At 38.4% G+C, this 144,179-nt stretch overlaps 2 protein-coding genes across 4 annotated transcripts in view; one reads left to right on the forward strand and one right to left on the reverse strand.

Annotated features, from left to right (window-relative positions):
• The window catches only part of LOC127412385 (isthmin-1), a 22,700-nt gene extending 11,519 nt beyond the window's left edge, over positions 1-11,181 (forward strand). Inside the window, exons 3-6 of the mRNA XM_051648694.1 lie at positions 3,793-4,072; positions 8,361-8,504; positions 9,151-9,240; positions 9,865-11,181. Coding sequence (XP_051504654.1) covers positions 3,793-4,072; positions 8,361-8,504; positions 9,151-9,240; positions 9,865-10,382 — 1,032 coding nt within the window. The 3' untranslated portion in view covers positions 10,383-11,181. The remainder of the gene's footprint in view (positions 1-3,792; positions 4,073-8,360; positions 8,505-9,150; positions 9,241-9,864) is intronic.
• Positions 11,182-26,416: 15,235 nt separating this feature from the next.
• Positions 26,417-84,955, reverse strand: LOC127412387 (threonine aspartase 1-like). Of its 3 annotated transcripts, XM_051648697.1 has the most exons (14): positions 84,790-84,955; positions 82,683-82,882; positions 81,956-82,023; positions 77,582-77,650; positions 74,243-74,363; positions 73,522-73,606; positions 71,884-71,963; positions 67,929-68,020; positions 59,924-60,097; positions 59,126-59,204; positions 50,853-50,963; positions 47,516-47,620; positions 41,642-41,715; positions 26,417-28,105 (listed from the first exon to the last, which is right to left on the reverse strand). In XM_051648697.1, the coding sequence occupies exons 2-14, from the start codon at positions 82,810-82,812 to the stop codon at positions 28,013-28,015; spliced, it is 1,281 nt and encodes a 426-aa protein (XP_051504657.1). In that variant the 5' UTR covers positions 82,813-82,882; positions 84,790-84,955; the 3' UTR covers positions 26,417-28,012. The 3 variants fall into 3 exon arrangements, with proteins under 3 accessions (XP_051504657.1, XP_051504659.1, XP_051504660.1); XM_051648699.1 differs by lacking the exon at positions 77,582-77,650; XM_051648700.1 differs by lacking the exons at positions 81,956-82,023; positions 82,683-82,882; positions 84,790-84,955 and adding an exon at positions 77,740-77,799.
• Between the last annotated feature and the right edge of the window lie 59,224 nt (positions 84,956-144,179).

Below are 144,179 nucleotides of genomic sequence, written 5' to 3' on the forward strand. Positions count from 1 at the left end.
GTAAGCATAACTGGTGTAAGAATATGCATGTTAATGCACTCAAACAATCACTAATGAACAGGGCACACAGCTAGACGTGTGGTATGGAGAAGCATATTTCAGGCATTTTAAAGAGCCGATTCAGGTTTCCTAGACTGTAGTGGTGGAGCTGTGCAATCCTTGCAAAGTATGAAAGAAAGCAATAGTCTGCTACATCCTTCACAACCTAGCTCTAAAAAAAAGACTGCAAGATCAGGAATTGCACTGTGCAAATTGCGTTCAACATAGATTTTGTGGGTGCACTTGTGCCATTACCTTATTTGCATAACTCCTTTAGTGAATCGGCCACTAAAACAACACTGAGAGTGCATGCAAAAAGACGGAGCTATCAGCACTCTTGGTGAATTCCCCTCCAAGTAATTTTAAAGGAGACATGGCTGACCAAGCACATAATAAAGCAAAATCTTGGCAAACAGAAAGTGGCAGAAAACCCTGTTGCACATCAGCACTTCTTTTCAAGAACAGAGCCTTTTCGTCGCCTCAGCTTTCTCTGCCTCTCTCTCTCTCTCTCTCTCTCTCTCTCTCTCTCTCACTCACACACACACACACACACACAGCTCCTAACATTCACCTAGCTGAGTCTCAGTAACCACATCCACCTGCACAGCACCGCCAGCCAACTAATCCACCATGGGCTCGATCTACATTAGAAAAAAAAAACATGAACATCTTGACCAAGAATTGCAGAAAGGATAAAGTGTATCAATGTCTCTAGATGGAGGGTAGGCAGTCAGTGAGTGAATGTGTGTGGGGGGCTCAGGGGGTTGAAGGGGGATGGAGGGCATGGGTATCTTTGATCCAAAGCATCACCTGGCTTTCATGGTCTTAAGGAGGCTGAGAGTCCCTTTGAACTTGATGTTTAGGTGGAGAGAGCCCACCCCTTTACCCCAGTCTGGGAGGCACATGTGTTACTGGTAGGGTGGGGGTGTCACCGAAAAATGGCAGCCTCTCAGAGTGAGCCATGGAGCATGACCATGACCTGAGCCAACGTCCATCTGGAACGTCACCAGATCACAATGCCCCTCACTGTTTGAAGTTCAACAAAAAAGCATCCCTCAGTACAACAAACACACTTGATCTGTATTATCATTCTCAACATGTGCAAGTTAACAAATTGGAATCACAGTAAACAAGACTGAAATGGACTGCAGCGTTTGAGTGGGTTTTACAGCATAGCATGAAATTACTGTTTTGAAATGTCCCTTTTAGCCCTCCAATTGTCTTCTGTCATTTTTGACCAGAATCACTTTTGCTGATTTAATAAAAAGTGTTTCCTTTATCTGAGAAGTACTAGACTTTTAGAGGGGCAGCTTTTCCTCCACTTGTCATCTGAACATACCAAAAAATTGGGCATGATTTGATGAGTCTAAGTGGTCATAAAAAAGTGAAAGTTTTTGTCTTTTTGGTCAAAATTGAATGACCATTGAAAAAGAATGGGAAAGACCATAACACAGAGCAAATTTTTTTATCTGTCAAATACAATCAATAAATAAGCCACAATGAAGAAAAAACACACAGAAATTAAAGGGTGAGACTATAAAACATCAAGAGTGTAAAACATACACACCCAAATGCTCCACTAAACACCTCCCACAGCGGTGTGACTGGTGTCTGAATGTTCGCAAACAGTATACCATTGCCCGGCTGTTTAGAACTTATTTTTACCCCTGAACGAAGAATGAAGAAGATCTTCTCCTGAGGTATATCGGGGCCTTAACACAACCAGAAAGGATAACGCAGAACACACACACACAAAAAGAACAAAGATCAAAGAACAAATTCTGAGTGACCCCAATGTACGAAAGTATAACTTTTCCACTGTGGGAAAGTTTACGCTTAGATGCAGGTGCCTCACCTTCCAGACAAAACACGTAATCATTCTGTATGGAAACAAATACATTTTCCCACAGCTCTAATTTATAAATGTGGTCTCGTCTATCCTTGTTCACAGTTCATTCTGTAGCAGGGCCATGGCAAAAAGCTTTACTGTTCAGGAGACCCCGCAGCCATCTACTGGCTATTATTGTCACGACATGATTTTCAAGTCATGTTATTTACTGTATATTTTGTTCACCCAAATGGCAGCAATCTGCCTCCAATATACTGTATGCCACATTCTCATATTTTCTTAATGTTTAAACTTATATAAGTGTAAGTTTTTACTGTACTACATTTTAATAAATTAGCTTATTTGCATATGCAAATTTATGGTAAAATTGAGAAATCAAAATGTAATCTATAAAATCAAAATAGCATAAAATCCCAAAAGAATTGCACATTTTTATTGCTATTACTTCAGGGAAGAAGAAATGGTATATAAAAAGGTTACACCTTTGGTCCTCCTGGTCATTTTTTACTGGAATGAGCAAAGGAAGGGCTAATTTATGAATACCATAGGAGGGTTAAAAAAGGAATTATTGTGGCACCATGGTACTACCGGAAGATTAAACTATTATTTAAGATAGTTCCGGTCCACTAATCTGATTGGACAAGCAGCATTCCAAAAGTGCTGATATTTCATATAACATCGCTGGAGTGTTTTACTGTTTTGCATCACTCCCTTTGTTTGTGTTTGCTACACAGAATCACAGTTCTATGGATTGCAAATTGTAACCCAACTATTTTTGTTTGCTGAGCAAAAATAAACATAATAACTGGTCATAATGTGTCTGAAATGTCAGTTACTTACAACTGTTGAATATCAGCACTATTGAAAATCTGTCCAAGAGTACTCTTGCTCAAATGACATTGCTTAAATATACTATGGTATTTACATAGTAATCCAAGGTACTCCTAAGCATACCACTTGGTACTTCTTCATAAAGAATAAATAAACATATTAAAATAAATAGAACATTTAAATATAAATACACTACTGGTCAAAATTTTAAAACACTCATTCTTTATTTTATATATATATATATATATATATATATATATATATTTTTTTTTTTTTTTTTTTTTTTTTCTCACATTTTAGAATAATAGTAAAGTCATCAAAACTATGGAATAAAATAAATGGAACTATGGGATTTATGTTGTGACTAAACAAAATCCAAAATAAATCAAAACTGTGTTATATTTTAGCATCTTCAAAGTAGTCACCCTTTGCCTAGAATTTGCAGACATGTACTCTTGACATTTTCTCAACCAACTTCTTGAGGTATCACCCTGGGATGCTTTTTAAACAGTACTGAAGGAGTTCCCATCTATGTTGAGCACTTATTGGCTGCTTTTCTTTATTATTTGGTCCAAGTCATCAATTTCGAAAAAAAAAATGTTTTTTTTTTTTTTTTTTTGTAATTAAATTTTAGTTTTATAATGAAATAAATTAATATGGTGGCACAATTATATTTTTGTCTACAAAACAAATTTCAAACATTTAAGCATACGCCTTCAGATCAAATGATTTTTAAGATCATGAGAAACATTTCAGTCAAGTGTTTCAAAACTTTTGCCGGTAGTGTATATATATAAAATACAATGATAAAAAACAGTGGTCTGTTAAAAATTATAAAATAAAATAAAAGATAAACATACCCAATTAAATTGTAGTGTACTTGTATTTCAATTAAAAGGATAGTTTACCCAAAAATTTAAATTATGCCATCATTTACTACAATAGGTACAATGACAATCTCAGTCACCACTGACATGAGGGTGAGTAAATGATGACAGAATTTCCATTTTTGGGTGAACAATCCCTTTAAATATTTTATAACAATAACAGCATGATAATATCTCCTCTTGTAGGTTACCATCGAAGTGGTGGACAGTCTGGAAGGTTCTGAGCCAGAGAAGGGAATACGAAAAGAAAACAAACCAGGCTGGGCAGCTCCCAACTGGAGGAACTGGTGGCTGCATTCCTCTTCCTCATCTGCGTCCTCGTCCTCTGTGTCCACACCGAAGGGGCCTGACGAACAGGACTACCCCTATGAGAGCAACACAGAGGATAGCAACTTCCTCAAACCACTGGGAGACTGGGGGAGAAGAGGGGCAGCTGGTACAGCAAGCAGAACCCAGGCTGAATACGGTACACTGCATGTGTGATTGCACATCTTGAGTTAATGTCTTAATGAAGGGCTCTGCAAAGCTTAAATATGGATCCAGCGTGAGGTACTGGAATCTGCTATTTGCGCGCCAGATGATTTAAAGTGATAGTTCACCCAAAAATTAAAATTCTATAATAATTTACTAACTTGTGTTGTTTCAAACCCCGAAAAGGAGATGATTAGTATAATGTTAGTTTCAGTCACCATTCACTTTCATTGCATACATAAAATTTCCGTACAATAAAAGTATATGGTGACTGAGGCTGTCAGTTTCTAACATTCCACCTGAAATATTTTTTTGTGCTTATTTTGAGTGTTTGGGCGTGTTTTCGCCGTCACCTGATTTGCATAATTCCTAAAGTGAATCGAGCGCTAAAATACTGCATGCAAATAAACTATGCTAGTAGCCACAATTCATTCTTAGTAAATTACCCCCTTTGTACTTCCTGTAAGAGACAGATTCCTGTGTGGTGGAGTGTGTCTGTGTGAAAGAAAACACTCCTGAACATCAAAGGAGAAAAGAGAGAATCTAGAGCATCTGTTCCTGTAGCCTAATAGCTCTTTCTCTATCTCTCTTTTTTTTTTTTTTTTTTTGGTAAAGTGGAGCTAAATAAGTGAATATGTGTTACTGTCAGACTAGACTTCCTGTCAAACACATTCTTTCCCTGTCACCACTTGCCTAAACCCTTTTTGCTCTGAAAGAATACTCTTTGATCAATGTGTTAAGATAATACCAATCCAGAGAAAAAAAATCTCTAGGGCTAACCATTTTGGTCCAATCATCATACTGTGATTTTTTGCAAATATTGCAATTGCAATTTAGATTACGATATAGCAAACATTCAAAGGAATAGTTCACCTGCAAATAAAAATTCTGTCATTATTTACTCATTGTAATGCTGCTTTATCCTCCTGAGAACCAAGCATGACTGCTCTGTGCATTTTCCATTTCCCTTTTTGATTTGTGACTAGTAGCACCTAATAAAAAATAAATAAAATAAATAAATAATAATAAAAATTCTAGAGCAAATAGTTTTCCTAAAAATGTATGTTTACATATGTGGATAGCGGGACTAATGTTAAATAATAACAAACTATAGAAATCTTATTTTTTTTTTTTTTTTTTTTTTTTAAATCAAATTGCTTATTATGTTTCAAGGAGTGTTGGTTATTGGTTTTTGAGACTTTACACACATTACAGCTGATTTTCTGTAAAGCTGAATAAATAATTCTGATTTTAAGTATTGGTCAGCATCATCCAATCACTGCCAACCATGTAAAAAATAAAATTTAGCATTATAAATTATAAATCTATGTACTGATTACCATTGTCCCATGTCTGCCAAACATCTTGAGTGGTCCAAACATCATCTGCAGCCTAAAACTGAACTTTTGGTCAGATTTTAGGAGTTAATGGACTGCATAGAAAGCTATGGGATGTCCCATTGCTCCCTATTACTCCAGTGTGCTGCCTGTCTGCACTGGTCTCAGAATAGTTCGAAATGCACCTTTTTTTTCATCTAACTCCATATAAAGCCTCTGAAAGCAACATTTTCCAGATTTGGGATGAACCCATTGATACTCAATGTGAAAATGCACCATGATTATTGAAATGCATTTACTAATGTTAATGAATAGAACAGTATTGTACAGTGATAACAAAATCAAAATGAAGCTAAATAGCCCACAGATTTGTTAATGTGGAAAGTTATTCAAAATAACTAACGTTTTTCAACTTTTGTTGGAAAAATGTTCTGCAATTTACGTATGTATAACGTTTATCACTGCTCTAACATGCAAAAAATGAATGAATTTTTTAAAGCGCCAATACAAATTAAACTAGAGACGCTACTCTTTACACCCAAACAGGTTTCAATGAAAAAACTTAGAGGTTTCATACCAGAGGCACTTTTTTTGGGGGCTCTGCACCCGTAGAAGCACTTCAGGGAAATCGACGCCATGCTGTTGTGTCACGTGACTCAGTGCATCATAAGTTTAACCCTTAAATGACAGTCTAAAGATTTTTAGTTAATTTAAAAGTATTTAAATTATGTGTTGTGTATAGCAAAGCCAAAATACAACATACTCGCATGTGTACGTGAGGTCACACAAGTTAAACCTGTATGACTTTCTTTCATAGCACACAAAAGAAGATATGCAGAATTTTAGCCTCGTAACATTCTGCCTAACATTTCCTTTTGTGTTCCATGGAAGAAAGAAAGTCATACGAGTTTGTAACAGCATGAAGATAACTTAACTTTTGTTGCTGTTTAGATATAGGCAGCTAAAAGAACAATGCTTGTAAAATAAAGTTAACCTGGAGCACTTTGTGTTCACATTTCTCGTTTTAGCCAAACTGGATGAAAATAGGATGAAAATGAAGCTTGCATGGTGTGTGCACGTATCACAAACCGCTCTGAGAAAGCTGAAAACATTGTATTATGAATGTTATTCATGTAATATGGAATAAGTGCAGTTGACTAAATAGTTGAAAAGCTGCTGTCCCTTAACTCTGAAGTGTGCAGAGCATGCAGGATATAATTTATTTAATTTTAATTGATTTGATTAAAAGGCAGCCTTTAATAAATCACACTAGGCTAAATCACGATTTCAATTTTATTCCAATTAAGTGTGCACCCCTAATTTTCAGTATTTTCTGTGTCCATTCTTCATGACTAACAGCTAGTTTGTCGTGGCCATGAGACATTCCTGAGGGTTTGCCGTATTTGCTCTTGATTGTCTCATTGGTTTGCTTTAGTGGTGTGTGTGTGTGTGTGTGTGTGTGTAAGGAACTGTGGGTTGTGTGGGATTCAGACATGTTGTTGCCTGTGAGTTGGACTGCACTTGACTGTGACTGTGTGGTTTGACGTGCTGAGCCAGTAATGTTGTCTTTTAAGACCAAAATCTGTGTTTTTTTCTCATCAGGGGCAATGGATACAGATTGTGGTTGGTTTGGTCTCACACCACACACACACACATGTTGGTGCGGCTATCCTTATGAGTACTCTCCATAGACATAATGATTTTTATACTGTACGAACTATAGATTCTATCCCCTAAACCTAACCCTCACAAAAAAACTTTCTGCATTTTTACATTTTCAAAAAAATATAGTTTAGTACGTTTTTTTTAAGCGATTTGAATTATGGGGACACTAGACATGTCCTCATAAACCACATTTACAGCATAATACCCTTGTAATTACCAGTTTGTAACCTAAAAAAAATATTCTCGTAAACCACCCAAACCCGCCCACACACACCCACACCACACACACACACACACACACACACACACACACACACACACACACACACACAAACATTGTATATATATGTACGTGTTGAATATATTTATTCAAGGTTTACCACTAATTTAAATAAAGGGGAAATGCTTGCCCCTCAGTGTCTATTGTGGTTATGGACCTGAGCTATACTAATGCAGGCAATTCCCAGAGAAAAGGATAAAATTCATGTCGTTAGTTTCCTTTGCTCCTTGGTGTTTGATATCAATAAGTGTGTTTACACGTACGATCTTACACTGATTTTGCTTAACAAGTCAACATGTAAGTTCATGTTAATGCTTTAAACATGTTTCTTTTACCGGGGTAAGGTCATAAATGGGTAAAGCAAAAACCTTTGGCTCAAGTAGATTTTGCCCATTAACCTGATTTTGCTTTGCATGTAAACACCTTTATCAGTGTTTTTACAGGCTTATCCAATAAGCGCAAGTGTTGCGTGCATGTCTGTTTACATTTTGACTTCAAAAGCTGAGAAAAACCCAATGGATTTCAAATCTCATGTAAACTCGGTTTTCTTGCGTTTTTGGATTTTTCGATAACACTGATTTTTGATGGTTATCAGCTTATTGTTGTGCAAGTAAACACTCACTGTCTGGTAAAGTAACTGTAATACAGTATGTTGGTCTTCATATTGTCCCTCATCACTGAATCGCAAGGTCTGAGTTGAAGTGCAGTACTTGTAGCTGTACATTGTTAAAAAAGGAGCTAGAAGTTGGCATAAGTATGAAGACTTGGCCCATTCATTCACCCATTCCCATGTGAATCAGCCAATTAGAGAACTATGCTAATGGTATGGGCCAGCAGACAGAGTTTGTGTGCCTCAGGTATTTGAAACATACAGTCGGAATCAGATCTACACAGTGGGACAGAAAGTGCACAACACAACCCAAGTCATGTCATACAGTAACTTTCCAATCTCAATGGTCAAGTGAATGTGTTCATTTTGACTGTTTTCTTGCCTCTAACAGACTACATAGATGGGGAAGGTGACTGGAGTGGTTGGTCGCCATGCAGCGTAACTTGTGGAAATGGCAACCAGAAGCGTACCAGGTCATGTGGCTACGCCTGCACCGCGACAGAGTCAAGGACTTGCGATATGCCCAGCTGCCCAGGTGAGAAAGAATTCCTTTGATCATCCTTTGGCGGTTATGCAAACAAACATTTTCTAGATTAAAAAGTGCCTTACTGTGGCCCCCAAAAGTATTTAAACTACACTTCAAAATCCATGAATATCTTTGGATCATACAACAAAATATCAAAGCAAGTGCCATTTATTTTTAAATAACAAGCAATTTCAAACAAAACATTTCACAAAAGATGTTTGTTAGGTTTCAAATGATAAAACAGTAGATTTATTGTTAAAAATTGAGGCAAAGGGTATTTGGACACTTTCTGGTTGTCAAACTTTATGGAACAAGTCCATATAGTAGTTAATGTAATGAACTACACCTATGGTTAGAACACCTCTGTGAACTTGAAGGGAACCGATTACATACATTCACTAAAAATACCTTGGGACCAGTTGGGTAAAAGCACTTGCAAAAATGTTTAAGAAAAGTAAAGTTAGTAATTAGAAAAGCTCTATCATAATTTGTTTGCATATGCTGCTTAGTTTAATATGCTGTTTTTTAATTAAATTAAATCCATACATTTTATGTGTGACTTGAGGGGGTTTTAAAGTGTCCAAATACTTATTTTTGGCCAAAACAGCCTTCTTAAATATTAATAGTTCTAATTTGACCAATTTCTTATATTTAGGGATTGAAGATGCCTTCAAGACAGCTGCAACAGAAGTCAGTCTGCTCGCTGGCACAGAGGAGTTTAATGCAACAGAGCTCTTTGGAGTGGGTGAGTTTTTTTTTCTTTTCTTTTTTTGTAATTTAACATCACTTGAATTGAATTGATGACACCTGTATGGCCAAACCAACTAAATGCCTTTAAACAAGCAAAACAAGGTTGCAGCTCTCATAACTTAGGGTGATTTTGACTTTTGTACTAGCTGCATCGACTACACCAATAAAATCTTATGGCTTGTAATCCTAAATGTAGGAAAACCCATGAGACAATTGAAATACCGCTTAAATTGTTAATTGTTAATGTCGGGTCCAGGCTGAAACAACTATCCTCCTGAAAAAAAAAAAAGAGATAAAAAAACAGCTTAAACCAGCGTTGGTTTTCTGGTCTTAGATGGTTTAAACTAGTCTTTGTATTTAGCTAGTTTAGCAGGTCAGCCGGATGGTGTCTCAGCCTGACCAACTGGAAAGTGTCCAAAACTCTAAAACCAGCCAACAGACCAGCTTAGGCTGGTTAATCTGTTTTATTTTAAAGCAAGGTATATATACCAAGCAAGAAATCACCTCCTCATTTCCTGCTCACCTTTATTTGTGGATACTTTAGACATGAACAGTGTAATCACACTTTTAAACACTACTGGAACTCTGTAATCATATTCTAATGTTGGTTACTCTTCAGATACAGACAGTTGTGAGCGTTGGATGAATTGCAAGAGTGAGTTCCTCAAGAAATATATGAGCAAAGTGGCCAGTGACCTACCCAGCTGCCCTTGCTCATACCCAACCGAGGTGGCCTACAGCACTGCAGATGTCCACGACCCCACCACGAGGCACAACTTCCGCTGGAAGGATGCCAGTGGGCCAAAGGAGAAGCTGGAGATCTACAAACCCACCGCACGATACTGCATCCGCTCCATGCTCACCCTGGAATCCACCACGCTGGCTGCCCAGCACTGCTGCTATGACGATAGCATGAAGCTCATCACCCGAGGCAAAGGAGCTGGCACGCCTAACCTCATAAGCACAGAGTTCTCTGCTGACCTGCACTACAAGGTGGACATTCTGCCATGGATCATCTGCAAGGGTGATTGGAGCCGTTACAACCAGGCTCGGACGCCCAATAATGGGCAGAAATGTGCAGAGAATCCCCAGGATGAGGACTACTACAAACAGTTTGAGGAGGCCAGAGAATTCTGAGTTGAAGGTGGGCGGAGAAGAAGCCTTGAAACTTTCACAAACAGGAGCAGAACTAAGTAGAAATAAGTGTTATTGGACAAAATATGGGAAAACTGTGGCTGTGTGTTTGAACGAGACTTGCTATGGGAAAAAGACATTACAGTAGCAGGCACAGGCAGAATCCCATCTTGGCCCTCATATTGGTCTCCCTCAGAATCTCTGGATGCTCTTTGCATAGTCTGAAAGTGTCTTCATGAAAAGAACTCACAAGATAATAAACAAGTTAACTCTTCATGGTTCTCTTTGTATTGTTTATACAGTATGTATGACTTGGGACATTTCAACATATTTGCCATTCTGTCTGATTTTTTTAATTATTTGGAATAAAAGGGAAAATCTATATTTCATAAAGGGACATCATGTCAGGAATTGCCATGCTACTTTTTATGTGCTGTGTAACATTATGGACACAAAGCTTCATGTTTTTTAACTCTTGTAGTATGCCCCACATGCAAAAGGTAGTCCTCTCAATTTTTGGATAGACCTAAGAACATAAGATACAATACTCAGGTTTCCATGTTCACACACATACATTTGTCCAATTAGAATGAACAGAAATCCTATAAGATGAACTGTTGTATCACTTTCCCATTTATGCTGAAAACAGAGGAGTCAAAACAATCCCTGCATTATCTTTGAAAAGTATTTATTAAGTCATAGTTATGTGTCAGTGGTAGGGGTTCATAACAGAATTTGTGCATATATATGTATGGACACACTTTGAGTGATAAATAAATAGGCCATGCCACATTAAATGTCACTACTAAATGTAATTGACTCTCATTGTTGCCCACATTGTTGTCAAATGTGCAGAAGATGACTTCTATTCATTGGAACTGCTGAGGTTGAAGGTTCTTTGACCTTCTCTGGCAGTTGAATAAGATCCATCCTCAGATATTAAACTCGTCCAACCACTTTAAGCCATTCCACAAGACTCATATTAGCTCCATCTAGAAACTGACCTAAGCTCTGCTTTTGATGTCTGATGCAAAAAACTCTTCCCCACCCCCTTTAAACGGGGCTCAAATTCTTTTTTTGCATGCATGCTTGTATTCTCAAATTCCTCAGTAATTTCTCCGACTATGATCATGCAATCACATGAATAGAGGGCTGCATTCTTAGGGCCAACACTGAAACCTCAGACCATCCCTTCAGATGTTTGTATCAGTGTTTTCACCATTTTGTGCTGGATCGATCCCAGGCCAACATTTGACCACTGCAGTGACAAAACGCCAAACAAATAGATCCACTTCGCCTTGCTTAGAATGTTTTCTTATAACACTCAAAATTTTATGAATTTGCTGCTGCACAAATAATGTAGTATACATGTATATTCTCTGAATCTCAGACATACTACATTCGCCATGTTATGCAATATTTTCCTTTGTCCTGTGTATTCCTTGATCTATGTCCTAACATCAACCATTAAAACAATGTTCTTAAATGTGTTAAACAAGTCCAATTTAAACATGAAGAACAACATCTTAAAAAGAGCCACCCTACTCATATGTTCTCCCCATTCTTTAAAAATTGTTTTTTTTTTTTTTTAACTTTTCAAATCTGACGGCTCTTCAGGCAATGAAGATGAGAATGCAAAGTGTCCACTTGTTGCACACTTCAGAATCTCAGCAGATGTAGTATGTAATCCAGGTATTGATCACCTACTTTCAGAAAACTGAGCATTTGGACATCTTACTAATTTGACATACTACTTTTTGCATACTGTGTTGCAGGGAAGTATGCATATTTGGATGCAGGGTGTGATTTTAGGATCACTGCAAAAACCAACAATTCTTAATGATTTTTTAACAAGTCCACTTTGACTTGTTTTCCATTAGAAATATCTGCAAATCCTTAAAACAAGATACATTTATCTGAGAAGCAACTCTAAATAAGAGAGAATGTATCTTTAATATAAATGTGTTTTTTGTCTTCAACACTCCCATTTCGTTCACTTGTTTTAAGTACAAATGAGTGAACAACTAATTTTCCAGTGCGGTATGACAAAATACACTTGTTTAAGAGACATTCTCTGAAAATATCAAGTCAAATATTTAATATGTCTAAATATTATAGATATTTTATGCAATGTTGCTTCTCAGGAAAAATTCTCAACAGTAATTTTAAGAATTTGCAGATATCTTTTCTGGAAATCAAGACAAAATTAGATAGGAAAAGTTTGTCAAGACAAACTTGTTGACTTGAAAAAGCCTTGCCTTAAAGAATAAAATAAAAGCTTTTAAAAACTGAAGTTTGGTCATTTTACAGTCCCAACAGTCAGACAGACAGATAACATGTCAGATAGATAGATTTTCATTACACCACCTAATTCACAGTGACACCCACCTCCCTGCGCTTGTTGATTGGCAGGTGTTCATTTCCCATCCTACTGAACAATTTTTGCTTAACTTGAATTTTTGATGAATGTGCATAGTAAATCATATGGTTTTACATAAGAGACCTAAAGATTCTATATTTATCACAGCAGCCCAGGACACCTGAGTGTTCTCAACCACACTGTGGAAAAACTGACACTGACCGACCACAACCATGTCATGAGCTCCTCAATCTGAAGACAATCAGCAGGACGCAGATATAAAGTATGTCTGCTGTTAGTATCAAGTGAATTCTCATGGTCTTCTCCCATCTCACCTTCATAACAGCACCTCAGAGTGGAGACTAAGCTTACAGCTAGGAGTGGGATAAGCAGAGGTGATCTTTATTGAATCAGACCATCTGTTTGAGAGGCCCCCCGACATCAAAGCAAACAGCCTGCTTTATTTTAAAACATCAGGCCTGTGTTAAAGTGGCAGCAGATCCTGCCCCATACCAGCTCTCTCTCTCTCAGACACACACAGTCCACATGTCCTGAAAATGTTGTGCTAAACCATTTCTATTTACAGCTCCCACTTACCAGGAACAAACTCTGTGGATAATAGCAGGCTTCTGCCTTCACAGAAGGTGTGCACTGAATGTCGTTTTGGTATTAACATAATATTTTTGAAGGGGTCATGACATAAAGAATCACATTTTCCTTGATCTTTTGACATATAAGAGGCCATTGTACTATAAAAACAAAATATACGTTTCAGAACTCAACTTCCTCCTCGCTGCAAAACCAAATCTGCCAAAACGACTCGTTCTCTACTTCCTCAACATTGTGATGTCAAGCTGTGGTAGATATTTGCATCTGACCGTCTCCACAACAACACATCAATGCCTACTTTACCTTTAATAACTTCTGTAGCCCACCCAGCAGTGGTGAGCAGTGAGGTAGTAAGTAGAGAGAACAGGTCAGTCAAGAGCAGAGAGCCAATCATAACAGTGGGCGTTTATTGTCAAGTCTTAAACGAGAAGCAGCACCAAAATCGAGCGTGTCTGACAGAGGGTGTCAACTGATCATGCTTTATAAATATATGACTATTTCTATATTACTTATAAGTGAAACTCAAGTACCATTAAAATAATAATAAAAAAAAGGCATGTTATGACCCCTTTAAAGCTGAAGTGTGTCATTTTTGTGCCACTAGCGTCACAAAACGGAACTGTAAAAACCCTGTCTTCCATTGGCTGAAAAACAGAAATGTCCCAAACTCACACAATTGGTCGAGCCAATGTTGCAAAGCTAGAGTGTTTATACTTTTTGGGGGAATCAACCTACAAATGGCTTATTAACAGTTTTCTCTGCATATAAATCTGGGATAGGGTAGCAAATAAGCCTTTTCTGTAAGTCACTGCCCATAAGTAATGGTTAGATTATACTATAATTGCAAAAAAGAGAAAAACACAAAGTTCAGCCCCAAACAGTTTGCAATGAGGCAGAACCATTTTTTGGTTTTTATATAAGAGATCTCACAATGTAGTTGACCACCCTCTTCTCATTTTAATCACTCTCCTCTGGAGAGAGGTGTAGAGTTGTGGTTTCGTGTAAGGCTGTTTTTAGACCCAATCCCATTCGCTTTTATTCTCTTCTCTCAGCACTGGCACTTTATGGGTGGTGTAGCACATTTCAGGAAGTGTCTGGCCGCAATGCCGCAAGGGCCGTGGCTGCATGACGGGCCTAATTAGAAGGCAGCTTCTGCTGCCTGGAACCTGGAATAGCTGACCTGAACTGCTGGGTCGCTGCTTGGCGAGGACTAGCTCAAATGCCTGGGCTTAAGGGAGAGGTCTGCTGGAGAATGGGGTATTACCTGGCCTGATGCCCGACCTACAGTCGGAGGGGGGATGCACACAGCTGAACAAACAGGTCAAGTAGCTGACAAACACCTCAAAGGGCTCGGGGGCTCAGATTAACCCTCGCAAGGGTCTGTCCATGTAAGAAAGGCATAAATGGGGCTGAAAATGCACACATGACCTTTTGACCTTAGCCTTTCGCCTCAACACTTCACAAGTGTGCGGACTTGCAGCTAAGCGAGTGAAAAGCAGAGTATGGATGTATGGAAAACAGAAGCAGAAAACATTTTTGCAGCTTTAGATTTCTGAGTTTTGAGTGGGGTCCAAATGTCTGAGATCACTTGTGAAAATCCTTCTATTTTGCATTTTTCTAATTTAATAAAAATAAAATAAAAATCCATTACAAATTATATTATCATCTTAACAAATTGAGTGAAAGGTTGAACAGAAATGTTTACATTAATTTTACAATTCCTTAGTATTTGGTATGTCCCACTTTTGGTTTAAGCTGAAATGGAATTTTAAGTTTGTGCAAAACCTGATGATCTGTTATCCCATCATGATTTGAGAATGTTCCATAGTGCATTTTGTGTGCTTCAATGGAAGTGAGGAAATCTGGCCTTTTGCACAAAGTTTATAGTAAACATGGTCAATGTCAATAATTTGTAAATATTTGAATAGCAACCTGGAAATCTTTCTTCTGTTTGTCACCACTTTTCTGAATATTTTTCAAAATCTTTGGTCCATTTGTTTGTTCCCAGGTTTGCATTATATTTTAAATCCCAGAGTTTCAATGTAGTCTACAACTTCTGGACCTCACTATATAATTCAGATTTCTAAATTCCTGAACACAGCGTTTACTTGCAATAAGACACTGTTCATCAACCACCGACAAAGTAGTAAAAAGTTATCAAAGTAGTAAACTAGTCAAGCTGGAGAGAAAGTAATACCAAGTTCCCTTACTTCTGTTCTGCACTGAGATAGAAGGGGTGTCTGCCTGCTATTTCCAGCACAGAATGTCTTTGTGTGACATGAGCAGGCTCTGTGTTCGTGACTGTGTCTCTGTACACACGGTCCTGATATTGTGCAATAAAACAAGATTTTTTGTTTGCGACGAGCAGTAGTCAGGGATAAGATATTAAATGTTTTTTTTTTTTTTTTTGTTCTAAACAGAAACTGTATTTTTACATTCTGGATCGAGATTTCTGTGGCCTTTCCAAATAGTAACTGGTCAGAACAAAATAAAAGAATGGTTAATTAAAATCAGAGTGCACTGTGCTAATACACTTAAAATTAAGCAAAAACATCAAATAAATCACTGCTGAATTTATTCAGAAACAGCTGCAATTGCAACCAAATATTGGGGTATTTATTATATTTTTTTATTGTATACAATACAATTGAATAATCAATTATAATAATTAAAAAACAGGCTACACGCCATCTGTACAGCTTACTTGAAAATAGTCTAAAAAGATTAAAAATGGAAATATAACACCTTAACAGGGAGTGTTCAAACTGATATAACACCATAACACCATGACTGATGTTTGGTAAATAACACTTCTGACCACAGCAAAGCGTTCTTGGTACTGATAAACTATTCCCTGCATAAGAGTGCATGGGCAATCATAGGATTTGGGCAAAAGGAAGTGGTTTGATTCTGAAAGTTTACTTTAAAAATTAAAACTGGTTTCATGAAAAACTTATCAGAATTAAATAATGCAGAAAAAGAAAAAAACATAAAAAAAAAAAACATTATTTTTTTTTACTAAGTATATTTTAAGGTAAGTGGTTACATGAAATTGATGTAACTATCTTTAAAATATATAGCCAATTATCTGTTGAACATACGCATTAATTTGCAGTTATAACAGGAGTAAAGTAAATTAATCCTACCAGATGTTTAAACATTACAATGTGCACATTAGACTACAAATAATTGTTTAGGTTGGAATGAAAGAATGTAACGAATGAATTAAACAACAGAGAATATTTTAGTATGTCTGATGTTACTTTAGTGCGGCGGTTAGTATGCGCGCAGCCGCGCACTCGCACCCTCTGCCAATCAGAAATCTGCGCGTGCTCGAGAGTCACACTTCACAGTGCGAATCTGTGTCAAACTCAAACCTGTTTGAAAAGTTCCCCAGTATAACAGAACAGTAATAACAGAAAAAATTGTTTAATAGTTTATAGTTTAATAGTTTATCTTGCAATAACGGCGTTGAAACGTCGTCATACAATCGATTATTTATGAACTGCATTACCTCACAGCAAAATGCTAAACAGGGTGAACAAATGCTAATGATTTGTCACTGGAGCAGTTTTGGAGTAAGTACAGGAAATATATCTCTTTTTTTATTTAACGTATCTCAGGTTTCTGTGATGCTGAACACTCTTTGTCTATTGGTAGACAGTGTCTTTGACAGTTCCTTAGGAAAATTAACCAGGGTTTATGATAGTAACCACAATTTAACCCTGGTATTTGTAGTTAAACCATAGTAACCAGAAATGATAGGAAGCTGTTGTGTGTGACAGAAGCAAGTAATTGTCACGTATTAGATGGAAACGATGTCCAGCGACATCATTGGCTGTAGTGAAAGTCCTAGGAATTCAAAGGAGTGCAGTCGCACGATATCATGCGAATTAGCCAAATTGAGAAAAGTCGTACGAATCCTGACGATTTCGCCGTGAGAGTGTGTTGGAAAGTGGCTCTTTGAAAAATGAAAACTAAACCATGAGGAATTTTACACCCCTAGTTTATATTTTATACTTTACAAATTAACTATCACCATAAAATTCTTACTATAAAAAAGTAATAAATAAATCTTATATATAAGAATTACTAAAATTAACAATGTGGCTTTAGGAACCCCGAGCTTTCCAAAGTTGAATAGCCCTGGTGTAATCTTTACTGAACACATATCCAGAAATTAAGAGCTACATTGTTAAGACCAAGGTTTACATTAGTTAGAAGGAACACTAATCTCCATGATCAAATTAAACACCATGATTTAACAAAAATAGCATGGGTAACACTAAACAGAACTGTAAACAAAACTGCAACCCTTATTAATTACCAACAACTACTTCATTTACGCTCCACATAAGCCCACAAAATTCAATATTCAAGTGCGAACACAGCTCAGATTAAATAACTAAATTTTGTCTGATTGACTTTCAATAACTGAAAGAAGATCATTCTAAACATTGAGAATACACTTAAACAAAACCACGCATTACTTAGTCAAATAAAATACGTTATTACAATTAATAAAGAGAGCAAATTTTGATGACATATTAATTTCTTTCAGTGTAACTGGTTACCAGCATTTCAGAAAAACGTTTGAACTCATGAACAATTGAAAGCGAGTCCGTTCTTGTTTTCTGTTAAGTTAGTTTTCGGTTAGATCTTTCTGCAAAAAAGTTTGTTTTCTGATTTTGTTCCTTAATTCATTTCTAATCTCTGGCAGTAGCTACCTGTGTGTGACTTTTTGAGTGCAAAGAGGGACAGTGATTCACTCTGACAGGAGAGCTCAACATGTGTGGACAGCAGGCCGACCGGGGGCACGACCGCAGTCTTTGATCTTCGCTTGCATCGCCGTCTGTTTTGCGTTTTAGGTCTTGCTGAGAGCGAGGCATTGGATACACCTTGAATGTTGAGGGGGACCCCTATGCCCTGCCACCCTTTAAAGACCCAGTATCTCTTTTCAAAGCTGAAGGGGCCCTCCACAACCCCACTGCCACAACCTGAAAAACAACACTTAAGACGCACATGGCATGAAAGCGGCATATAATTGAAGGATTGAAATTGAAAGTAACCTGGAATATGCTTGTTGTCAAGTGCTGGGCTTCAAAGTGTGCTATGTCACTTATGTAATGCTGTAGTGCCATGCAGAACAACAAGTGGAGGACAAGAGAAGTCTTTTCAAGAGAAAAACAGATCTACCATCCTTTAAGCTTTTGAGCAATATTACCATAAGAAAAAAATATTTTTACTTAAAAGTTTACTTAAAGGTGCACTCAGTCATTTTTTCCTCATTAAAAAAGTTTAACTCCCGAAGACATGAATTGTAATTTTGCAATATATGTAGGAAATCATGACCACTCACATTAAAATGAAGACTCCCGTCATAACAGTAACCTTATAAAAGCTGTTTTATTCTACATGGAGTGGGATACACACATAGAGGCTGCCATGTTAGAATCACATGACCAGCTGAATACTAATTGCTTAATCTCAGTAATCATCATGTTATTTGACACTTTTACTAATTGATTTAAGTAGACTAATCATGGTTGACTGTGAAAACTACATTTCTACAATGGCATCTGAAACTGAAAACTATTGATTTTAAACAATGCTGCATACAAGCCGCTATACTGTAGGTGTCAGTGTAAATCCAAGAAGACACAAAGACAAAAGTTACTGAGTGCACCTTTAATAAAAATGAACTAAAGCAAAAATTGTGCGGCACGTTTTTTTGCTAAATATTCTCAAACAGAATGGATAATATTCTTAAGTGGGCTGGAATGAAGAGTGATATTGTAAGGCATATTTATCTAATGTTTTTTTGTAAAAGAAATCGTTAAATTACACAGTAATCTAATTGAAAACTGTGGAAACTGAATAAGAATAAAGAAAAACTATTATCACAGTCACAGAAAAGCATCATTTGATAGCAATTACACACCTGATAAAATTAATGTAAGTGAACAGAACTGCTTATTGTGTCATTACACACTTACTGTCTCTGCTTATTGTCTCATAACACACAAATTTTGATGCTGTGAACTGTTTATTTAGCTTTTCCTATTACATGAATCAATACATTAATGTATTGACGAAATGTAGGTACTCTCGCTGATGTTATTCATGCTCATTTGGGAATGAGGACTGACAGTTTAATCCAATATGCTCTTCTTGACATTTATTTGAAGTTGTTGTTGTTTTTTGTTTTTTTAAAGAAAGAAAAACACTGCGTGTATCCTCTCTGGCTACCTCATGTCACTATTACAAGTGACCCATCAACATTGTGGTTTAAATTTTTGGGATAGTTTTGATAAAATCCCATTTAAAACTACTTAAACACACATTACTCCCATAGATTCTGATTGGAAAATAGCAAACACGTGTCAGAGTAATGGCGGCCCCGGCAACAGCTGCTAAGACATGACTGGTCAGAAACGCTTTAAGGTGGGGTTTAGCGAAGGATCCATTCTGGAACATCTTGAATTTTATTTCATTGTGTTCTATTCAATAAAATTAGTAAAATTTAAGTTTACTTAATTTATTGGAGTTTGGACTACTGTACATAAATTATTTTTGTGGCATTGATGAAACTGGAAGTGCATCCCAAACCACACACTTCTGAACTATTCTACGCCTTTTTTTAGTGTAAGTAGTGCGAGTAGTACATTTACACTGAAAACGCAGCAAAAAGAAGTACCTGGATGATGCACTTTTTCAACCGTCAAAACGGAGGGCCAAATGTTGGACACTTCATGCACTCAGTGCACACGGCTTGCCGTAAATAGCGGAAGGGGTGGAGTTACCTGACTGCGCTGCTGGTCTGACAAAACAATTGTAAATAATGAAGAATGTAGCAGCTGGCGAAACTTCAGTGGATACAGCACCTTACAAATGTGAGTTGAATGCTTTACCATCACCCCAAGCTGTTTGAATATGTACGTTGTTTGAGATACAAGTGTTCAACTGAGATTGGCTAGCGTGCTAAAGATACCGGCAACACATCATGTGCACTTGAAACGTCACTTCCGTCAGCTGTTAAGCAGCGAATGCTTCCGTGTAGTAAAAAAACGTTAAGTGTTCCATTTGGGATGATACTACTCTTTGGAAATTCATACAGTACATGGCTGAGTGCATAGTATATTTTTTAAGTGCATAGTGTATCGTTTGGTACACAGCTTGGGCAGTGGATTTCCATTTCACAGCATGATTTGCATGGGACTGGATGGGGTACACATGTTGAAATTAAGTGTTATTTTATGCATTTTTTCAAGATGATAATATGAGGAGATTTGTTAATGTAAAATTTTCTGTTATATTGGTATTTAAAAAGATTGTCTGCTAGGCTGGATTTTTGGGGGTTACCATTGTGAAGAATGGCGCTTGTGGTTAGGTTGAGGATCGACTTTCACTTTCAAGTGATGTTTGATTTGAGGGTTGCTCAGCTCTATAATCAGTTGCTGTAAAATTGACACTGCAACAGTTCCATTGTCTTTACACTTGCTCACCTGGCATATATATTAATGATTAATACATTAAGTTGGACCAATGTAAGAATTTTTTTTAAACTGAAAACGAGTAAATTTAGTTTTGACGAACCTTATAAAGCTGAGTTAAAACTATTATAGTACACTGATTTGACATAATCCAACAAAATCAAGTTGTATGAATGAAACTGACTTAATTTGAATGAAAGAAATTAAAATGCTTGTAAAAACGCTCAAATTCTATTAAGTAAAGGCCCAAACATACTTCACGCAAGTACGCGAATGCAGACGTACCTTGCTACACAAGTTTGATTCCACGCATCGTTGCATAGTGAAATGTGACAGCGCTCAATTTATAACCCAACACAAGTAAGCGATGCATTCTCTGCATTGTCGCAAGGGGAGCCAGAGTGGATTTTCTGTTTTCAGTCAACAACTGTCATAGCGGAGCAGCAATTTGAGGAGAGACTTGCCGAAAAAGTTATACAAATATATTTACGACCCCTCGTCTCCTCTCCATTCGAATAAAACAGCGATTGAAAATGCTTGGCAAGAAATTGCAGCTTCCCTAAATTCTGATAACGACACTGTAAAGAGAAAATGGAAACAACTACGGGACCGATTTGTCTGAGCCAGGAAGAAATGGAAAGGCATCCGCAGCGGAGATGCCGCAACTAGCTATGGATATCCAGTCATTTTGGACATGTTGGGATGGCTTTTTGACTTCATAAAACACCGGACCACAGAGTCAAATTTTCCTGATTCGGTAATGTTGTTTTAATGTGACTGATCATAAGAACGTTTTATTATTGTTATTAAAAGCAACCCCACCCCCCCACCCCCCCACTCTGCTATATACTTTATGTAAACATTAGCAAAGTTAAATCTTAGCAGATGCTTTTATTGAAAGAGATGTAGTACACACATACACTTTATTTGCATTGACTGCAGGGTTAAAGAACAAGAAGTGTTATAAAGAATACACATCCAATCATGAAAGTTGTGTATTTTAGGTAGAAAAGTTAAAAAGTTATCACTGTGCCTTTATTACTAATCCACCTCAAATCTGTCATGTTTCCACTACATCCAGTTTTGTGGCACCTAAAAAAAAAAAATCTATCACCCCCTTGTGGTCTGAGGTTTGTAACCACCAGAGCAACGCAAGTGCGCATGTAAAGTATGTACAACGGGACCACGCGTAGGCCATGCGTTGGCCAAGTGCTCGCGTCTGCGTTCGCATACTTGCGTAAAGTATGTTTCGGCCTTAACGGTAATGACGTCATTTTAATGAACAATCAAAAAAGCTGCTTTTAAAGTTCCTTGATTTCATCCTTGCTGGATTACAAACAAAATTAAAATGTCTCCATAAGAAAGCAATACTTTTGCTCATGAACTTTCACACATTCAAAAAAGACCCAATGAGTACATTTTTTTCACCAGTGCTGATGTATTGGGTGGAACATATAGAAGGGCTTGTCCCTTTTCTTTTTAAAGAGTCAACAGGTTTTAGTTACGTCACAGTCAGTAACCATGATTTTCTTGCTAGGCGGTTGCAGGTGGATTTCAGCAAAGGGACATTCCAATTCTAGAGAGCATCTGATTGGACTAAAATCGTTGAGTCATCAACATTTTTGATCTGTTTTCACGGAAGAGGAAGACTGATGAGAAAGACTGAAAGATTTTAAATGCTAAAATCTGCTAAAGGTTTTATCAACTTTTAGGAGTATACTAGAATATACAGTAGATGGCTTCAAAGAAAATAGACACTGACTTAACCCTTTCATACATACCGTCACACATACAGTATGTGACGGTCAGTAACTGGGCCCCGCAAAGTAGCGTCACACATATGTGTTTCTGCAACAGCCAGTTGCCACAACAAGCTGCCAGATTCAAATCGGCTTTCGCGCCAACACAGGCTGCACTGGCCAAGGGTCTGTAATTTATATTCATTCAAACAGTTGCTCATACAGTCTTTTAAACCACAGAATACGTTTATTTTATATACATACATCCAACTTGTCGCCTAAGCACCACAATAAAAAGTTTACAGCTCTTATATGCACAGCCAATACATCAAACATGATCTTCCTCCGATGCGTGCTGCCATTTGTTTACATTAGTAGCGGTTGTCATTCGTCAAACAAACAGCTACTTAAAGAGTGTAAGAGCCTGTGCAAGCACACACACTCACACACGTTGGTGTGGCTATCCTTGAGGACTCTCCATAGAGAATGATTTTTATACTGTACAAACTATAGATTCTATCCCCTAACTCTAACCCTAAACCTAACCCTCACAAAAAAAACTTTCTGCATTTTTACATTTTCAAAAAAACATCGTTAATATGTTTAAGTGATTTGAATTATGGGGACACTAGAAATGTCCTCATAAACCACATTTATAGCATAACACCCTTGTTATTACCAGTTTGTAACCTAAAAAAATATCCTCGTAATCCCACACCCACACCCCCCCACACACACACAATGTCTGAGAAGTCAAACAGTGCATATAGGCAAACCAGACTGCTGATATTATTTGTTCATTTGTTTTTTACAGCTATAAAAACAAAATAAAACAAATACAGTACAGCAAACATAACCCATTTGTTCACGTTTACTATATTATATACAGTATTTTATTTTTTTATGACAAGAAATAAAAAATAAATAAATAATAATAATAATAAAAAATACTCCTCTACACTCTGCCTACCTCTATCGGCTGTGCAGTGTCACGTGCAAAAATAACTCACTCCAGGGGGCACAGCAGGGGAATTTAGAACCTACTAATGTTAATTCAATTTTGATGTCACCTCCAACACTGGAGCTGGGCTTGCATTTCTTTAGCAGAATGTTGGTATACTAGTTAATGTTTGGAAGTCTTCACTTTTTGATAGGCTGTTTTATTAACCTCAAATGATTTTGCCCATGCCTTATATCCTTATGCTCTAGCAAAAGGAGTCAATATTGTACCAAACACTTCATAGAGGATGAGATCATCTATAATTTGTGCCCTTACTTGAAATAACAAAAAGCACAAATTGTGTCTCTGGCAAATATACAATGAAAAAAGGAGAAAATAAAATAATGGTATAACTAAAAGGGAAAAAGCCATTACTCTTATAGGCAGTGAAAGAAAATCAAAAGCAATGTGCCTCTGACCACAAACACAATGGGACAACTATAAATCCAGGGACACCCTGTAGGAAAAATTTCTGCACAACATATGGAATAGCTATGGATTGTTACAAACTGAGCTTTCTTAAAAAGCTTGTATGCTAACTAGAACCTTCCAACTACTGACTTTAAGACAGCCATCTATCTGCAATCTGACATGAGACGAAGACATTTGTGAGCTCTGTCATTCCTCCAGTTTCTCTCGATAACTTCTATTTTCACCCCTGGGTTATTGTCCAGTGTGTAATTTATCTCTAGGCTATAAATCTTTGGCAGCCCACAGTAAAGATTATAAGATATGTGGGGAGAGGAAAGGCAAGGGGAAGACAGGGATAGAACTTGTGCTGTCTGTTATAGCCTCAACAAATGTGATACTACAAATAGAGCAATGTTTTTGTCTGGAACTATACAAGGGCTCATGGGATGTAGAGACCAAACAAAAGAGCAAAAACAGTACAGATAAAGACACAACACTGGATTGTCGACAACATATTTTAACTGGAATAAATGACACATTGTCTCTTTACCATACAGTACAATGCTTTCAAGTGGTCCAGGATACAAACATCATTTGTCCGTCCAAGTATATATGATATAATGCGTAATCGAATATGGGAAGGAAGGACATCAATTACGGTGGGTTAAATACATGCATACATTTTTTTTTTGGAGCTCGCACACAATTCAGAGACCAATTGTGGTCCGATTAACGTTTATGCACGCTGGACGAAGCCGAGCTACAATCAAATTATCTAGGTATGTTAGTCCAACATTCGGACTGAACTGTTTACATGACATTTTAAAGATGAATTATTGTTTTAAGTTTGAAATCGAACTTGAAAAGCAGGCCAGAGGAAATCTTAGTCCACCTTCAAGGCCAGGGACACTGTGAATGCAAATAGAATTGGGTAATTTTAAAGTTGACTGGAGTTAAAGGTAAACAAAGTAAATTTTTGTTTACGTTTCACCAGCTTTTTTTCATTGTCCTAAAATTCCTAATTTAAAGCACCATCGATGCATTTATACTAATTGCAGTATCGTTTTAAAATATTTCTTTTCAGGGATGTGCACAAACAGGGGAAGTATCACCGAATGAACACCTTAGCAGAACCAAACCGTCAGTACATTTCTTCATATTTTCAGGCGAAAGTCTGTTCACCCACTATAAATTGGCCTTAAGTCAACGTTCTCTGGAAAATCTTAGAGAGTGAAAGATAAGTTTGAAGTTTATATACTCTAATTGCAATACAACTGATCATGTGTTCTCAACATGGCGGCCACCATGTAAGGGCGACCAACGTTGTGGTGTGATGTGTAAAACTTGATGTACTACCTATTTTTCAACTTAAAAGAATATTCTGGATTCAATACAATTTAAGCTCAATCAACAACATTTGTGGCATAAGGTTGATTACCCCAAAAATTTATTTAGAATCACCCTCCTTTTCTTTAAAAAAATAAATAAAAGCAAAAATGGGTTACAGTGAGGCACTGACAATGAAGTGAATGGGGCCAATCCGTAAATGATAAAATACTCACTGTTTCAAAAAGCCACAAGACATAACCAATATGAGTGTTAACATTATTTTAGTGTGATAAAATCGCTAAGTAACCATTTATATAAAGTTATATTCAATTTTATTTTAACTTAAGTGTACACACTAATTCCCTAAAAACAACTTCACAGCTCAAATAATACACACAAATTAATATAAGTGCTTTTATAAAATTATAAGCTTCACATTTCTGTCTCTAAACCCTCCAAAAATTGGCCCCATTCACTTCCACTGTAAGTACCTCACTGTAACATAAATCTTTGTTGCTTTTTCTTTTTTTTTTTTTTTTTAAAGAAAAGGTTAAAAACTATATTTTTTTTGTGGTAATCAACATTATGCCACAAATGCTGTCGATTGAGCTTAGCCAAAGTTTTTCTAGCAAGTCAGTCCACTGTCTGCCATCTTTGGAATGCTCTCGGGAGGCTATTTCCATTCATGATAGCGCAGCTCCTATCTACTTGAATGGGGAAACACCGAAATATCATAAACGGTTGGTCAAGATTACAATCAAAGAACATATTTCAAATCAGCAATAAAATCTGACAACACTGGAATCATAAATTGTGATCTGTTACCTCAGACAACCCTAAAAAAATGCATTTCCCCTGGCTTGCATAGCTAATGCGCATGTGTGTTCTTGAGTTGACTGACAGGCAATGTCTGTATTTAAATGGTGATTGGCTCTTTTACCTCTAAGGCGGGACTTCCTTTCTATATCCGTTGTGCGTTCCAATTTCTCCTATTCATTTTAATAGAATTAGCCTGTCTCTACTAAATAGTCTTTGGCTTAACTTGTATCGAACCCAGAATATTCCTTTAAGCTTCACAGCAATCAATTATTCAATACTTTGTCATATGGATCATGTCTCAGTTTTATTGAGCATTACAATAGCAAGAGGTAAGTACAATCTGCTGTTGTAAATGTTTACAGATGTAAAATGCATGGTCAAGCAAAACTAAATAGCATATAAATCAATGTCATAAGATCACACTTATCTAGAACTGCTAGAGATTTAACTAAAAGATCTAAACATCAGAATCATCTTAGACATCAGTTTCATTAACAAAACATCCTCATCATTATAATAACCTTCAACATAACTGATTCAGTGTCATTTATAAATACATTTTAGAGATCCTCTCACTTTTCTGCAGTTATAAAATACAGACCTATTTTATCTGGGTTCAAATATATTTTGCATTTCAAAGATGGACTAACAGTCTTATTTAGCTTTTTTTGGGGGGTCTTCTTATATCTCCTGAGCACTACACATGGCATTAGACAACACAAGCACAAAGCTGTTCACCTATTAATACAGCTCAACCACACAAGTACACTATGCAGCTTTCAAACAAGGTCAAGTGAACTCTTGGTACACAAAATTAATGCATACTGGATTGCTCAACATGCACCATTCAGGGGAACTGGGCATGTAACTGTAGTTCTCTTGGTACACTCACAAGCAGTGCAGTTAGTCAGAGTAGTGCACTTATTTAGTAAGACGCTGGGCAAAAGTGCATGTGCATCTAGTTTTGTCAAAAGATCCTACTGCCTTTGACTATGTGGTTAAACTGTAACAAGTATGAATTAATACATTTTCAATAGTGCATACAATTAGATTTTATAATAGTCCAACTCTTTAACTAAACTGATAAACATAGCTTAATTTAAGTCAAATGAAAGAGTGAAACCTGTAATTTCAAAAAGTGTTTCAAATCTATGCTACGTATACACTTGCGACTCAACCAGACTCACTTCAAGCACACGATATCAAATATCTCGAAACTGCTCAGACCTTTATTTTGAGCTACTAAACTGACCTTAGCACAAATCAAGAATTTCAGTTATATATAAAAACAAAATAGTAAAAGTAATATTACACGTCAAGTATTGAAGAAAAAATAAACAATAAGCTGTTACTATCAATGGCCACCCTGTTTCAACAACCCATAGCTTATTTACAAAGGTCAGGATGTTGCATATTGTTCCAAAGGGAGGAATAGAAATGGAGCATCAAGACTTGTCCAGTACGTACTAAAGTTAAAAGTTTCTTGGAAGCCCAGGAAAACCAGAGCAGTGCACTAGTCCTGAAGTGCACTTGGCAGAGGCCTTAGGTAAATAACCCTGCCAACTCTGTCCCTCTCTCAAGTGACAGTTAACCCATGTATGCAGCTTGAAATGGGTAAAAAAAGAAAAGAAAAGGGGGTTGGTTTATATAAGGACTGAATAAATAATTTAATTAGAATTAATATCACCATGAAAAGAATTAATGTGTGTATATGTGTGCAAGAAAGAGAGACAAAGACAGAGATGAAAGAGAGGACATATTGCAACCTCTTTCCCCTTGATAACTGTGCTATATAATGAGAATGTCAAGCTTTTGCTATGAAGATCCCAGCGCCTACATATTGCTGCAGAAATAGAGGATGATATCACACTGGTTCAGTCACTTGAAGCCCCCAAGCGACAAACTCCACCTTCAATTGCCAGTGACTGTCCCGCAACTGCCCCAGGAGGAAGTCTGGATATGTGAGTCTGGTAAACAGAGAGAGAAAGACAGAGAGACAGAGAGAGGGGGAGAGAGATAGAGTTACAGTTTTTCTCCATTGCTAAGACACATTTAATGAAACAATTCACCATTTTCTCAAAACTATACACACCAATTTGTAGAAAGCCTCAAACTTCCACGTCAAAATCAAATATTTCACTCAAAAACATATTATTTTCTGCATATTAAAGGAGCAGTATGTAAGATTCAGAAACCCTTGTTATTAATGACACCTGTGGCCGTTAATTGAACTGCAGCCAGCTACCTGTTGCTCGTGTACACACTCCATAGGGATGCGAGCATTGACCAAAACAATGATGTAACGTACAAAAAGGCTGAATGCGATTCACTGACATCATGCTGACAGATGAGGTAGCATAAATAAAATTACACAGTTATGATTGTTTTACTACAAACTTTGAGACTGTATATTATATTTGACTCTCCAGTGCTGGAACAGGGCTAAAACAAAGTGTGGATATAGGTCTGACTATGCGATACTGTAATTTGAAGTAATCACTTTTCTTTGCATGATACATTGACTGCATTTATACGATAGCCTATGTCGGTGTTAGTTAGCTAGCCTGCTTTATCAATAGCTGTTAGCTAAATTTGGTGGATGACAGTAGCTGTTTATAAAATAGACAGTACATTATAAATATGTTGACACAATTCAGTATTGATGTGATTCCATCACAACTGTCATTTTGATATATCGATGCGCCATTGTTTTATAATAACAGAATGTATATATTTTCTGTATAACCAAGTTACGTTACACTAATGAATGGGTCTTTTTGCATTATCTTGAACCTTGTCTAGCATTCATTTCATGTGTTATTGTAGTTTAGCTAAAATTACACAGATCAATCCTTATGGCACTATATTTCACATGCTTTGCAGTTATGTAAGCTTACCTGTCCAATAAGAAGAACGGCAATTCAGGGTCGGTTTTGATCCCCAAAACCGAACGAAGGTCCCTCCAGGAATCAAATGCCCTGCTGATGTTCACTCTAGTTTTCGCTCCACCACGATCACGTTCCCGTTTAGCCAGATGGGATTAAGTAGATAAATGTTTTTATTTTTTTATTTTTTTGGCTTACTCAGAGTTTGTGTAGGAGTCGGTGTTGTGCTGTGAGCCGGACGTGGTTGGATTCCATCTCTAAGATAACGTTACCTAGTGTTGCAGTTTGTTGTCGCTGTTGAATAGCGGAAGAGACGCACTGAGGCAAGGCTCTCGGGAGCGCACATAAACATCACATCCTTTGGATTTTCCCGGCAAAAGCGACCCGCTCCCTTCGCATGAAAATCAGTCTACAGGCTTTAACAGGCAATCTAGGAAGTCCGGGAAGGGCTAATTTTTTAAGTTGCGTTACAAGCCGTTCACACATTGGCAAATAAAAAGGTGAATATTACATGAAAATTGTTACATAATGCACCTTTAACATATTAACACTGCGACAAAAACCTCTATCAACCAGGGAAAATTTTGCAGTTCAATCTCTGTATGTTTTGAGGTTATAATAATACTAATACATAATACTATACAAAATATGGAAATAAAAAAGTTCATTGGAGAGTAAGCCTTACATATGATGTAAGCCTATGAGTACTGTAAAGTGATGCTGGGTGAAAAGCACTGTCATTAAAATATTATTTACTCTACACTAGCAAATTGTTTAAAAGTACAGAGAATTTAGCATAAACTAAGGAATATAATGTACTGTACAGTTTTATACTGTAAAATTGAAAGTAAGAGTTGGCACTAAAAAAATCGAACTACTCTGCAGTGTAAGATGTCCTCAGTTCTGTATAAATACGGTACATTACAGTATTCCATTTTCACAAATTATCAGAGCAAGTTTCATGAACATGTAATACAGTACATACACTACACGGTAAATTATATGACCTCTAAGATACAGTAATGTAGTAGAAGCCCTGTAGATTACTTGTCTACAGCAAATTTCAGTTATTGCAGTTACTGTAGCTACCTGTTTTATTTTCTAAAGTTTTACAGTAAAGGATCAATGTAACCGTGAAACGACTCAGATTTAGCTGGACTTGTTGCCCAGCATTTTTTGTACCATGCAAAAGAACAGTCAACTAGAATACCGTAGCGCAAATATCATCAGGTATAACTGTTCTTCTGTCCTTTCATCTTCCTCTATCCTTCTGTCTCTCTGCCTTCTATACATTAAAACATTGTTAAAATCCATTTTCCAAAGCACATAATCACCTGTGGCCATTTTTATTTATCCTGAAATTCTGACTGGTGTGTGAAACATTCTTCTACTTAGTATTTACACATGGAAAAATGTATGTTAACTGAGTTCAGGTTTTGATGACTTAAGTGAATTATTTTAAGTGTTTGTGCTTTCTGAATGAGAACATGGTTAAACCTGTGCAAAATTAGGGCATTTTTGTGTATAGTTTTGCAGAAAATATTAAACCAACTGGAACATGTGTGAAAACGGGTGAATTGTGTTTATAGTTGTGAGAAATGCTTCTTTGTTTCGAAAGTTGAAATAATGATTAGGGGAATTGGGACAATAGAATCAGTTAAAGTGTGTAAACAATCGAGAAAAACTGTAAGTCCATCCTACAAGACTTGGGGTTACTGCCCTGCATGCATTTCAGTACTCAGTCAGTACTTTCACAAAGATGAACAAAAGTTGCCATTTTATTTTTCAATTCAGCATTTAGAATCTAAAGCACTCCACAGCTCCCATGGCCTGCATAACAGCAATTAGATACGCACTTCAGAATTTCAGCATATATAGTAGGTCATCCAGGTATTCTGTTTTATGAGTACTAAGGATTCAGACATACCACTTAATTGATATTACTGCTTTTGACATCCTATATAGTAGAGAAGTAGGCATATTCAGACACAGGGATACTCTGAAAGTACAAAAATTAGGACGCAACTTTATCAGCTATAACTTTAACAACTATATCTTCTTTTCTAACACCTGATTAAACTCATCAGCTCATTAAGGCCCAGACGTACTTCATACGAAATCAAAGAATGAACAGGTATGATGTCATTTAGAAGAAAATCTGGCCAAAAAGAAGGTGCTTTTGCACTCATTTCGGTGGTTCGTAACAGCTCGCCTGTGTGAACTTTTAGGAAAACTTCTAACCAGCTGCTAAACACCTTGCTGCCACTGGTCCACTTCATCGGTAGTTGTGACCTGAAGCTCCACCTGCTACTTTGTTTACGTTTTTCAGTCAGTATTCAACATGAACACTATGTCAAGCGATTTACTTTAATTAGTCTACAAAAGGAATCAAATCTTCTCAATACTCTCAAGTGCTTATTCACTCATGTGCCATCTGCAATGAAAGCCATTCACACATCGGCCCAAAGTAAGATATGCCTCTATCACCATTCTTTTGTCTGTATTCTGAATATTAACACTCTTTTATAAACATATGCAGCCTTTGCAGTAGTATCAGTGTCATTCTAAATTACAATAACAGAGTGTAATCGGTGCATATTATGTCCGTGTATAGCATGTTAGCACATTAGTGTCATGAATTCAGAATCTAAACAAGACAAATTAAACAATTTTCAACTGCATATCAATTACTTTAAATCATCGAGTGGTTAAAACAGCTTCTTTTACTGACCTCATTTGAATTCTACTCATAGAATGAGGCATAAAGTTATTGGTAACACATTTTAATGTCACATTAGTTTAGGGTTTACATGTAGTGTCCTCATATTTAAATGCTCCTCTAAACATCTCCCACAGTGGTGTGACCGGTGTCGGAATGTTCGCAAACAGTATACCGTTGCTCGGCTGTTTAGAACTTCTATTTACCCCTGAACGAAGAACGAATAAGAACTTCTACGGAAGTATATCGGGGCTGTAGTAGAGGCTTCATAATGTGAATAGGGTGTGTCAAATAAGGGAGACATCCAAAGTATGCAGTGTTGGGGGTACTCCAGGACCAGCATTGGGAAACACTGCTTTGGAGTGTGGAGGGGAAGCACACAACTGTTGAATGTTGGGAGTGCTGTGTCTTTACTGGAATCAAAGGCAACTACCGCCCACCTCCAACACACTTCCAGCCATTCTCTCTGACAGGCTATGATCAGCGGCATTTTCGGGGAGCAAAAACAATCACACAGCTCCCTGTCTGAATGTGTTTGCATGTGAGTGGAAAGATAATGGCAGTGAAGGTGTGATCGTGGATTGGCCCGGGCCACCTGTCCCTAGAATCGGTCCGTAGTGGGAGAATACACATATGGTGACAGTCAGTGAACAGTCCCTGTGTGTCTGTTATGCTATCAATTGATCCATAACTCACACCCACACTCCATGTGACCTCCCAGCACAGGCCGGGGCAGATTACTAAGATAGTGACTAAGTGCACGATTGATTTTCTGTTTTGTAAGTTCAATAGACCTTCAAAATTTTCAAAGCTGGCATACAATTGGAAGGGGGCCTGGGTAGCTCAGTGAGTATTGACGCTGACAACCACCCCTGGAGTCACGTGTTCGAATCCAGGGTGTGCTGAGTGACTCCAGCCAGGTCTCGTAAGCAACCAAATTGGCCCGGCTGCCAGGGAGGGTAGAGTCACATGGGGTAACCTCCTTGTGGTTGCGATTAGGGGATCTTGCTCTCAATGGGGCGCGTGGTAAGTTGCGCGTGGATCACGGAGAGTAGCATGAGCCTACCGTGCTGTGAGTCTCCGTGGTGTCATGCACAGTGAGCCACATGATAAGACGCTTGGATTGACTGTCTCAGAAGCAGAGGCAACTGAGACTTGTCCTCCGCCACCCAGATTGAGGTGAGTAACCGCGCCGCCACAAGGACCTACTAAGTAGTGGGAATTGGGCATTCCAAATTGGGAGAAAAAAAAAAAAAAAAGCTGGCATACAATTCATCCCAAACCATCAGATGTAAAATGGATTGATACTTCAGTTACATGATAACAAGCAGTGTTTTGAAGTTAAACACATTTAAATCTACTCAATGGTGTTTTATCTAAGATGGTTCACATGTGGTGGAGATGACCACTGCTGGAAATAATTTAAAGGTCTTAACGCAAGAAGAAAGCAGATAAGACTCGATTCTCTGTGTCAAACTAGTCTGAGATGGACATCAGACAACAGAGTTGGCAGAGTTATTTGCCCAGCCAAACATTTAAGCAGTTGTACATAATCAGAAAAGTGCTTTGTTTGAGACACATGACCAAAAATATGCCATTAAAATTATTTCTTTATTGCTGTGTTAAGAAAAAAATCTTGTGTATGATGTGTTAAAGAGCTGAAAACCAGCATGTTCAAATTAGAACCGGGTCCGCAGCATATAAACAGGTCAATGACAATGGCCATGCTTTAGCTGTGGTTTTCACATTCCATTTTGTTCACAGCCACAGGGTTTTAAAGTGCAGGACCTTTTTTCAAAACACTAAATGGAAAAAGAGAAAAGTGAGCTGTGTCACCCATAAGTCACCAAACAAAACGGGACGCAAAGGACATGGGTAGACCAGTTATTTGGATGGATGGACAACATGCAAAGTTATACAGCTAGTTAATGCATTTGGATGGATGAATGGATGGATGTGTAAACTAGTTAATGCAATCGGATGGATGGACAGACTTGTAAATTAGTAAATGCATTTGTATGGATGGATGGACCTGTATACTAGTAAATGGATTTGGCTGGATGAACGGACAAACGTGTAAACTAGTTAATGCATTTGGATGGATGGATGGATGGATTGATGGACGGACGTGTAAACTAGTTAATGCAATTGGATGGATGGATGGATGGGTAAACTAGTTAATCCATTTGGATGGATGGATAGATAGATGGGTAAACTAGTTAATCCATTTGGATGAATGATGGATGGATGGATGGATAGATGGGTAAACTAGTTAATCCATTTGGATGGATGCATGGATGGATGGAGGGGTAAACTAGTTAATACATTTGGATGGATGGATGGATGGATGGATGGATGGATGGGTAAACTTGTTAATGCATTTGGATGGATGGATGATGGATGGATGGATAGATGGGTAAACTAGTTAATCCATTTGGATGGATGCATGGATGGATGGATGGAGGGGTAAACTAGTTAATGCATTTGGATGGATGAATGATGGATGGATGGATGGATAGATAGATGGGTAAACTAGTTAATCCATTTGGATGGATGCATGGATGGATGGATGGAGGGGTAAAGTAGTTAATGCATTTGGATGGATGAATGATGGATGGATGGATAGATAGATGGGTAAACTAGTTAATCCATTTGGATGGATGCATGGATGGAGGGGTAAAGTAGTTAATGCATTTGGATGGATGGATGGACGGACGGACGGATGGACGTGTAAACTAGTTAATACATTTGGATGGATGGATGGGTAAACTTGTTAATGCATTTGGATGGATGAATGATGGATGGATAGATGGGTAAACTAGTTAATCCATTTGGATGGATGCATGGATGGATGGATGGAGGGGTAAAGTAGTTAATGCATTTGGATGGATGGATGGACGGATGTGTAAACTAGTTAATACATTTGGATGGATGGATGGATGGATGTGTAAACTTGTTAATGCATTTGGATGGATGGATGGATTGATGGCTGGATGGACGTATAAACTAGTTAATGCATTTGGATGGATGGATGGATGGATGGACGGACAGATGTCACTTACTGACAGATGAAGCAGCACATTTACATTTATGCATTCGGCAGATGCTTTTATCCAAAGCGACTTACAGTGCACTTATTACAGGAGCAACCTGGAGTTAAGTGCCTTGCTCAAGGACACAATGGTGGTGGCTGTGGGGATCGAACCAGCAACCAGTCTGATTACCAGTTATGTGATTTAGCCCACTATGCCATCACCACTCGTCATCAGCACATACCACCACCTACACTGTATACTGTTCAATTAATATTTACCGATCTAATGTCTAAGTCGTGTGCCGCTGAAATTAGGCCTAGTCTTCACTCTAAAATAACTTAAACAGGGTGACCAGATTTTTTAAGTATCAAAATGGGACACTTGTGTGTGTTTTTTGTGTGAATTGTTTTTTTTTAAATGAGGGAACATAAAAATTGCATTTTGTTTTTATTTAGTACTGGAGTGAAGAAGCTATTTGACATAACAGATCAAGACAAAATAGTAACTGAATTTACACACATGATCCTGTTCATTACATTCCCTTGGTTTTTAATATGGTGTGTTGCTTTCTCGATGATCAATGACTGTTTGTGTAATAATTGTTCATGAGTCCCTGCTTTGTCCTGAGCAGTGACGATGTCCACTTTTCTTAAGAAAGATTTCTTATGTAGCTTTTGAAGGGCAGTACTACATAAAAAAAAAAAAAAAAAAAAAAAAAAAAAAAAAAAACATCTTTTATCTCTTATTGGCTATTTGTAAACATTCTGAAAGGGGTGTGGAAACTTATAAAAACAAAAGGGGTATGCAAACTTCTGCACTTAACTGTATAGGCTATATAGTTTGTGAAAATTTATATTTTATTTTAGATTGAGTTAACATTTTAACTTTTTTTAATGAACAAATTCCATGTAGCCTATTCTATCCATATGATGTCATATTGCATGTGTAATTATGAAATGACTTGTCATGTCAGGTGCACATTTTAATGCAAAATTATTTAACCTAAAATTCAAAATACAACCCCCACATCTCAACATATAAGTGCTTGTAGTACTATGTAAAAAGTGCAGTGTAGCTGTCTGAATGTGACATTTTTACCTCCGTGCTCATGGGGAAATGAGCATTTACAGTGGCAGAAAAATACTCGCTTACATATAGTATTCACAAGTTGCACGAAGAAATGGATCAGCTTCTTTGAGCTCGTTGTTGAAAACAAATTTTTATTGGTGCATTTCTACTTGCGCTGACTGACAGGATGACTGAGGCCCTGTCCCAATACTCACACTTGCGGTCTTGGCCACTTGAGTGCGGGTGCACGCATCAGGAAGTAATTGTTCAAGACTGTGCCATGTCTAAAACATGCCAAAGCTCAGTGGACTTCACCCACACTAAATCCACATTAGTGTAAATAGCGCTTCGGAGCAGTCTTTCAGGCTAAGTGTATCCCAGAGTTCATCACAATCAGGAGCTGCACCCCGCCTACCCGAGCGATCGGTGTATTTTTGCTATGATGACGTCAAGAGAAGCATTTCAACATACGTTATTATAATCAGATAGTGAAATGTAAGTGAAGCATATTTTTATTTTAGTATAAATGAAAGTATTCAACATTATATAATGTGTTTCGGATGACTTCATATCAGCATCATAATTACAAAATATTATTTATGTGTATATTTATATACCTCTTTGTTATCATTCTCGCCCAGTAATCACATTATTTTGTTTGCTCTTGCCTAATACTGCTGGTCATTTTGGTCATTCATCAGCCAGTTTGGCATACAATATGCGGTCTAGTAAATGTTGTTTTAAATTTAAACATTTATCAACTACTACCACAGGTTCTTTCTCATCTTTATGTATTTAAAAAATATGTTTTAATGCTTTTTATTTGTTGTATGAGACCACATACTGATAAGTTGTGTAAAGCAGTCTTTGGTCGTCTTATATAAATGACAAGCCAAAGCATTTAATTTAAATGGTTTGTATTAGTAGCTATTAATGGATCACAGGTTTATAGAATAAAGTTTTTTAATTTTTTTTAATTGAGTTTTATGCAGTGTATTGAGAAACAAAGTAGAAAGAAATTGCTTGTATTTAATATTTTACAGTAGTTATGGACGACGCAATTTTACAGTTAAACATTTTTTAATGTGCAAAGTATTGATAATCAAAATGAGTAAAACTAATTAACTTTTACAATTATATTCACACAATAAAAACATTATAAAATTTTTTACTTACATATTTTCTACAGCACAATACACTTCCAACAACCAGTAGTGTATTAATAAATGAAAAGATGGGTAACATTTGTAGTTATTTATTATTTTTAGTAGGCTATAACAGTCACTGCTACCAAAAACAATCAGTCTTCAGCTGAGTGAAAAGACAAAAACAGCTGTCGCAACCAGCACTAACATCTTTAAGTCTACGAGTGTCCCAACGTGCAATCAAAATTCATCCACACACTCACAGTTTTCACGTCTACTTGCACATTAGTGGTCATACACTGGAAATACGTAAGACAAGTGGGTAAGTAGGCAAGACCAAAGCCGCAAGTGGGGGTATTGGGACAGGGCCAAAGAGTGCGCACAAAGCGCACAACGTCATTGCCATTGAAACCAGATACATTTCAGCGGATTTGCTGAAAGACTAGAATGAAAATATCGTCAAATCAACGTGCGACGCATCAAAATTTCTTCTCTTCTCTGCAAACAAAACCAAAGACAATAACGAGAAGGAAAATGAGTATATTAAATGTAATTAGAAAAATATCAGTGAGCCTACCAGCTGAAACCGGGACATACATTGTTTCGAAAATTGTCGGGACACACCTCTTAAAAACGGAACGTCTGGTCACCGTACTTATATTAGCAAATACTTGTGCAGGATGGGAACATTTCTTCTTTGCTCATCTTACAGTTTTTCTCAATCGCTTTGGCTCAATTCTCGAATGAGAATGTTTATTTTTTTTTTTCAAAATAATAAGTTCAAATCTCTGAACAATTAGTTTCTTGTTCACACCAGATTTGAATTTCTTCAATTGGCATGTTTGCAAAAGAATAAGTACAAATTGTCTACAATTTGCACAATAACTAAATGCACATTGCTTACTGATCAAATATGAGTTGATTCTCAGTGAAATTGTCATACTCTTCATTAACTTTTAAACATTATTTCATCATGTGAGCCATCACATGCAAAATGATCCATTCAATTATCAAAATATGTCAGACATACATGTATATTCCATAAATATCTATGACATGGAATGTTTGTGATGTCTGCTAAATCTCTGGCCAGACCAACAAGAGCGACAGGATGTCCACCAAGAAGATGGGAACTTGTAGTGTTACTACTGTGAGCAGGTACAATTTATTGTTTTTTACAGAACTACCGTAGGTGTTTTCATTGTTGCGTTTTTTTTTTTTTTTTTTTTTAATGCATAGATGTAATTTTGTGGCAATTTTCTGTTCATGACTTTACATGTAAGAAATGTGTAAAAACGGACATGCAAATGTGAATTTTCTGTTTACATGTAACACATTGCTACAAAAATAAATTTACTGTATACATACAAATGTGAATATCCTTTTTCTGTGTACTACAGTATTGTACAGTATTGACTTTTCCCAGTTGAAATCAGTATCTAAAAAGCTCAGTGTGATACACAATAGCATTCAGCTAGACAAAACTGACATTCTTGTATAGTACAGTAAGCAGTCAGTGTCAACAAAAAAGTAGAACAAAAATGAAATTTGGATATAACAAACATTTCCAGGGTTGACTGCCATGGTGAAAAAACGTCGAAACATTTTGACCAGTACGGCTCACACGATGACAAAAAAAAACTTTTCATTTTGGTGGCATTGGCCAATTTACTGACACAATAACTAGGTTTTGAAGCATGAATTAAATGTTTTGGGTGAGTTACTACATTTTGCAGATGTGCAATAAAGTTGTGATGTCCCATAAAACAGTTGTGACAATTTCACTTACAGTTTAGAGAATGTTAAGACTTCTCTAAAAGTTTCAAAAAATGAGGATGGATGGATGATTGGATGTGCAACTAGTTAATACATTTGGATGGATGGATGGATGGATGTACGGACATGCAAAGATGGATGGACATGCAAACTAGTTAATACATTTGGATGGATGGATGGATGGATGGATGGATGTGATCCCTGATGATGAACTCAAGAGTAACACTTCGTCCTAACTAAACTCGATGCAACAAGTTTGCATCAATCAAATTTAACTGTGGGTGGAGCTACCCAGCTTGATGCACCGGAAATAGAAACCAAGCGATTGACAAGATATCTTGATGAGCGATGCTGTTAGCAGTCACGGCAGGTTTAGCATTAACATTATTTGCCTCTGAGTAAGTACGCTCAGCGGGAAATTACCACCGCACCTTCATTCTCCTTTCAAAGACATTACCTGAAGCGAGGATATGAAGTGTTTTCTGGGAGTTTAACGTCTTTGCACCTTTGTCCGTGCCAAAGAAAGTGTTTTCTTACAATCATAAGTCAAATTTCTTTGGCTCTTCAAACATGCTCTACACATGAAGGGCCCCTATACAGACCCTTACTGCAACATACAGCCCAACATAGCAACCATGTAAACATAGATACACACAGAAAAGGTTGAGGAGTTTGAAGGTAAGAAGGCTCGTTAGTGGAAGAGATTCATCAATGCCAGGCATAAGAGCCAAAGAGCTTGAAGCAACAGCAAGCCTCTGCTTCTATCCAACCTAAACCCTTTCTGACAATAGAATGGACAAAGAGTACATTGGCTCCTGCAAAACTGACTAGAGGCCATGTTCAGAGCACAAATTCAACAAAGGACTATTCTAAAACGGGTCAATGCACACTTCCTGCCATGCTCCAAGCTACTGGCTTGAATAGAAACAGTTAAAATGGCACTCACTCCAAGAGCTCTGTACTGTTTTCTTTATCTCGCTGAGCTACTAATCAGCTCTGGGCTTTCATCTCATCAAACACACACACACACACACACACACACACACCACACACTGTAGTACAATGCATGCAGGAATGGGAGGAATGTTTCTGGAATGGTACAGGAATAAGTTGGTGTCTTTATGCCATTCTCGTTCCTTAAAGTCGTCAGAAGACAGATGCACGCAGACCCGTAACGTTCAGTCAAAGGTAGAATTCGTCAGCACAGCTCTTTTTGTTCAGCTTCATTCTATGAGAATATCGTTTCAATTATATAACAGAAACCTATGAACTAATTATCTTTAGTCCAACAGTGTCTCTGAATCTTTGAATAGCTATATGTTAGATGGGGAAGGGGTGGCTTGCCATGTCCTCACCATTTTCTTGGCATAAGGAAGTCCTCATGCCTAGGTTGCCCTGAGCCTCATTAATAATAATAATCTTTTTAATGATAACACAAATAAACAGGGATGGAAATAGTAAGGCATTTAATGATTGTGGTTCAGATTCGTCTTAATGATTCCGGTTCCCTAACAATTCCATTAAGGATTCTTTTAGAACTTTTGAAAAATTAATATTTGGTAAAAAAGCATGCATAAAGGCAATCCAATAACAAGTCCTAAATATACTTAAAATAATACACAAATAATACAAAATACTATAATACAAATAATACTCTAATAATGACCTGACAGCGCTCTATCTTCTTCTAAAAATCTTAATTTGTGTTCTGCTGATGAAAAACAGTCATACATATCTGGGATGGCATCAGGGTAAGTGAATAATGAGAGAATTTTCATTTTTGGGTGAACTATTCCTTTAAGCTCAATCGACAGCCTTTGTGGCATAATGTTGATTACCACAATCAATTATTTAGACTAGTCCCTCCTTTTCTTTAAAAAGAGCAAAATTTTAGGTTACAGGCTTACAATGGAAGTAAATGGGGCCAATGTTTGGAGGGTTTAATGGCAGAAAGCTTATATTTTATAAAAAAAAGCACATACATAAATTCTTCAGTTAAAAGTAGTATTATTTGAGCTGTAAAGTTGTTTAAATTCATTTTAGGATTGTAGTTATGTAAAATTGGATGTAACTTTACACTGAAAAGGTTAATAAGCGATTTTATCACACTAAAATCATGTTAACAGGCATACTGTTTAAGTCTTGCAGATATACTTTTAAAACATTGTAATGTTTCCGAATTGGCCACGTTAAATTCCAGTGCAAGTGCCTCACTGTAACAGTTCATGGAGTCGGACATTGAGACAAAAGTAATAACTTGCGTTTCAGTAAGTCAGATTAATTCAGTTACCTCTCAGACTGATTGAAAAATATTTTTCATTCACTAAAAAGAACAGGCTCATAAGAGTCATTGGTTCGTGAATAGAACCACACTGTTAACGCTGTATGTTTTTCATTCTCTAAAAAGAACAAGCTCAAACAAGTTGAGGAAATCGTACTACATTGGTAGCAGAGCAGCTGAAAAGCGCTGCAGAAAACACTATGAAAGCATTTTATTACGGTGTTCCGCCTGCATCGGAATAGAATAATGCACATTCAAGAACCGTAAACAGAAACGAACATTCATGGTTCCGGTATTGGAACGTTCTGAATAAGAATTGGTTCAGGGTTTCCATTCCTACTAATACACATTTTTTAATTTTTACACTTGAAAACTTGATTTAAACTAGTAATACACAGCATTCTGCAAACTAAAATTTTAGTATAAAGACTCCTAAACATTATAACTGTCCATTATCCCATATAGCCAATTTCCCTTTCGGAGTCCCTTTCGATCTATTTTGCCTTCCATTGCCTGCCCCAGTCCCACCAAACATTCTGCTCTGTTGAGGCAGTATGAACCTCTGATGATTGTGTCACTATAGGAATTTCTTACCCTGGCTTTACTGTCCTGGGCAGACATGTATCCCACACACATGCTCTCTGTAGTATGGCTCCACAGAAACTCCACTATGTACAAAAAGGGAAAGAATGGTGGAGAGATTCAGCAACTAAAAAGCCATTACACAGGAACACATTCAGTTTTCTATAATAAAAAAATACACCAGAATGAGTAACATGGTTGTAAATGTAGCCTTTAATTAAACGGTCAACCAGGAGGTGCTAGCTAATTTGATACCAAATGTTAGTCTGTAGAATCTGATAAACTTATACAGTATATCCCATATATTAAAATTAAAAAAAAATTAAAAAAAAATTAAAAATCTAACAATAACTTAGGTAAAAATTAATTTTACATTAAATAGTAGTTTAACATATCTCATAGTTCTCACAACAACAAACATGGGATTTGTGCCTCTAATCCTTTTTTTTTTTTTTTTTTTAAGTTATGGGACACCAAAGTGTAACATATTTGTGGAATGCGTTATTTACATTTTACCCAAAGCGACTTAGGGTGTACTCACACTAGGCGATCTGAACCGTGCCCGAGCACGTTTGACCCCCAAAGTCCAGTTCATTTGACTAGTGCGATCGCTCCATATGCTGAACCGTGCCTTGGCCCGCTTGAAGAGGTGGGCTTGGGCACGGTTCAGTTGGCTCGGGCACGGTACGCATCTAGTGTGATCGCTAACCGTGGCCGAGCACGGAACTCGAAACATGACGTCAATGATGAAACTGTTCCATTTAACAAGCATGCTGGCAAAGGGATCACTTCAGTCTATGTCAGAGGTGCAGTGTTTACTGGAAATTTGTGCTGACGAGAGTATACAGGAACAACTGGATACAACACTCAAGAACTCCCAAGATATTTGGTCAAATGCGTGACTATCTTCGTGCTCGTGGATACAAAAGATCCATTGAGCGATGACGTGACAAGCTGAAAAAACTGCGGGTTCAGTATCTGAAGGTAAATCTGGTAGCTCAATGGATGAAAAGGATAAATTCCAGTGGTACGATGCTGTCGACAATTAGGCATATGAGAGGGCCGTGTGTCACCACGCCCCAAACGACTCCAAATAAGCCACAAAGTAAAGTTAGAATGATAGACTCCATTGTGCTGTGTGAGAGCTCTTTTCTTCCTGTTTTCTTCAAAACAAAAAGTCATATTGTAATGACGTAAGCATACTCGGGCCCAGAACGTTAAGTGCAATGTGAGTGCAGGACAGCGGGGGAGTGGGAAGGGGGGACAATCGTGCTTGGGCACAGTACAAGGCAATTGGGCCTAGTGTGAGTACGCCCTTACAGTGCCTGGTATACATTTGATCAGTTTGTGTGTTCCCTGGGAACCTTGGCATTGCTACTGCAATGCTCTACCAGTTGAGCTACAGGAACATGAAAAGGAATATGGAAGGGTGTGCCTCAGCTGAGATGAACGCTGGCATGCTTCTCTAATGATCAACACAACAGACAAAGATTGATATCGGAAAAGTGTGTTTTTCAAAACTGTGCAGCACAATTCATATCAGTTTTGAATGTGAAGCGACTGTTCCTTCATTGAGTGTTGGCCCAGTTGCCTAATCATAACAATGCCTCTATTCTCTGAGGCCAGACCACACTTTGAGACCTGTTTATTCTGCCATTTGTGAAAGCAGGGAGCTGCCATGTTTATTCCTGAACTTTTAAACAAAGACGCCTGGAAAAATAGTCAGCATCTTTAGACAAGAATGCAAGGGAGGCATCAGAAAGGAACTGTGGAACAGAACATGATATGGGCAACATTATGAATGGCTTTTAAGGGTCTTTTTAATGACTCAAATGTTCCTCAAAAATGATATCCTACAGGTGACCATTATTTTACATTTTCCCCTTCAGCAAATATACAGTAGGATCCAAAAGTCTGATATGTGGAAATGCTTTTATTAAATTTTTTTCTAATTTAATGCAAAATTTTGCATTACAAATTGTAAAATCAGCATAAAACTTTTAGTGAAACGTTGAAAAATTAAAATGGATATACGTAGATGCTTTCATCATTTCTTAGTATTTGTTAAGTCCCTATTGTACTTTAATGACAGCATGCTCTTGAGCTGGCATGGACTACGCAAGTTTATGTAAGTCCTTGTCCTTTATGTAAATCCATTTTATCCCAGCATGATTTTAGAAGGTTTCAAAGAGTATCTTGTGTGCTTCAAAGAAAGCAAGCAAATCTGACTTTTTGTACACTGCCTGGCCAAAAGAAAAAGTTGCATACTCTAATATTTTGTTGGACTGCCTTTAGCTTTGATTACGGTGCGCATTCGTTGTGGCACTGTTTCGACAACCTTATCACAACATTTATTTCCATCCAGAATTGCATTTATTTTTGGCCGAGATCTTCTATTGATGATGGTAGAGTCGAACCACTCTGTAAAGCTTCTCCAGCACATCCCAAAGACCTTCAATGGGGTTAAGATCAGGACTCTGTGGTGGGAAATTCATGTGTGAAAATGATTCCTAATGCTCCCTGTACCACTCTTTCACAATCTGAGCCGATGAATCTTGGCATTGTCATCCTGGAATATGCTCGTGCCGTCAGGGAAGAAAAAATCCATTGATGGGATAACCTGGTCATTCAGTACATTCAGGTAGTCAGTTGACTTCATTTTACTGCTGCATATCATTGCTGAGTCTAGACCTGTCCAACTGAAGCAACCCCAGATCATAACATTAGCACTCTGCATGATGGGTGCATCGCTTCATGAGCTTCCCTTCTTACCCTGATGTGCCCATCGCTTTGGAATAGGGTAAAGCTGGACTCATCACACCACATGACCTTTTTCCATTGCTTCACAGTCCAATCTTTATGCTCCCTAGCAAATTGAAGTAGTTTTTATTGAAGTATTGAAGTAGTTGGCATTCTTGTGGCCACACAGCTGTTTAGTCCCAATCCTGTAAGTTCTCTTCGTATTGTGCATTTGGAAATGCTCTTTCACTATTAAACATAGCCGTGAGTTCTACTGTACATTTTTTATAATGTGACTTCAAGCGTTTTAGTGATCTCCGATCACGATCATTCAAGATTTTCTTCCGACCACATTTCTTCCATGAAGCTGACGATTCACTACTATCCTTCCAGGTTTTAATAATGTGTTGGACAGTTCTTAACCCAATTCCAGTGATTTCAGCATTCTCCTTAGTTGTTTTCTTTGCTTTATGCAGGCCAATAATTTGCCCCTTCTGAAACACAGTAACATCTTTTCCACTACGACAGGATACATCTTCTGACATGGTTGTTTAAGAAATGAGAAGCTACACACTGCAACAGATAGGGTTAAAAGAATTGTTGCCAGCTGAAACATATTAATCACTGCAATAATGATCCAATCATAGGCTCTTAAGTATCTGCTTATTTAAATCCAAATGGTGACTTTTTTTTTGGCCAGACAGTGTATAAAGGAGTTAACTTGCTCAACATCACAAATAAGCTTGTATTTGATTAGTGATCTAGAGATAGTGCAGAATCTTAAACATTTCATTTTACGTCATTACATTTCTTTGTTTAAAATGTTTTCCAGGTTTAAATGAAAAATAATTCCTGATTTTCAATGTGATCTCAGACTTCTGGATCTCACTTTAGACGTTTGTCCAGTTGGCCACAAACAATGTCCAGTAAACAGGCAAAACTTTGCAGTAACACCCTGCCTCACAGCAGTGCGGAGACACTAACTAAACATGCTACGTTTGTATGTTTTTGGAATTCTGGGTTGGATATTTACATAAATGTAAACAGGCTCTAATTTTAAAGAGGAGACTATGTTAAAAAAATGAGCATACCAAATGCTATAAACCAGTGGTCCCCCCACCCCACCCCACCCCACTTACAAGAAAGTCCGCGCTTCTCCCAATGCAAAAGTATAATGACTGATAAAAATAATAATATGATTACGGTATGTTTTTTGGATCGCGCATTCCTTGCCATATGGTGGGATTTTGCATAACCGCAATAGACAGGATCCTTTAACATTTATAGCAGTTAACATATTTCTACTGGTATACCGTCCACCCTGGCACAGAGCCCTGCAGCCGTTTGATGGTCTCATTATAAAGCGTTAACATGCCAACAAGGTATGCGGTTTTAAGAGATTTTTGAAGTCTTGCTGTACATGGTAAATATGTTGCTGAAATTCCATGAATTTTTAAGATCGAAGAAAAATAACCTCATAAGCACTTGGCCATGTGACAGTCAGCGCACCTCCGTTAGAAGCAGAGTAATTGTGTTTAATTTGCTGTTGTGCAATGTGTCTGTGGTTAGTAGAGTGATATTTCATGAAGTTTTGCTACAGGTGCCAGGGTGTCAATGTCTTTGCACAGTTTTTTTTTTTTTTTTTTTGCTTATCACTTTGAGTTAGACAAGGAAGCTGACATGCCATCTAGTATCAAGCATTTTATAGATCTTTGACTGCCTCAAAGTGCATGAGGTTCTACGACTCCCCTGAAACTCTGGTGCCCACCTTAGGGAGGGTGCAGACCCCAGGTTGGGAAACACTGCTATAAACCATTAGCCTCAGAAATTGTTAACAAAGTCTGCCCACGTATCATACAGATGTTTCAGTAACTACAGCTATGAAATATGTCTCATTCATGCATAATTAGCAAAAACTTGCATACAAACTAAATGAGGTAGGAAAGAATAAAGAGCAGCAAGTTTTTCTAAACAAACACAATCTGAAATTACAAATAAATGAACACTTACATAATTATGTGGTCAAAATTCAGTTTGACTCAAAAAAAAAAAAAAAATGTGGGGCAAGAGGGTTTTTTGCATTTTTAAATAGAGTTTTCCTCAATCTACAACTGCAAGTTGTCATCCATGGTGTCTCACAAGATTCAGCAATTTATTACTCTAAAGCCTGATTTCATTCCTTACAAAATTTACCAAAATAATCACAGTTTCCAACAAAATACCATAGTTACTACAGTTTTTGATACTACAATAAATCTGTAATAACTTGGTATTAGTTACAAAGTTTGCTATGATACATAGTAATGTTTTTTTAACATTAGGGCCAGCGTTTTGTGTTGTAAGATCAGACTAAAACTGGACTATGATCAGACCAAGATTGGACTAAGTTTGGGCTTTGATCAGAGTAAGATCGGACTAATATTGGAATATGATCAGACTATGACTGGACTATGATCAGACTAAGACTGTACTACAATAAGACTAAGATTGGACTATGATCAGACTAAGATCGGACTAAGATTGGACTATGATCAGACAAAAATTGTGCTATGATCAGAGAAAAATCAGACAAAGACTGGACTATGATCAAACTAAGACAAGACTATGACCAGACTAAGATACGACTAAGATCATACTAAGAGTGGACTATGATCAGAGCAAGATCGGACTAATACTGGACTATGATCAGACTAAGACTGGACTATGATCAGACTAAAATCAGACTAAGATTGGACTATGATCAGACCAAGATCGGACTAAAATTGGACTATGATCAGAGTAAGGTCAGACTAAGACTAAACTATGATCAGAATACGATAGGACTAAGCACGGACTAAGACTGGACTATGATCAGACAAAGACTATACTATGATCAGATTAAGGCTGGACTATGATCGGACTAAAATCGGGCTAAGACTGGACTATGATCAGGCTAAGACTGGACTATGATCAGGCTAAGATCGGATTATGACACACATTGATGACGCAAATATGCCACGGTTCAGATGTGATAAGAGACCAGCAGGGGAAGGGGCAGAGGGGGTAGAATCAAACTCATATTTGAACCAACTTATCAAACCAAGTGAGAAAACAGCCTAAAAGCTCGGATGGTGTTTTACGCATGCTTCAAGACAGAGGAGCACGTACCCAGCAGAGCCTGGATGTCTTCAGACCTCTGGTCTTCACATGTGCAGCACCTCAGAACAATGACTCCACCCAGAACACAGTCCTCGCCAGCCAGGAACGGCGAGCCTTAAACACACAAACAAGCCAAATGCATTTCAACCGTGACCCTCTTCCCACTACTATAAGATCGTGTGCATTTTAATGTCCATTCAAATCCTAAATATACATGAAAAATTCATCAGTGGAGACATTTAAGAAAATGCAGCGATATTGTGAATAATTTATTAGTTATGCTCTATTCTGAGAAGTTAATGAAACGAGTGGAAAAGCCATACATTTCTGTACTTTCCCATGCCAACCTAAACGACTGAAAACAATTATTCTTTCCAAACATTTTGTTTTATTAACCAAATGAGAAAAATTGGGAGCAAAAACACTTTTCGCTCTTTAATAGGTTAATGATGGAATGAGTTATTTCTGTAACCCCACATGGAGCTCTGATAAAGAAACTCTGTTTAGAAAGCATGCAGGCAGAAAAAAAAGCCAATACTCATACTTTCCCAAAGGGGAAAATACAGAAAACAGTTTTTGAGCAGCATGACAGGCTTAAAGCCCATTTAAAAGATTGCATCTCAAAACCAAAGTAATGTTAGACACAGACTAGGTTTAAACCACAAATATCATCAGTCCACAGGAGGGAAATGTTTTATTTCATTGTAGATAGGTGGTGTTTCATTAAAGACATATTGATTTAGCACATCATGTTGTATTCAGCTTGTTTACAGAGTACCAGGTTCTTTTTATGACACCTCTCATTTAAAACGCTTTAGTGAAAACCTGGACAGCCTTCACAAAGAATATGGCCTTAACTGCACACTTCACAGGCATCTTAAAACATAGTTTTATCCAATATTCCATTAAAAGGCTTTTGCTCTTTCGATTTTGTCTAAGCATCTCCATAGTCTCATCAACTGTACTTTACTGTGTTTAATTATTATTATAAAACAGAAAGTTCTGACTCTAAATTCTGATTGAATGAGCCATGTTTGAAGCCATTGTAAAATGGCAATATATGCACATCTGTGGCTGCACATTTACCACAGTGAATGTGGTCCAGTAACATTAAGCCAAAACATTATGACCACTCATAGGTGAAGCGAATGACGTTGATCATCTCCTAACAAGGCCACATGTCAATGTCTGGGTAGATTAGATAGTAAGTGAACAATCAGTTCTTATACTCAACATGCTGAATGCAGGAGAAATGGTCAGGAGGAAAGACCTGAGCGACTTCAACAAGGGCCAAATTGTTCTGGCCAGACGACTGGGTAAGAGCATCTCTGAAATGGCAAGACTTGTGGGATGCTCCTGGTCAGCAGTGGTGAGTACCTACCAACAGTGGTCCAAGGAGGGACAAACCAGCTACAGGGTGTTGGGCGCCCAAGGCTCATCGATGTGCGATACTGTGGCACAAGTCACAGAACATTTTAATGATGGTTACTTGAGGAATGTGTCACAACACACAGTGCATCGCACCCTGCTGAATATAGGGCTGCGTAGCCGCAGACCAGTCAGAGTGCCTATGATCTCTGACCGGTCGGAATTGGACCTTGGAGCAGTAGAAGAAGGTCGACTGGTCCGATGAGTCCCATTTTCTTTTACATCACGTGGACAGCTGTGTACGTGTGTGCCATTTACCTGGGGAAGTGATGGCACCAGGATGCACTGTGGGAAGATGACAAGCCGGTGGAGGGAGTGTGATGCTCTGGGCAATGTTGTGCTGGGAAACCCTGGGTCCAGCCATTCATGTGGACATCAATTTGACGTGTGCCACCTAACTAAACATAATTGCAGACCAGGTACACCCCTTCATGGCAATGGTATTCCATGATGGCCTCATTCAGCAGGATAACGCACTCTGCCACAGTCCACATATTGCTCGGAAGTGGTTTGAGGAACATGAAGAAGAGTTCAAGGTGTTGCCCTGGCCCCCAAAACAAGTCTGATCCATGGTGGCTCCACCTCACAACTTACAGGACTTGAAGGATCTGCTGCTTATGTTTTGGTGCCAGATACCACAGGACACCTTCAGGTGTCTTGTAGAGTCCATGCCTCGGCAGGTCGGCGCTGTTTTGGCGGCACGTGGAGCATCAACAGCATTTTAGGCATGTGGTCATAATGTTTTGGCTTGTCAGTGTACATTAATCTGCCAAGTGGAAGCATAGTATGCCATGCACAAACTGCTACAGGATAATGAACCATATTAATTGGCAGACAACTTGTTTGTTCTGATTATTATTAATAATAAATATGGTTTATTGAACATCTGTGTCTTTATCATATTGTTGTTGATGCCATTAAAAACTCTGCTTTGCGTCACGAATAAAAACACCCTTTACCAGTGGTAAAATCACTGTTACAAACGGCCTCTCGTGGCTTATTGATTTATTCAGGGTTCCCACACATTTTGACGACTGCAATTTCCATGACCTTTCTAGTCTTAATCATAACAGTAATCATAATTTACTATCTCTATACTAAGCTCAACCTCTAGCAATTTCATGAGAACATGACTAGAAAAATTTGTTTTCACTATTCACTATATTCACAAATTTTCATAACTTTTCCATGACTTTAAAATTTTTATTGATTTCCATTACTTTCACAGGCCTGGAAATCAAAATTTGAAAATTCTGTGATTTATCCAGGTTTTACATGGCTGTGGGAACCATGTTTATAATAAAATGTCCCACTCTGTTATGTTTTGGACATTTATGAAATGCCCTGAAAATAATGTTCACTAACCAAGCTTTTTAGCATTTAATATAAACACAAGAAAATAAACAAAATAAGATATTAAACCCTAAATATCTCCCACTATTGTGTCAGATTTCCGTGCAACAAAACTATAAAGGTCACAGGCCAAAACCAGCAAATATTCCCACATGTACAATGTGTGCTACATTCGTGAAATCCAAGCGGTCACCCAATTTCACGAGCCTAGAAAGAGAACCACACGAGCAAAGCCTCTGAACATGAAAGAAGAGCTACATCTTCAAATATACTGTCAACAAAGTATTTATGACATCTGAAAATAACTGTGGCCACAGAAATATAATTTAACTAAAAGCTTGTGAGCCCATTCAAAAGAATGTTATTGATCCCCAAATCCAAACAAACTTTAAAAAAGTTGTGGCTGTTGAAATTTTGTAGTGCTCATTTCCAGTCAAACAAGTTGTTAATGATTTTGTTGTTTAGTTTCAGCTGAGGGTTACTCTTCTTCACATATGTGGTGAAGTGATGTTAGCCTGAAAGAGAGAGAGAAACATTAAAACAGGGAGGAGTGGGAGAGACTCACTGATGAACTTGTTTTGCATAGCCTCCAGTAGGGCCTGGTGTGCATTTTCAGCCTGCATGGCGGTTGAGCATTCTTTGGCCAACATGGTGCGAATCAGGTGCTCCCCAGAGCCTGTAATAGTACAGACATGCATTGTGAAACCAGCATTCCACAATTCTTTATCAGTATTTTACAAAAAATAACATAACATGACAAAAAAATACACTAAAAAATAACATCTCATACAACTGCAAGACATTTTACATTTTTTGGTTTCTATTTTGATTGCATAACCAGTTTCAAGAATGTTAGGAGAAATCAGACAGTTTTGACATAGAACTGAATTTCTCAGTGATTATCGTTACCGCTTATTCACAGAATTGTTAGAATAATTATTTCCATCATATTTTTTTATTACCCAAACATGTCGTTCCAAAGCTGTATGACTTATTTTCTTCTGTGGAAAACAAAAGGAAATGTACAGGGTGCCCTTTTCTATACAAAGAAAGTAAATGAGGACAGACACTGCTGAGCTCCAAAAATGACAAAAACATACCATAAAAGTAGTACTAATGCACTGTATTCCTAGTCCTCTGAAGCCATACACTCAAAAAAATATTTTAGCCTATTTTTAAGATTTAACCTTGTGTGAACCGGCTACCTTCTGTGCGGACATTGTGTTTTGTCTTCGCTATGTGCTATGCATAATTTAATTTAATTTAAACTGACTGATCTCAGTTCAGGACAATCTGGGCTGTCAGTAAAGGGTTAAACTTTTAACGCACAGAGTCATGTGACTAAACAACATGCCACCAATCTCAGCAGAGTTTGTCTTTGGGAGAAATACCAAGAAAACTACATCTGGTAAGAAACCTTATTAAGTTTTTACATTGAAACCTGTTTAAGTCAAAAGATTCAAGAGTCTCTAGTTTCATCCGATATGCCATTATAAAATGTGAGTGATTTATCGCAAAACGGCACGAAGTTAAACACAATGACTACATACGAGGACTATAGGACTCTATTTCCCTTTTAAATCCTATATTCACTGTGCATTGAGAATCTATGAGTTCATCCAAAAGTTGAAAAATTTTGCTTTCCGAGGCTTTATATGGAGTTAGGATGAAAATAAGGTACATTTCAAACTGTTCTGAGACCAGTGCAGACAGACAGCACACTGGAGGTTAAGTCATTCACTAAATAGCAAGAAAGGGAACATCCTATAGCTTTCCTATGAAGTGCATTTAATCCAAACTTCCGATCAAAAGTTCAGTTTCAGGTAGCAGATGATGCTTGAACCACTCAACATTGTTGGCAGACATGGTACAATGGTAATCAGTACTTAGATTCAGACTTTATACTGTATCGTTTTAGTTTAACATGGTTGGCAGTGATTGGACGATGCTGTCCATTACTTGTATCAGAATTAATTATGCTAATTTCTGATTGGTACAATGCTTCAGCACTGGCTATCACTTGTTTGTTTGACAGTACAAAGAGAGAACTTTGAGATTTTCTTGCCAAAGTAGAAAAAAAGCATTATATATATATATATATATATATATATATATATATATATATATATATATATATACAGTGGTGTGAAAAAGTGTTTGCCCCCTTCCTGATTTCTTATTTTTTTGCATGTTTGTCACACTTAAATGTTTTAGATCATCAAACAAGTTTAAATATTAGTCAAAGATAACACAAGTAAACACAAAATGCAGTTTTTAAATGAAGGTTGTTATTATTAAGGGAAAACAAAATCCAAACCAACATGGCCCTGTGTGAAAAAGTGATTGCCCCCTAAACCTAATAACTGGTTGGGCCACCCTTAGCAGCAACAACTGCAATCAAGCGTTTGCGATAACTTGCAGTGAGTCTTTTACAGCGCTGTGGAGGAATTTTGGCCCACTCATCTTTGCAGAATTGTTGTAATTCAGCCACATTGGAGGGTTTTCGAGCATGAACTGCCTTTTTAAGGTCATGCCACAGCATCTCAATAGGATTCAGGTCAGGACTTTGACTAGGCCACTCCAAAGTCTTCATATTGTTTTTCTTCAGCCATTCAGAGGTGGACTTGCTGGTGTGTTTTGGATCATTGTCCTGCTGCAGAACCCAAGTTCGCTTCAGCTTGAGGTCACGAACAGATGGCCGGACATTCTCCTTCAGGATTTTTTGGTAGACAGCAGAATTCATGGTTCCATTTATCACAGCAAGTCTTCCAGGTCCTGAAGCAGCAAAACAGCCCCAGACCATCACACTACCACCACCATATTTTACTGTTGGTATGATGTTCTTTTTCTGAAATGCGGTGTTACTTTTACGCCAGATGTAATGGGACACACACCTTCCAAAAAGTTCAACTTTTGTCTCGTCAGTCCACAGAGTATTTTCCCAAAAGTCTTGGGGATCATCAAGATGTTTTCTGGCAAAAATGAGATGAGCCTTAATGTTCTTTTTGCTCAGCAGTGGTTTTCGTCTTGGAACTCTGCCATGCATTCCATTTTTGCCCAGTCTCTTTCTTATGGTGGAGTCATGAACACTGACCTTAACTGAGGCAAGTGAGGCCTGCAGTTCTTTGGATGTTGTTGTGGGATCTTTTATGACCTCTTGGATGAGTCGTCGCTGCGCTCTTGGGGTAATTTTGGTCGGCCGGCCACTCCTGGGAAGGTTCATCACTGTTCCATGTTTTCGCCATTTGTGGATAATGGCTCTCACTGTGGTTCTCTGGAGTCCCAAAGCTTTAGAAATGGCTTTACAACCTTTTCCAGACTGATAGATCTCAATTACTTTCTTTCTCATTTGTTCCTGAATTTCTTTGGATCTCGGCATGATGTCTAGCTTTTGAAGATCTTTTGGTCTACTTCACTTTGTCAGGCAGGTCCTATTTAAGCGATTTCTTGATTGAGAACAGGTGTGGCAGTAATCAGGCCTGGGTGTGGCTAGAGAACTCAGGTGTGATAAACCACAGTTAAGTTATGTTTTAACAGGTGGGACAAACACTTTTTCACACAGGGCCATGTAGGTTTGGATTTTGTTTTCCCTTAATAATAACAACCTTCATTTAAAAACTACATTTTGTGTTTACTTGTGTTATCTTTGACTAATATTTAAACTTGTTTGATGATCTGAAACATTTAAGTGTGACAAACATGCAAAAAAATAAGAAATCAGGAAGGGGGCAAACACTTTTTCACACCACTGTTATATATATATATATATATATATACAGTTGTGCTCAAAAGTTTGCATACCCTGGCAGAAATGTTGAAATTTTGGCATTGATTTTGAAAATATGACTGATCATGCAAAAAAATCTTTTATTTAAGGGTAGTGATCATATGAATCCATTTACCATCACATAGTTGTTTGGCTCCTTTTTAAATCATAATGATAACAGAAATCACCCAAATGGCCCTGATCAAAAGTTTACATACCCTTGAATGTTTGGCCTTGTTCCAGACACACAAGGTGACACACACAGATTTAAATGGCAATTAAAGGTTAATTTCCCACACCTGTGGATTTTTAAATTGCAATTAGTGTCTGTGTATAAAAAGTCAATGAATTTTTTAGCTCTCACGTGGATGCACTGAGCAGGCCAGATACTGAGCCATGGGGAGCAGAAAAGAACTGTCAAAAGACCTGCATAACAAGGTAATGGAACTTTATAAAGATGGAAAAGGATATAAAAAGATATCCAAAGCCTTGAAAATGCCAGTCTGTACTGTTCAATCACTTATTAAGAAGTGGAAAATTTGGGGATCTCTTGATACCAAGCCAAGGTCAGGTACACCAAGAAAGATTTCAGCCACAACTGCCAGAAGAATTGTTCGGGATACAAAGAAAAACCCACAGGTAACCACAGGAGAAATACAGGCTGCTCTGGAAAAAGATGGTGTGGTTGTTTCAAGGAGCACAATACGACGATACTTAAACAAAAATGAGCTGCATGGTCGAGTTGCCAATGCCACAAAAAAGCCTGGTTGCCTGACAACACCTTGACACACCTCAAAGCTTCTGGAACACTGTTATTTGGAATGACGAGTTCAAAATAGAGCTTTATGGTCACAACCATAAGTGCTATGTTTGGAGAGGGGTCAACAAGGCCTATAGTGAAAAGAATACCATCCCCACTGTGAAGCATGGTGGTGGCTCACTGATGTTTTGGGGGTGTGTGAGCTCTAAAGGCATGGGGAATCTTGTGAAAATTGATGACAAGATGAATGCAGCATGTTATCAGAAAATACTGGCAGACAATTTGCATTCTTCTGCACGAAAGCTGCGCATGGGACGCTCTTGGACTTTCCAGCACAGCAATGACCCTAAACACAAGGCCAAGTTGACCCTCCAGTGGTTACAGCAGAAAAAGATGAAGGTTCTGGAGTGGCCATCACAGTCTCCTGATCTTAATATCATCGAGCCACTCTGGGGAGATCACAAACGTGCAGTTCATGCAAGACGACCAAAGATTTTGCATGACCTGGAGGCATTTTGCCAAGAAGAATGGGCAGCTATACCACCTGAAAAAATCTGGGGCCTCATAGACAACTATTACAAAAGACTGCACACTGTCATTGATGCTAAAGGGGGCAATAGACAGTATTAAGAACTAAGGGTATGCAGACTTTTGAACAGGGGTCATTTCAGTTTTTTCATTGTTGCCATGTTTTGTTTTATGATTGTGCCATTCTGTTATAACCTACAGCTGAATATGAATCCCATAAGAAATAAAAGAAATGTGTTTTGCCTGCTCACTCATGTTTTCTTTAAAAATGGTACGTATATTACCAATTCTCCAAGGGTATTCAAACTTTTGAGCACAACTGTATACACACACACACACACACACACACACACACACTATATATATATATATATATATATATATATATATATATATATATAAAAACTCAGCAAACAAAAGAAACGTCCCTTTTTCAGGACACTGTATTTTAAAGATAATTTTGTAAAAATCCAAATAACTTCACAGATCTTTAATATAAAGGGTTTAAACAATGTTTCCCATGCTTGTTCAATAGTAATAACGGTAGGCAATTAAGGTCACAGTTATAAAAACTTAGGACACTAAAGAGACCTTTCTACTGACTCTGAATAACACCAAAAGAAAGATGCCCAGGGTCCCTGCTCATCTGTGTGAACGTGCCTTAGGCATGCTGCATGGAGGCATGAGGACTGCAGATGTGGCCAGGGCAATATATTGCAATGTCCATACTGTGAGACGCCTAAGACAGCACTACAGGAAGGACAGCTGGTCGTCCTCGCAGTGGCAGACCATGTGTAATAACACCTGCACAGGATCGGTACATCCGAATATCACACACAGTCCCTCCATCAGTGCTCAGACTGTCTGCAATAGGCTGAGAGAGGCTGGACTGAGGGCTTGTAGGCCTGTTTTAAGGCAGGTCCTTACCAGACATCACCGGCAACAACGTCACCTATGGGCACAAACCCACCTTCGCTGGACCAGACAGGACTGGCAAAAAGTGCTCTTCACTGACGAGTCGTGGTTTTGTCTCACCAGGGGTGATGGTCGAACTCGCATTTATCGTCGAAGGAATGAGCAGGATCGATTTGGAGGTGGAGGGTCCATCATAGTCTGGGGCGGTGTGTCACAGCATCATCGGACTGAGCTTGTTGTCACTGCAGGCAATCTCAACGCTGTGTGTTACAGGGAAGACATCCTCCCTCATGTGGTATCCTTCCTGCAGGCTCATCTTGACATGACCCTCCAGCATGACAACGCCACCAGCCATACTGCTCATTCTGTGCGTGATTTCCTGCAAGACAGGAATGTCAGTGTTCTGCCATGGCCAGCGAAGAGCCTGGATCTCAATCCCATTGAGCATGTCTGGGACCTGTTGGATCGGAGGGTGAGGGCTAGGGCCATTGCCCCCCGAAAAATGTCCGGGAACTTGCAAGTGCCTAGGTGGAAGAGTGGGGTAACATCTCACAGCAAGAACTGGCAAATCTGGTGCAGTCCATGAGAAGGAGATGCACTGCAGTACTTAATGCAGCTGGTGGCCACACCAGATACTGACGGTTACTTTTGATTTTGACACCCCCTTTGTTCAGGGACACATTATTCCATTTCTGTTAGTCACATGTCTGTGAAACTTGTTCAGTTTATGTCTTAGTTGTTGAATCTTTTTATGTTCATACAAATATTTACACGTCAAGTTTGCTGAAAATAAAAGCAGTTGAAAGTGAGAGGATGTTTCTTTTTTTTGTTGCTGAGTTTATATATATATATATATATATATATATATATATATATATATATTATTATTATTATTTTTGCATGTTTATTAGTTGCTATATTAGCATCACAGCAGTCACGCTCGGGTCTCAAGAGATTAAACATTTCAATTTCATAACAAAATTCCATCAAATGAATGTCATTTTTAACTAAATTAAATATAAAAAACTTAAAATATATTTTTTTATTATTTTGTTAACGATTTTTTTAATCAATTTGATAGAATTTTGTTATAAAACTAAAATGCTAAATATACATTATTATTATTATTATTATATATATTTTTTGAGTGTATTAGAACTGTGAGACGCAGAGCCCAAATTTGTATTTGTAATTCACTAAAATCTTCCCCTCCACTGCAGCTCTCAAATATCAAAAGCATCCATGTATATTCTGTTTGTGAAGATGCTTTTTGCCAGGCTTGACGTCAATGTTGCTGAATGCTATTAGCTGTTGCGCCTCTCGTTTAAATATGGAGAATGTGTTTGTGAGAAATGTTCTATCCGCTGCAGCGAGGGGGAGTAAAGAAATACCTTGAACACAAAGACTCTGGCAGCCACTCTTAAAAACCATAAAGCCTTAAGAAAATAGCTGTGTTGTTTCAGTAAACACAAACGTGGGCCTTGTAAAATATCAGGTAACTACAACAAAACTCTGTGCGGTTTTGTTATCATGACAATAAGATGCTAATTTATTTTCTACCTCTTTTAATTTTTTTAAACAAAAGAACAAACAAAAGACTGGCTCCAACATTGGCTCACTATTTTCAAGTTACCGTAAACCCTCTCGATCTCTTGAGAGAAATGGATGTTATTGGCAACATTACCAAAAGTTAACAGTTAATTTAACAAGCAAACAATGCCATGATATAGCAAACTACACTTCCAGTGGAAAGTAAATAAAACTAAAACCAAAGTCGTCATGAAAAAGGCAAACGTGGTGCAAAGAAACTCGCCATTGGCCCTCAGTGAGATCGCAGCCAACACCGCATAGAGTAACAGGGTTGACCTGGGCACCCGCATACAAGCTGAGGGAGAAAGTGAGCTCTGTGAAGCCAGAATGATTGTTTTTCTCCTCCTTTTGATAGGAACGCCTTTCAAGTTGGGAAATGAAAAGCAGGTGCACTGCTGGAGCGCACATTCGGACTGCCCGTCCTCACCGCCATGCGTTTTCAATTTCGAGGAGGATGAAAGAGCAACGCATGCTGAAATGGCCATGGGGGGAGAAGGTGATAAAATGTGTGATTCTGCTTTTGTTTTTGGAATGGCGGACGATCAAAAACTAAGAGGCACCAAAGACAATGTGATTTTCGTGCCTGTTGCACATGAATTGTGTGATTACAGAATAAAAATGTCAACAGGGAGCACACATGTAAAACAGCACTCGCAATATCATGGAATCAAGCAATAGAGTCACCTTCTAAAAGTTTTTAGAAATGAAATTACGGTATATTTTAAACAAAGAAAATAAGGCCTATTTTAGGACCACTGAGGTGTTTTGCATTGTGATGTTTTTTCATCACAATCAAGCACAATTACTGCTCCAGACATCCTCTTTGGGCACAAAGGACAAGCATGCTTGTATTTGCTGTATAAAGATGTGAATTATGTCTCTGGCCTATTGACTTAGGCACTGACAATATACTAAAGAAAAGCTTTTTTTATTCATGTGACAGAAAGCATTAGTTTTAAACCTAAAGTGCACGGCGCTGGGCCCCGTTCTCAACAGGAATCCCAGAAAAATCTTATTTTCCTCTCCAAATATGTCCTTACAAAACATCTTGCAAATGACATTAAAATACAGGAGTTAATGGTAAAAATCCATATCAGAGCTGAAGAAATTACATAAAAGAAAAAAGAAAAAAAGAAAATGCTTGGCTGGTAGGCCTATTTTTTTTTTTACTACAAAGCAGAAATAAGTTAGAACAGTTTCAAAGTTTAAACTCTGTATATCAATTAAGGACAGTAAACGACATAACGTCACACTAATATGACTCCAGTGGTTTTGATACCTGAGGTACTCACAGCTGTAGAGTAAAGGCTGACGTCACGGGCATTTTCAGCCCAGCAGCCACATCCATAGTGAGCAGCCTGAGAACCAGTGAAAGATTAGGAGAATAATATTTCAAGAATGTTAAAAGAATAAGTATATATCCATATGAAAACACAAAGGTGGGGTGAAGCAGAGGAGAGCATGTCACTGTTATCTCTATAGACTAAAACATACATTTGATGATTTTGCCTTTTACCTGCCTGTAAAGCTTTTTGACCTGCTTTTATGAAAGTATACAGGCCTTTTCACACCTCACAAATATTTACGCCAAAGCTACACACCGAGTGCAGTATTTGTTTTTCCTTTAAAGACCCCATGAAATAGCATGCCAAGTGCTTCCTGTGTTGACATATTTCTTTTCGAAACAGGAAGTTTGGTTTTAACATATTGAAGTGCACTAGGCTTTAGTTATATCAAAGCCATAAACCATGATTTGCTACCTGCTATCTTGTTCCAGGTAGAATTAAGGGGAGGGAGATTTTCATTCTAGAGGGCATTTGATTGGACAGAAATGTGTGTACTGTGAGTTAAACATCTATTTTTTGGTTCTGTTTTCCTGGAAGAAAAAGACTGCTATTTTTAAATGCATATTCCTGCTAGTAGTTCATTTTATTCAACCTTTATGAGTACAATAACATATAGATGGCTTCAAAGCTAATGGACATGAACTAAAATCCAACACTCAAATTTTGATCTCATGGGGTCTTTAATATACAAGTCAAACGAAAACCATCTTTATGCACTAGCTGAGATTTACCTGTCCCACTCGACCCGGGTGCTTTATGGCCAGACCTCCGCTGGAAACCGCAGCCGCCACATTCCCTTCCTGATCTACCACCACCGCCCCTACTGTGTCCAGACAGGCTGAGTTATTCACCTCACCTTGCACCATGATGTCTCCTACCGGCTCCAGGCAGCCAAAATCGTTCTCCTGCACACAGAATTACCATTCAATTACAATTTCCTATTGCACACATGGATATTAAACAGCCCTTTGTGTTTCTGCAGTCTAACATCCTGACTTAATTTACACAGAGAAATAAAAAATACATTTACTCTCTCAAAGTGTCAATGTATCTTCATGCTAAACTGCGGGCCAAAAAGGAAGAACAAAGAGACTGCAGTTACTGGCAACATTAAAAAGACATGTTTCCAAAAACAGGAATACTGCTAGACCGAAACACAGATTGAACATTGTCGTTTTTTTTGTTGTTTTTTTTTTTTATATAGTCTGTGCAGTCTGCTTCCAGGCCCAGCTGGCTACTATAACCAAACCTGAACATTCTGTCAAACTTGAGAAGTGAAATACCCTTTGCTATCTAACCTGAGCAAATAAAGTCCAATTAAATATCAGCATCTGATAAACGACCCTAGCACACTCATTTATAATGGGTAAAGTGGTCATTTTTAAAAGGAATGTTTTCATTTGCTGATTGCAATGTATTTTGTAGAGAGCATTAGTGTGAATTTAAACAGCAATAGAGCTGCTTGATAAATTAGCCTTTCCTGGGAAATTGAGCCAGGGGACATGATGACTTATGATTGATAAATTCCATCTTCCCAAGAATAAAGTGTCATTACTGGGCCACAGGTCTTCAGACCTTGACTGATTTTTATGTGCAATAATTTTCTGGCTAAAACAGAATGCTATTATTATTGATCTTGCCATCAGCTATAAATCTGACAAAATCAACTCCAGTACAACATCTGCTTGCAGACCTTTCCAAAGAAGCGCATCAATTTTCCTCTCCTTTATGGGTAGCTGTTTGTATAACCTTTATGTCTTCAAAAAATTATCCTGCTTTATCTCCATTTTGGTTTGTCATGAAAGCAAGTTGGTAATAAATCTTAAATCGGCTGTGTGAGGGAAGCTGAAACATTTCCAGCTTGGGGCTGCATCTTTAAGTGTCTGTGTAAAAATAAATTAAAATGAATAAAAAATCCTCTTTGTAGTTTGTTCGACCAAACAATTTCTATGACTTTTCATGACCTTTCAAGTCCTTTATGATTACTAGATGAAGATTTTTTTTTAGACACTTTTAAGAGATTTCTGGGCAGATTTCCATTTTTATGTCAGGCACCAATCTTATGAATGAATATATTTAAATGATTATACTTATTAGTGTACAAATGTCTCCAATAAGACCCTCTAAACACAGATGGATATCGTCATGCTGGCTTGTGGGCAAGTTTCACTGTACGTATTTAGCAAATTATATACTTTAGAGCAAAGCAAAACTAGAACACTTTGCTGTAGAAATTTCCATGACAGATTTGACTTATTTCCATGGAGTTTTAAAAACCTTGATGTGTTCAGGTTTTCAGTTACTGTGGAAAAAAAACGTTTTTTCATAATGTTCATATGAGAACTTATGTTAAGTGCTAAACAATGCAAGTTGATGGTGCATATAGGCAACACTGAATGAAAAACAAGGACTTTCAAGTACTTTTTCCAGCATAAATTTGTCATTTTCAAGATATTCACAGAAGAACTCAGAGCTTTCATATAATTCTAAGTTCCCAACTTGTATTACGAGTGACATGAACAATATTTACAAGTTGGAAACTTGCAATTAAAGTAATTCCAACATTGGCATGAATGGACCATTAACAAATGCATAGGAGGTAATCAGCCAGGAAAAGTAATGCACTATCTATAGCATGTGGAAATGCATAATATATATATATATATATATATATATATATATATATATATATATATATATATATATATATATATATATATATTAGTGCTGTCAGTCGATTAATCGCATATTTTAAAAGTGCTGAAATTTGACACTATATATAATTATTTTCTTGTCAAAATTCATTTATTTCCATTTTAGGAAAGAAAACAAAACAATATGTAGCAATATAATGCTTTATTAATTTTCCAAACAAAGCCTTCCACAATATAAAGACAATGCACTAAAATATCACCAATTCAAGTAACATTAAACATTTCCCTTTGACTAACTGAAAGAACTAGTCCCCAAATAGGTTGCATATTTTTTGCAATCATTAACTCTCATCCTCCACAATATTAATTTGCCAGTAGACTGTGGCTATCCGCTTTGTTACAGAAATCGTGAAGCTGCGTTCATGATTCGCGTCAACACTTTGAACTCACCATGAAAAGCGCTTGCAAACAAAAACATCTCTTTCTGCATTTTTGTGATGGTTATGATTTGGTGTGCTTCTGTGGTAAAATTTGCCTTACATAGGCTGAAAAATACTTGATTTCTATCAGAAGTCCCATCTGGGCTTGTTTTGTACATCAAATAGTGTTAAGAGGTCCTTTCACCATCATTTTATTTTATTTATTGAGATAACAGCCTCCTCTATCATAGGAGAGAGCATAACGGTCAACTAGCATGTTAAGACCATTACGCCCATATAATGTCTATGGGACCACTGCGTTATGCTATTTCATGCTAAGCTTGTAGGCTCTAGTTGGTAGAAGGGCTCTGGCACTGTCACTTGTGCGTCAGTGTAATGACTCCGGGCGGACACATTACAAAGGTTCTTCTCTTCACACCAGTGTTTATGCTGTATTAATGGTAAATGTGTTAATCGCGATTAAGAAAAATGTACGTGCCTAACTAGAATTAATGCTTCTTTTTACTTTTTGATGAACAACTGACTGTAAATAACAGAAAGGATATTAAGAGAGACATTATTCAGTAAAAATGTATTGCTTGGATCTCGTCTTTGATGGAAACGCATTAAACGGAGTACTGTCCCTTGCATTCCAGTGCTTAAATTTCTAAAAGCTAAACGCGAGCAACTATGAAAAAGCTTCTCTAACAGCGCTCATGAATGTTTAATGTCCAAAACCAATTGTGTGTTCAGAAGACTTGGAATATGATGCACAAGCCGCATGAACTACTTTTATGATACCTTTTGTGTCCTTTTTTAAGCTTTAAAGTGAGGCAATATCCACTGCCATTGTGTACAAAGGACGACCCACAATATTCTTTAAAACATTTAATTTTGTGTTCTGCACTACAAAGAAAGAAAGCCATAAGGGTTTGGAATGTAAATACAGACAAGTGATTAAATAAAGAATTTATTTTCTGGGTAAACTATTCCTTTAATAATAACTTTTAATCAGATGAATAAATGAGACAAGTTCAATGAATTTGTACCATAGTGAAAACTGCACGAGTGCACTCGCCCACATAACAGAGGATACAAAAACTGCTGAGTTCTGTGAAGCACATTAAACACATTAAAGATTAGCAAGAACACCAAGACCCCAGGCAAGCGATACAAATTCATTTCATCCCCAGAAACACAATAAATATGCCACTTATAAAATCAAACAAACCACAGGCCACTTGAGAGGAGACTGGGGGGTGTGTTGTTATCTTAATCACCATTTAATGCATAGAATTGGAGAAATAGGGTTTACTGAACTGGACTACATTTTGCGAACAAGAATGCAAAGCCATGTGGCACCCCAGAGGCAGAGATCACTCATGCAGACAGAGCCAATGGCAATCATTTAATTTAAACTGATGCTATCTTTCAAACAAACCATACAAGGTTCTAACTCCAAACACGAATACCATTTATACCGAACCGACGTATTTGTCTTTCCTGTCCAATAACATTTTCACCCATATTTTCCCTGGGATATTCAGACACTGTAATTTGCAGTTAATGACCCACAAGTGACCCACATTTTTACTTTCTCATGGGGACCACACAAGCGTCACACCAAACACTCCATTGATGTATCTGAACTGGAACCCATTTTTCCTAAACACCTGCATTCCATGTGTACCTGTCAAATCGCTTCCTTGAAAATTTACCAAAAATGTATGAGAGATGCTAACATGTTCAAGCACATTACTGGAAAGAATTTGATAAAATGACTTCAAGATGTGGGCGCAGGAGACATCAGGCAGCAGGGTGGTGGTGCTGAAACACAACGGTCTCTCAAATCACATCTGAGCATCAACAGTTGCATTAAAACTCCTGTGAAGTTAATTAGGTCTTAGATCACCAACATATGAACCTGTGATTTTTGGTTTCTTTAAATTGAGACATAAATGATCCATGAAATCAATGATGACGTGAACACACACTACCAAACAACACTGACAGAAATCAGATGGAAATGGTTCCACCCAAACATTATAATTCTGTCATTATTTACAATACTCACCCAAACCCACATGACTTCCTTTCTTTCTTTAGTCAATGGAACACAAAAGGTTAGGTTAAAAGAATATTCTGACCACTTTTTTCTTTTAATATAATGAAAGTGAATGAGAAATGGGACTATCAAGCTCCAAAAAAAAAAAATAAAAAATAAAAAATAAAAAAGCACTATTAAAATATAATAAAAGTGGTCCATACGACTGGTGTGATATACATAGTCTTCTGAAGCCATATGATAGTGATTGTGTGAGGAGCAGACCAAAAGTCGTTATACACTGAACATCTTGACATCAGCCCTAGCTCTCCTTAGCGTCTTAATGAATAGTGATGTCTGATTCGTGAACGAATCACTCTTTTTGGGTCTGATATTTTCAATTAATCTATTAATCCAGTTCACAAAACCACTCTGAATGATTCGTTCATGAATTTGATTTCTAACTCAAACTCAATGACCCGTTTGCAGCAGTGAACAGCTAACTGAAGGGAAAGATGATCAGTGAATAATTAATTAAATTTCTTAAGTGAGTAAATAATGAAACATTTAAATTTGTGGGTGAACTATTTCCTTAAGAAGTTATAGTTGCTATTTTCAAATCTTGTTGACTAACTTATGCCAACTGATACCCATGAAGCAGCACAAGCAGGGCTTCGGAGAACCGTTTACACCTAAGTGCAAATTCCTTATGTGCAGTGCCATGTCAGCATTGCAGTAAGTATACATGTGTGTGTGTGTTTCCTGTGATTGTGAGTAATTGAGGTCTACACGCCCCCCTCCAAGGTCGTCATTAGCCCATGGGTTTCCTCCTCTGGGTATGTGGTGGTTTTGAATTAGAGGACTGAACAGATGCAGATCCTGTTATCAGTAAGTAATAATGTCAGAGCAAATGCCTCTGCAGCACTGTGTTTATGTCTAATTAAATGAGTTGAATTGAATGGGAGGGTGGAAACCTATGGATTAGGGAGCATTTATGGGAGAACCTTGCATATTTAGTGCAGTCTTTTTATTTTAATCCGAGAGTTTAAAGAATGCCTCTATCAAAGTACAACGACATATCCTGTATGTTACAGTTTTCACTTTTATTAGAAGGAACTCTTAAAGGAATTGTGCACCTAAAAATGAACATTCGGTCTATATTTACCCAACCTAATGTCATTCCAAACCTGTGTGCTCATATTTTTTCAGCTTAACAAAAAATGAGGAATTTTGAAGAATCTTTACACCGCTCTTTTCTATATTTATTCTGGCCAGTTCATACTGACACCGGCTTCCAAAAAGGACAAAAAAACAAGTCAAAAAACAAAACATTAAAGTAGTACATACGACTTCTGTGCTATATTTAGAATCTTCTAAAGCCATTCAATAGTATTGTGTTCAGAACAAAAATAAAATTTAATTGCTTTTCACTGATAATCTTCCCCTTCGCCAAAGCTCTGAAATCTCATTCAAACACAGATTCAAAAATTATCTGTTGTTGCTTCACAGTTGTGATGTCATTTAAACCACAACACCACTGGTACTCATGTGTGTCATAAGCAAAGGTGACAGTCTGAATATGCAAAATGGAGAATACACTTGATAGATGCAAGAGAGAGGAACAATTTCAGTGAATAAAAACAAAAATTTTGGTCTGTTCCTTACATAAATCTATCTTATGGCTTCAGAAGACTTGAAAATAGAGCACAAGTTGTACAGATCAGAGGTCTGCTACTCGACCCAAGCCCGATGGGACACGAAAAATTGTTTTGGGCTGGGTTCTTATTTTCAAATACAACTTTGGTTTAGGGTCAGGTTTGGCTTTGTAATCAACAGAGCTGTCAAAATTACCGTGTAAACGCATGCGATTAATTTAATTTAAAGCATTTATCAATTTTCACATTCGATTCTGACATTTTATGAAGCTCCGTGTGAGTTCTAAACATTGGTTTAAATAGGGTGGAACCTCTGATGTGTCCAGCGGGGACATTACACTAAAGTACAAACCAGAAACACACAACAGTGATTCTGTGGCAAGTGATGGAGAAAGTACCTCTTACAAAACAAACACAGATGGGACTTGTGACAAAAATAAAGTACTTATATAAACACGATATATAGCATTGATGAGGGACTGCTGCACAGCTTGTTGGAGTTCTCCTGTGGAGGGTCTGTTGATGCTCCGTTCGAAGTTCATATAATTTCAACTTTGAACCCATTGCTGCTGAGCTTTCGAAGCGTCAGCTAATGATTACCAGATAATTAAGATGAAGTATCATTACGGGGGCAGTGCCAGCGCTAAAAACATAAGACGTTGGTCGTTTTCGAAATGGCATACTACCATACTACTCTTACTATTTCTGTTATACATGGATTTTACAGAAGCAGTAAGAGTAGCATGGGTAGTATGCCATTCCGGACATGACCACTGTCTGCAGCGCTTTTCATGTGGAATTCAATCATATGCATGTGAATAAAATGAATTCCATATCCAAAGTGTATAGCCACAGCCTGCAGGCTAATTAATATTGTGGAGAATGAGGGTTTAAGAGATTTAATGCCCATTGCAATGAATATGCATCAAGTTCTTTTAATTAATTCACCTCCCACTTAAACTTTGGAAAACATCTAATGTTTTCATATTAAAAAATTATGTTAAAATGAACTTGCATTGGTGCTATTTTAGTAAATTTCTATCTTTATACTGTGGAAGGCTTTGTTTGGAAAATGTTAATAAAGTATTATTGTTATATTTTGTTTTGTTTTCTTTCCTATAAAGGAAATAAATGCATTTTGACAGGAAAAGTAGTATATAGTCAAATTTCAGCACTTTCAAAATCTGCGATTAATCGCGATTAACTATGAAAAAATTATGCGATCAGGATTACATTTTTTAATCGACTGACAGCACTAGTAATGAATTAAAAATAGATAATTTATTATTATTATTATTATTATTATTATTATTATTATAAATATTTTGATTATAATGCTGTTTTATCAACATCTTTCACAAAGAAGCTCAGGTTGCAAAGAGTTCTTCGCCAAGTGTAGATTCAGCACTTGATAAACGGTAAGCCAAAGTTTTTTTCCCTTTTGCTCTGGTGTCCTGTGGGGCCACTGTGCCTTGTAAAAACTGTATTTACTGTTACTATATTGCTACGAATGTTGCATACGATGCTTAAATAAAATACAACCTATTGCAACAAATTTATATGCTTGGAGAAGAAATTATAAAGAGAGTAAGCGATTTCAAGTTCGGGTCGGGTTCAGGTTTAAAATTTTATAGTACCGGTTGGGTCAGATCACAAGCGGTCTCAGTTACGGGTCGGGTTTGGGCTTAATGCCAGTCCAAAATATGGACTACTTTATAGGTTCTTTTAATCTGTGAAAATTCTCCTTTTGTGTTCCACGGAAAAATAACAGAATACTGGTTTGGAGCGACATGAGGGCGAGTAAACAAATGTTGACAGAATTGTTATTTTTGTGTGAACTATTCCTTTAAGAATGTGTTCTCAGACATCAAAGTTGTTTGCTACTGTTTGGATTACAAGAGCAGGAAATGAGGGCAGACACTTTGAATTAATTCAGGGCCCATGTATTTTGGAAGTTCACTCACGAGTCCACTTGATTGTCGTCTCCTCTTCGTCTCAACCTGCTCCGCCAGCTCCATCTTCCTCTTGTTTCTCTTGTAGGCTGACAAACTGAACTCTGCAAAGTGTTGAAATAGGCATGACAGTCCATTACAGACATTACTCCACTGCTTTGACTTTCATCCCAGAAACTTGGTTGATGAGTCATGACCCATTGAACACTGACAGACTTTTTGCTCCTGTGGTCTTACTGCTGATCTTATTATTAGTATTATTATTCATGACAACATGGTGCAGTAATAGTGAGTGTTTGGTAGGGGAGAGACTTTATTCTCATAATAAATCAGTCTATTGGTGGATATGTGGTTAAAACCCTCAAAGTCTCCCTAAATAATAGGACATGTGTTACAGTGAAGTCATGGTTCTGGCATCAGATCATTTCCAGCACTGAAAACACACTCTATCTCTCTCAGACACAGCATGGGGCCCTCTATTAAAGTTAAAAAGCTATTGTTTACCAAACACCACATTCCACTTCTGTGAAAATCTTTTAATCAAAGTAAATTAATCAATGAAATTGGCACAATTAAGCCATTTAGAATAATTTAATGGAATGCAATTATGGCTGGTAAAAATAACACAGAGCCAGTGGCTTAAAAATGGTCTGCCAGATGAAAATGCATGCTTTCTTGCCATTCATTAATCAATTAAATGATTACATACCACCATCAAGACTTAATAACTGTGATAAGCGGCAGTGGTTTAAGTAAAAGCCTCACAACAGGACTGTGAGTGGGAATTCAATTAAAGGTGCTATATGTAAGATTGACAACAAACGTTTTAAATGGGTACTGCAGTCCAAATTCAAAATATTGGAGAGTTGTCTGCCCCACTCCAGACTCGAAGCTCATGCAGGTTGCCAGAATGTTGACATGCAAATTAGCCAACTCAGCATCCGTTTTAAAGGATTTCTGGGCTTTAAGCTGTCTCCATCTTCCAAAGGCATCTCCAATATTTTTCCTTGTTTTACTACGCCTCTGGTGATGGTGGTTTTTAGACGGATGGCGAGGCTTTGTAGGTCGGGAAGAATCTGTTATCTCTGATCCAGTTCGTTTGTTGTGTTGTTTGCCTGCAAACTTGTTCAAATCTATTACATATATTACATATAGCACCTTTAAAGGACAATGAGAAGTTAATTTGCATTTCCTCAAGGAAATACCAGTGCTTGCAAAACAGCAAAAAAAAATAGTTTTAAAGTTTGTTAAATTTAGGCTTTGATTCTGTGTAAATGCTGAATAAATGCATAAATGGTTAATACAAGGAAGGCGAGATGAATCCAGTTCAGTATATAGATGCCAGAAAGACCAATAGATCAGTATGCAATATTATGATGACATCATCAATGTCAGTTACATCTTAAAATTCTTTGAAAATCTAAAGCAAATAGATAGCACACCCAAGGCTGAAATTATGAACAAAACATAAGTTTTCTCAGAGTTCCTTTAGCTCAAATGGTAGAGCATGGCACTAGCAACACCAAGATCATGGGTTCGATTCCCAGGGAACACACAAACTAATAAAATGTATACCTTGAATGCACTTTAAGTCGCTTTGGATAAAAGTGTCTGCCAAATGCATAAATAAAATGAAATAGGTTTGTATGGGGTTTGCAAATCAGGATGATTTAAATGCAGAAGTTTAATACTTCGGCTTAGGGGTTTAGATAAAAAAAAATCCAACCATGTGCCATGAATATCAATACAGTGCTGCTTTAAGTAATTAATTAAGTAATACGGTAGCTTAAAACAATACAATTGTTGTCTGGGGATTGTAGACTTTTGTCACACACTTAAATTGATTCCAAATCGGTCTAACATGCATATAAATCTTTGTTTCCACCCTTGAGATTATTCTGTTCTTATTGTGCAACCACTGACCTCCAGCTGTCATCCTGATTCCTGAAGTATCACGCAATAACTGGAAATACTTTACAACAGTTACATTCTATCTGTATTTGACATCTGCATAAAAACAGCAATGACGACCATCCCCCGCCTCTTCATTTCAGATATGTATGTGAATTTGGCAGGAGAAATACAAGCCACACACACACACACACACAAACACACACACACACACCAAGAAATGAATGTCTCACTGGCAACAACGACCTCAGACCTCCACATGAAAAACATCAAATTGATAGAGTTTTAGTATATTTATTAATTATCAAAATTTAACTGAGGAAGGGAAGAAAAAAGCACACATAAAAGGCAGTGTGAAACTGTTGTATAACAGGTTGAAACTCCACCGCAGGCCTCAAACAAAACCATTTATTTCATTATGAGAGAATAAACTGCAAGCTTTCCTATTAAAGGAACTTGGATGCCAGTCTCACCTTACACATTCAAAAAGAGGGGAGGGAATCTTGTGGCTTACATAAAACCTTTTCAGACCATTTAAAACTGCCTCCAAATTGCTTCTTAAAAGAGAAAACTTATTGAAATGCATGAGATCTGCCTCTTGTTTTCCTCTATTTACACTGGCGGCCAAAAGTTTGGAATAATTTACAGATTTTGCTCTGAAATTGGTACTTTTATTCACCAAAGTGGCATTCAACTGATCACAATGTATAGTCAGGACATTAAGAAATTACTATTACAATTTGAATTTGTTTCTTAAACTACTTCAAAGAGTTCTCATCAAAAAATCCTCCATGTGCAGCAATGACAGCTTTGCAGATCCTTGACATTCTAGCTATCAGTTTGTCCAGATACTCAGGTGACATTTCACCCCACGGTTCCTGTAGCATTTGCCATAGATGTAGCTGTCTTGTCGGGCACTTCTCACACACCTTACAGTCTAGCTGATCCCACAAATGCTCGATGGGGTTAATATCATAACACTCTTTTACAATTATCTGTTGTCCAATGTCTGTGTTTCTTTGCCCACTCTAACATTTTCTTTTTGTTTTTCTGTTTCAAAAGTGGCTTTTTCTTTGCAATTCTTCCCACAAGGCCTGCACCCCGAGTCTTCTGTTTATTGTTGTACATGAAACTTGTGTTGAGCAGGTAGAATTCAATGAAGCTGTCAGCTGAGGACATGTGAGGCATCTATTTCTCAAACTAGAGACTCTGATGTACTTATCCTCTTGTTTAGTTGTACATCTGGCCTTCCAAATATCTTTCCGTCCTTGTTAGAGCCAGTTGCCCTTTGTCTTTGAAGAGTGTAGTGTACACCTTTGTATGAAATCTTCAGTTTTTTGGCAATTTCAAACATTGTATAGCCTTCATTCCTCAAAACAATGATTGACTGACGAGTTTCTAGAGAAAGCCGTTTCTTTTTTGCCATTTGTTTTTTTTTTTTTTTTTACCTAATACTGACCTTAAGACATGCCAGTCTATCGCATACTGTGGCAACTCAAAAATAAACACAAAGATCATGTTAAGCTTCATTTAACGAACCAAATAGCTTTCAATTGTGTTTGATATAATGGCAAGTGATTTTCTAGTGCCAAATGAGCGATTTAGCATGATTACTCAAGGATAAGGTGTTGCAGTGATGGCTGCTGGAAATGGGGATGGTCTAGATTTGATCTAAAATTTATTTTTTCAAATAGTGATGGTGCTGTTTTTTACATCAGTAATGTCCTGACTATACTTTATGATTAGTTGAATGCCACTTTGGTGAATTAAAGTACCAATTTCCTTCCGAAACAGCAAAATCTGTATATTACTCCAAACTTTTGGCCGCCAGTGTATATATATTTTTTTTTAATCTAAACACTTACACATGTTCACACTGGTTCTTGCAATTTTTTAGCTTTACATTCGCAAATAACATTTAAGAGTGCATGGTTAACAATTTTCACTAATGAGAATGCCTTTCTTGTTTATGAATAGATATAATCAATCAATAAACCTCTGATGTAAAGCATGCAGTGGTAATCCTAAAGAAGATTGTGGGTGGTCTAATACTCACTGGTGGTCATCTTTTCTGTAGGGCATGCTGGGATACCGTGGCTGATGGCCCATTGTTCTGCTCCTCTGCCCACTAAGAAACTGTCAAAGTATAGGAGTGATTCACATAACAGAGCAACTTCATCACAATGCAAATCTTTCATGGAAGATGTTTAAAAGTCACAATTACACTTTCAGAGGCTCCAAGAAATATTTAGAACCACTTACAAATATATGAGGGTTGTTGATGCATAACATGTGCATGGATTTAGCTTTAAATCGACATGAAGTGATTTTAGGTTCAAATTTATACTCTATGCATTTATAGTTTTTCACCATTTCTAATCACCTTTTTAGCATTCAATAGTCATGGTCATAAGGTGTGACAAATTTAATATTGTTCCATGCAGTCTCTTATGGTTGCTGCATGCATAATAATGATAAAAGATTTGGCTGTTTTAAATAGTTTTAGATGGAGTATAGCATGTCACACCACAGGCAACGTCAACTGTCCATAGTATTTCATGTCGACTACAAGGGGTGGGCAAAAATATAGATTTTCTGATGCATTTTTTCATGTGAATGATCTCAATATCTATTCTTCAATAATCACCCGAATAATCGAATAATCGTTCGATTAGTCGATTATCGAAATAATAATATCCTTTCGCTGTGTGTTGACAGTAAAAGTTGTTCCATGTAATGTGTGTCCAAAGACGAGATCCATGCAATCCATTTTTCATTGAATAATGTCTCTTTTATGTTCTTTACAGTCAGTTGTTGATCGAAAACATCAAAAAATAAACATTTAATGCTAATCAAGCATTCCAGCGATGAGATAAAGCCATTCGAATATCTCTCGTTAACATGTGCTCATTTATAGATGCTCTTTACAGAAATGCCGGTTTTCTTAAAGAGACAGTAACAGTTTTTAGCAGGTGTTCAACAAATCAATGTAAATACATGTAAATAATGCAATTAAACAAAAACACTTAACAAAAAATAATACATGCAATATAAATATTTATTGATTGAATACACGGATTTGTTCATTTAAAAAAAAAATGATGAATACCTAATAAAATCTAATAATTAGTAAAACTAAAAATTTCGGAATGTACCAATTTAGAAGGTCCCCTGTATAATTAACAGCATTAGCTGGGAGAGAATATCTTTCAAATGTAAGCAAAAGGGACATTACAACTGAATATACCCATATGAATCGATATCGATAACGAATTGAATCAAAATCAGAATCGAATCAAGAGCTTGTGAATCTGAATCGAATCGGGAAATCTGTATCAATACCCAGCCTTATCAACTACCCATAAATTACTGCATAGAAAACAAAATATCAAAAACAAGTAGTTATGATGCTAGACCTTTTCTCAGATTGTACTTTTTTCCCAAGACATTATTGCAATAATGTTTTTTAAGTTCATTACTCTGTAACACATCACATGTTATCACATAAGCATTATTTTGGTTTTAATTTTAAACATTATATTTATGTTTTTATCATTTAAACACACAATTTGCCAAGCTGCTTTTTCACACCTGAAATTCCCCTAAGGATCAAAAGTATGTCTATCCCTCTACAGTATATGTATATTTATCTAAGTTGAAAATCAGGAGGTCAACAGCAAAAAGCTGAGCTCACCATGGAGGAATCCTGCCAGCTGAAAGTTTCCCTTTCTGAGTTTCACTTAATAGTCTTTTGGCTACCAGCACTGGGTTCTTGATTCCTGATAGAAAGAGCAGCATTAGAATCAGTTTTGCCCAAAATTCAAGTGCAGGATTTAAATATGATAAAGGAAATCTGTGTTTGGCTTGCTTGGTTTTGTTGAAGGACAGAACAGAGTTAACTTCACTGGAAAAGCTAAATATGACAGAATGTTGTACTAATATCAGTGTAAAACAAATTAAATGTCTTTGTTTATTCTTTGTGGGGATGAGCAGAATGACTCAAGACAATGTGTGTCAAGTCAAGTTTTGCATGTTTTAACAAACATGACACTCACAATACTTTACTGTTTGACAGGTAGAAATGGTCCCAGGTCTGTGCCTCAATTTGTTTCAAGTAGGAAGAATAAAAACCAGAGGGGAAAATAGTATCATGTGTGACGTGCAGTTCAAGAACCATTCGTTTGTCATGTACCAATTTTATGGATAACGTTTACATCATGAAGAGTAAAACAAACAATGTGTTTTCTTATAGACGGCTTTAATCTGAATACAAAATGCATTTGGCCATGTTCTCTTCTCACGAAAGACTGAAGAGGGAGCAAGATGATCTTTATTTGTTTTGTTTGGAATTCAGACAAGATACAGCATCTAATCAAAATGATAAAAAAAAAAAAAATGTTTCTAAGAGCACTCACCGCTCAAGGCTCCAACAGCTCCATAGTTTAAGGTCTTCCCATCCATGATGCTGGCATCACACTCGATCTCACCTGAGAGGTTCAAGTTGGATCCGGTAGCCGCATTGGTGAACGGGGAGTCCTGTAAATATATATCAAAATTGCTATATTGTAGGCTTGATTTTGAAAATCAAAAATGGGAAAAACAGACTTAAAGGTTTGACATCCAATTTTACATGTGCTAACCTCTTCTTAAAGGTGAGGTTGAGTAACTTTTTCAGTGTTAAAAGTGCTGTAAGTGATTTTAGTTGTTCTGGAACTTCCACAAGATTGAGCAGTTGATTAGACATCTGAATCAGAATGAGCTTTATTGCCAAGTACGCTTACACATACAAGGAATTTGTCTTGGTGACAGAAGCCTTCCAGTGCACAAACAATACAACAACAACACAGAGATAATACAAAATAGAATAAAAAGCAAATAGAAAAAAAATACACTGATCAGCCACAACATTAAAACCACCTGCCTAATATTGTGTAGCTCCCCCTCGTGCTGCCAAACAGCAACAACCCGCATCTCAGAATAGCATTCTGAGATGCTATTCTTCTCACCACAATTGTACAGAGTGGTTATCTGAGTTACCGTAGACTTTGTCAGTTCGAACCAGTCTGGCCATTCTCTGTTGACCTCTCTCATCAACAAGGCATTTCCGTCCACAGAATTGCCCCTCACTGGATGTTTCTGGCACCATTCTGAGTAAATTCTAGAGAATGTTGTGTGGGAAAATCCCAGGAGATCAGCAGTTACAGAAATACAAAATACAGCCTGTCTGGCACCAACAATCATCCATGCGATTATCTAATCAGTCAATTGTGTGTGGCAGCAGTAGTGTATAAAATCATGCATATATGGGTCAGGAGCTTTAGTTAATGTTCACATCAACCATCAGAATGGGGAAAAAAAGTGATCTCAGTGATTTGGACCGTGGCATGATTGTTGGTGCCAGGTTTGAGTATTTCTGTAACTGCTGATCTCCTGGGAAAATCACACACAACAGTCTCTAGCATTTCCTCAGAATGGTGCCAAAAACAAAAAATGTGTGTATAGGGAGAAGAGTAGTGGGGAGAGCACACATCCCTGGGGGGCACCAGTGCTGATCATACAGGTGCTGAACGTGCCCCCTCTTTCCAAAACACCGCCCTCAGAAGATAGCATTGAGACAGCAGAGCAGCAGTTCTTCTTCTTAAGGTTGTCAAACACAACAGTAGCAAAATAGTACCCTCGGCTGACAACCGTAATGAATCTGAATACGATTTCAGCCGTTCTACTTCCACGAGACTGAACCATTGGATAAGCAATGGCCCCTCTTTCCAAAACCCGAACTCCAAAGATACCAAAATGAGCTTTATTGAGAGCAGAAACAGTTGTTAGAAACAACAGTAGTAAAATAGCTCCCTCAACTGACAACTGTTATGAACAAGATGGCATTAAAATGCATTATGGCTCAATAATTCGCTGCAACTTTAATACTGTGAGAACACGAAAAATTATCGACAGGTCGAAAGCGTCATTGTCCACGGTCCGTGGACACTTTTTTGTTTGCTGTTTACAGAGTCTAGAGTTGTCACAGAGACAGGTGAGATATTTCAGGGCACTTATTTCATTAATATCTTTCAGGGAGTTGGAACATTTTTTGCATACCTTTCCACAAAGAAAATTAGCTTACAGCACCTTTAAAGTAATAGTTCACCCAAAAATGAAAATTCTCTCATTATTTACTCACCCTCATGCCATCCCAGATATGTATAACTTACTTTCTTCTGCAGACCACACAATGCAAGTGAATGGTGACCAAAAGTTTGATGCTCCAAAAAGCACATAAACGCAGAATAAAAGTAATCCATATGACTCCAGTTGTTAAATCTATGTCTGCTGAAGCAGTTCAATAGGTTTTGGGTGAGAACAGACCAAATTACAACTCCTTTTCACAATAAATCTTGACATCAGCAGTCTCCTTGACAATCATGATTTCAAGCTTGATTACACTTCCTAGCACCATCTAATGCTCTACCCATGCGTCAAGTACTAAGAGGTGTAAACTAGCTTGAAATCATGATCGTTGTCTAGAGACTCCAATGGCAAGATGTACAGTGAATTTTTTTTTTTTTTTTTTTGGTCTATCACCAAAAATCAATTAGATTGCTTAAGAAGACACGGTTTAAACCACTGGAGTCATATGGATTACTTTTACTCTGCCTTTAGGTGTTTTTTGGAGCTTCAAAGTTTTGGTCACCATTCACTTGCATTATATGGACCTACAGAGCTGAGATATTCTCCCAAAAATCTTTGTGTTCAGTAGAAGAAAGAAAGTCATACACATCTGGGATGGCACAAGATTGAGTAAATGATGTGAGAATTACAATTTTTGGGTGAACGATCCCTTTAAACCTGAAAGTTCCGCTTCAACTACTACACTACATGAGAACGTGCAAAATGATTGACAGGCAGAAAGCACATCAAAGTCTTCTGATTGGCACAGAGACTGGTGAGATATGTAAGGACACTTATTTCAGTGATATCTTTCAGGGAGAAGGAACATTTTTTGCATACGATTCCGTAAAAAAAAAAAAAAAAAAAAAAAGTAATTGCTTACAGCACCTTTAAAATACTCAAATCCCAGTTTATTATGCAGGGACAACTATAGGCACTTTCACACTTGGTTCAACTGCATGGCTCGAACGCAAATTTGTTTCCTCCCCCCTGCCCCCGCTGGTCTCTGTTCACATCATATTATTTAGGTCAGAACCACGGTCCCATTGCGTTATCAACGTGCGTACAAGCGGCAGTTGTTTACCACTGTAACTAAGTAACAACTCAAGAAGACGTCAGCTTCACTGTGTTGATTATTAAAGTTTGTTTCTTTGGATTTACCACTATCCCACGATTTGGTATGATTATGTTCATATCAGTTGCTCGGGGACTCGAGTGCAGTTCGCAGGTGTGCACCCGATTTCAGAAAACAGTGTTCACATCATCCAACTGAACCGAACTTTGATGTCATTTGAACCCGGTTGCACACCACAAGTGCTAGTGTGAAAACACTCTATAAGTATGCCATCCGTAGGTTGATAACCCCAATAAGTGTTAACACTGGGACTCTATTAAAACATTGCTCTGTTTGTTTTAGCATCCCAACCAGTCTGACACACAAACACATGCTAAATCAATTGTGTGACACTGTATCAGAGTTGGTACAAAACAAAAGGAGCAAAAATTATTTTATATTTTCTACATCCCATAAGAGTGAGTTAGAATGAGTGGTAAAGCTGAAGGTGTTGATGTTTGTTGTCCAATGTCACCTCTAACTCTATAAGAGCTGCTGTCACTGCCTCCAGTGCCATTCCTCCAGCTCTGAGCCTGTCCACAGCCTGCAACACATTAAATCACAACTGATAACACAAACCTCATGTCTGCCAAAGACTAAAACTAATGAATAAGAATAAATGAGTTCCCTCACTTATTTCAGGAGAATCATGTCTTCTCCAGAACATGAGTTATTTGCAGAGAAGATAACATTAAAACAATCTAGAAAAAATAAAAAAGTGAAAATCCAATACAAACAGCTAAAAAAGAAAGAAAGCTACAATGTTTTCCACTTGACAAGCTTGAAGCAGAGCGTGGAGCATTATATTAAGCCAGGCTGTAGCTCAGGCTGCTGCTGGTGTCATGTTATCAACACATAACTCAAATTCCCTGGCACAGGTGTTTTACTCGAGTCTGATCCCTTCTATTCATCCTTTACATGGAGCTTCAGACATGCACAAAGCATTGCACAACAACTTGCCATTCTATACAACCCTGTAAGCTTCAAAAAATCTATTCCAATTTACCTAGAATGGCTTAGGTTTTGTTGAATGGCTAATGTAATTGGGTAGTTGACACATAATGTGTATATGGATTTTTTTTTTTTAACAACATCAATATTTGAGGTTAAAATTTATACGAATATATACGGAAAAGTGTATGTCTGGAATTATTTCTTTTGAATTTTTTCACCATTTTAATCACCTTTTGCCGTCATTAGTTCATTTTAAATGGTCCTGCAGAGTGTGTGACAAATGAATTTCTAATAGGGCTGGAAAATGTAACACATTATTTTCTGCGATTAATAGTTGACTGTATAACGTGTTAAAAATATTGATGCAATAAATACGTTTTTTTTCGACTGCACATTCTAGCACAGAAACTGATTGTGTGGAGCAGTGCACGCTTAATCATTACGTGTGATGCATGTCCTGACATTCTATACACAGGAGGAGGATTTTCTGTATGGAGAATGAAGACTTCACACGCAAGTGGCAAGCAAGGTGTGGGAGAGATACAGGCAAGCTTCCATTAGAGGACTGCAACCCAACCTGGGCCCAACAGGACACCTTCCCGAGAACCCGATGGATTTTGGGCCGGGTTCGGGTCAGTTTTTCCAAGTAGGACTTTAGGTTCGGGTTTGTAATGAATGAAAAAATAAACAGGCTTACCGAACTTGTTTCACGCATGCGCTCTCTTACTCACAGACACGCACGAACGGACGAGTTAGGGGCCGTTCACACCGAATGTGTTTTTGCGTGCATCTGTTCTGTTTTCACATTGTTTTCCTATGTAAACACATGCTGGATGAATGTCTTTCACATTTGCACCGCATCTCACTTTTTCTTCAGCGTCTCGCACAGGACCGTCACATTTTAAACACCATGTCAAATTAAAAAGAACAAATTTTCAAAAACGCATGTTGAGACACCTGCGCTCTGTTTCATTCTTTGCGCTGCGCCTAGATTTTTTTTTTTTAGCACAGTTGTCACAAAGATTTAAAGTTCTGAACAAGTTCAGGCTGCATAGAGGGGAAAGTTGCATTGTTTCATTTTATTTCAGATTGTTCTGCACCAGGTGAAGTTTCAGCAAATAAACGGTATGGCAATGCCTTTTTCCCCTTCTGCTTTAGTGTACTAGGCTGCTGTGCCTTGTTAAAATACAGCCTATTGCAACAGTACTTGCTAGGAGAAGAAATAAAATAGTGAGCGTTTTTGTGTTCGGGCTTAAAATCTGACGGTATCATTCGGGCCAGGTAGGGTCGGGCCACGCGGTCTCGGGTATGGGTTGGGTTTCATTTTAAGGCCCGTGCAGACCTCTAGCTTCCGTATCTCTTCGCATCACCCGAAAACACTCTCTCAGTGTCATCTGAACCAGTGTCAAAAGCAAAATCGCACGAGAGAGACCCAGGGTGTGCACGTTAGAGACTAAACGCAGCCAGATGAATTATTTGAGATTTTAAACTTCAGCAAACTAAACTTCAGCTTTCAATTTGTTTTATATCTGTATGTACTGTATAGTGTCTAATAATGCATTGACAATGTACACTTTAGTTTAAGTTGCCAATAAAGCTTGATATGAATTGAATCTGCCCATTTGATCCTATTATTAAAAAAGTTCACTGGAAACCGTCAGATGATTTTGCCCAATTTTTAATTACAGCATATCCACTGATTTTATGGCATGTATACATATACTTGTATCAAAGATTTATACCTGTAAAAATACATCTAATTAACTCTATCCACAAAAAATGAACATTTTAACATGTACATATTTAAAAAATGTAAATAAATGATGACCAACCAATTTCTTTTCAAAGTTCTTTGAGACAAGGTATAAAGTAAATATACAACCCCAATTCCGAAAATGTTGGAACGGTATGAAAAATGCTAATAAAAACAAAAAGGAGTGATTTGTAAATTACATTCACCCTTTGCCATATTGAAAGCACTACAACTAAACATTATATGATGTTTTACCTTGTGAATTTCATTGTTTCTTTCTCTTTTTTTTTTTCTTTTTTTTTTTTAAATGTTTCAGTAATTTCAAATCAGCTGAATGCAACACACTCCAAAAAAGTTGGGACAGTTGACTGTTTACCACTGTGAAACATCACCATTTCTTCTAATAACACTTATTAAGCATTTAGGCACTGAAGACACAAGTTTAAGTTTAAAAAGTGGAATTATCCCCCATTCATCCATTATGTAGGTCTTCAGCTGCACAATTGTACGGGGCCTTCATTACCGTATTGTGCGCTTCATAATGCACCACACATTCTCAATTGGAGATGGTCAGGACTGCAGTCAGGCCAATCTAGCGCCCGCACTCTCTGCTTATTCGGCCAGTATGTGGTTTGAAGTTGTCCTGCTGAAAATTCCGGGACGTCCCTGGAAAAGACAGTGCTGGATGGCAGTATATGCTGCTCCAAAACTTTTACATATCTGTCTGCATTAATGGTGCCCTCACAGATGTGCAAGTTACCCATGCCATGGGCACTGACACACCCCTGGCCCATACAGACACTGGCTTTTGGACCTGACGCTGATAACAGCTTGGATGGACCTTTTCCTCTTTGGCCCGGAGAACACGATGGCTGTGTTTTTCAAAAACTATTTGAAATGTGGACTCATCGGGCCAAAAAACACGGTTCCACTGTTCTACTTTCCATCTAAGATGAGACCGAGCCCAGAGAAGTCAGCAGTGCTTCTGGACAGTGTTGATGTATGGCTTCTGCTTTGCATAGTAAAGTGTTAATTTGCATCTGTGGATGCAGCAGTGAATGATGTTGACTAACAAAGGTTAACTAAAGTTATCCCAAGCCCATGTTCATGATATCCATTACAGATGAATTATGTTTTTTAAGACAGTGATGTCTGAGGGATCAGAGATCATGCACATTCAGAAGTGATTTTCATCTTGCCCTTTACGCACCTAGATTTGACAATTTTCCTTGAATCTTTTGACTATATTGTGCACTGTAGAGGGTGAAACACCCAAAATCCTTCCAATTTGTCTTTGGGGAAATTGCTCTTAAAGTGCTGGATTATTTGCTGAAGCATCTGTTGGCAAACTGACAAGTCTTGAATGATCCTTGCTGTTTTTGGAGGCTCCTTATATACTGACATGATTGCCTCACCTGTTTAACATCTCCTGTTTCACATTGCCTTGTTATATTAACTCGTCAAACTGTTATTAGTCTTAAATTGCCCGTCTCAACTTTTTTGGAGCATGTTGCAATCATCTAATTTAAAATTACTGTACATTAAACAACAACAAAAATTATGAAATTCACAAGGTAAAACATCATATAATATGTATATGTATTTATGATTATATGTTAATGTTTATTTTAATGTACCATGTACCATGATTAATCCCGATCACAAACAACTGTTAGTTAGTTAGTTAAAATCGATTCACAGCCCTAATTTTAAAAGTATAAATATTTCATGCAATCTTTTAAATAATGAGGTAATAAAAGCTGTGTGCATAATTATAAAAAGAATCAGCAAAATGCCATTTCAAATAGTTTTAGGAGTACAACATATCACATCAACGGACATGTCAGCTACCCAATTATGATAAATTATTGCTTAAGTACTGGGAGCATGTATTATGCAAAAAATAGGAAAACAACAACTAAAAAGCACTAGAGAATGAATCAATTTGTGTAGACACACAATATACAATCCAAATGTGAAAAACATGCAATCTGAGCTGAAATTGCAAGCTGTTTATATCACTGAATTGACGTCTGGTCGACATGACCTCTGGCAGAGCTTTCCAAAGGTTAGAGGTCACAGCAGAAATGTAAAAGTACCTTAAGGCATCAAGTTTTGAATGAAGAATCACATGTAACTCACTCTCTGGCAAGCTCTCTTGCACACATGTTTGTATTCCTTGGCTTTGGATTCTGAATGATACCCTGCCCCTGAGGAGGTAAAATCATCAAAAATTAGGACTGATGCACTCAGTCTGTTTCTTACAAGTGAGATGGAGACTTTTCACTCCCTTCAAAGTAAAGTGAATTTTCATTAAAGAAAAGTCTTTATGTTCCATTAACTTTAGGGAATCATTTACCCACAAAAGGAAAATTCTGTCATGAGATTTAAAAGCTTAGTTCGTCAGTTAGTTTTCACTATAGCGCACAAGTCATATAGACTACTTTTATGGCGTTTTCTTTTCTTTCTTTTTTTTTTTTTTTTTTGAGCTTGACAGCTGTGGTCACTGTGAACTGTCCTCTATGGAAAAGAGCTGTGTGAAGATTCTTCATGATTCTTCTTTTGTTTTCCACACAAAAACTAACAAACAAACAAACAAAACACATGGGTTTGAAATTAGATGAGGGTGAGTAATAAGGACAGAATTTTCATTTTGGGGTGAACTAGTCATTTTAACATTACATATCATAGAAATATATCATAAGTACAGAATACCATTGATTAGGGTTGGGGCAATTTCAAGACAAATTTTATTTAACCTATTCCCAAAGTATAACTTAGACAATCACTTGCAATATCTCACAAATACATCTGTTATATTTAATGTTTAAACGTTATGTAATTCAGTTCCAAATGGATATAAATTCACCTGCATGCACCAGCACAAACCCCATCGCTTTGCCATCACGACGGGAGATAGTGCTGTTCAGTACAGAACCTGAATTGTTTAGTGGAGACACAGTCTCCTTGCAATCTGTTGAGTTTTCTAGATTTTCCATGACCCGTATTCAGTGTAGCTTGCATTTTGACCCATCATTTACTCATAAATCCAACATACTTCTCAAAGTCCTAAATGGAGAGAGAGAGAGATATCATACCTGGCCATATTAACTTAAATATTATATAATTATTTGTATGTAAGCGTGTGTGTGTGTGTGTGTATATCTATCTATCTATCTATCTATCTATCTATATATATATATATATATATATATATATATATATATATACACCGATCAGCCACAACATTAAAACCACCTGCCTAATATTGTGTAGGTCCCCCTCGTGCCACCATAACAGCTCTGACCCGTCAAGACGTGGACTCCACAAGACCTCTGAAGGTGTCCTGTGGTATCTGGCACCAAAACGTTAGCAGCAGATCCTTTAAATCCTGTAAGTTGTGAGGTGGGGCCTCCATGGATCAAACTTGTTGGACCAGCACATCCCATAGCTGCTCAATCAGATTGAGATCTGGGGAATTTGGAGGCCAAGTCAACACCATGAACTCTTTATCATGTTCCTCAAACCATTCCTGAACATTTTTTGTAGTGTGGCAGGGTGCATTATTCTGCTGAAAGAGGCCACTGCCATCAGGGAATACCGTTGCCAAGAAGGGGTGTATGTGGTCTGCAACAATCTTTAGGTAGGTGGTACATGTCAAAGTAACATCCACATGGATGCCAGGACCCAAGGTTTCCCAGCAGAACATTGCCCAAAGCATCACAATGCCTCTGCCGGCCGGCCTGCCTACCTTCATCCCATGGTGCATCCTGCTGCCATCTCTTCCCCAGGTAAACGACAAAACACGTACCTGGCCGTCCACATGATCTAAAAGAAAACGTGATTCATCAGACCAGGCCACCATATTCCATTGCTCTATGGTCCAGTTCTGACGCTCACGTGCCCATTGTAGGCACTTTCGGCGGTGGACAGGGGTGATCATGGGTACTCTGACCATTCTGCGGCTACGCAGCACTATACGCGGCAAGCTGCGATGCACTGTGTGTTCTGACACCTTTCTATCATCACCAGCATTAAGTTTTTCAGCAATGTGTGCTACAGTAGCTCTTCTGTGAGATCGGACCAGACGGGCTAGCCTTTGCTCCCCACATGCATCAATGAGCCTTGGGCACCCATGACCCTGTCACCGGTTCACCGGTTGCCCTTCCTTGGAGCACTTTTGGTAGGTACTAACCACTGCATACCGGGAACACCCCATAAGGCCTGCCGTTTTGGAGATGCTCTGAGCAGTCATCTAGCCATCACAATTTGGCCCTTGTCAAAGTCGCTCATATCCTTACACTTGCCCATTTTTCCTGCTTCCAACACATGAAATTCAAGAAATGACTGCTCACTTGCTGCCTAATACATCCCACCCCTTGACAGGTGCCACTGTAACAATATAATAAATGTTATTCAATTCACCTGTCAGTGGTTTTAATGTTGTGGCTGATCAGTGTGTGTGTGTGTCTATCTATCTATCTATCTCTGATAGATAGATAGATAGATAGATACACACACACACAGTTAAAACTCACATCTGAAAGAGAGAAAAAAATATTCTCACAATGATAGGATTTGAGGATTGCACTGCAGGTTAAAATACTAGATAGATTGCTCCCTTTTAAATTATCTTTGCTTAATCTCACTCACACACACACACACACACACACACACACACACACACACACACACACACACACACACACACACACATTATATCTCTTACACATTATATCTCTTGCACAAGCACAAGCACTCACTCACTCACTCACTCACTCACTCACTTACACACAAACTCTCAAGTCTTACCACTTATAAGAACACTAAAATGAGAAAAGCTACATACTATGAGGAAAAATAACAAAAATAACTTGTTCACAAATTAATATTAGATTCACCGAAGACAACCACTACTGACAATTTCACTGATACAAATCAAAACAGAATTAAAGAATAAAGACTGCAAAACTCACTCGCGTGAAACATTAGGTGCATGACGGCAAAGGATCGCACATATCCACTGTAATATGCATGACTCAGCATCTCTACTGATAACACAAACACACATATTGCACTGAAATATGAATGTAGATATGTGACTGCTGCATGATTTTGATGTAACGATAAGCGGCGCATGTGTTCGCGTCACACCAAAATACTTCCTGGTTCAGTGACATACATCACAGTGTGACTGCAACAGCGGCCTCCAGCGGCACACCCGTGCAATGCATTTAATCCAATGCATACAACAGATCGACACAGGACAGAAAGTGTACTTAAAGTTAAAGTGTTTTGTAGTCAACAGTCCTAACTATTTTAATCTAAATAATTTTGAATAAGTTTTAAATTCAAAGTAGAGTACCTTGAAGATTACCTTATAAACAACCGTATAGATTAGTACAATACACTACAGTATTATTTTACAGAATACTGCAGTATAGAAGAGAATAACATGTAGCCTAATAGAGCTGGCCAAGTGATAGACTTAGAACATGAGTAGTGCAAAAAAATAAACACGCAGGGTTTGGCATAATAATGTCTCAACTGAAAGAGTAAAGGAAATACATAAATTTGAGCTAATGGTCAACTCCTGAAATTGGGTAAAACAGACACTCTGAAGAAAACAACACTTGCCCAACAACACATGGATCATACTGTATATACAAAAGAAAATTAAGTATTAAATGAAAAGTTCACCCACAAATAAAAATTCTCTCATCATTTACTCACCCTCATGCCATCCCAGATGTATATGACTTTCTTTCTTCTGGTGAACACAAACAAAGATTTTTAGAACACTATCTCAGCTCTGTTGGTCCATACAATCCAAGTGAATGGTGACCAAAAACACTGAAGCTCCAAAAAACACATAAAGGAAGCATAAAAGTAATCCATATGACTCCAGTGGTTCCTGTCTTCATAAGTAATCTAATAGATTTTCAGACCAAAATGTCACTCCTTTTTCACTGTACATCTTGCCATTGCAGCCTCTAGGCTTGATCATGATTTCAAACTCTATTACACTTCCTCTATTACGCTAGATGGCGCTAAAAAGTGTAGTTGAGCTTGAAATCATGATCGCCAGGTAGACTGCTGATGTCAACATTTATTGTGAAAAAAAGTGTTTATATTTTGGTCTGTTCTCACCCAAAACCAATTGGATCACTTCAGAAGACATGGATTAAATGACTGGAGTCTTATGGATTACTTTTATGCAGCCTTTATGTGCTTTTTGGAGCTTCACAATTTTGGTCACCATTCACTTGTATTGTATGGACCTACAGAGCTTAGGTATTCTTAGATATTCTTAGATATTGACATGAGGGTGAGTAAATTATGAGAGAATTTTCATTTTTGGGTGCAATATTCCCTTAAAGGTGCACTTTTAGTTCATGTCGTCTTGGACTTACAATGACACCTACAGGTAGGGACATGGATACAGCATAATTCAGACAAAATAGTTTTCATTTAAAGATGCCATTGTAAAAAATCAATATTCACAGAGTCAGCCTGTAGTGTAGTCTAGGGCATACGCAGGCATACGCCGTTTGCCCACCTATCTTTCTTAGGATTTTGCGTATGTCCACCTAAAATAAGTGATGATACGTTATTATTGTTATTTTTTTTAATGTTTTAATTTTTGTAAGTGTACAGAGCTAAACGTACACGGTGCTGCGGGAGCGCAACTGATGGCACTGGCAAGACAGACAGTCCGACTAAGTTGATCCACCAATCAGAACGTTCACTTCACAGTAATTGGATATTTGCTAACCAATCATATTTTCTGTTTCAGTAAGGGGCGGGAATATTTCCAGCGTTTAATGCTGATGCACAAGCATTCCTGTAGTAACCATAATTTATTCCGTGAAAAAATTTATTTGTAAATGTATTTCCATGCTAAACGTAAATATATGCAATTGTGCAAATTTAGCGTATGCAATTAAACTTGGTGAAAATACTGCATGTTTTTTTCAAAGTGCTAGATTTTGATGCTCTTCGCAGATGCTGGACAACTGTGTCCCTTAATTCTATCATGTCTTTTTTTTTTTTTTTTTTTTCGCTGTCAGTGGGGCCTTTTTCTCATGATATCAAATCATTTAAATTTATATTTCTAAGTAGGAAAACAATTTCACTATACACAGAAAAGCACAGTATAGTACACATATAAAACAAATAACCATTAATTCTTATGTAGGCTATACATGGTAATACTAGATAACGTGTTAACGTGTACATTACACTCATAATCGCTATACAATGCTTAACAGTTTATTGTGTATTATGTATGTATTAGTTTATAAATGAGAGTAATTCTAAAGTATTAACAATTTTCATTGTAGCCTAATGAAAGGAATATTAAAGGCACCTATTAATTGAAATACATATTTAACATTCCTTCATAAATTCACAGTATGCCCAACTCTTCAGACACTACTGCACCACTGGAGCCATGATTCATTTAATCCATGAGTGAAAGTGTTCCATAACAGGGTGGTTACTGAGATTAAACAAGTAGTATTTGGCTGTGATCCTAACATTTGTGCGTGTCTTTAGTTCAATTTAACCTGATAGATCCATCATTTGAATAAATAAATCAAGAAAGAATCTAGAAAAGATAAAAGGGTGTATAGGGATAATTTTGGGTTAAACCCCCCCCCCCCCCCCCCCCAATCCCTGCAGTGGAATAAATGTACAGTTATTTACTGGGTCTGCTGTGCAACTTAGAGACAGGACACTGTGAGTCATACTGTTACAATACAGTAAAAACTAAATGTGGAAACAATAATAAAAGAGGGAAATAGTGCAATGCAGTAGTACTAGTTTTGTTGCACTAGGGTATACAGTTTCATTCATTACAAAAAGTGTACTTCAAAGACAGAATTTTACATACCTGCTGCAAATACCAAACAGTCATATGGTATGCTGATAAAATTTACATACTTAGTGAATTATGTGTAACATCTATGAATGCTGCTCAAACTGTCTTCAAGTATCTGCAGAATGTTTTTTGGGTGTTATTTACTGTACTAAACAGATGACCTCACTGCCATGTCAAGTAAACCAGAATTGGCAGCAGAAATGAAAACACTCGTCTTGGGACTGATTACTTAAACATGTTCATGTACTCCAAATGAAGTCAAGTATGGATGACTCCATTGTTTGAAAAACACTTTTTTTCTTTTTTCTTTTTCAAATAAAAAATAATGGCAGCAAGAAGTTGCTCCAAGGGTATTGGCTGTTACCTGCACTGATCTTTTTGAGGAAGGGATAGCATTAGTCTATGAGGCAAAAATCCCAAGGCACTTGCGTGGGGTATAATATAAATATATATTTTATTAAAATAGGTCTATTACATTAAAATCCACTACCAATGTGTTGCGACAAGATGAGCCTTCATCAAGGTGTGTATTGCAGCAAACAAACATTGCATTATAAACTTTGTCTCAGATGTTTCTCCAAAAATCTATCAGGAGAAATGTAAATAGATATAAATGAGATAACTATTGAAATACAGTAAGAATATATAGAGAGCAATTTATTATAGTGGATGGCATTCAGATCATTTGGCCTAGGAAGAATTTAATGACAAAAGTTAATTCTGAAATCTCTTCTCATTGCAGACTTTCATTGACTCTGAATAATAAAGTTTTGTGTTCCGAACCCAAGGTCAGAACCAGTTACAGAAGAAAGGCTCTGCAATAAGAACATGCTTTGCTTCTATTTATGCAAATTATAGTATATTTCATTGGGGCAGATACAGTATTGATGATACTCTACTTGTACAGTATTGTCAGGTTCCGAAATAGAACAATTTCATTTGTATCTCAATTGTTCTAACATTAATCTGAAGCTTAGCATTGAGTTTTCTACAGAAATTCAATTTCTCAATTTAAATATATTCAAAGATGATAATGGTGACTTACAAACCTCTATTTTCAGAAACGCAACTTACTATAACACCATCCTTAGGTCAAATATTTTTCATCCATCCTAGTTGATTGAGAGCATATTTTGGTCAGTTTCATAATCATGAATGCTGATGAATGCTGATTAAGGCCTGATGATGAGGTCTTTTAGCCGCAACACATTGGTTGTCATTTTTAATGTAATAGCCCTATTTTAAAGTCTTTTTAATATTATTCCCCATGCTTTCGATTTTTTTTGGCTTCATAAACAGATTTTTGTTTTTCTTTTCCTGACATTGCACACTTTTGAGCTGCTGCATTCTAGAGGCTGAGATTGAGTGATTTATTGTTTTATTTTTAACAAATCCATCATCCTGACAATCACTACCTTGCAATTCAGATTTAATCATAGAATTCAATCTGTGAAGTTGGTCAATTACACGCCTTCTGGGCTACCAAACCACTGTCAAACCTTAAACAAACTTATTCTTTATTCTCTACATTGTATTGTGATGGATATCTGGCAGTGTCTTGTTTAATGCTGTGGCGTTTGTTGATGCCGGAGTAACTGCTTTGGACAGAATTAGTGGTGCTTGCTAAGCCAAATTGTGTGGCTTGTTGAGGAGAGGTGTACTTTTATTTTTCTAAACTACACTGAAAATGATTTTTGCCGCTTGTTCAATTTACTTAATTAAAATAAACTAGAACAACACAATTCTAGAACATTTTGTTCATGTATATTGCATGCTAACATTCACTTTCACTAGTTAGTACATTAATAAGTTGAGTTACATTGACATGTCTAATTTTGTTGGGTTTAACAAATTCAACTAGGTTTTTTCTACACAAAGGTTTTGAGTTGAGATTACATAGTTATTTAAGTTAAGAAACCTCATTTCAGACATGTGGAACCACTGTCCATGATTGAATCAAGTTCAGCCAAAGAGCTATTTTTTGAGTGTATCGGATTTAATGTTTTCAAATTATAGGCAATATCCGGCTGAAAAATCACATAGACTTACACTAAAAGGAAGGGCCCAGGCTATAGTCTTTTGACTTGGGCCAGTAATCAACCAGCCAGAACACCCTAGCACTGGTGCGACAAGCAAGGGCGTAGGTATGGTTTGAAAGTTGGTAGGGACATTGCAAGGAGGATCATATTTAAAATGTTGTTATTAAGGAAACGTGAGAATGTTAGTCTGGTAATATAGGCAAAATAACATTGTTTTCTCATACAACAAGCCTCATTGTACCCATCACAATAGATTAGCCTGTTTTTTGTTTTTTTTAAACAGGTTTAGAACTGTCCACTACAAAGCTGCACGATATTAATTTATATGTAATATGCAAACTTGTTGTATTATTCATCGGTGATATAATTTAAACATGACAAACTTTAATAGTCATTAAAAATAAAAAAAAAAAAAAAAAAAAAACATAGTATAAAGTTAAAGTATTTTTATGAGGTAAAATTGCCAAAATGTTGGCCAGGACATTTCTGATTTTCTGAAAGTTGGTAGATACATGTTCCTATCATCCCTTCCTAAATCTACGCCTATGGCGACAAGTTTTGCATAGATAAGTACAACTCATTTTGACAAAAAACTTGTTTGCCATTCAACTCAGCTTTCTTGACTTTCTGGAACAGAGCACAGATTGTATAAAATATTAGTTATATAAAATATTAGTTACATAATTTGATTGACTTAAATTACAAGGCTGATTTAGAAGTTATGACAGAAAACAATGCAAGACTTGCATTTTGAATATGCATTTGTAAACCTAAGAAGGTGATACAGCAATCAGAAAGAAAGGTTCTTTCCAATAAGTTTTCATTTCACCCATCATGATCCCTGAAAAGTCATTTAGACATAATTGTCTCATCATTCTGTTTGGGTTGTGGCTCACCTTCACATCTGGAAACAGTTTAAGTGATACCACTTAATTTCACCACACTGCGATGTCCATTAACTGCTTGTTTTAAAGTATAAAAACTGTTGTAACAATGCAGGTGATATTATAGGCAAAACTGAGTTTTAGAAGCATGTATTGGAGTTCATTTATAAGAGAGAAACATGTTTTCCATGATTTTAAAGGGACTGGTTCCTACTTTTTTATCAAAGTATTGCATCCAGATGGTTGTACGTTTGCCAACAAACAAGTGCTTTCCTTTAATCATCTGTTCCCTTCTTAATGATATTTAGGTTGGCTTACATTCACACCACAGTTCAATTAGTGCAGTAGTGTACGTTAGCCGGGGGACTGAAACATTGTTCAGCTTATGACACTGTAATCGTTTGCCTCCTCTTTGACTCTTGCTATCAAAACTACATGATCAAAAAAAGAGAAAGAAGAGAAAATATGTGTTGCCTTAAGTTACTTGATTTAAGTGAGTTGAGGGTACAGTGCTTGTTTATTCTGGCAGAACTTCATATTGCAAATAACTCCTTTTTGCCGGCCCAATGATTAAGGTTAAGTTATTTTTATTGATTTCTTTGTTTGTTAAATTTTGGTTTCTATCAAAAGCTCTGCGAAAGTGGCTTATTATGTATAATAGATTAAAGTGGTAACTCAAGCACCACGTGTACAGTTTCAAAATAACAACAAATCTATATTAAGTATGACTATAAAAATTATCTTCCAGTTTACAGCAAAAAACAAAAACAAAAATGCTAAAAATGCATGTAAAAAATAATAACATTCTGTTATCTGTCAGGTTAATTTAATGTCTGGTTGAGACAGTGAACAGTCTATGACATGGCAATATATTTGTTTCACATGAATCCTGTGTAGAAACTTTGATGTGTGAAGTTTCTTTGACATGAGAATCAGACTTTCGTCTGCCTGCTGTCCAATTACTATACTCCAATTTCACTCTGCAGACAACTAGACTAGTGTAGACTTCACGTATGTCTCTAATCTTTTGTCTTCCAGCTTGGCATGTTCACACGAGTTACGCACCTATCTTTTTTAGGGGGCACCAGTGACTGTCCTGGCTCACTTGATGCTTTATAGGAGGGATAAGACATGACCAAGGGTGAAAAAACACTTTGTGTGCAAGGGGAGTCAAAAACCCTAAAGGGGGATTAAATCCTTACCTAGTATATTAATTGACTTTTAAATAAATATGCAAAATTTCAACTGAACTTGACAGCCAGTCATCACCACATAGTTTTCTTGTATGGAAAAAAGCAGCTTTGATATTCTGATAATTCATTTTGTGTTCCACAGGGTTTCAAGCGAAACCTCTGTGGTGTGATTGGATTGGATTGACCAAGTGTGATTGAGTGCTTTCTGCCACAGCATTTAAGATATATACTTTTTATCTTTTCTATCATTCTATCCTGCACTTTAAAGGGATAGTTCCCTGTTCAATATTCAAATGTTCAATAGTTAAGTCCTTTTTTACTATAAATCTCCACTTTCACATTCTTCTTTTGTTTTTTGGCGGTTCACATTCTTTGTGCATATCGCCACCTACTGGGCAGGGAGGAGAATTTATAGTAAAAAAAGGGCTTAAATATTTATCTGTTTCTCACCCACACCTGTCATATCGCTTCTGAAGATATGGATTTAACCACTGGAGTCATATGGATTACATTTATGCTGCCTGTATTTGGACTTTCAAAGTTCTGGTCACCACTCACTTGCATTGTTTGGACATAAAAAGCTGAGATATTCTTCTAAAAATCTTTGTTTGTGTTCTTAACATCTGGGATGACATGAGGGTGAGCAAATGATGAGAGAATTTTCATTTTTGGGTGAACTATCCCTTCAGTAATCAAATACACAATTCATTTGATTTATTGATTTATTTTTGGAAGTTGCATTCAAACTAGGCTAAAAAAAACTGAGGGGGCATGTGCATGTTCAGACACTTTGTATACATAATAACCAGAACTGATCCAGAACAGTTTTCAGTAATTATTACTTAAAATAAATAAATAAATGAATAAAATAAAAAATGTTTTCATGGTCTGGAGATTCTCTGTGCGGGCGTGAGGAAATGCTTGCAGCTGTGATATGATGAAGTGTGATGTGAGAATAGCAAGGCAGAAGGAGAGTCTGTGCACCATGTGATCAGTGACTGACAACTTCCTTCCCTTTCATTCAGTGGTGATTGTAGAAGAATGTCTAGAACAAAAGAATCAGTGAAGAGTTGAGGGTGACCAAAGCATCCCCATCAAGATCTTGTCCTTCAAACCACAAGGCCTGTCTGGTTTGTTTATACATTACATTATTATTCATCTTGTTTGAACATCTGAGCTACATCTGCTCCCATGACTTGTTTGCATATTGAACCCTGCATTTAGAAGATTTGGGAGATATTTATTTAGGCACAGTTCTTTAGATGTCCTATGTTTTGTTGTGGTTAACCAGTCTTCATCGTATCATGTAATGCTTTCTGATGTTTGCAGTCATCCCATGTGAATTAATATCAAGTCAATGTGTGGCTGGTACCTATGTACATTTGAAAATCTTTCATTTTATCTCCTAACAGCAGAACTTATGACATTCTAAGTTATGTTGTTGTGTTGGAGATGATAAAAATGTATTACATGATCTAAAGGATTTCATGCTATATTAAGAATAGCACATTAATTCATAAAAAATATAGACAGCCTGAAAATGTTATATTGCTTTATATGATGAATATACTGTATTATTAGCAGTGAATACCGTAATAGTATTATTTAGTTTTTTTGTTGTGCTGTAGCAGTTAAGGTGTGAATTAGTTTTATATTAAAATAAATATGACCCGTGTATCATTAGACGATGCACTTTTACAAGTGTGTGCGCCTGGCTTTTATAACCGGAAAAAGACTACCATCTACAGGGCATGAACATAATATTTGCCTTTCTACTGTTCTCTTCGGTGAAATCTTTAATATTCATGAGGCAACCCGCGACATTGGAAAGTTAGCAAGCAACGTCAGGGCAACCTAAATAATATTCATGACCCAAGTCAAAAAGATTTTAGAGGTTTTAGGAACGCTATGAGAGCACCATAACTTAGCCTACCAGGCATTCATATTAATATCATGAGACAATAGTAGAAATGTACTTTTGGAAATGGCAAATTGGAGTCAATTTGGAGTCCGTTTTCTTATCTTACAGACACATGTGGAGAGATATGAGCTGGCAGATAGATAGAATATGCTTCAGAACACCTGTAGGCTGGGGTGGACTGGGAAGAGAAATCGGCCTGGGATGTTACATAGAAACTGGCCCAAAAGTTGTTGAGCCGGTGGTGGTGTCCTTTTCTGCATATCACTGCCTCTTTCGGCATATCGCGGCATCGTTTTGTGGCCCATTATGCATAACGCGGTGGCCCATTTCAGCTTATTGCAGCCTATTCGGCCATGTTTCGCGGCCGGCCCTTAGGGAAAAGTCCTGGTTCTCCCGATGGCCAGTCTGCACCTGTCTGTAGGAAAGGCACATGACCTGCGAATGCCTCCACCTACAGGTACAAGTGTTTATCTAAGCATATTAATTATTGTCATAATACTTAATAAATGTAATGTCAAGACAAGCAGGTAAAGGTTTATGCATTACTCGTGGCTTTGGTGCGCGCAGCGGTGCGTCTCCTTCCGTTGAGCTAAAGGTTGTGAACCATAGGCTGTATATAAACATGGACGACATGAAAGCTCCCCAAAAGTGAAGCCAAAACATTTCGATCGCCCCAATGGTGACTGGCTGCAGTATAGGTCATAAACCCCGCCCCCTCTATGTTAGTGGATGGGACATGAGCCAAATAAAAAATCAAAGTACACCTCATATAAATTTTTCCAAAATATTGTTTCTGTCATTTTAGGTAGTTCTTATCACATTGATGTATGTTCAAGTTTTCATTTTTCTGATAAGTTTGGTTTTAATAAGATATTTGATGCTATTAAAAAAAAGGGGTTGTGGCGTCATGATTGATAGCCGTGATTGACAGCTTCTCTGAGGGAAGTAGTCATGGAGGCACCTGCGGACTTCTTTTCGGGAACGTCAGGAGGAGATGAAGCGTTAACTTTACTTTCCATAACTGTGACTGTCTGTTTCAAACCGACAAAATTAGTTGTTCTGCAGTAAACTGTACTAACCGATCTGAGGGATCATTGCAGTTCCCTTACGACTCAGTCCACTTGACATTGCATGCTAACACATATGGGGAGTTGTCCTTCCACACAACCCAGTTGAATCCTCTCTACAATAACGCCAATATTCTAATACTGACTATGGTGTTTGAGCCCCACCCTTTTAGGCGTGAAGCTGTCCGCTATAAAAGCAGGTGCACAAACACAATTCCTCAGAATTTTCCTCCTTAAAGACAGCGATTTTGTCTTTAATCTTTTGTCTAGAAGCCCTAGAAGAATCTTCAGAGAAGGCTCTTGCAGTGTTCTGGCGAACATCACCCCACCTCACCGCTTGACGCTTCGCTGGTGAACAGGCCGTTTCAGCATCCTGATTCCCCGTAGTGCTTCGGCAGGTGTTGTGTATCCTTATATTGTGTGTGTAAATATATATATACAGTATATAAATGTATAACTAAAAGAGTCGCTAACGTGTTCGTGTCTTTTTAAAGATGTTGTTCCTTGTGCGAGAGGCACATCCCGCCGTCAGATCAGCATGAGAGCTGCATTCTCTGTCTGTGCTGCGCCCACGCAGTGTCAGCTCTCATGGAGACAGACTACCCTCACTGCCAGGGCATGAGTCTCAAGACACTGCGCTCACAAATCGCCCTCATTCTGAGGGACAATTCAGCCTCACGCGCCCAGCCACACACCTCTTCTGTGATACCCGAGGGGTCACACAAAGAGGCACGGCGGGGCCGTGAGGTCAAGCGGGATGAATTTGAGGTGGACCTTGAGCCAGCCTACGCCCCGCGAGCCCCTCAATCTCCATGCAACGCATCTATGCAGGTACATTATGTGCATGACCAGCTCCGGCCCTCCTCATCTCATTCGGTGGTTCTGACGCTGGGGATGATGATGATGTCATGTCTCTCGCTGCATCAGGCAAGTGGTCAGTGGATGATGCTACTGCCCCTCCCCACAGCGAAGGAGAGGAAGTGTATGCGCCACTGACAAGGAGATGCTTCGTGTCCTTTCAAGGGTGGTCGAAAAGCTTGATATCGAGTGGTCTCCTCCAGAGGAACCTATACAATCTCGCCTTGATGAATAGATCCTGCAGTCCGGACGTCATCAAGCGACCGCTTCACGTAGATCTGCCCCGTTCTTCCCTGAAGTTCATAACAAACTGACAAAATCCTGGCACGTGCCCTATTCAGCTTGCCCAGGCAGCAATTACATCCTCTCCAATGTGGATCATGGGAAAGAAAATGGTTATGCCCAACTACCCCCCACTGAAAGAGGCGGTAGTGGCACATCTCTGCCTGGCGAGTAGCAGGGTGTGGAACTCACGGCCCATTCATCTTTCTAAGCCGTGTCGACTAACATCCGCACTGGCTGGAAGAGCATACTCAGCAGCGGGCCAAACTGGTTCACCACTCCCCACGATGACAGTGCTCCAAGTTTTCCAAGCTAAGCTCCTCAAACAAATGGACGAGCAAGGCTACGATCCAGAGATATTCAAAGAGCTCCGCACCGCTATGGACTTAGCGCTGCGAGCCACGAAAGTCACTGCACAGGCCATTGGCAAGCCAATGAGCAACCTGGTGTTTTTGGATCGTCACATCTGGCTGACCCTCATGGAAATGCGTGATGCGGGAAAAGCAACTCTATTTGATGCTCCGGTGTCTCCAGCTGGCCTTTTCGGAGGCTCTGTCAAGTCAAGTCATTTTTATTTGTATAGTGCCTTTCACAACACACATCGTTTCAAAACAGCTTTACAGAAAATCATGCATTAACAGAAAATGAATCTGTAATATCTATAAAGTCTTAGAGTCATCATTGTGTAGTTTGATTAAATATGATTATGAGGTATGTATAAAAGTAAGTAATTAAATAATAATTGTATTTAGAAACCCAGTGAGCAAGCCGAAGGTGACTGTGGCAAGCAACACAAAACTCCATAAGATGTTGGTTAATGGAGAAAAATAACATTGTGAGAAACCAGGCTCATTGTGGGGGCCAGTTCCCCTCTAGTATTTTGTTGTCATCACTCAGAGACATGTAGCAGTTGAGTTCGATACCAAGCAGGAATGGAGCTGGATCTGGCCGGTTCTGGTGACCTCGGGATAGGAGTCTCGAGGTTGAGACATGGAAACAAATAGAATAAGAGTTATAGATCATGATCAATGTTTCAGGTTTCAGGTTCCGGCAGACCTAACTAAAGTAGCCTAATTGTGTGGTGAAGAATAAATTAGGTGCATGCATGCCTGGCTAAATAGATGAGTCTTTAGTCTAGACTTAGACTCAGTGAGTGTATCTGCATCCCGAACAGTGTTAGGGAGACTATTCCATAGTTTAGGAGCCAAATAGGAAAAGGATCTGCCTCCTTTTATGGATTTTGATATTCTAGGAACTATTAACAGGCCAGAGTTTCGCGATCAAAATGAATGTGATGGAATATAGCATGGTAGAAGGTCACTTAAGTACTGAGGAGCTAAACCATTCAAAGCTTTGTATGTAGTTAACAGAATTTTAAAATTAATATGAAATTTAACATGTAGCCAATGTAACAACGATATAATGGTGCTAATATGATCATATCAGCACTCTGGCTGCTTCATTTGGAACCAATTGAAGTGTATTTATTGAACTTGCTGGACATCCTCCAAGTAATGCATTACAATAATCTATTCTTGAGGTCATAAACACATGAATATGTTTTTCTGCATAAGCAACAGAGAGCATGTGTCATAATTTAGCAATATTACTTTGGTAGAAGAATGTTGTTCTATAAACATTGGAAATTTGATTGTCAAATGACATATTGGTATCAAATATAACACCTAAGTTCTTCGCTGTTGAGTCAAATTATATTTCAGCAGCTTATTTTTAGAGGTTTTTGATCCAATAACTGTACTGAACAAAAATATAAATGCAACATGCAACAATTTCAAAGATTTTACTGAGTTACAGTTAATTTAAGGAAATCAGTCAATTGAAATAAATTAATTAGGCCCTAATCTAATCTAATCAATGCGTATGGAAAATTTCTGGGATCTTTTATTTCAGCTCATGAAACATGGGACCAACACTTTACATGTTGCATTTATATTTTTGTACAGTGTAGTACCTCTGTTTTGTCAGAATTGAGTAGAAGGAAAATTCTGGCCATCCAATCTTTGATTTCATTGATACACTCTACTAATTTGGAGAATTATGAAATTTCGTCGGATTTCAGAGAAATATAAAGTTGGGTACCGTTGGCATAACAGTGGAAACTTATTCCATGATTCCAGATAATATCTCCCAGGGGAAAAGCAGAGGCCCTAAAACTGATCCCTGTGGCACTCCATACTTAACTTTTGTTTGATTTGACAATTCCTTGTTTACACAGACAAAGTGGTGGTGGTCTGCTACTTAGGACCTAAACCATGCTAATGCAAGTCCACAAATGCCAACATAATTCTCTAGCCTATTCAAGAGAATATCATGATCTATCGTGTCGAAGGCAGCACTAAGATCTAAAAGCACTAGAAGAGAAATGCAGCCACGATTAGATGATAAGAGCAATTCATTAGTAACTCTGATAAGTGAAGTCTCTGTACGGTGGTGTGGCCTAAATCCTGACTGAAATTGTTCATATATACTATTTCTCCATAGAAATGAACATAACTGGGAGGACGCAACCTTTTCTAGAATTTTCTACATAAACAGAAGATTTGAAATCGGTCAATAATTAGCCAATTCTCAAGGATCCAGTTGTGGCTCCTTAATAAGTGGCAGAGGTGTAAAGAGTACCTGAAAACCATACTTGAATAAAAGTACAGAAACCTTACTGTAAAAATGACTCCATTACAAGTTACAAGTCACCAATTCCAATACGACTTGAGTAAAAGTCTTAAAGTATCCGATTTTAAAAGTACTTAAGTATTTTACTCATACTGAATGTAGGCTCAAAGATGCACTAGTCCTCAATACCAAGAAATATGTCAGTGAAAAACAAGAAACAGTTTATTTATGAGGTTTTATTTCCTAATACAGAAATGAAATTGAACACCTCAATATTTCAACATGGCAGAACAAAACACAGATCAAACAAGTCAGTCTCAGTCAAACTCAAGTGTTCAAAAAAGGCATAAGTAAAACAATTTTTCCAAAAAGTTATTTTCAGTATACAATGGACAAATCAAATAAACAAAGTAAAATCAAATATTCACAGCTGACTTTGATTTGATGTACCTCTCAGTCTCAAAGGGGGGCAATATTTTTATTCAACTTCAACAAAAGCTGGTTCTCAAAATTCTTGGAACTTATTCTAGCTCTTTTTGGACTGAAAATTAGGCCAGCACTGCTAAAAAGTCGCTCGCAAGCAGCAGATGCAGGTAGGGGAGTGTTGAGCCTTAATGACAACTTCAATAGAGGTGGGAAGGTTTTCAGGACACCCATGTCGTCACCAGCACACGTCAGATAGCCATCAAGCACTGCTGGGCCTTGTTGTGCCTGGGATGACTTCAATGGCTTGAAGAAATCCTCTTCCTCTGATGAAGTGGAATCACTTGTAAGCTGACAGTTCTCCTCCATATTTCCCTTTATGTAGTCAAAGCTTACAATACAATACACATTTGGAAATGTTTCTGCAACAATTTAAAAATTAATTCAAAAGCATTTTTAGTGCTTTTAAAATTATTAAGCTTATATGCACTTATTCAGTTTAAATATATTATCTCAGCATTCCACGGTTCCAAAAATTTCACACATTACTGATAAAAGTATATAGAATATTGCCAAATGTCCCCAAATTATATACAATACTAGAACACCCATTATTCCATCTAAATGGGTAAGTTAGTTCTAAAATCAGTTTGTGATTAATTTAAAAAAAAAAAAAAAAAGATCTGTACTAATTAGCATGTCACTGCTCTTCATTTAGTTTTATATGCCTGTGTCAACAAACCGAGTTTGAGGATGGCAGCATCAGTTGTCCAATAAGTTTTAAACTTTGGAAGCAGGATTGCAGCCGCAATCAGCTCAGGATCATTGAGCATGTCACCGAAGCGCTTGTTCACACCTGCAAGGATTGCATCTACCAGGCTCTTGCAGAGTTTCATGTATATCTTGGCTCGTTTTAGTTTGGAAACCATGACATGGAGTGTTGGTACAAGCCAGCCCATGTGCACATTGGTTTCTCCCTGCAAGATATTAATCGCTTTGGCAACAGGGGCCATAGCTGTGACATATTCCCCAAGAAAGGCCTTTTCTGCAGGAGTGAACCTATAAAAGAAAAACCTAGTTTAAGACTATTTAAAGTAGCTGATTACTGCAAAATATAGATTCTACTCAATCAGGATAGAAATGCTTCATCATAGGATAGTAGAACAATTTGCATTGATTTGTAATGATTTGCTGCTACCCCTCCTATTTTCCATTTTTGAATGAATAGTAAAAAAAAAAAATCCATTATTTCATCTGACAATTCAGGATGCCTTGATGGCATACAAATATTCACTTTTGCTGGTGGAAAAAGGCATAAAGTCTCTGAAAGAAACTTTAAAAGAAAATACATAGCATCATTACATTATAACATTACTCACATAGGGATTTTGAATTCCGCACAGAGATTCCGGAAAGCACTGTCACCCTTTTCCTTCATGATCTTCAGGATCCTCTCCACTGAAAGAAACAAAGAGTTCCATCGTGTGGCATTTGGACGAATTAACTGCATACTACATTCCTCTTCCATCATCTCTGCAGCTTTGTTGGACCAGCCACTCTTGTTCCACAAGGCCCAACATTTGGAGAAGGATGATCTTGATAACCTTTTGTATGTTTCATCCGATTGAGCAGTGTCAACATCCACGGTGGAAACCAGATTCAGAAGATGGCAAGCACAACGTTGATTCTTGGGCAAATGAAATTCAAGATCATCCTTGGCTAGAATTTCAGCAACCTCAACATATTCAATCTCCTCACATTTCTCCTCATCTTGAGTGTCAGATTCATCCTCATCTTCTGATGGGGTTGCTGTTGCACTTTCTGTGTTGTTGCCGTGTATGTTCTCACCTCCATAGACACGAAAGGCTTTCAAAAAATTTGATCCATTGTCTGTTGTTATACAGACAACTTTTTCATGGATCTCAAATTCAGTGTGTATGTCATGAATCGCAGCTGCAAGTACGTCAAACGTGTGTGACCCCTTTAATTGTCGATAGGCAAGTGCTGCAGAGCATCGTTGTAGATTGTCTGGGTCAATCCAGTGCGCTGTCATACCAATAAAGCTGCACCGCCTTGAACTCCAGCAATCAGTGGTTGTACAGATGTATTCCACCCCACTCATGGCTTCTGTTACACTTTTCTTCATTCCTCCTGCAGCTTCCTCAATCTTGGCACAGATGGTTGATCTTGATCGTACAGTAGAGTTAGGCTGCAAGTCATGAATCAGGCCCTTAAATTCATCTTTTTCAACCACGCTAAAAGGTTGGAGACTGTATACAATGAATCGCAGTACAGCTTTATCAACGGTTGCTTGAGAAATGATCTTGGTCTCTCCAATTTTTAGTTGTTTCGTTAGGGGCTCCATATTTTTGCTCACATTCTTCCTCTTCTGAGTGATCGAGGAAAAAATACTTAAGTACAGTAATGAAGTACATTTACTCAAATACTTTACACCACTGATAAGTGGTTTGATAACTGCCATTTTAAAGTTTCTTGGAACATGTCCTAAGGATAGCGAGAAGTTAATAATATTAAGAAGAGGTTCTAAGATTACAGGGAATGTCTCTTTTAAGAGCTTAGTTGGTATTGGATCTAACATATATGTTGTGGCTTTTGATGTTTCGATAAGTTTTGTTAGCTCTTCATGACCTGTGACAGTGAATGATTGAAGTTGCACGTGAGGAAAATTATGAGACACTCTTTTCTGAGGTACTGTGACAGATGATTGCATAATTCCAATTTTATTTCTGATTATTTCAATTTTATCAATAAAGAAATTCATGAAGTCATTACTATTGTGCTGCGACGGAATATCTGGTTCAGCTGAGGCTTTATTCCTAATCAACATTGCCACAGTGCTGAATAAACACCTAGGATTGTTGTGGTTATTTTCTATGAGTTTGCTAAAATATGCTGACCTGGCAGCTTTTATTGCCTGACTGTAGCTACAGACACTATCCTTCCATGCACTGCGAAATACCTCTAATTTTTTATTCTTCCATTTTCCACTCCATTTTCCGAGCTGTTCTCTTGAGGGCCTGAGTGTGATCATTGTACCATGGCACGGGGCTTTTTTCTTTAATCGAAGGGGGGCGACAATATCAAGAATGCTAGAGAAGACTGTATTTATATTTTCTGTTATTTCATCAAGTTCTTCTAGACTTTGGGGCTTACTGAGTGTATGAGATAGATCTGGAAGATTATTAGTGAAGCTATCTTTAGTGGTCGAAAGAATTGTTGTACCTGAATGATAGTGTGGTGTAGATTGAGTAACATTTAGCTGATCGCAGCATACAAGAGACAAAGTAATGATTTGAGATGTCATCGCTCTGCGGTAGAATTTCTATAGTATCAACATCAACTCCATATGACAGAATTGAAATCAGCGTATGATTATGGCGATGAGTTGGTCCTGTCACATTTTGTCTGACTCAAAGCGAGTTGAGACTATCGATAAATGCTAATCCCAATGTGTCATTTTCATTATCTATGTGAATGTTGAAGTCACCAACAATTAAAGCTCTATCTACAGTAACTACTAGATCTGATCCTTCACCAAGGAAATCAGAATAAGGCCTGGGTGATCTATATACTGTAGCAAGGGCAAAAGACAACAGAGATTTTTTTATCTATATCTGACGGTGTTACATTAAGCATTATTAGTTCAAAAGACTTAAACTTATATCCTGTCCTCTGAGTAACACCAAAAAAACGTCACTGTAAATTGTAGCAACACCTCCACCTTGACCCTTCAGACGAGGCTCATTTTTATAACAATAACCTGGGGGGATAGATTAATTTAAACAAATATATTCATCTGGTTTGAGCCAGGTTTCAGTCAACCAGAGCACATTCAAACTGTGATCTGTAATAATTGCATTTACAATTACTGCTTTGTTTGAAAGAGATCTAATGTTTAGCAGCCCTATCTTTATATGATGTTTATCTTCAATTTTTTAGTTTTTTTCAAGTTTGACTTTAATCAGTGTTTTTCTAAATGATTTAGTGAGGGGTTTGTGTTTGGTAGTTCGGGGAACAGACACAGTCTCTACATGATATCTAGGTGATACAGTCTCTATGTGTTGTAGTTTATGTGACCTGTGTGACGTCTCAAATCAGCTAGCAGAAGTTCGGATTAGCCAGTTTGTCTGCTTCCTGACCTGGGCCCCAGTTAGTCAAATACCATCACTATTAAGACTATGAGAGGAGAGCAGCACCTTCCCTGAAGGGATGGAGTTCGTCTCTCTTTAGCAGGTCAGGTCTACCCCAAAAACTCTTCCAATTGTCTATAAATCCTATGCTATTCTCCAGACACCACTCAGACATCCAGCCATTCAGTCATCCATATTCATTCTGAGTGCTCCCCTCCTGGCCCAACATAAGGGTCACTCACTTGCAGCATACTCATGTCAGTTGCCGTCCCACAGAACTGCGGCATTATGTTTCCTCTTTGGAAGGTTATGTCGTGTAGTGCGGTGTGATGGTATTCTGTTCCCCATATGCGTTAGCATGCAAGGTCAAGTGTACTGAGTTGTAAGGGAATGTTTCGGTTATGTATGTAACCTCGGTTCCCTGAGACGAAGGGAACGAGACATTGCGAATGCTGGTCACACTAGAGTTCTTCTGGGGTGCAATCGATGAGCTCCTTATCACTCAGTCAGAAAATTCTGAGGAATGGTGTTTGTGCACGTGCTTTTACAGCGGACAGCTTCGCACCTAAAAGGGCGGGCTCAAATGCCATAGCCAATATTAGAATATTGGCATTACTGTAGAGAGGTTTCAACTAGATCGTGTGGAAGGACAACTCCCCATATGTGTTAGCACGCAATATCTCATTCCCTTCATCTCAAGGAACCGAGATTATGTACGTAACTGAGATGTTAAGTTAAATTTGTGCATGTAAGCTAATCAGTACATTAATATTACTAGCTAGCTAAGACAACAAGCAGTCTAACATTGGCTATGTGGAAAAAAGAAGGTGATCGTTAGCTAGCAGTTACAAATGATTTTTTATTTTAGAAAATAATATGGTAAAAATCTGAATTTTACTGTCTAAAGATACTGCAGCTCCACCTCACGATCACTATTGTGCAGACTCTGGCTTCAAATGACATCATCAGCTCAAGATGGCAGTGCCCGTTTCCAGGATATTTGGCTTCATTTTTGTACAGTGGAAGGAAGTGGAGACACGTCGTCCATCTATATATACAGTCTATGTTATGAACTAGCTTCTGTGCCTATGAGTTGTTTACCACTTAACATGCCAAGGTACCTCGTATTAAGGTAACATGCTAGATGTGCATTAAACTATCTTAAATGGACGACGTGGAGGTGAAGAATTATCTTTGATGAGATCTCACTGCCAATATATATATATATATATATATATATATATATATATATATATATATATATATATATATATATATACACACATACACACACACACACACACACACACACACACACTACTTGTCAAAAGTTTTGAAACACACTCATTCTTTATTATAATTTTTTTACTATTATTCTAAAATGTGAAGAAAAGTCATCAAAACTGTGGAATAACATAAATGGAACTATGGGAATTATGTTGTGACTAAACAAAATCCAAAATAAATCAATCTTCAAAGTAGTCACCCTTTGCCTAGAATTTGCAGACATTGACATTTTCTCATGGGAAAATCAAAAGAAATCAGCCAAGACCTCAAAAAAGAATTGTGGACCTCAATAAGCCTGGTTCATCCTTGGGAGCAATTTCCAAATGCCTAAAGGTACCACATTCATCTGTACAAACAATAGTACGCAAGTATAAACACCATGGGACCACACAGCCGTCATAATGCTCAGGAAGGAGACACATTCTGTCTCCTAGAGATGAATGTAGTTTGGTGCGAAAAGTGCAAATCAGTCCTAGAACAACAGCAAAGGACCTTGTGAAGATGCTGGAGGAAACAGGTAGACAAGTATCTATATCCACAGTAAAATGAGTCCTATATCGACATGACCTGAAAGGCTGTTCAGCAAGGAAGAAGCCAATGCTCCAAAACCACCATAAAAAGCCAGACTACAGATTGCAAGTGCACACGGGGACAAAGATCTTACTTTCTGGATACATTTTCTCTGGTCTGATGAAACAAAAATCGAACTTTTTGGTCATAATGACCATCATTATGTTTTGAGGAAAAAGGATGAGGCTTGCAAGCCAAAGAACACTGTCCCAACCATGAATCATGGGGGTGGCAGCATCATGTTGTGGTGGTGCTTTGCTGCAGGAGGGACTGGTGCACTTCACAAAATAGATGGCATCATGAGGAAGGAAAATTATGTGGATACATTCAAATCAAATCAAATCAAATCAAATCACATTTATTATCACACAGCCATATACACAAGTGTAATGGTGTGTGAAATTCTTGGGTGCAGTTCCGATCAATATAGCAGTTGTGACAGTGATGAGACATATACCAATTTACAATAACATAAAATTAACACAACACAATTTAAAGTCTAATATACACATAATTACACACAACAATATACAAATAACAACATACACTGTACAGCATACAATACGCACAATATAGATACACATTATTCAATAAAAATAAAAAAGTATATATAGTAGTATATATAGAATGTACAGTAGGCTGTATTGTACTGTATTGACATTCAGGCTGTCGGTTGATAGTAAGTTGTTAAGAGAGAATATATATAATAATAATATAATTTATGACAGTCCGGTGTGAGATATAAGAGTAATAAAGTGCAGTGCTGATGTATTTTGATCGTGGGAGATCAAGAGTTCAAAAGTCTGATTGCTTGGGGGAAGAAGCTATCATGGAGTCAGCTGGTGTGGGTCCTGATGCTGCGATATCGCCTGCCTGATGGTAGCAGTGAGAACAGCCCATGGCTCGGGTGGCTGGAGTCTCTGATGATCCTCCGAGCTTTTTTCACACACCGCCTTGTATATATTTCCTGGAGGGAGGGAAGCTCACCTCCGATGATGTGTCTGGCAGTTCACACCACCCTTTGCAGTGCTTTGCGGTTGTGGGCTGTGCTATTGCCTTACCAGGCGGAGATGCAGCCAGTCAGGATGCTCTCTACGGTGCAGGTGTAGAACCGTGTGAGGATGTGGCGGTTCATTCCAAACTTCCTCAGCCGTCTCAGGAAGAAGAGGCGCTGATGAGCCTTCTTCACAACGACTTCAGTGTGGATGGACCATGTGAGTTCCTCAGTGATGTGGACACCCAGGAACTTGAAGCTGCTGACTCTCTACTCTGGTGCTCCATTGATGGTGATGGGACTGTGTTCTCTTTCTTTTCTTCTGAAGTCCACCATAAGCTCCTTTGTCTTACTGACGTTGAGGGAGAGGTTGTGCTCCTGACACCAGTGTGTCAGAGTGTGCACCTCCTCTCTGTAGGCTATTTCATCATTGTCAGTGATCAGACCTACCACCATCGTGTCATCAGCAAACTTAATGATGGCATTGGAGCTATGTGTTGCCACACAGTCATGTGTGTACAGGGAATACAGGACTGGGCTGAGAACACAGCCCTGTGGGGCTCCAGTGTTGAGGGTCAGTGATGAGTTGATGAGTCAGTGATGTTGCTGCCTATTCTAACCACCTGGCATCTGCTTGACAGGAAGTCCAGGATCCAGCTGCACAGCGAGCTGTTTAAGCCCAGAGCCCGGAGTTTCTCATCTAGCTTGGAGGGCACTATGGTGTTGAATGCTGAGCTGTAGTCTACAAACAGCATTCTCACATAAGTGTTCTTTTTTTCCAGGTGGGAGAGAGCAGTGTGTATTGTAGATGCAATGGCATCATCAGTGGAGCGGTTGTTGTGGTAAGCAAACTGCAATGGGTCAAGAGAGAGAGGCAGCACAGAGCAGATGTAATCTCTGATTAGTCTCTCAAAGCATTTGCTGATGATGGGGGTCAGAGCAACAGGACACCAGTCATTTAAGCAAGTTATTTTTGATTGCTTTGGAACAGGCACAATGGTGGATGTTTTAAAGCATGTGGGGACTACAGACAAAGAGAGGGAAAGGTTGAAAATGTCTATAAAAACACCAGCCAGTTGGGTCGCGCACGCTCTGATGACGCGGCCCGGAATGCCGTCTGGGCCCGTGGCTTTGCAGATATTCACCCGTTGGAAGGATCGGGTTACATCCGCTACAGAGACGGAGAGTGAACTAACCTCTGTAGCTTCAGCCGCGAGAGCTCTCTCCGCGAGGGCAGTGTTATTTCCCTCAAAACGAGCATAAAAAGTATTTAGCTCATCCGGAAGAGAGGCAGCGGTGTTCATGGCGGAGTTTTTATTCCCTTTAAAGTCCGTGATGATGTTATATCCCTGCCACATGCTTCTAGAGTTGGTGGAGTTAAACTGTCCTTCAATCTTGCTCCTGTACTGGCGTTTTGCTGTTCTGATAGTTTTTCGGAGGGCATAACTAGCTTGTTTATGCTCCTCCGCGTCCCCGAAATTGAAAGCGGAGGTCCGCACATTAAGTGCCGCACGAACATCGCTATTTATCCATGGCTTCTGGTTCGGATAGATCCATATTGTTCTGGTCGGAACTACGTCCTCCATGCACTTTTTGATGAAACACATTACGCTATCAGTGTAAACCTCGATGTCGTCATCAGAGGCGGACCGGAACATCTCCCAGTCCGTGTGATCAAAACAGTCTTGTAGCATAGAGTCTGATTGGTCCGACCAGCACTGGATTGTTCTGAGTGTGGGTGCTTCCTGTTTCAGTTTCTGCCTGTAAGCGGGCAGAAGCAGAATGGAAGAGTGGTCCGATTTGCCAAATGGTGGGTGGGGGAGGGATTTGTAGCCATCCCAGAAGGGAGAGTAGCAATGGTCCAAAACCTGGTCCCCTCGTGTGTTGAAACTAATGTGCTGGTGGTATTTTGGTGCGACTGATTTGAAACTGGCTTTATTAAAGTCCCCGGTCACAATGAACGCGGCCTCAGGGTGCGCAGTTTCCTGCTCACTTATACTCCCATGCAGTTCCTTGAGTGCCCGGTCTGTGTCTGCTTGTGGCGGGATGTACACAGCTGTGATAATGACCGCTGTGAATTCCCTCGGTAGCCAGAATGGTCGACACAGAAGCATGAGAAATTCCAGATCAGGAGAGCAGAAAGACTTGATAGAATATACGTTCCTCTGATCACACCAGGATTTGTTGATCATAAAACATACACCACCACCTCTGCTTTTACCTGAGAGGTCTTTCGCTCGGTGCACGGAGAACCCCGCGGGTTCAATGGCTGAGTCTGGAATCTCCGCAGACATCCAAGTTTCTGTAAGGCAGATAATGCAGCAGTCCCTCGTTTCTCGTTGGAAAGAGATCCGTGCTTTCAGCTCGCAGAGCTTGTTATCCAGAGACTGAACATTTGCCAGTAGAATACTGGGTAGCGGGGGTCGATTTGCGTGGCGTCTTACTCTGATGAGAACGCCAGCTCTGCTTCCCCTTTTCCTCCTGCATTTCCGCGGCCGTGCAGCACAGACAAAGGGCTCCGCTTGCGTGTTTGTAAACAGCGGGTCGGCATTGAGGAATTTGAAGTCCGGTTTACGGTTTGAAATTGCTGAACCAATGTCCAAAAGTGTTTGTCTGTCGTTGACAATAAGGCAGACAACATCCAAGACAAAAAACATAAGAACTGTGAACAAAACAAACAAAACACTGCCATGTTGTGTCGGAGCTCGCAACGCAGGAGCCATACTCGGTGCCATCTTGAGTCCATCTAAAAAAGTGAAGCAACATCTCAAGACATCAGCCATGAAGTTAAAGCTCAGTCGCAAATGGGTCTTCCAAATGGACAATGACCCCAAGCATACTTCCAAAATTGTGGCAAAATGGCTTAAGGACAACAAAGTCAAGGTATTGGAGAGGCCATCACAAAGCCATGACCTCAGTCCGATAGAAAATTAAAAACACCAGTTCTGTCTGGAGGAATGGGCCAAAATTCCAACAACTTATTGTTAGAAGCTTGTGGAAGGCTACCCAAAATGTTTGACCCAAGTTAAACAATTTAAAGGCAATGCTACCAAATACTAACAAAGTCTATGTAAACTTCTGACCCACTGGGAATGTGATGATAGAAATAAAAGCTGAAATAAATAATTCTGTCTACTATAATTCTGACATTTCACATTCTTAAAATAAAGTAGTTGTCCTAAGACAGGGAATGTTTACTACGATGAAGTGTCAGGAATTGTGAAAAACAGAGTTTAAATGTATTTGGCTAAGGTGTATGGAAACGTCTGACTTCAACTGTATATACATTATATATGTTCTTTGTGCACTGCCCATGCCACATTTTTTGATTTTTCTTGAAATAACATGATACAACGAAAGTGTTACTAACCTAATATTTACACTATAACAAATGTGTATGTTATTTAAAAAAAATCAGAAAATGTGGCATGGGCAGTGCACAAAGATCTCCAATTATAGCCAGTATCATCCTGTCAATCGGGAGACTCATTCAGATTCATTCTAATAATGCAATTCTCTCTCTTATTCCCCTTCTGTCCTGTGTAGTAATTAAAAACCACCATAGCAGATCAAAGGGGGAAATAGTGGGGAGACTTTAATGGAGTTCTGATTTATTCAAAGTGCTGGAGAAAAGTACAGACAGAGGTAAAAGTGTAGAGCTGAAAACAGAATTTCTCAAGTGTGTGGACTTCTGAGGGTGCCAAGGAGGACAAAAGCATCATGAGATTATGAAAGTATAGTAAACTTTAAGTTATGCTATACTTTTAAGATTGGCAGATACTATTTGTACACTGGTGCAAATAGTGGAAGTTATTGTTTGCAACTCAACCCTGGTGCAAATTGTGGCAGATAATTTTTGCACTCATATTTAAATACTAACATACAGTACATATACATACAGTATATGAGCATCACTGCAACATGTTCATAGTGTTTATTTAGAGTCCTACAGACACCTTACACCAACACCAACCCCTACCCCTAAACCTAACACTAACCTTCCTGTATGAACATTATCCATGGTTTTACTACAGTAACCATATTTTGACCATGATATTTTGTAGTAAAATCAAAGTAAACACAAAATGAATCATTATTACTATTTTAACACCATATTGCTGTAGTAACACCATGATTTCCGCCTAAAACATGGTTACTCAGTACAATATTACTATAGTTTGCAAAACCATTGTCAACTTTCGCCAAAGGAAAGATAGAGCCCAGATGATGCTACAGTGATTAGAGAGTCCTAAACTGCACGTGGGACAGAGCGATATGCATCCTTTACAGTGGTGTAGCAGTGGATTCTGTCTCTGGTGGGGCATGTGATGTGTTGTTTATATTTTGGCAGTTCGCCGATGAGATTAGCTTTATTAAAACCTCCCAGAATAATAATAAGTGAGTCCGGGTGTTGTTGCTCTGTGTCTGTGATGTGATCAGCCAGCTGTTGCAACACTGCGTTCACGCATGCTTGTGGCGGAATATAAACACTCACCAGAATGAACAAGGAAAACTCCTGCAGCGAGTAGAAAGGCTTACAGTTGATGAAGAGCACTTCTAAATCTTCTTCAATGCTGTTACATCTGTACGCTAACTTTCGTTGATGTAAAAGCATGTTCCACCTCCTCTCGTTTTCCCAGATGATTCCGCAATGTGATCCGCTCTGAACAGCTGGAAGCCCAGCAAATGAAACGAGCTGTCTGGGATGGCTTCATTCAGCCAGGTTTCCATGAAACACAGAGCAGCGGAATGAACTGATATGGACACAGCTACAGACAGTACTAGCCGTTGTGTATGACATTACAGTCACATTGTGTCCTGACCCCCGAATGCAAAAAATAAAAAAATTGAAATCCAATCTGACTGTTAATGAAATCTGATTTTAATAAGATTTCATAACACATATGAATGTAGTTTGAATCTGGTTTGTAAAAACCTGTTTGTGTTTGTTTTTTGTTGTTGTTGTTTTTGTGCTATTCAGACTAAAAACAACTAAACAGTTCTTATTGGCAGAGATTTTCTGTAGTGTAACTACCTGTATTCCCTCCTTCAAAAGGTACTCCTTCATTGGGGACAGTTCTAGCAGTAGAGGCATTCCAGATTTCTGAATGTCACATTTTAATTAGTGCACTGTTGGTTTGAACTGAGCTCTAACTGATACTGTGTCTTTCTCCAGCTTTATTAAAAGCAGGAGAGGAGGGACCAATCAGTCTTTCATTCTGAGAGACTGTTTAAACATTCACACGATTTCTGTAGACAGCCCAAACTAGTTCTATCATCTCATGGGATTTTGTCTTTCTGACTAGAGACATTTTTTCCCCACCCTTGATAGCTGCAATGAGCTTTGTTGTGATATATTGCTGCATATTTAGATTCAAGTAAAATGTGATATCTAATTCCTCAAGTTTCATCACACCAGAGTTTACATGTATTTTATTTGCACACGATAATATTAAAACGAGATAGGCCATTGAGTTTTCCAGTCAACTGCTTCAAGCTTGATTTCATCAAAACAAAGCAAATCTAATTAACTAAAATCATTTTAAGCTATTAGAGCAAAACATATACTGAATAAGCGGTAAGTCGCACAATTGCCGGGAATGTGTGTTATTTTAAACCAGCCTTATTAGTAAGTTTAACTGATAGACAGAGTCACTATTAAAGTTTGTGTGATGACAACATTTTATCCTATTATATTGTGTTAAAGGTAAAGTTGTGCTTCAAGAGGATGACAAAAGCAAACTGTCTGCTTTGTTCAGAGCTTGTCTTTGATGCTTTGTACTTGCAGCTACTTTGAAATCTACAATAAGTGAGTTTGAGATCTTCTTCCAAACACAGAGACTGTGAGCTGAGAGTGAGAGAACTTCCTAAAGATGGACTAAATGTGGAGAGTTAAATTACTATAGAAACAACACAACACATCATAATGACTGACAGCCAGTGAGATACAATACATGACAAGTGAACTGTTTGTCTGGACAGATCATACCTCTGAACCATTCAGCATGTTCTAGGGACCCTATAAAGCTTCAAAGCATCTATATATCCTCAACCTCTGCTAATCATACCTTTTAGTGGTCATTATTGATTTTTTGTCATTTTCGAATTTGCTTGTAAATGTACTGTATATTTTCCTGAACTGCATTCAGTTCCTCATTTAAAGTAAGAAGACATATTTCAATACAATACTTGCAGTGTTTCCTACAGAATTCTGTTTTTGCAGTTGAGAGCAATGTATATTTCCAAAACAACTTCTGAAAGTAAAGATAGTTCAGCATGTGAGTCAAATGTTGGTTCAGTAGCCACTCTGACTGATTCAGTGAGTCATTCAGTGACAGACTGATTCAAACTGGTAACTTGTGAGTCTTTTAAACTATTTATTTAAATAACGGATTCAAAAGAGTCATATGCTTGTGAATCGGACTACACTGATCATGCATTTGCGTGCAGCCCGCGAGGACATCTTAAAAGAAAAAAATGGTTTTCTAGCCATTATTTTGTAATACACCATCTTTTTACTTTTTGTGGTGAATTCAGTAGGGGCGCTATAGATTCGGTAGTGGTGGGGTGCTGCTGAAGGAAATCAGTGCAGGCAGGGCCGGACTGGGACATAATTTCAAGCCGGGAGTCTCACACTCATCCAGGCCAACCAATAAACCCACAACAAATTTTAAAACCACAGCTTATGTTGGGGATAACGCTAAGGTTGTATACATTAACACATGAACATGTGACACTCCAAATTAGGTTTAAAGACATAATTCATATTTTTTTTTTACGCATTTGTTCATCTTAGTTAACGTTAATTTATACATATTGTTCATTTTTAGTTCATGTTATTTCTTAATGTTACAATCCCAATTTTTTTTATATTAAACTGTACTAGTATGTGTAGAGATTAACATAAACCAAGATTACAAATACTGTAAAAGTATTGTTCATTTTTCATGTTAATTCATTGTGTAATGTTAATGGATACACAACCTTATTTCAACGTGTTACCAATACATTTAATGAAAAGCAGTCAAACAATGCCTCCGTGGATAGATTTATTTAATTTATTTATCCTTTATTTAACCAGGAAGTTCCCATTGAGAAACGAGATCTCTTCTTCCAGGGAGTCCTGGTCAAGATGCCTGCACCAACAATTTCATATAAAAAAACAAAAACAATTACACATTTTAAACAACAAATATTACATAAAAATATATATATATATATATATATATATATTTTTTTTTTAAACCATTCAATACCATTCAAAGATTATGAAAAACAGCAGCATGATTCCTTCAGTGCAGATTTTAAAAAACTTTTAAAAACATTTAAAGAGTGATTCTAGAGTAACGGTAATTTGAAGATCATTCCATACCCATGGAGCGTAAAAAGAGAAAGCAGTTTTACCAAGCTCTGAGCATACCCTAGGAACATTTAAATGAATACCATTAGTTGATCTAGTGCTATAATTGCTGTAAAAATCAAGTTAAGTATTACTTGAAATGTCAAGTTTTGGACTCATAACTCAAATATTTAAGTTCACTGAATTTATTTTTCTTAAAAATCCATAGATTTAAGATTTGAAGTGTTAATAACTCAAACTACTGAGTACAAAATTGAGGCTACAGGGAATACCCACAATCTCTTGCTGCTTGAATTATGTTTCCTTGGTCAGAGGGAAAAGACTGGGGAATTTAAATAATTGTTATTAAGAATTCATAGATGTTTTAGCTCTTTTGTTGTATTATTTATGCTTTGTTGCAAATAGTTGTTTGGTGTCATGTCATCATTAGGGTGATCTGTGTCTCTTTGGTCAAATTGGACCCTGGTCACACTATCTCAGTTCTCTTTGTGCATGTGCAGCTGAAGTGCATATATGCATTTCTGTAAAGAATTATTTAATAACTGACCTAGAATCAGTTATCATCTTTAATTAAGCTGTGCTTTTGTTTGATCTAAAATTAAATCAATTCAATTAAAATGTACAACAGTAGAAACAACAATATTTAAATTCAAATCTGAGTTATGTCTACTTGCATGTTAACTCAACTTAAATAGTTAAGTTCACTCTACTTGAAAACCAAGTTAATTGAACTTGAATATTCAAGTTTTGGGAGACCCTATTACATAACGGAATTGAGGGAACAAGTTTACTCAATCAAATGAGTGCAATGAATTATTAGGGTTTTCAGTGTTTGATAAAAGCCTGGAAATATAAGTAGGAAGTTTAACTAACAATGCCTTAGCAAGAAATAGCAACATGTGAATTTTTCTTCTTTGATATAATGAGGACCAACCTACCAATTCATATAAAATACAATGGTGAGTATGTGAACCAACATTTGTTACAAAGCGTAAAGCAGCATGATATATAGAATCCAACTTTTTAAGTAATGATGAGGCTGCATGTACGTAAATCACATCACCATAATCTAAAATAGATAGAAATGCGCTTTGTACAACCCTATTTCTGGCCTCAAATGGGAAGCATTTTTTATTTATTTTTTTTAATGAAAAAAGGAAGCCCAGCTTCGGTCTAAGCTTTTTCATCAGATTATCAATATGTACATTAAAAGCCAACTTTTCATCAAGCCAAATGCCTAGGTATTTGTAAGAAGTTACCCTTTCTATACAAATACCATCTATGGTAGAAATAAAGGCTCAGCTGTGTTAGTGCGACAGCAAGTTAAAATCAAATATTTAGTTTTTTTTGCAATTTAAGACCAAATTTAAAAGGGGACACCCTTATTAACTGCTACTGGTACTGAGGTATAATTCTCTACTGAAACACATTGAGTTCTTTCGATTAGATAGTTAAACCAATTCAGAGATATTTCACTAAGGCCTATACATCTAAGTCTCTGTAACAGCAATTCATGATCTACAGAATCAAATGCTTTAGACAAATCAACAAATAAAGCTGCACATTGCTGTTTCCAATCTAAAGATTTGATAGTATCATTAGTTACTACTATGCTATGGTCTGACCTAAAACCTGACTGAAATTCACTAAGAATTTTATGTCCAGATAAAAACTGTTTTAATTGATCATTTACTAAAGACTCAAAAACTTTTGCCATAACAGACAGTCTGGAAATGGGATGATATTTATTCACATCAGAGGGGTCTCCACCCTTTAATAGAGGGAGAACCATAGCTGATTTCTAAGTATGTGGAATGACATTAGAGGTTAAACTTAAGTTAAAGATGGCAGCAATAGCTTCTGCAATAAGATCAGCTTAATAAAAATTTTTTTAAAAAAGGATTCTATTTTTTCTGGTCCACCAGATTTTTTACAATCTAGTCTCAGTAGCGCTTTGTGAACTTGAGTAGCTGAAATAGAAGTAAAAGTGAACAATCGAGGAGGGCAACATGTAACCGGCTCAACATTTCCTTTTACATCATGTTCCCTTAACTTACTAAAAATCAATCGTTGGACTTGCTGAAATAAAATGTCTATTGAAGGTATCCACAATATTAGTAGTCACATTTAGAATTTTTTCAATTTTGTACACTTATTTCTTAATGTTCAATAATGCGTCAAATCCACATGACTATTTGTTTTCTTTGCTTTAACCGAGGCAGCATCTCTTTGTCTAATAGATGATGAAATAGATTCATTAAACCAAGGGTTATCTCTGCCACTTATCCTAAATCTTCTAAGAGGAGCGTGTTTCACAGAAAGTTAAGAAAGTGGATTTAAAATATTCCCAAGCTAGGTCAACATCAGCCATATGTGAAACAATATGTAGGTCACTGTTGTCAGCATCGTGCAAAAAAGTTTGTTCATTAAAATGTTTAAATTGACTTTTATAAATAAAACATGGTATACTCTTAAGAATCATAATATTTCTCACAAAAGTTACTGCACAGTGATCACTAACATCATTACAAAAAACTCCAACTGCAGAGAATCTGTGGGGTGCGTTTGTTAAGATAACATTAAGTAAAGTGGATTTGACCATATCTATTTCATTTAACCGGGTTGGTGAATTTATTTGTTGCACCAAACAAAGAGAGTCACAAATATCATTGAATGGATGTGAAGACAGCGATAACCAATCCCAGTTTGAGTCACCGATTAAAACCAGCTCGGATTTAGTCCAACTGTGAAGCAAGTCAGAAAGTAAAGTAATCGCTTCACTTGAAGCTGAGGGCGGGCGGTAACATCTGACCAAAATTATGTCCACTTAGGAAAATTACACAGTTTGGTTTACTGATGGACTGAATAAAGGTGCAGTTTAATTTAGATTTAATATAAACTGCAATCCCTCCTTTTTTTTTTTTTTTTTTTTTTTTTTTTGAAGTGGTCAGTTCTGAGGACATTATATCCCTCTATTTTTATCATGTCATCTGTGATTGATTTTTTCAACCATGTCTTGGAAAAGACCATAATGTCGGCATCAGTTGAGTCAGCCCATATTCGTACTGAGTCCATTTTATTTACAAAACTTACATTAAGATGAAAAAGCCATAATCCGTTGCTAGTTTTAATCTCATCGGGCATCTGAAGTTGCGCCAGTTCTGGGCCTGGGTTAGGATGAATATTACCCGAAAGCAGAAATAAAAGGAGGACAAACCACTTTCTCCTTGCAGAGCCTCCATTCGAGTTGCCGTCACAGATGGACGTTGCATAGGGAGACAATTTCCCATTCCCCCGAGCCCACAGGCACTGCAAACCTTGCGGTTTATCTCCTGAACAGAAAAAAAACCGAAAAAAGTTGCCACTCACGGGCAACTGTGCCATCATGGCAGAATCTCTGGCCAGCTCCGGGGAAGTCACAGCATGTGGGAACCACAGACATGGCGCAGGTGCACCTCGCCCTTCCTCGGCATCGAGGGACACACTAACCATCGGAATCCGTAGCACCAGGCAGCAGAGCAGGCACAGCAGCAGATAAAAGTCAATGAAGCCCGGATATATAATGAAGGGACTTAATAATTAAAAAAGGATCAGCATCAAAAAGAAAGTATTAGACTTAAAATATCAAACAAAGAACTAGACGTTCAACTAAACAGACGGGAGACAAACAAAGCATTCCACACACGGGCAGCCATCTTGAAATAGCTCCTTAAAGTAACAATTGCCAGATTGTTTTATTACCCAAGATGTAAATATTATCATGCACTTTCTCAGCGACTCCTAAACTAACGTTTGTTCACTGAATAGTAAATACTTGTTATTTCATTATAGGGCCTAACTGAACTTTTACATGAATCAAACATAGTGCTTTTGTGACTAAGGTTTTTTTTTCCTTTTTTTTTTATTTTTATTTTTTACAACACTACCATTAGAATATTAAAAAAGAAAGATGCATTGATTTTTAATAATTCATTATTCGTAATTTTATTCTGTATGACATGCGAGCATTTATCTGATTTTCATTTAAATAAAACACTACAGTTTAGTTTCTTTCTTTTTCTTTCTACCATCAATGATGATTCTGAGAAAACAATGCTGGCAGCCTACTGTTGCTATAGTAATGAACGCAACTTCCGTTATAAAATGTTATTTGTTATTTCAGTTAATTTTGTGGTTATTTTTCGTTATTTCAGCAGACAGCATTCTTTATACATTCGGATCAACAGCATTAAGTTAAAGAGAGTAAACTTTATCATTCAGCTGAACTGTGCATAAGCATTTAGACACTTATGTTAGCTATGCTCTGTCCACGTACTTAACGAATGCGTGTCTTGATGAGCGGGGTTTTCCACGCATTTACTTGATCCGCTCACAAAATGTCAATGGTATGACCCATTTTAGGGGTGGCCCAGATTAGTCAAGACTAGCGTATTCGTGATTTATTATTGATTTACTATAGAATGCCAAATTCAGAAATCACTTGGCTGGCAATAATATAAAATAATAATGAATAAGTAGATAAATTAATAAAAACAAGCGGGGCAGCAGGCCAAATCAGTTGCCAGGCCACCATGATTTCACCCTACACTCCCAAAGGCCAGTCCGGGCCTGGGTGCAGGAAACACTTGAGTACTCACTCGCAAGCACTGTAATGGGTCAATGATGTAACGTTTTTTTATTGATTTGTTTTATTTTTTATCCAGATCTATTCAATTATTCAAAAATACATTACAAATGCAATTGACACAAAACAATTACTTGAATACACCTTTTCTTTGATGAACATGTATTTTTCTGAGTTCATAGTCATTTTGATACTTTCTGGGGCTTAAAGTCAAAAATGTCATGTGAAATGATGTTTGAATGAGTAGTGCAGAATAATATTTTATTATTATTTCTTAAATAAGCAGTGAAAATGTTTTATTTAAATGATTAATATTTTTAAAACTTTCCACCAAGTCATGTGGTGTAACCAAAATGTAGGTAGCCATTTTGTTGTCATGTGACCAAAAAATAAATAAAATAAAATAAAATAAAAAACCCAACCAGAGATACAACATTTACACTGTAATTTTGTCATATCATTGAATATAAAATATTTTGACATTTTTATGAAAAGGCACATTTTGATCAGGTCATGTGAGAAAACTTCTTGATATTTTGTAAAAATATTTTTTTTCCTTGAAAATTGTTATTTTATTTATGTTTTTAATTAATGACTAAGTTGCATACACACTCATGTATTCAAGGTGCAAGAAGAGTATTTTAATACCATTTTAATGGATGGTTACGCCACATGTAATTTTTAAAATCATTAAAAAATATATATTTTTTAAACATTTGTGAAACCAACTTGTACACAAAGATAGTTTTTACAAACTTGACATACTTTATATACTTCAATCTAATAACAGCTGCCCTGACTAGCAATAGCAAGTAGCAAATCATGGTTTTCTGGGCTGTGACAAACTAAAGGCTATTGGTTATATACAAACCCATTAATATGTCCCACCGTAACGTTCTGTTTCAATACAAAATACATCAACACAGGAAAGACATTGGTCAAGCCATTTCAACTTTAGCAGCCTTAGTGGTTTTTCTTTACTATTACAATTATGCTCTTATCCTGCCAAAGAGGGAATAATACATTTAAATGTAGATCTGTTTATATCTCATACAAAATACATCATCCATATTCCATTTGCTTCACAGCCAGTGAATAGCTTTACAGAACATTAAACCAATGCACTATGCACTATCAACATTGAAAATCATTGAAAATGACTCCATATGCACTTGATTTGTATGCGTATGTGTGCACATGTATGTTGTCTAGCCCTGTCCACACACTAGATGCAGATCTACATTGAGATTGGCCAGCTGATTGAGGAGGGCAACAGGAGACGTGCCACTGCCAGCACGGGCAGAAACCATGTTAGCAGCCAATCCTATGCCACCTTCACCATTTGCTTCATCAAGGTCATGAGTCCATTTACCCTCTGCTGAATGCCATCTGCCTCTCTGTTTGTACATGTGCAGATAGCTATCACAACTTGACGTTATCATCTCCCTATTTGTATTAGCCAGCAATTTCTTTCTGTGTTTGACTGGGCGACTGGGTATTGTTTCAAATACATATGTTTGTATTGCATGGGTTACTTAGCACAGTGTTGGACTGACCTTTAAGTCTAGTTTGTATCTCTGTCCTTTCTAGAAAAGCCATCTTAAGCTTTTATTTATGTTGTGGAACATTGTAGCTGGTTTCTAACTGCAAGCTGGTTATTGTTTAGTCTAGACTGGTAATTAGGTTGTCCAAGCTGGTAGTTAGCTGATCCAAGCTGGTAGGCCATCTTGGACAAGCAACAAATCAGCTAATTGCTGGTCATACCAGCTTATGGTGGTTAAGTTTGTTTTTAAAACATGGTAGCTTGTTGACAAGCTTGGATCAACTAATGGTTAGTTTGGACCAGCTATACCAGCTAGTAACTAGCTATATTCCAGTTACTATGCTTCAAAACACAGCTACTAGCTTAAGCTGAATTTTACAGCAGGGTATTTTGTCATTACTTTGTCTTCTTGACTTCAGTTTTTCACTTTTTCATGCTCTTACGTGACTAATATTTTGAACTCCTGTAGGGTTCTGCTGGTTATACACTAATAAATCCAGCTGTCTTTTTATATTTTCATAATCATCTCAGACACTCCAGGGGATCAGCTGTCATGCAGCATTAAGCATTTCCAATCTTAATATCCTGCGTTTCAATCAAAAGTGTGTTTTTTATTTTTTTTTTATTATTTATTTATTTTATTTTTTTTCATTGTTTTTGTCCTGTCTAGCTGGTGGACCAGCATAGCCAAGATATTTACCAGCAAAATTATGATGTCGTTGTATGTTTCCATACTGGCAAACTGTCTTCATAGATATTAGAGAGATTAAAGGTGCAGTAAGCCTTTTTTTTTTTTTTTCATGGAAAGTTCTGCAAAAAAATTCCTACTCCCTGAAAGATATTAATGAAATAATTGTCCTTAAATATCTTACCGGTGTCTGTGACAGCTATAGACTCTGCAAACAGCAAACAAAAATGCATCCACAGGCCTTAGTTTTTGTTGATCAATGGTCATGTGACTCACCCTTTCAGATTAAATAATTTAAGCAGCCTGCAAGGTCAAGTGTGGAGGAGAAACTTCATCAGGATGAAGCCAGAGTCTTTGTATTTTGGCTGCTCCCATTAGCCACATCAGACCATCTGTGATCTGCATATTTGACTTGGCACAGGTTATACACCTTCCTGATGCAACCTCACACCTATGGGACAATTTCACTTAAGCTACATGTTTTTGGACCTGTGGGGGGAAACTGGAGCACCTGGAGAAAACCCCCACAAACACAGGGAGAACATGCAAACTCCACACAGGAAGGCCCAGTTGAGCCAGGATTCAAACCCATGACCTTCTTGCTGTGACCATGCCACTTAGGATAAAGCCAGAGTAAGTGGCTCAGTTTCTACTTAAACAAATCATCCAGTGATTATAAACCAGGTAAAATTAAACATATCAATTCTTGATTTACTCGCAGTTGATGACTGTTTAAATCTGATAAATACGGATTTAGAAACATAATTAAAGCCTTTGTGTTAAACAATTTCTGCAGCAGCATTGTTCTCCACAGAACCTTTCAAGTTTAATTATTCAATATTTTGGTTAATTTGAATATGGTTTTATCTACTAAAAAGAATTCAGTACTCTTAGTACTCAATTTCACAATTTTTACCATGTTTAATTTAATTCCACAAATTTCTGCTGAAAAACACACAGAAAATACGAAAAAAATAAGTCTACAGATTCCTTCTGGGCCCATGCCTATGTGATTTCAGAGGGCTGTGTTTTTATCTCAGCGCTCAGAACACATAGATTTTGAGTCTTCTATAAATATTACGTTCAACAGCAGTTATTGGATGTTGTTACTTTTCCTCCACCTGGTGGCAGTGTTGCGCTTGAGAAGCACTGTGGTTTCGCACTGCTTTTGCCTGTTTGTGTCTGGTGGTGTGTTGTGCAGCAGCCTGTGGTGTTTTAAATAGAGGTTTTCAGACTAGAGCTGGAGTCTGGGGGTGAATTTCAGGCCACAAGCTGGAACTGTCAGAATGCCACGATTGAAGCTCATTGGTATGAGAGACTTTTACCTCTCTTCTGCTCTTGCTTGTGTTTGTGTGGGTGCATAGGTAGACAGGCAAAGAGTTTGTGATGGAGAAGGAAGGAGAGCAAGGGATGATTTTGCTCTCTCTCTCTCTCTCTCTCTTTTACGTCAGGTCAATTCCCTCTCTGTCTCATTTACACATACACAAATCTATGAACCATAGAGCAAAACAGAGATGGCAGATGGCCTCTCATACTCTCTGTTCATCTGCTCCAGTCAAGACAGTAAGGCATGGGAGCCACAGAGGGCCAAAATAGTTAGACCTCTATTTTAACTATTAACTCACTCCCTGCCATGCCAGTGCGTCATCTGCCTCTGCACATTCTGCTTTTAGTCAATCAAAATGTGTGTGTGTGTTGGTGGGGACAGAATGTTGAGGAAATATGTTGGGACCAATTTGTCAGCAGTTTCTGTGAATTTCTGGGACATCCTTGTCAAGGCGCGTAACAGCATGGGGATGAGCCGTTGATACATCAGCTGAATTTAATTGCAGATAATCTCTACAAATAACACATCGCCAGGGCTGTTTTCTCAAGTCCCACCATAATGAGCATGTTTGCTTCTCGACTGCTTATTTTTTTTCCGCCTTTTTCATGTGCTTTGTCATATTTTTTGAGGGAAAGTGTTGCAGTGAGAAAGAGACATTCTATAAAAGAGAACAAAGGCACAGATCATAAAGCTCACAAGTTTTTTTTTTTTTTTTTTCCTGCCTCTGAGCTTGACCGAGAAGCAGGAGATTTAACAATGCAACATGATTGTGCAAACCACAAAACACAGATGACGGCTGTTTTTATGATTTTATTTTTACAGCAATGGCAAGCGATTCCATATTAAGCATTCTGTTTTCTTTGATTATCATATGATATTGATGGCAGACAAGAATACACTAAGGTCAGGGAAATTAAAAAGACTAAAATTAAAATCTAAAGTATGAAGATCCAATTGGATTTAATGTTTATCTGCTAGATTCTTTTCTTTTCTTAAGAAAATGCTTACTTGTGCAAAACTTGCCACCGCAGTGTTGTGGGTGGTTTCAGGGCATTGCTATGCAGTTGTAAAAGAGCCCATCCCAAAGTTATGATGTTCTTGTCCCTAGATATGACTTTGGTCTCTTCTTCAATGTAAGTGGATTTTGTTTTATGGCAAAAATCTGATTATGACCAATTGTTTAGAAAAGTAATGGCACACCTCTCCTGAATAAGATGCATGATTTAAAGTATCCTACATGTCCGTAGCCAAAACGGTGCAGCCACAAGTTACACACCAAATTTGAATACTGAGGTTAGGTTTTTTTTTTTTTTTTTTTTTTTTTTTTTTAAATCCCTAACCTTTAAATTGAGCAATAGTTAAAGTTCCCTTACAAAAATCAAGAGTTCTGGCAAACCCCTGTAGCAAAATTCCCCCAAATTTGTCACTCATTATTTTCACATGCAAATGAGCTTTGAGGTAAACTCTTTATTGTTGCCACAGGTTTGCGATAGAAGTGTCCATTGTTGCCAAAGGTTTGCTGCAGGTTCACCACAACCATTGAAGAGCTGCAAACTTATGGCAATAATTTGAGGCAAATTGCAAGCTCATTTGAATGTAAAAATAATGAGTGCCAAATTTGCAGCAAATGGACAGAACTCTAGATTGTTGTATGGGTGATGCTTACTTTAGTTAGCACCACTAATAAGTTATAATAAAATAATATGATTTTACATCAGACATTATGTGTGAAAGGGTTGAACCAAAAGATGGCACTGTAGCACTTTATGGAGTTTCATAATCTTCCACATGGGTTTGAAGCAATTAAATAAACAAAGGAAAGTCTGCCCATAGTTCATATTTAATTTTCAAGCTATTTAGATTACCATGTCATCCAACCACCATTAAAACTGCTTTAATGATGTTGAAGTCAACATGTGGCAGAGGGAAAGGAGGGGGTCGACTAGCGGATGATTAAAATGGCTTCTCTCGGTGAAGAAATATTAGCTGAGATTATGCGCACTGGGCTGTTTGCCGTTTCTCTTCCTCCGATCACCCTAACATCCACAATGGCCACCCATTGTGTGTAAGGACAGTTGGAATGATGGCCAAATGATGGTAAAATGTATGTTTTCATTGTGATGGACTGGCCTACGTGAAGATCCTTCAGTGTATAGAAGTACCTTTCTGTTAAGGAAATGTGTACTGCGTACTATTTGTGAGTGCAGTATACGTAATATTCCCATGATGTTCCCATCATATGGCCCTCACTGCACACCCATTTTTGGGTCACATCCTACCAGTTGGTATAATATAATGTTATTATATAATGAAATATCATTCTCAAGCATTACCTATAGAAGAGATAGGAGCTAATATACTGTAGAGTAGTCTCTCACATAAATATTTAAAAAAAGGCCTTGAAAAGACAAGACATAAATAACTTGCAATTCTGTTGTTGAAGAGGCTCATATATACAGTGTATCATATATTTATTTATATATGTAAAAGGTTAGTGGTGGGGATTTTGATTCATCCCAGTGACTCAAGTCCTTTGAGTTCCTTCACCCAAGAGATTCATCCACTCACCTTTTCTACAGATTGCATCTTTTCACCAGTAGTTGGCAACATATGAGCAATATATGAACACCTCTTTGTGTTATGAGTGAGTCATTAAATTGTTTATTCAACAGATTTGTTTCGCAACCATAACAATGGAAGTGAACCAGAATGATTCGTTCATTTTAAAGATTCGTTCAAGAATCAAAACACTGATTTGTTCACGAGTGAATGAATGAAGATAATTGTGTCTTAAAAGCAATCAGCATGCCCAGGTTTAGGCCTACTGTGATTATTACATAACTAATTATTTTTTATCTTCACAAAAGGACTCCTTTAATCTCCTAAATGTCTCAGTCAATCAAAACATTCCTCATGTTGATAGTGACCCTAACCAGGAAGTGCCGAGTAGAAAGCAAAGTGGCTGGGCTAGTCTCCAGAAAGCATAAGACCTCTGAACACATGCCAAAGGTTGATGAAGTGTTTGAAGGCTTTTTGCCATACAGTACTTAAAGTCGAAAGTAAAGCTTGTCGAATCGAGAAATCCTTTGGGTAAGTCATAAAGGGCAAGTCAGGGGTATATAATAGGTTAATTCAAGAAGCCCAGAGCACTGAGGCCCATTATGAGACAATGCTACGGTCCTTAATTAAGAGATTTTGATGGATTTTATGGTGGATTAATCTCAGAGCATCCAGCGCGCTAATTAATATGGCCGTGTTGTAATTCTCTCCATCTGTGTTTAGTCAGAGTTCCAGTTGCTTGCTTGCTAACAGCTCATGGCACAGTCTCAATGGGTGTGTTGGACAAATGAACAGAATGCTAACAAATATGAATGGAATATGTGTCCACAAGATGATTAGATGATATTGCTGTTGAAAACACCAACTTTGGTTGTATTTTGGATGCTTGTACCCATCATGGGATGGTGAGGTGATGGTGTCATCACCTGGCTTCCTTACTAGCATTTCTTGTTCAACCAGCATCTTCAGAAAGACCATGCTGGCATTTTTTTCTGCTGAACAGCATGGCTGTGCTGGTCCACCAGCTAGACCAGCACCAGAATCAGCATGGAAATACATGCTGGTCTTACCTTGTCTTTTCAGCAGGGACATGTCACTATGTGACGCACAAACAGCAAGGATGCAAGATGGCACGAGCAGTCTGGACCTCTGATTGTGTTTTGTGAACTGGCTAAAGCTATTCCATTTGTCTTGAATCATTGTGATGGCATCTTAAAGACGTTTGGTAAAGCAGCCCTTTCACCATATATATATATATATATATATATATATATATATATATATATATATATAAAACACTTTCCAAACTCATAGTCATAGATGTCTAGTTAACCAAACCCCTTTTAGCCCTTCGCGATGAACCATTAAGGGTTGTTTGAGAAGAAAAGGCCAGCTGTTAAGATCCTTAACTGAGGCAGAAGTAGGACTATCTTCAGAAAGGTCACCACGAAGAATAGTTTTACCTCTGGCAGATTTCTACCTGCAGGTCTTTCAGTACATGTGTATACCAATTTTCTAACCAATAATTACAAATAAATCCTAGATTTTACAGTTTCTCGAAAAAGTGAGTGCTGCTTGCCAACTTGGCTCCATGATGGTAAGGTGTTTGCAAGAATGGTTGCTATGTGTTTTCTAGGGTATTTTGGGTGGTTGCTTACTGGCCCAAGCCAAAGCCCTCCCTCAAGTCTCTATGATATGTCTTAAGTCCCTCCTTCAATGTAAGTCTAGAAATAGTGACGCTTGCTTTAGTAAATGCCAATAATAATGTGGAATTTAACATTTTCAGATGATGGTGTTATGAATGGGCCTTTCAAACTGTAATATCTTGAAGTTGTAATGCTTTTTGAGAGGTGTCAAATTCTTTTAATTCTTAAAATCTCTTCTGACTTGTGTTTCATTTTTCACTCTCTTTCTGAACGCTCAGGGTTAATTTAGTTGATGGGAGTTGATTTGCTGCTTCACAGGAGTAAATTGATGCTTTTAGAGAGTGATGGCAATTCTCTGGCTGTGGAACATAAATAGAATCTTAATTTGCCATCTGAGGGAGATTTGGAATGCAAAGTTATGCAGCTGCACCGTTGTAGATTGGTTGCAGGGTGGGTGGGGAGGGAACAGCGGTTAATAACGAGATGTGGTTCAATACTGGACTTTCAGAGAGAGAGAGAGTCAGAATAAGAGAAGGGAGCTGTATGTGTCGGCAGAGGAGAGTTAGCTTCGGCACCTGGCAAGGTGACGTGCCCTCATTACATTTGTTAATTTAAGAGTGTTCATACAGAACTGAAGGGAGTAGGGAGGATTGATGACAGACATAGCGGCCTAACCATAGCAGTTTATCTTCCAGTAGATTATGCCATTTGTTTTCATTTTGTAAAAAGATGCGTCAAATCCCCAGAGCCAAACACACACAAACACTAGCTCTCATTCGGATTCCAGTCTTGAGGTGGCTCTCAAGATTGTTTATACAACTTTAAGTGTTATTCCACCCAAAAATGAAAATTCTGTCTTCATTTACTCACCAGCATGTTGATCCAAACCCGTATGACTGTTTTTCTTCTGCAGAACACTGAAGGAGATGTTAGTGTTCCATACAATGAAAGTAAATGGTGAATGAGGCTGTCATTCTGCCCAACATTTCAATTTGTGTTCCACTTAAAGGAATATTCCGGATTCAGTGCAAATGAATCTCAGTCGACAGCATTTGTGGTATAATGTTGATTACCACAAAAATAATTTTCGACTTAAAAAAAAAAGAAGCAAAAACCGCGGTTACAGTGATGCACTTACAATGGATGTGAATGGGTCCAATATTTGGAAGGTTTAAAGGTTTTTGTGGTAATACACATTATGCCACAAATGCTATCAATTAAGCTTGACTTGTATTGAACCCGAAATATTCCTTTTAAGAAAGGAAGTCATACAGGTTTAAAACAATGACAAGAGGGTTAGTAAACGATGACAGATTTTTCATTATTGGGTGAACTATCCGTTTAAACATCTTTTTGTCCTCCCCCTCCCTTACTCTTTCTTGGATTTCGTTGTTGCTTCTGCTGTTCTTTCTCTCGCTTCTTTATCACTTTTAATGTTTTTTAAAACCTGTTCTTTAATTATGCATGGCAACTGTGTTTAATTGCAGTGTTGTGACCAACACAATCACTCTGTTTTCTGTCTTGAAAAGGAGTGAAATACCTTCAGATAATAAAATGGGTTGGAAATTAACAAAGAATGACACTAATTAAGTAGTCCTTTAATGAGTAGTTGCACATTCACTTTCTACCTGATGAAGCCAAATAGATCATGAAGCATCTGTGCAGTAGATGTCAGATCAATCTGAGAACCATATCAAGCTGTGGACAAAAGAAAAAGGAATGTAAGCTTTTATTGGTGGTGGTGATAGTGTGATAATAGCAAGGCAAGCATCACTATTGCTTTTGCTACTAAAGATAAGGAGTTTGTTCAAATCCCTTAAGTATTAAACTTTGGAGCTTAAAGGAATAGGTCATCCAAAAATGAAAACCCTTATGTTGTTCTAAGTCTATATTTCTTCTGTGGAAGATGTTAGACAGAATATTTGCTTCAGTCACCATTCACTTTCAATGTATAGAAAAGGATTTAATAAAAGTAAATGGTGGCTGAGGCAAACAATCTGCCTAACGTCTCATTTTGTGTGTTTCACGGAAGAAAGTAATTTGGGTTTGGAACAACATGAGTATGAGTAAATAATGGATGAACTAACCCTTTAATTCATACTGCACAGTTTGTACTACAGACATGATATTGTATTGTACTACAGATATATCAAAGTGTGTGGCTTGTTGAGAAGAGGTGTGTTTATTACTTTTCTATGAGATCCGATGGTTTTTACATGGTGAACGATAAAATGGACGTTTATAAAAATTCCATAAATTTGTATTGAATGTGGGACTCATATCTAGGGATCAGAATATGGTTGAGAGAGGACCAGAGGTTTTACTGAGCAACCACCCAGAAGACCCTACCAACCACATACCAATGCTCTGTCAACCATCCACTTCATCCTAGCATCGGGGTGATGAGTTTTGCACGTGCATACACCACACGCAATTTCTTCAGAAAATTAAAAAAATCGACTTACCTGTTGTTAACTGTTCTTGCGTACACTGTCCTATATAATATTAAATATAGTCCCATTCGCAGTCTTTGTTTCTGTCTTCTCTCGCCTCTCTCTCTCTTTATAGTCAGTGCACCATTTTGAAGTTCTTATCCTCTCTTAATCTCTCAACCCATATATTTTCAAAGCTCTTTTTATCTTCACTCAGTGCATCTGCCATTTTCAGAGCACATTCAATGCCTCAAATAGCCTAAGTGTTGAGCACCAGGGCCACCTTTAATTTGCCAAGAGAGTGAAATAAATTAGCAGTTTTATCGTGAGCTTTCAAATGCCATCCAAATCTCATTTACTGCAAGAGTTGGAGAGTGCATGTAATTTTACAACCATCACACACCCGAAGTTGAAGAACGTTTCCTGGGCTGAATGTACTCATGCTGGACCCCTGTTCTCTCTATCTATCCCTCCTCCAGAAAGAGATACAGAACATTAATCTGCCCTCTCGGTTCCTATCTATCTCCCTGCCTTTCCCTCTCTCTCTTTCTCCCTCAATCTCTCTATATCTTGTCTTGAAATAATTAATTTATTTACATATGGAAAGAAGAACCTCCACACTATCGATGCCTCTCCTCCCTCATTAGGAGAAAAAAACTTCACTCAGTTCGCTGCTGTCGATGATGTGGAAATTGACACGTTGCTCTCTAGCCTGAAGAGAGAAGAAAGAGGGAGGAAAAGGAGACGAGGGTGAAGAGAGCTGGTTGGAGGTTCTTTGATCATTTTGAGGTGCCCTAAAGCAATAGTTTACCCAAGAATACAAAATCTGTCATTATGTACTTACCCTTATGTTGTTCAGAACTCCTATGCTGTAATTTTTCTGTGAAACACAAAAGGAGACTTTACAAAAGGATCTTCATGCAGGGCTTTTTCTAAACAACAACCCACTGGGAGTCGACGTAGTCAGGAAAGTGCGGGAAATGTGGCGAGAGATGCTGAACATGACGGCAATGCTGACGAAGGTCGTTGCTGACTTGGAGGATCTTGCTGTGATACATCGATCGATCACTGCCATAGAGGCAAAGTTCGGTGGTTATAAGAGTGGGGGATGTCAAGAAATGGATCGATTATCTGGAGTCATCGGAGAGGGAATTATCTGCTAATCCACTAGCGACCAAGGTGGATTTGGAGCATGTCTGGGAGTAGTTGAGGACATGGAGAACCGTAGCCGACAAAATAATGTCCGTATTGTCAGAATTCCTGAGGGCGAAGAGGGACAGGATATGGTGAAATTCCTGGATGGGCTCCTTCCGGATCTGCTCGACATAGCAGGCCAAGCTGGAAATCGAGCGAGCTCACAGGGTTCCTGCTCGGCAATCCGCAGAGGGAGGCAGGCCTCGATCAATTCTGGCCAAATTTCTGAGATCATCCGATAAAGATCTTGTGTTACACGAGGCGAGGAGTAAAGGAAGGCTTTCTTGGAAAAACCACAGCATTTTCTTGTTCCCAGACTTTGCGAATTCCACGAGAGAAACGTGATCGATTCAAGGAATGCAAGAAACTTTTACATCAATAGAAGTTCGCTTTTGCACTGATATTCCCGGCCAAATTGAGAATAGATGCTAAGGATGGCCGTAAAACATTCACATACCCACAGCATGTCCTTCATAAAGTCAATGGAGTAAGTCATCTTGTGGTTCTCACGTTGCAGCCGAGTGGACAGGCTCACTGAACATTCACTTGACTGTTTGAGAAAACTGAGCACTTCTTTTGTGCTGGTTCTGCCTAGCAGCTGGAGTTTATTTTGTAGAGTAACACACCTTCAGTACAGTTCCCTATCTGTCACTCACTCGACGTTGTGTCGATGTAGTGACACTAGGGGTCACTCTTGGGAGCCCGAGACACCTCTGGTCTTTGATAAAAGGCCAATGAAAATTGGCGAGTAGTATTTGCATGCCACTTCCCCGGACATACGGGTATAAAAGGAGCTGGTATGCAACCACTCATTCAGATTTTCTCTTTGGAGCCAAACGGTCACACTCACTGAGCTGAATTACTACTGTTCATTTACCTCTGCTGGATCTGATGGCGCATTTCAGCAGCTTCTCCCTCCTCTGCACTGGTGCACTGCAGAGAACGCCCCTGGGCGCTTCGGCAGAAAAAAGAGAGTATATTTTCTGAAAGAGTTTATTTCTCTAAAAGAGTATATTTCTCTAAAAGAGCGGCACACACGGAATGTCTTTTTAAAGATGCGTCTTTTTAAAGATGCCTTTCTGATTGTGTGTTATTCCTTGTTGTGGTCATTATCTCTCAACTTCGGATGGTCATGATCGCTGTCTTTCATGTCTGGGCATGACCCACATGGAGGCAGCATTCGTGGATGGTTCATGTTCTCACTGCGAGAACATGACCATGGTAATCTTGCGGTCGCGGCTTGCTTTCTCGTTCCTTCTACCTACGGGTTTGAGGCCAGCGCGGCTAGCACTGGGGGCGATTTGGGGACCCCAATGGGATCGCCTCTGCTGGGTATCCCCCCTTAGACCTCCCATTCCCCAGCACGCTCGTCTGCCCCAGTTGGGCTTCTGGAAAGAGTTTGGCCTCTTGTTCGGAGCCCGCGTAGATGATGAGCTCTCGAGCGCAGCATCGGAGAGCGGGCTTGTCCAGTCGGACGCAGAAGCCTCAGCTGGTCTCCCCCCCTCGGGGACAATTGCCTAGTCACAGGCTGATGCAGAGATGATGGACATGCTTTCCCGGGCGGCCGTAAGCGTTGGGTTAGAGTGGAACCCTCAGCTCTCCCCTGAACCCCCGTGGCTTGATGATTGGTTACTGGGCTCGCAGCGCCACTCAAAGCAGCCACGCCCTGCTCCAGTGCCTTTCTTCCCGGAAGTGCACGAGGAGCTGACAAAATCATGGGGGCACCTTTTACTGCCCGGCCCCGATTCCTCAGTTCCCCCGCCCTCACTCCCCTCGATGGCAGGGCAGCCAGGGGCTATACGGCGATTCCCCGATGGATTAGTCGCTCACGGTGCACCTATGCCCGCAGAGGGCCGCCACCTGGCACGGACGCCCTAAGCTCCTGTCCAAGCCCTGTAGGTTCACGTCGCCCCTGAAGGTTAAAGCCTACAGCACTGCTGGACAAGCTGCCTCTGCCCTGCACGCCATGGCTCTCCTGCACTTCCACCAAGCCAAGGTGCTAAAAGAACTGCACAAGGGTAGTTCTGCCCCAGATCTGATGCAGGAACCGTGCACGGCGACTGACCTCGCTCTCCGAGTGACGAAGGTCATGGCGCGGTCTCTTGGGCGGACGATGGCCACATTAGTGGTCCAGGAGCGCCACCTTTGGCTCAACCTGGTCAAGATGGGTGAGGCCGACAAGACACAATTCCTTGCTGCCCCCATTTCAATCCTAGCTCACTCTCGGGACATGTTGTGTGCACACAGGGACTTGGTACTCTCACACCTCAGCTGACTAGGGCTTCGGGTCAACTGGGAAAAGAGCAAGCTCCTCCCGGTTCAGAGCATCTCTTTCCTCGGTTTGGAGTTGGACTCAGTCTCTTTGACAGTGCGCCTCATGAATGAGCACGCCCAGTCGGTGCTGGCCTGTTTGAAGGCGTTCAAACAGAAAACAGCGGTTCCACTGAAACTTTTTCAGAGGCTCCTGGGGAATATGGCATCCTCAGCGGTAGCCACCCCGCTCGGGTTGATGCATATGAGACCGCTTCAGCACTGGCTTCAGACTCGAGTCCCGAGATGGGCATGGCGCCGCGGGATGCATCGCGTGGTCATCACACTGGTCTGTCACTGTCTTTTCAGCCCTTGGACCGACCTGTTGTTTCTACGGGCAGGTGTTCCCCTAGAACTGGTCTCCAGGCACGTCGTGGTCACGACAGACACCTCCAAAATGGGCTGGGGCGCTGTTTGCAATGAGCACGCAGCCGCCGGCCTGTGGACGGGCCCGTGACTGCATTGGCACATCAACTGCTTCGAGTTGTTGGCAATTCTGCTCGCCCTGCGGAGGTTTCGGCCGTTGATCTAGGGCAAGCACATGTTATTTCGGACAGACAACATGGCAACAGCAGCATATGTCAACCGCCAAGGCAGTCTGCGCTCTCATTGTATGTCACAACTCGCCCGCCGTCTCCTCCTCTGGAGTCAGCAGCACTACAAATCGCTGCGAACCGCTCACATCCCGGACAACCTCAACACTACAGTGGACGTGCTTTCACGGCAGGTTACCTTCGGGGGTGAGTGGAGACTCAACCCTCTGGTGGTCCAGCTGATTTGGTGTCGATTCGGAACAGGCACAGGTGGACCTGTTCGCCTCCCAAGAATCCTCCCACTGCCCGCTCTGGTACGCCCTGACCGAGGCCCCCCTCGGCATAGACGTGCTGGCACAAAGCTGGTCCCCTGGCCTGTGCAAATATGCATTTCCCCCAGTGAGCCTACTTGCACAGACCCTGTGCAAGGTCAGGGAGGACGAGGAGCAGGTCGTCCTGGTAGCACCCTATTGGCCCACCCAGACGTGGTTCTCGGACCTCACGCTCCTCGTGACAGCCCCCCTCCGCCCCCCCCCCCCGGCAAATTCCCCTGAGGATGGACCTTCTTTCTCAGGGACGGGGCACCATCTGGCACCCGCGACCAGACCTTTGGAATCTCCATGTCTGGCCCCTGGACGGGATGCAGAAGACCTAAGCGGTCTACCACCCGTGGTGGTAGACATGATCACTCAGGCTAGGGCCCCCTCTACGAGGCGCCTGTATGCCTTTTAAGTGGCATCTGTTCGCTAAGTGGTGTTCTTCCCGACGGGAAGACCCCCAGAGATGCGCAGTCGGATCAGAGCTTTCCTTCCTGCAGGAGAGGTTGGAAGGGAGGCTGTCCCCTTCACCTTGAAGGTGTACATTGCCGCCACGACGCAGTCGACGGTAAGTTCTTAGGGAAGCACGACCTGATCATCAGGTTCCTGAGAGGTGCCAGGAGGCTGAATCCCTCCAGACCACACCTCGTTCCCTCATGGGACCTCTCTGTAGTTCTTTAGGGTCTAAAGAGAGCCCCCTTTGAGCCTTTGCAGTCAGCTGAGCTTAAGGCACTCTCCTTGAAGACTGCCCTCCTGACTGCGCTCACTTCCATCAAGAGGGTAGGAGACATGCAAGTGTCCTCTGTCAGCGAAATGTGCCTGGAGTTCAGTCCGGGTTACTCTCACGTGATCCTGTGACCCCGACCGGGCTATGTGCCCAAGGTTCCCACAACCGCTTTTAGGGATCAGGTGGTGAACCTGCGAGCGCTGCCCCAGGAGGAGGCAGACCCAGCCCTATCGTTGCTGTGTCCGGTGCATGCTTTATGCATCTATTTGGATCACATGCAGAGCTTTAGAATCTCTGAGCAGCTCTTTGTCTGCTTTGGTGCACAGCGGAAAGGAAGCGCTGTCTCCAAGTCAAGGATCGCCCACTGGCTCATTGACGCCATAGCTATGGCATATCACACCCAGGATATGCCGCCCCCGGTAGGGCTACGAGCCCATTCTACGAGGGGTGTAGCGGCCTCCTGGGCCCTGGCCAGGGGTGCCTCTCTAACAGACATTTGCAGAGCAGCGGGCTGGGTAACACCCAACACCTTTGCAAGGTTCTACAACCTCCGGGTGGAACCGGTTTCGTCCCAGGTAGTGGCACACAATACAAGCGGATAAGCCCGGGATAGCCGGCCGGGTGTATCACTTGCACATAGCGCCTTCCACCTCTTTTGAGCTGAAGACGTGCGCCATTAATTCCCAGTAGTGTTCACAAACTATGTTCCCTGGTTGACTTCCTCCGAGCCCTGCGGCAGTCGAGTTTTCGGAGAGACTCGCTGCTGGCCCAGTACACGTGCTAACTAAGAGCCCTGTTCTGTGTATGCTACTCCCAAAAATAGTACAGAGCAGGTGGCGCAGCTGTAAATACCTAAAAAATTTAGACCTGGGAATCCCAAAATGTTGAACCATATTTTCAAAGGATCAGCACTCCACTCTCATACACTATATTGCCAAAAGTATTCGCTCATCTGCCTTTAGACGCATATGAACTTAAGTGACATCCCATTCTTAATCCATAGGGTTTAATATGACATCGGCCCACCCTTTGCAGCTATAACAGCTTCAACTCTTCTGGGAAGGCTTTCCACAAGGTTTAGGAGTGTGTTTATGGGAATTTTTGACCATTCTTCCAGAAGCGCATTTGTGAGGTCAGACACTGATGTTGGACGAGAAGGCCTGGCTCGCAGTCTTCGCTCTAATTCATCCCAAAGGTGCTCTATTGGGTTGAGGTCAGGACTCTGTGCAGGCCAGTCAAGTTCTTCCACACCAAACTCGCTCATCCATGTCTTTATGGACCTTGCTTTGTGCACTGGTGCGCAGTCATGTTGGAACAGGAAGGGGCCATCCCCAAACTGTTCCCACAAAGTTGGGAGCATGGAATTGTCCAAAATCTCTTGGTATGCTGAAGCATTCAGAGTTCCTTTCACTGGAACTAAGGGGCCAAGCCCAGCTCCTGAAAAACAACCCCACACCATAATCCCCCTCCACCAAACTTCACAGTTGGCACAATGCAGTCAAACAAGTACTGTTCTCCTGGCAACCGCCAAAACCAGACTCGTCCATCAGATTGCCAGATGGAGAAGCGTGATTCGTCACTCCAGAGAACGCGTCTCCACTGCTCTAGAGTCCAGTGGCGGCGTGCTTTACACCACTGCATCCAACGCTTTGCATTGCACTTGGTGATGTATGGCTTGGATGCAGCTGCTCAGCCATGGAAACCCATTCCATGAAGCTCTCTACGTTCTTCTTGAGCTAATCTGAAGGCCACATGAACTTTGGAGGTCTGTAGCGACTGACTCTGCAGAAAGTTAGCGACATCTGCGCACTATGCGCCTCAGCATCCGCTGACCCCGCTCTGTCATTTTACATGGCCTACCACTTCGTGGCTGAGTTGCTGTCATTCCCAATCACTTCCACTTTGTTATAATACCACTGACAATTGATTGTGGAATATTTAGTAGCGAGGAAATTTCACGACTGGACTTGTTGCACAGGTGGCATCCTATCACAGTACCATGCTGGAATTCACTGAGCTCCTGAGAGCGGCCCATTCTTTCACAAATGTTTGTAGAAGCAGTCTGCATGCCTAGGTGCTTCATTTTATACACCTGTGGCCATGGAAGTGATTGGAACACCTGAATTCAATTATTTAGATGGGTGAGCGAATACTTTTGGCAATATAGTGTATGTCACTGAGCATATTAACCTCCCTCACAATCCACTCTGTCCAGCAGAAAGGGGACTTATTAACACATAACTTTGGGTTCAGCCATATGCTCGAAGCAACATTTAAATAAATGTTCGAATTAAACACTCTGGACACTTTTGTCCATACCGCGTGCAAATACGAGATAACGGGATGTAACTTAACTTGTAGGCGTGCATGGGCTGTTTGAATTTGGAGGGTTGGATGCCAGTTGGCACTGTCGTGCGTGGGATTAATGCGCACGTTTTTCTTTTTTCTGTTTGTTTGGTTCTGGGGGATGTTTGGGTTTTGATGGTTGCATTAATGTTGGAATGTGGTCTTTATAATCTTGTTTTTAACACACAATCTGTTTTTTCTTATATGTCAAAATGTCAAATGTTAATATGAGTGGATTGTCTCTCTCCACGGGTTGGGGCACACCATAAAAAGAAGGAAGGTTATTTCTCTTCTTAAGCATAAAAATATGATATAGTGTTTCTTCAGGAAACGCACCTTTCTCCGCAGGAAGTTGAAAAATTTGGGAAGATATGGGGTGAGCTTTTTTTTTTTTTATAGTGCTGGTTTGAGTAAGAGCAGGGGAGTCAGACATTACTCCCTGTTAATTCAGAGTCTGGGGGACGGAGCTTCAACTTCTCTCAAGATTATGGGATAAAGATTTAAACTTGGTATTGGAGGAGGGAGTGTGGGCTAGGAACCTTTGTAATGTGTCTACCCAGAGTCATTACACTAATGCACACAACACACACAACAGCGCTTCTGTGTCAGTGATAAAATGATGGCAAAAGGACCTCTTAATGCTATTTGATGTACAAAACAAGTACAGATGGGACTTTTGATAGTAATCAAGTATTTTTCAGCTTATGTAAGGCTCATTTCAATTAGTTTGAACACCACAGAAGCACGTCAAGTCTTAACTGTCAACCAAATGCAGAAAGAGATGTTTTTGCCTGCAAGCGCTTTACGTGTGGAGTTCAAAGCAGTGCTTGACGCTGATGCTCTGAGGCGAATCATGAATGCGGTTTCACGATTGCTGTAGCAAAGCAGATAGCCACAGTCTACTAGAAGATCAATATTGTGGAGGACGAGAGTTTAAGAAATGTAATGCCCTTTGCAATAAAAATGCAACCTATGTGGAGAAGTCTTATTTTCCTAATTAGACTTTCTATTTTAGTGCATTTCTATCTTTATACCAGTGGTGGGCCGTGCATTTAAAGTCTAGGCCTTCAGTGTGATTCATGCCATTAAGAAAACACAGTTTCACAGTGAATAAGACATCCTATGCCTTTGACATCATACATTATGCCGCAGCTAACTAGTAATACCAACTGACATTTTAAAAACACATCCATGCACGAAAGCCAGAACTTGAAACTACACTTAATGCTCAAGCAAGCCTAATTTTAACTGCAACATGACTGTTTTGTGAAATGAACGTCTCCCGAACAGACATTCAGAAATCATTATTCTTCATATGAATCTACCAAGGAGGTCTATAATACCTGGAAAAATCTATCTAATAATATTTGCGATTTTAAATGTTGCTTGCAATAAATTTCGTTTCGTCAGGGTACATGGTTATGCTGCGTTCCATTCAAGTTGGATGTGGGATATTCCTACTTTATATCTCCGACCATAAATGCATTCCATTCCCCAATATTCAGAAGATGACGTTTAAGAAAACAAAACTGCAATGCTCTCGTTAGCTTAGCAGGGTAGGGTTGCACCAGCTGAAATATTTCTCATGTAAGTTAGGATGTAAAGTTCACACTAAGGGCTTAAACTTCTAGTTAGTTTGTAACTAAGTCAGTGCTTAATTTGGTTGCACCACCTGTTCTTAAGACAAGACTTAACTAGTAGGTCGTAAGCTCTCCGTAAAGTAATGCATAGTCGCATAATATGATGTTTACCTTAATTGATCCAATAAGCAGCCTTCAAATTTGTACACAGAAGTGTTAAAAAGCTGTGAACTTCAGTTTTATCTCATTATGGTTGATGTTCAAACCTTGAAACCCGTAACTGTCAGATGTAATAAATTATATCCCCATTAAAATACGATACATAATAAAAGTAGCTACATTTGAAAATAGTATATATGCCCTGTGTAAATAACAATAAAAAGGAATTGTATCTAAAATAAATAAGGGGTGATAAATAAATACTAATACAACAGGCTGGAAAAATAGACATTTATTCATTTTAATATCTTATATATTTCGTATATGTTGAAACTTGACACCAGGCGATGCATCCTGAAAACTGCACCGTTAGAATTTAGAGCTCACACACCCCCAAAACATCAGTGAGTCACCACCATGATTCACAGTGGGGATGGTATTCTTTTCACTATAGGCCTTGTTGACCCCTCTCCAAACATAGCACTTATGGTTGTGACCATAAAGCTCTATTTTGGTCTCGTCACTCCAAATTACAGTGTGCCAGAAGGGCATATTGTAACCAGGCTTTTTTGTGGCATTGGCACAGAAAAGGCTTCTTTCTGGCAACTCGACCATGCACCTCATTTTTGTTCAAGTATCGTTGTATTGTGCTCCTTGAAACAACCACATTGTCTTATTCCAGAGCAGCCTGTATTTCTCTTGAGGTTACGTGTGGGTTTTTCTTTGTATCCTGAACAATTCTTCTGGCAGTTGTGTCTTTCTTGGTCTACCTGACCTTGGCTTGGTATCAAGAGATTTTCCACTTATTAATAAGTGATTGAACAGTACTGACTGGCATTTTCAAGGCTTTGGATATCTTTTTATATCCTTTTCCATCTTTATAAAGTTCCATTACCTTGTTATGCAGGTCTTTTGACAGTTCTTTTCTGCTCCCCATGGCTCAGTATCTAGCCTGCTCAGTGCATCCACGTGAGAGCTAACAAACACATTGACTATTTATACACAGACACTAACTGCAATGTAAAAAAACCACAGGAGTGGGAAATTAACCTTTAATTGCCATTTAAACCACTTTGTGTCACTTTGTGTGTCTGTAACAAGGCCAAACATTCAAGGGTATGTACACTTTTGATCAGGGCCTATTTTGTGATTTCGGTTATCATGATGATTTAAAAAGGAGCCAGACAACTATGTGATGATAAATGGCTTCATATGATCACTATCCTTAAATAAAAGACACATGATCAGTCATATTTTCAAAATCAATGCCAAAATTTCACAATTTCTGCCAGGGTATGCAAACTTTTGAGCACAACTGTGTGTGTGTGTGTGTGTGTGTGTGTGTGTGTGTGTGTGTGTGTGATATATATATATATATATATATATATATATATATATATATATATATATATATATATATATATACATATATTCAACACAAGAATGTCACATGGGTTTGAAATGATGGAGGATGGCAGACTTTATCCTTGGGGTGAACTATTCTTTTAATTTGAAGCCTTAAAGAAAATCACTTCAAATCACTTGCATGTATGCAGGGAGAAGTTTTAAAGCAGTTACTTTTGTGTAACACAGAGTTCCACAGAGAATGAAAGACTTTTGACAGCGCAAAGAACCAAAGCACATTAGGTTTCATTCTGAAGGGAAAACACTAGGTGCTCCAGTCTCCAAATCTCTGAATTAATATCAGCACTCTGTCCAAGTCCACAGTCTGCTTTCAAAACGCCCTCTGGCCCTCTCCAATTTGAATTTGTCCTCACAGACAGATTGGTATTCAAGAGTTTTTCCTTTTTTTTTTAGCATTGCTGTTTCAGTATGCTCAGGGCATACCAAGGTCGTTTCTCATTCTTCAGTCAGGTGGATTGTTGTCATTATTTCCTTATTTCCTTATATATTGGAAACAGATGCCTGTTCCCAAGTGAAAGCACACATTATTCAAAGCAGAGCACTTATTTGGTGAGGCATGGCACTTTCCACCATTTTAGTGATGTTTGTTTGCATAAGATAAGGGGTGCATGGAAAGGGTTCAAAATTCTGGTGAAAACGAGAAAATATAGATATTCTTAGAATATTTCTGTGTATATTCTGTGTTTTGGGAAGGATGGAAGGCTTTTTGCATAGGTCAGAACTCGGATTAATGTAAAGAAGACTCCCAGTTTATTAAACAGACTAACATTTTGTTTATTTTGTTTAGGTTATACAGGAACATGATGTACAGTTGAAGTCAGAAGTTTACATACACTTAGATTCAAGTCATTAAAACTAATTTTTTTAACCACTCCACAGATTTAATATTAGCAAACTATAGTTTTAGCAAGTCGTTTAGGACATCTACTTTGCGCATGTGTAGCGAATTTGGTAGTATAAATGTACACGGGATGGGTTAAAGTGCCTGCGTACCTCCACCATTATATGTAGGGAAACAGTATTTGTGAGCTTGGAATTAAATTAAACTGTCCTTATTCTACATTATTATGTAAGGAAATGTATAATGGAATTAGTCGCGTTCGACAACCATTATAAATTAGATAAATGACAAATAACTAGATTATTTGTCTAAATAAAATTCTCCACTATTAACATCATAATACAACGTCTCGTTGTATCTGCTCACAATTTCTATTGTAAGGAATTAGCTTTAATAAGGGAATTATGATTAATTCTCTTATTGGAGTAATATTATTCTCATGGCTTATTGAAAATAATATTACACACATTTAGGTACAGCTTTGAAGCGAAATCTTTTAAAAACAGGGATGAGATTATTTATCAAAATATAGCACCGTAAAATTATCTTTAAAAGGGTAATATGAATAATTAACCATAACTCATAATTAATTATAAATATTTGGATCAGTCAATAGAATTAACTTGATGTAGCTGAATTAATATTACAATCAATTAATCTGTTCGTCCAGCGAGCACTCAGTATTGATCGTCTATCAATTTCTCAGAAAGTATATTTTTCGTGGCCACAGAAAAATAACTCTTTCTTAGCATATAGCTGTGATCAATTCGTTAAAATGACGTTGATGTACAAGCAGACCTGAATCAACTCACAAGAATGTACACAAAAGCTTTATTTAACTAAATCACGAACACATAACTAATCTAAACAAAGTGGTGTTAGTTTGACTCTGTTATGTTTGAGGAAGTTACACATAGCTTGATGTGTTTGAGGCCTGCCGGCCCGCGACCTCACAGTCAGACCGGGTGTTTCCGGTCCCACACGAACAGCAACCAGGAAAAGAAGGGAGAGAGGGAGGTCACTCTGACAGTGCCCTTTAACTCCTGAGGGAGACCACTCCTCTCAGGTTTGGCTTGACCAATGAGAAAGATGCAATCTTCCAGCGGGAAAAGTTCCTTTGTTTGGAAGCTGACTATTTGCATGATTGGAGTAAGCTGGAAGTTTGTACCCCTTTATGCTCTGATCAATATAACAAGCATACAATGCATGCTATAAGGGGTTGCTATACACCAATATTTAGGGCATCACACAAGGATTAATTTGATAGGAAGCATGATACCAATAATTTTACATTATCTAGTGGTTCTGTCATAAAGCATGCACAAAACGGTATACAGTACAAAAGACACTATACGAGACAGTAATAATCATACACACAATGTCCTGAGGTTATGCATGTTCATTTATAGAACAGTTTGTCTATAAATTAATGAAGAAAAGTATGTTTTATGGGCTTTTACATTCCTTTTCTTTTGCATGTGGCTACCTTCCCCCACCTGGAATGTCTCTGAGGTCCACTAGTTGCTGGACCAGTGTCAGCAAAGGGGGAGTAAAAGCTGATAATGATTAGTGGGAGAGCAGACATCTCGGCGTCTGCTTGGGCCTACTTGGACCTTTGCTTGTTATGGTCTTGAGACGTCTGTTGGATTATTCATTAAATAATGAATAATTGTGTGTCTGATTGGTCCAGATGCTACACATGACACAAGTAATTTTACCAACAATTGTTTACAAACAGATTGTTTCACTTTTAATTGACTATATCACAATTCCAGTGGGTCAGAAATTTACATACATTAACTGTGCCTTTGAGCAGCTTGGAAAATTCCAGAAAATGATGTCAAGCCTTTAGGAAGTTAGCCAGTTAGCTTCTGATAGGAGGTGTACTGAATTGGATGTGTACCTGTGGATGTATTTTAAGGCCTACCTTCAAACTCAGTGCCTCTTTGCTTGACATCATGGGAAAATCAAAAGAAATCAGTCAAGACCTCCAAAAAAATAAAATAAAATAAAATTGTGGACCTCCACAAGTCTGGTTCATCCTTGGGAGCAATTTCCAAATGCCTGAAGGTACCATGTTCATCTGTACAAACAATAGTACGCAAGTATATACACCATGGGACCACGCAACCATCATACCGCTCAGGAAGGACATGCATTCTGTCTCCTAGAGATGAACGTAGTTTGGTGCGAAAAGTGCAAATCAATCCCAGAACAACAGCAAAGGACATTCTGAAGATGCTGGAGGAAACAGGTAGACAAGCATTTATATCCACAGTAAAACAAGTCCTATATCGACATAACCTGAAAGGCTGCTCAGCAAGGAAAAAGCCACTGCTCCAAAACCACCATAAAAAAGCCAGACTACAGTTTGCAAGTGCACACGGGGACAAAGATTTTACTTTTTGGAGAAATATCCTCTGGTCTGATGAAACAAAAATTGAACTGTTTGGCCATAATGACCATCGTTATGTTTGGAGGAAAAAGGGTGAGGCTTGCAAGCCAAAAAACATCATCTCAACCGTGAAGCATGGAGGTGGCAGCATCATGTTGTGGGGTGCTTTGCTGCAGGAGGGACTGGTGCACTTCACAAAATAGATGACATCATGAGGAAGGAAAATTATGTGGATATATTGAAGCAACATCTCAAGACATCAGCCATGAAGTTAAAGCTCAGTCGTAAATGGGTCTTCCAAATGGACAATGACCCCAAGTATACCTTCAAAGTTGTGGCAAAAAGGCTTAAGGACAACAAAGTCAAGGTATTGGAGTGGCCATCACAAAGCCCTGACCTCAATCCGATGGAAAATTTGTGGGCAGAACTGAAAAAGCATGTGCGAGCAAGGAGGCCGACAAACCTGACTCAGTTACACCAGTTCTGTCCGGAGGAATGGGCCAAAATTCCAGCAACTTACTGTGAGAAGCTTGTGGAAGGCTACCCAAAATATTTGACCCAAGTTAAAAAATTTAAAGGCAATGCTACCAAATATTAACAAAGTGTATGTAAACTTCTGACCCACTGGGAATGTGATGAAAGAAATAAAAGCTGAGATAAATCATTCTGTCTACTATTATTCTGACATTTCACATTCTTAAAATAAAGTAGTGATCCTAACTGACCTAAGACTGTTTTCTATGATTAAATGCCAGGAATTGTGAAAAACTGAGTTTAAATGTATTTGGCTAAGGTGTATGTAAACTTCTGACTTCAACTGTATATGCATGAGCAGCACCATAAAGGTCTCAGCAACTGTGTAAAGTATGTTATACTGCATGCAACGTGTTCTATCAACCAATTCACATAATTTTCTTTACAAGTCAAGTCATTTTTATCATTTCAAAGCGGCTTTACAGAAAATCATGCATTAACAGAAAATGAAACCGTAATATCTATAATGTCTTAGTATCATCATTGTGTAGTTTGATAAAATACGATTGTGAATTGTGTTTAAAAATAAGTAATTAAATAATAAATGTATTTAGAAACCTAGTGAGCAAGCCGAAGGCGACTGTGGCAAGGAACACAAAACTCCATAAGATGTTTGTTAATGGAGAAAAATAACCTTGGGAGAAACCAGGCTCACTGTGGGGGCCAGTTCCCCTCTGGCTAACATCAGGAATATAATGCCAGTATTACTTAAAGGTGCTATATGTAAGATTGATAACAAGCGTTTGAAATGGTTACTGCAGTCCAAATTCAAAATATTGGAGAGTTGTCTGCCCCACCCCAGACTCGAAGCTCATGTGGGTTGCCAGAATGAGGACAACTCTTGCTGGGGGTGGAGGTGCTTAGACCCTCGTAGCTAAAAAGAATATGCCATAATCAACCTATGTACACAGAAAATTGTACATTGTTGAACTAAAATATCTACCTAGCAATCTAATGCTAGTGACATTTCACCACATTCATTGATTCAGTCACAAACTACAATAAACTCTTCTAAAATGGATGTAAGGTTACATTAGATAGATAAAAACTGTAGCAAGTAGCTTGGGATGGGCATGAGTAACGTTGCTCGATTTGGACGTCAATATTCATTAAACGTATAGAGTAATCACATTCGTATATTGAGTCAATTTACATTTGTAGCATTGTTATCGGAGAAGCCAGTATTTCATCTTAGCATGTTTCCTAATTCTCTAATGACATATTATGGTCAGTTTATGATTTAGTACAGTAAAAATATTACATATAGCACCTTTAATTGTATAGTGCAAGTCATGGTTTAAAATGATTAAACTAAGTAAGTGTTAAGGGTCCGTGTTTAAACAAAGATTTTGTAAGAACTATAAGATTAATGACAAGTCTTTGAAGTTCATCCTTTATTAACTGCAGAAGTTCACATAAATGCATTGTCCTTTGTTAGTTGGCTGATGAAGGGTTTTGTTTGCAATTAATTGATAGTCTATGTATTCCATTATAAGAGTACAGTCCATCATTAGACCAAGGTGATGCAGGCAGAGATCAGCGAGGTGCATCGCAGTTCAACCAGCCGGTAATTTCGGTGAGGTCTATCCTAAGTCCAAGGTTCAGGCAATGGTATATGATGTATCCCATGTCTTATGGTTGGAG

This window comes from Myxocyprinus asiaticus, chromosome 21, assembly GCF_019703515.2.
Source record: "Myxocyprinus asiaticus isolate MX2 ecotype Aquarium Trade chromosome 21, UBuf_Myxa_2, whole genome shotgun sequence".
NCBI lineage: Eukaryota > Metazoa > Chordata > Actinopteri > Cypriniformes > Catostomidae > Myxocyprinus > Myxocyprinus asiaticus.

Bases quoted from the DNA above. Each gene is read 5' to 3' on its own strand.
- LOC127412387 (XM_051648697.1), bottom strand. From the start codon at position 82,812: ATGGAAAATCTAGAAAACTCAACAGATTGCAAGGAGACTGTGTCTCCA. The intron at 74,364-77,581 runs GTGACATTGGAC...ATATATTTACAG, and splicing joins CAGCTCTTATAGAGTTAGAG to GACTCCCCGTTCACCAATGC. The intron at 50,964-59,125 runs GTATCAAAACCA...GTACTATTACAG, and splicing joins TACAGCTGTGAGTACCTCAG to GCTCTGGGGAGCACCTGATT.